Below are 102,354 nucleotides of genomic sequence, written 5' to 3'. Positions count from 1 at the left end.
CTGTCTCTCTCTCTCTCTAAAAAAATAAAATCTTTAAAAAAGAATGTTCTCTTATTTCCAAGGGTATCCAAATTCCATTTGTAGATGAATAATGCCATTGTCTTTCATTAGAATATACTAATGGATGTGTCAATACAAAGCCACAAACACCCACCATGAAAGGAAAGCATGGTTTTATCTGAGGATAAAAATGATTTCTTGTGTTAACAACCTGTAATAAGGCAAGAGAAAGAAAGGTATGCTATGAGATTTAGAAAAAAAAATTAGTTATTATTTGTGAATTAATGATTTTATATGTATAAAAATCCAATACCCAACTTTTGTAGCAACAGGGACAGGACTGGAAGAGATTATGCTGAGTGAAATAAGTCAAGCAGAGAAAGTTAATTATCATATGGTTTCACTTATTTGTGGAGCATAACAAATAGCATGGAGGACAAGGGGAGATGGAGAGGAGAAGGGAGTTGAGGGAAATTGGAAGAGGAGGTGAACCATGAGAGACTATGGACTCTGAAAGACAATCTGAGGGTTTTGAAGGGGCGGGGGGTGGGAGGTTGGGGGATCCAGGTGGTTGGTATTGGAGAGGGCACGGATTGCATGGAGCACTGGGTGTGGTGCAAAAATAATGAATACTGTTACGCTAAAAAAAATAAAAATTTAAAAAAAAAATCCAAAAGAATCCATTGAAAAGCAACTTAAATTAATAAGAAAATATATAAAGTTTGCTGAATACTGATAATTTGAATTAATAAGTAAATATATAAAGGTTGCTAAATACAAAGTCAATGTACAAAATTCTACCATATTTCTTTTTTTTTTTTTTTAAGATTTTACTTATTTGACAGACAGCGATCACAAGTAGGCAGAGAGGCAGGCAGAGAGTGAGGAGGAAGCAGGGTCCCTGCTGAGCAGAGAGCCCCATGTGGGGCTCAATCCCAGGAACCTGGGATCATTACCTGAGCCGAAGGCAGAGGCTTTAACCCTCTTAGCCACCCAGATGCCCCTCTACCATATTTCTTTATAAAATACACACAATTTTTTTAAAAACATTTACAATGGCATAGAAAAATCACATGTCTAAGAGTAAATCTAACAAAGGATACAGAGGACCTTCTATACAGAAAACCAGAAGGAATATTTAAGAGAAACTGAGGAATAAAACAGAAGAAAAAACTATGTTCCTTTATAGGAAAACTCAAAAATGTGAAAAATTTAATTATCTCCCCAAAATTTTTCTACAGATTCAATGCAATCTTAATAATATCCTAACAGCTCATTTTGTAGAACTTGATAAGCTTAATTAAAAATTTATAGCAAAATATAAATGGTTGAAAATAGCCACAACACTCTTGAAGAATGGAACCAACATGAGGAAATGTGATATATCAAATATCAAGACATTATAAAGCTACAGCAATTATGAAAGTGTGATATTGCTGCCCAAACAACTCGGACAATGAACAGAAATAAAACCCCATTTAAGACCAGTTGGGTTTTTTTGTTTGTGTTTTGTTTTTTAAGATTTATTTTATTATTATTATTTTTTTACTTTGGCTCATTTATTCATCATCTCTATCCTTACTTACATACAGGGATTGTATAGTCATCTAGTACTTATCGAGAGTGGAATTCACTATGTCAATTGCAACCGTCTCTTAACAGTAGAAAATTTAAGAGTAGGATACAATTACAAATTTGGGCTATCAATCAGAGAGCTATAACTGGGACACAGAAAACTGGGCACTTCCCAAGTTGAGTAGAACTGGTATATAAGGGCTATACCCTTACAATTGGTTTTCCCAAGTCCCTATATTTCCCTCCAAACTGCACATCATTGATCCCCTGGATGTACTTAGGTTTTCATCTTACATAACTATTGCTGTGCCTTTCATAATTTTTTTTATTTTCAGCATAACAGTATTCATTGTTTTTGTACCACACCCAGTGCTCCATGCAATCCATGCCCTCTCTAATACCCACCACCTGGTTCCCCCAACCTCTCACCCCCCCACCTCTTCAAACCCTTCAGATTGTTTTTCAGAGTCCATAGTCTCTCACTGTTCACCTCCCCTTCCAATTTCCCCCAACTGCCTTCTCCTAACTCCCCATGTCCTCCATGCTATTTGTTATGCTCCATAAATAAGTGAAACCCTATGATAATTGACTCTCTCTGCTTCACTTATTTCACTCAGCATAATCTCTTCCAGTCCCATCCATGTTGCTACAAAAGTTGGGTATTCATCCTTTCTGATGGAGGCATAATACTCCATAGTGTATAGGGACCACATCTTCCTTATCCATTTGTCCGTTGAAGGACCTCTTGGTTCTTTCCACAGTTTGGCGACCGTGGCCATTGCTGCTATAAACATTGGGGTACAGATGGCCCTTCTTTTCACTACATCTGTACCTTTGGGGTAAATACCCAGTAGTGCAATTGCAGGGTCATAGGGAAGCTCTATTTTTAATTTCCTGAGGAATCTCCACACTGTTCTCCAAAGAGGCTGCACCAACTTGCATTCCCACCAACAGTGTAAGAGGGTTCCCCTTTTTCCCCATCCCCTCCAACACATGTTTTTTCCTGTTTTGCTAATTTTGGCCATTCTAAGTGGTGTAAGGTGGTATCTCAATGTGGTTTTAATTTGAATCTCCCTGATGGCTAGTGATAATGAACATATTTTCATGTGTCTGATAGCCATTTGTATGTCATCATTGGAGAAGTGTCTGTTCATATCTTCTGTCCATTTTTTGATATGATTATCTGTTTTGTGTGTGTTGAGTTTGAGGAGTTCTTTATAGATCCTGGATATCAACCTTTTGTCTGTGGTGTCATTTGCAAATATCTTCTCCCATTCCGTGGGTTGCCTCTTTGTTTTCTTGACTGTTTCCTTTGCTGTGCAGAAGCTTTTGATTTTGATGAAGTCCCAAAAGTTTATTTTCGCTTTGGTTTCCTTTGCCTTTGGAGACATATCTTGAAAGAAGTTGCTGTGGCTGATATCGAAGAGATTACGGCCTATGTTCTCCTCTAGGATTCTGATGGATTCCTGTCTCACATTGAGGTCTTTTATCCATTTTGAGTTTATCTTTGTGTACAGTGTAAGAGAATGGTCGAGTTTCATTCTTCTACATATAGCTGCCCAGTTTTCCCAGCACCATTTATTGAAGAGACTGTCTTTTTTCCACTGTATATTTTTTCCTGTTTTGTCGAAGATTAACTGACCATAGAGTTGAGGGTCCATATCTGGGCTCTCTACTCTGTCCCACTGGTCTATGTGTCTGTTTTTATGCCAGTACCATGCTGTCTTGGTGATCACAGCTTTGTAGTAAAGCTTGAAATCAGGTAACGTGATACCCCCAGTTATATTATTGTTTTTCAACATTTCCTTAACGATTCGGGGTCTCTTCTGGTTCCATACAAATTTTTGGTTTATTTGCTCCAGCTCTTTGAAGAATACCGGTGGAATTTTGATTGGAATGGCATTAAGATTGCTCTAGGCAGTATAGACATTTTAACAATGTTTATTCTTCCGATCCAAGAGCATGGAATGGTCTTCCATCTTTTTGTGTCTTCTTCAATTTCTTTCATGAGTGTTCTATAGTTCCTCGAGTACCATTCCTTTACCTCTTTGGTTAGGTTTATTCCCAGGTATCTTATGGTTCTTGGTGCTATAGTAAATGGAATCGATTCTCTAATTTCCCTTTCTGTATTTTCATTGTTAGTGTATAAGAAAGCCACTGATTTCTGTACATTGACTTTGTATCCTGCCACGTTACTGAATTGCTGTAGGAGTTCTAGTAGTTTGGGGGTGGAGTCTTTTGGGTTTTCCATATAAAGAATCATGTCATCTGCGAAGAGAGAGAGTTTGACTTCTTCATTGCCAATTTGGATACCTTTTATTTCTCTTTGTTGTCTGATTGCTGTTGCTAGGACTTCTAATACTATGTTGAACAAGAGTGGTGAGAGTGGGCATCCATGTCGTGTTCCTGATCTCAACAGGACAGCTGCAAGCTTTTTCACATTGAGGATGATATTTCCTGTGGGTTTTTCATAGATAGATTTGATGAAGTTCAGGAATGTTCCTTCTATCCCTATACTTTGAAGCTTTTTAATCAGGAATGGATGCTGGATTTTGTCAAATGCTTTTTCTGCATCAATTGAGAGGACCATGTGGTTCTTCTCTCTTTTCTTATTAATTTGTTCTATCACATTGATTGATTTGCGAATGTTGAACCATCCTTGTAGCCCAAGAATGAATCCCACCTGGTCATGGTGGATAATTTTTTTAATGTGCTGTTGGATCCTGTTTGCTAGGATCTTGTTGAGAATCTTAGCATCCATATTCATCAGTGATATTGGTCTGAAATTCTCCTTTTTGGTAGGGTCTTTGCCTGGTTGGGTGATCAGGGTAATGCTGGCTTCATAGAAAGAGTCTGGAAGTTTTCCTTCTGCTTCAATTTTCTGAAACAGCTTCAGGAGAATAGGTGTTATTTCTTCTTTGAAAGTTTGGTAGAATTCCCCAGGGAATCCATCAGGTCCTGGGCTCTTGTTTTTTGGGAGGTTTTTGATCACTGCTTCAATCTCTTTACTAGATATTGGTCTATTTAGGTTGTAGATTTCTTCCTGGTTCAATTTTGGGAGTTTACAGTTTTCCAGGAATGCATCCATTTCATCTAGGTTGCTTAGCTTATTGGCATATAACTGTTGATAATAACTTCTGATGATTGTTTCTACTTCCTTGGTGTTAGTTGTGATCTCTCCCTTTTCATTCATAATTTTATTAATTTGGGCTTTCTCTTTTCTTTTGGATTAGTGTGGCCAATGGTTTATCAATCTTATTGATTCTTTCCAAAAACCAGCTTCTAGTTTCATTGATATGTTCTACTGTATCTCTGGTTTCTACCTCATTGATCTCAGCTCTAATCTTGATGATTTCCCTTCTTATGTGTGGAGTTGGTTTGATTTGTTGTTGATTCTCCAGTTCTTTAAGGTGTAGAGACAGCTGCTGTGTTGTGGATTTTTCAATTTTTTTGAGGGAGGCTTGGATGGCTATGTATTTCCCCCTTAGGACCGCCTTTCCTGTATCCCATAGGTTTTGGACCGAAGTGTCTTCATTCTCATTGGTTTCCATGAATTGTTTCAGTTCTTTTTTGATCTCCTGGTTGATCCAAGCATTCTTAAGCAAGGTGGTCTTTAGCTTCCAGGTGTTTGAGTTCCTTCTGAACTTCTCCTTGTGATTGAGCTCCAGTTTCAAAGCATTGTGATCTGAGAATATGCAGGGAATAATCTCAGTCTTTTGGTATCAGTTGAGTCCTGATTTGTGACCCAGTATGTGGTCTATTCTTGAGAAGGTTCCATGTGCACTTGAGAAGAATGAGTATTCTGTTGTTTTAGGGTGGAATGTTCTGTATATATTTATGAGGTCCATCTGGTCCAATGTGTCATTCAATGCTCTTGTTTCTTTATTGATTTTCTGCTTCGATGATCTGTCTATTTCTGAGAGAGGCGTGTTAAGATCTCCTACTATTGATGTATTCATATCAATATGACTCTTTATCTTAATTAACAGTTTTCTTATGTAATTGGCTGCTCCCATATTGGGGTCATAGATATTTACAATTGTTAGATCATCTTGGTGGATAGTCCCTTTAAGAATTATGTAGTGTCCTTCTGTATCTCTGACTACAGTCTTTAGTCTAAAATCTAATTTATCTGATATGAGAATTGCTACCCCAGCCTTCTTTTGAGGCCCATTGGCATGAAAGATGCTTCTCCATCCCTTCACTTTCAATCTGGGTGTATCTTTAGGTTCAAAATGGGTCTCTTGTAGACAACATATGGATGGGTCCTGTCGTTTTATCCAATCTGCAACCCTGTGCCATTTTATGGGCGCATTTAGGCCATTCACATTGAGAGTGATTATTGATAGATACATTTTTATTGACATCATGTTACCTTTGAAGTCTTTCTTTCTGTAGATTGTCTCTATATTTCTGTTCAATGCTATTCTTAGGATTTTTCCTCTTTTATAGAACCCCCCTTAATATTTCTGCAGTGTTGGCTTGGTGGTTGCATAGTCTTTTAAGCCTTGCCGGTCTTGGAAACTCTGTATCTCTCCAACCATTTTGAATGTCAGTATTGCTGGATAAAGTATTCTTGGCTGCATGTTCTTCTTCTTTAGTGCCCTGAATATATCTTGCCAGCCCTTTCTGGCTTGCCAGGTCTCTGTGGACAGGTCTGACATTATTCTGATGGGCTTTCCTCTGTAAGTAAGGAGCCTCTTTGTCCTAGCGGCTTTCAAGAGATTATACCTACAATTATGATTCCTCAATTTGTCTATCAGGTGCCTTGATGTTTTTCTGGAATCTATAATCTTGGGTGGAGACTGTTCGGCCTCTAGTACATGAACGCTGGTTCCATTCGCGAGATTGGGAAAATTTTCATGAAGAAGTTGTTCCACTATATCTTCTAGACTTCTTTCTTTCTCCTCCCCTTCAGGGATTCCAATGATTCTGACGTTGGAACGTTTCATGGCATCATTTATTTCCCTGATTCTGTTTTCATGGTTTCTAAGCTGTTTGGTCCTGGCTTCATCTTGATCCTTTCTATCTGTTTGTCCTCCAGATCACTAATTCTATCTTCTGTCTGAGTTACCCTAGCTTTGAGAGAATTTAGATTAGATTGGAACTCATTGAGAGCATTGTGAACCTCAGCCCTGGTAGCTTTTAGCTCTGCCCTAACATTGTGAACATCCTGTCTGGTCGCTTTCAGCTTGGCCCTAATCAATTCCGTTTGGTCATCCATGGCTTTCTCCAACCTAGCTATTGCCTGGATAATTGTTAGCCTGAATTCTCTTTCCAACATATTGTCTATGTTGATAGCCATTAGCTCTGTTGCAGAAGGTCCATCCTCTGTATTTTTCTTCTGTTGGGCATTCCTCCTCCTAGTCATTTTGGTGAGAGATGACCGAACAGATGTAGCTGGTTGTATTGACCGTGGTGCAGTCTGGGTACACCCTGGAACACTTCTGAGCAATCAGGATTCCCCACCCAAATGAGAGGGAAAAAAAAGAAAAAGAAAAAAAAAGAGAGAGAGAGATACAGGAAAGAAAGGGAAGATGAAAGAGAAGATTCAGCCCAAATGGGCCCCAAGGTAAGATTTATAAGGTATACAAACAAAAACAAACAAAAAGACTGATAAAAGTATATAACAAAAGAGAAAAAAATTATATATATATGTAAATAAAGAAGAACCTTGTTGAAAAGAACCCTAAGTGTAAGATTTATATACTATCAGGACAAACACAAAAACACAGAAACACTTGTGGAAGAAAAAGATGGGAGAGTGGTTATAAATTCTCAGTGTGGGCCAGGAAGGTTGTTTTGATTCTTCCTGGATGTATCTTGATATCTTTGTTAAAGGACTCAACTTTCCTAAGATAAAGGGGGATTAAAAATTGGTTTACCTATAGGGGTAGCATTGATTGGGGAAAGGGGATTACCTTGGAGTTTAACTCTATATGAATATTAGAAAATAAAAATAAAAAAGGAAAAAACTAGACTAAACTAAACTAAAATTTTTTTAAAAATTCAAAAAAATAGAAATGCAAAATAAAAACACAGGTGTATGTATCAAAAAAGTTCAGGTTAGAAGGTTATTATGGAATTTGATGTACTGGACAGCTCGCTGTGATGGTAAATAGGTTAAAAAATTATCTATAAAAAAATGAGTCAGAATAATGGGAACAAATTAAAAATAAAAGTCGTCCTATGAAGTAGTGGTGGTGGTTCTCTTGTAGTTTTTTTTTTTTTTTTTTTTCCTGGTTGGTTTTTTGGGGGGGAGGGGGGCCTGCCACGTGGGTTTTCAGTCAATGATGTTCCCTGAGTTAAGTCCTCCAGTGCCCCTTAAGGGGGTGGGCTCTGAGGAAACCGGTTTTTTCAGGCTTTTGTTCTCTGGGGGTTTTTATGTTGGTTCACCTTTTTTTTTTTTCTCTCTCTCTCTAGCCTTGACCGCTTTTGATGTTTTTTGTAGGTTTAGAGGAAAGCAAACTGCACCCTGACCTCCCTCTCAGAGAGAAGCCTCAGTCTGTTCTTCTGTGGGTGTTGCAGAGCCCATATAAATCCCCCCTTGGCCACTGGCAGAGCAGGTTCTGAGTCGCGGTCCCTGGGGACGCAGGATCTTCTGCTTGTACCCAAAACCACGGCAGCAGCAGCGGCTGTCTGGGCAGCTCCAGACCGCCAGAGAGGTTCCAAGCAGCGATCGCACACTGAGATTTTCCCGCTGGCCCGGGCTGGGAGAGCCTGGTCTTTCTGGGTCTAAGAGCACCCGGCTTGCGTGCACCTCTTTCAAGGGAGAGTCTGGGGTGCACGTCTTAGGCTCTGAAACAATGGCGCATGTCAAAGAGCACTGGCTGGGTCTTTGTACCTCTCTCTGGGGAGGATGAGGGGCGCGCGCATCTCAGGCTCTGTAGCAGGGCTCGCACGTTCTGCCGTCTGGCATGGCTCCCATCCCCTCACAGGGGCCAGAACCCACACAATCTCGGGCGCACTGGTGGCTCAGGGACCAAGACCTGGTTTCTCCGCTGCACTCCCTCTGGCTCCGCACCAGGGGAGGCTGTCCTGGGACCGGGGACTTAAGCCGCCCCGATTCCCACAAGTTCCCCCCCTCCCCCTCCCCCTGCGATCTTTTGCTCTTTTGGAGTGCTTTCAACCAGTCTCCAAGTTAATGCTGGTCCCCAGACGCAGGGCACTCTCGCTCGTATTAGGGGTATTATTTTCCAACCGGTCACCTCTGGTGGCTCCCTCCCCCTTTTATCTTCTGATATCAGTCCGCCTTTCCACTCTGCTTTATCTGCCCACTGGCGTCTTCTGCCTCTGTAGAGATCCAGATGTGTATAATTCTGATCTCAGGCTGATTTCACGGGTGATTGGAGTTCTTTGGTAGGTAATCAGCTCACTTTAGGGTACAGGTTGAAAAGGCGCCTCCTCCTACTTCCCTGCCATCTTATCCCCTCAAGATTTATTTCTTTATTCGAGAGAGAGTTCAGGAAAGCACAAAAGCGGGGGGTGGGGGCAGAGGGAGGGGGAGAATTTCAAGCCAGCTCTGCACTGAGTGCAGAGCCCAACACGGGGCTCAACTGCAGGATATGCAGGATATGCAGATCATGCAGATATGCAGATATGCAGATCATGACCTAAGCCTAAATCAAGAGTCAGACACTTAACTAACTGTGCCACCCAGGCACCCCAAAAACCAGTTGTTATATGACAATGGTAGCACAACAGAGCAATGAGAAAAGGATATTTTTAATAAATGATACTGGAACTGCTGAATATCCATAGGGAAAAAATGAAATTTGAGCTCAAACTCATACCACTCACAAGTATGAATCCTTCATAAGTTATAACTAGAACTATAAAAAGCAAAGCAATTAAACTTTCCAAAGTAATAAAAAAAAGTATTTCCATGGCCTCAGGTAAATACTGATTTTTTAATGCCAGCTAATTCATTCATGAATATTTATTTGTATGTGACAGGCACTCAAATAATTGATGAAAATATATCAGTGAACAGAACAAATAAATGCTTTTGTGGAGCTCACACACTACCCACTATGACTTAGCATTACTTTGTAGATATATCTGTCTAAATGTATGCCAAATAGTCTTTTCTTAGAGCTCAGAAATTTTATCTGAAATTATCTAGGTATGGATCTTTCATTTTATGAGTGAGGAAGCATCTTAAGACTTCAGTCTTTATAGAAATTTTTTCCTAGCTATTTCCTTGATTATTGATTTCATTCCATCTCCATCCCTGCCTTTCTTTCCTTCTGGAATGCCTATATTTGCCCTCCATGTCCCTTCTCTTTTCTTTCTCAAGTCTATATATTCACTGAAAAACAAAGAACTATGCATGATCAATTTGAGAGGTTTTTCCCAAAACACTGTGCCAAAAGACAATGGCTATTTGTTTCTATTCAGTTTCTCTCCTCTCTCTCTCTCTCTCTCTCTCTAATTTACACCTTGGAGTTTCAGGGGTTTAAGAAAATGTTCCTATCTCTTCTCCTTCTTGGTTCAAAACAACCAAACATTCCCCACAAAATTTGCACACTATGGTTTATTGTTACGATTTCTAATAATTTGCTATTGTTTGCACATTGCTTTTCTTCTGTAGTCTTCTTGTTTCAAGACAATAGGATTTTATCACCTCTTATTAATGTTATGCTTTCATCTTTTAAGTTTCTCTCACTGCTTCCCTGTTTTTTACTAGGTCATTTAGTTTGATTTCTCATGTCTGTTCTCTTTTTTTCAAACTCTGATATTTTTCCACATTCCTAGCTTTCTCTTATCTATTCCTGGTTATGAATGATGGTTTGACAAATCACTCTTCATAGCTGACATACATTCTCATAATGTTCTGCATTTTCAGTGAATGTAGATTGGGTTTCTTTCTAGGAGAGTTATGAGGAACAGCTCAGGTGAGCTGTCCGCCCATACTCTAAGACCCATAGAGACATGAGGCAGAGTTCTTTCCACAGGTGCCAAATACTGGAGGCTCTGAAGTGAGGGACTCCTTGTATGGTTTCATGACAGCTGTCCCTCTATCTTATTCTCAATAGATTCACAGGATTAACAAATTTGAGAATGAATTTTGCTCTCTTTTGCATGACAAGACTGTAAATTCTAGGTAAATTTTATCCTCTTAGTTGAACTTCTGGACACACGAAAATAGAAAGCAGAAATCAAAGTTAAGTTTCCATCTTCCCCAAACCTCCCTGGATGCAAGGTTTTGGAGCCAGGAAATCACCTTGGAAGGCAGGAAACTTTTTCATTAGATCAGATGGTAAGAATGGAGTAACTCTAAGTAGGCTAAGAGTGAATTAACCCCAAAGTCAGTTTTGATTTAGTGAGGGCATTTTAGGTCTCTAGGATGTTTCTACTATGAATTAGCAAACAGCACTACATACAATGCCCCAAATTTTGGTTGTTTTCTTCTTTAAGCTATATCCAGGATTAAGGTAGGACTAACTTTTAAGGAACTGTGTATCTTATCCAAAATGTCTCTGGGCATTGTCTATGTATCAAAAATCATATTTGGTTTCATTTATTAGTTAATCCCTGATCAAAGCTATTGATTTCAGAGACCTGGAATGTGGTTCCGAGAATAATAAATGTCACTAATAAGCAGTAAGAAGCAGCCTCATTTTGAATTCCTGGAGGGCAAGAGGTGTGAATAAAATCATTATAAATCCTCAGGTCAATAAATAATTAAAGAAAATCCATAACAAGAATGTCATTGTTTTGGTAATCAGATTGGCATAGAAACAACAGTGGCAGTTATATGCTCATCTCAGCAGGTAAAATAATGATGGTATATATATTAATGATGAGATAGAGGGATACCTGAACTTTAGATGTGATAATAGACAAAGTAAGGGTGTGTCATAATTTGAAGGAGGAGAGCATCCTCCTTTGGAGTTGAGTTGAAAAAGCAAGTGAGGGAACCCTGGGAAACATTCTGATCTGGTAAATGCGTTGCTTCTACGAGTGGTAGAGAAAATATAGAGTTAATGTTAGAAGTTTTTTTGTTTTGTTTTGTTTTGTTTTGTTTTTAAATACTGAACTTGCTTGAACTGACAGGGGAAAAAAGGGGGGAAATGCAATAGTAAAGGAAGTTAGAGTCATATCTTACTAACCAGGAAGAGGTAACAACATTTACAGACATTCTAGAAAATATAAGAGCTCAATAGAAAAAGTAAGAATACAGGAAGACATAGCTAGACCAAGATAGGCCATTCTGGGTCCCTGAAGACTTAAGCTCTGGAAGAAAACAGCAGCTCTGGTTCAGGAATGAGCTGGTCAGGAATATGCATATGAATATAAACAATAATGGAGAACCACACAAGAAAGCCAGACTCACAAATCTAAGAAGTCCAGAGGCACACTAGCCACTTTGGTGAGAGCAGGAGTCCTTGTAATCCTACAGTAGATACAGAGAAATACAAAAAAAATAAAAGCAGTTAATAAGGATTGTGGAAAATGTTGGGTCCTAACCTTTGATTGAAATTTGTTTTTGTTGAATGTCATGCATCCTGCTCAAAAGAAAGTAGATGTTGTATCCTCAGAAAAAGCATACTCTCCATTCTGCAGCTGGGATGCTCAGAAAGTATGGGTACAAAGAGGAGACAGGAAAATATAGGTGTTTTATAATACACATAATAATACTTAAGGGAAGAATGGAACATCGAAAATTCCTAAATTGAGAAAAGAAGTTTTTCATAATCCATTCTCAAAAGAAGATTGTTTAAGTGAGTATTTGTTTGTTTGTTTCATGTTGTGTGAAAATCATAGCATCACTCTTCTAACTTCTTAATTAGGGACACTCCTGAGTCTGGCTGTATGCACCAAACAATGGGCACTGATTGACAAAAAATAATTTCAAAAACTTGAAACCATCAATCCTTTGTTTTTCCTTTCTGCCCCCTCCATAGATGACATTATATTTCTATGTAAGGACTATGGCTGGTGATGGCAACATTCATGTGAACATCCTTTGACAAAAGAAATGCCATTATACAATGTGGTGGCCACATTTTGTTCTGAAAACTTATGTGTGTTTTCTGACTTTTATGAACATAGAGTTGGTATATGTAGTGGATATTTGTCTTTCACTGTAGCCACTCAGCATTTGGACTGGTCTTCCTCTTTGAGGAATTTCCCTCCTTATGATTCTACATCCCTCCAAGATGGAAGCCATAAACTCAACTTCCTGGCTAATTAATCAATTTTTCTACCATAATAAAAACTCTAGGGGAGTCAAAATGGCGGAGAAGTAGCAGGCTGAGACTACTTCAGGTAGCAGGAGATCAGCTAGATAGCTTAACTAAAGATTGCAAACATCTACAAATCCAACGGGAGATTGAAGAGAAGAACAGCAATTCTAGAAACAGAAAATCCAACACATTCTGAAAGGTAGGACTGGCGGAGAAGTAAATCCAAAACGATGGGAAGATAGACCGCGGGGAGAGGGGCCGGCTCCTGGCAAGCAGCAAAGCAACGGAGCACAAAATCAGGACTTTTAAAAGTCTGTTCCGCTGAGGGACATCACTACAGAGGCTTAATGGGGGTGAAGCCCACGCGGGGTCAGCGTGGCCTCAGGTCCCGCAGGGTCACAGAAGGATTGGGGGTGTCTGAGTGTCCCAGAGCTTACAGGTATTAGAACGGGGAAGCCGGCTACAGAGACAGAGCCAAGGAGTGAGCTCACAGCTCAGGGTTACCTTGAACCAGTTGCAGGCTTGGTCAGCTCGCAGCGCGGCTGGAGGTCAGGGTGACGGGAGTAATTGGGCGCTGTTCTCTGAGGGTGCACTGAGGAGTGGGGCCCTGGGCTCTCAGCTCCTCTGGGCCAGAGACTGGGAGGCCGCCATCTTCATTCCTGTCCTCCGGAACTCTTTGGAAAGCGCTCAGGGAACAAAAGCACCCGAAAGCAAACCCAAGCGGATTACTCAGCCCGGCCCCTGGTACGGGCTGTACAATTATGCCTGGGGAAAAGACACTTGAGAATCACTACAACAGGCCCCTCCCCCAGAAGATCAACAAGAAACCCAGCCAGGACCAAGTTCACCTACCAAGGAGTGCAGTTTCAATACCAAGGAGAGCAGCAGAATTCCAGAGGAGGAGAAACCAAAGCACAGAACTCATGGCTTTCTCCCCATGATTCTTTAGCCTTGCAGTTAATTTAAATTTTTTTTCCTTTTCAATTCTTTTTTCTCCTCATCTGCCAAATTTTTTTAACTTTTACCCTTTTCTTTTTTAACGTTTTTTAACTAGTTTATCCAATATATATTTTTTTCTTTTTTTATATTTTTCTTTATACGTTTTCTTTTTTTTAATTGTTTCTTTCTTTTTTTTTTTTTTTTCTGAACCTCTTTTTATCCCCTTTCTACCACCTCACGATTTGGGATCTCTTCTGATTTGGTTAAAGCATATTTTCCTGGGGTTGTTGCCACCCTTTTAGTATTTTACTTGTTCCTTCATATACTCTTATCTGGACAAAATGACAAGGCAGAAAAATTCACCCAAAAAAAAGAACAAGAGGCAGTACCAAAGGCTAGGGACCTAATCAATACAGACATTGGTAATATGTCAGATCTAGAGTTCAGAATGACGATTCTCAAGGTTCTAGCTGGGCTCGAAAAAGGCATGGAAGATATTAGAGAAACCCTCTCGCGAGATATAAAAGCCCTTTCTGGAGAAATAAAAGAACTAAAATCTAACCAAGTTGAAATCAAAAAAGCTATTAATGAGGTGCAATCAAAAATGGAGGCTCTCACTGAGAGGATAAATGAGGCAGAAGAAAGAATTAGCGAAGACCAAATGACAGAGAATAAAGAAGCTGAGCAAAAGGGGGACAAAAGCTACTGGACCATGAGGGGAGAATTCGAGAGATAAGTGACACCATAAGACGAAACAACATTAGAATAATTGGGATTCCAGAAGAAGAAGAAAGAGAGAGGGGAGCAGAGGTATATTGGAGAGAATGTCCCCAATATGGCAAAGGGAACAAGCATCAAAATCCAGGAGGTTCAGAGAACCCCACTCAAAATCAATAAGAATAGGTCCACACCCCGTCACCTAATAGTAAAATCTACAAGTCTTAGTGATAAAGAGAAAATCCTGAAAGCAGCCCGGGAAAAGAAGTCTGAAATATACAATGGTAAAAATATTAGATTGGCAGCAGACTTATCCACAGAGACCTGGCAGGCCAGAAAGAGCTGGCATGATATATTCAGACAACTAAATGAGAAAAACATGCAGCCAAGAACACTATATCCACCTAGGCTGTCATTGAAAATAGAAGAAGAGATTAAAAGCTTCCAGGACAAACAAAAACTGAAAGAATTTACAAACACGAAACCAGCTTTACAGGAGATATTGAAAGGGGTCCTCTAAGCAAAGAGAGACCCTAAAAGTAGTAGATCAGAAAGGAACAGAGACAATATACAATAACAGTCACCTTACGGGCAATACAATGGCACTAAATTCATATCTCTCAATAGTTACCCTAAATGTTAAAGGGATAAATTCCCCAATCAAAAGACACAGGGTATCAGGATGGATAAAAAAACAAAACCCATCTATATGTTGCCTACAAGAAACTCATTTTAAATCCGAAGGCACCTCCAGATTTAAGGTGAGGGGGTGGAAAAGAATGTACCATGCTAACGGACATCAGAAGAAAGCAGGAGTGGCAATCCTTACATCAGATCAATTAGATTTTAAGCCAAAGACTATAATAAGAGATGAGGAAGGACTCATATCATACTATATCATACTCAAAGGATCTGTCCAACAAGAAGATCTAACAATTTTAAATATCTATGCCCCTAACGTGGGAGCAGCCAACTATATAAACCAATTAATAACAAAATCAAAGAAACACATCAACAATAATACAATAATAGTAGGGGACTTTAACACTCCCCTCACGGAAATGGACAGATCATCCAAGCAAAAGATCAACAAAGAAATAAAGGCCTTAAATGAAACACTGGACCAGATGGACATCACAGATATATTCAGAACATTTCATCCCAAAGCAACAGAATACACATTCTTCTCTAGTGCACATGGAACATTTTCCAGAATAGATCACATCCTCGGTCCTAAATCAGGTCTCAACCAGTATCAAAAGATTGGGACACAACAAAGGCAGTCCTGAGAGGAAAATATATAGCAGTACAAGCCTTTCTCAAGAAAGAAGAAAGGTCTCAGGTACAAAACCTAACCCTACACCTAAAGGAGCCAGAGAAAGAACAAGAAAGAAACCCTAAACCCAGCAGGAGAAGAGAAATCATAAAGATCAGAGCAGAACTCAATGAAATAGAAACCAAAAAAAGAATAGAACAAATCAACGAAACTAGGAGCTGGTTCTTTGAAAGAATTAACAAGATTGATAAACCCCTGGCCAGACTTATCAAAAAGAAAAGAGAATGGACCGAAATAAATAAAATCATGATTGAAAGAGGAGCAATCACAACTAACACCAAAGAAATACAGACAATTATAAGAACATACTATGAGCAACTATCTATACTATAGTATGAGCAACTCTACACCAACAAATTTGACAATCTGGAAGAAATGGATGCATTCCTAGAGACATATAAACTACCACAACTGAACCAGGAAGAAACAGAAAGCCTGAACAGACCCATAACCAGTAAGGAGATTGAAACAGTCATCAAAAATCTCCAAACAAACAAAAGCCCAGGGCCAGACAGCTTCCGGAGGGAATTCTACCAAACATTTAAAGAAGAATTAATTCCTATTCTCCTGAAACTGTTCCAAAAAATAAAATGGAAGGAAAACTTCCAAACTCATTTTATGAGGCCAGCATCACCTTGATCCCAAAACCAGGCAAGGATCCCATCAAAAAAGAGAACTACAGACCAATATCCTTGATGAACACAGATGCAAAAATTCTCACCAAAATACTAGCCAATAGGATTCAACAGTACATTAAAAGCATTATTCACCACGACCAAGTGGGATTTATTCCAGGGCTGCAAGGTAGGTTCAACATCCGCAAATAAATAATGTGATATAGCACATTAATAAAAGAAAGAACAAGAACCATATGATACTCTCCATAGATGCTGAAAAAGCATTTGACAAAGTACAGCATCCCTTCCTGATCAAAACTCTTCAAAGTGTAGGGATAGAGGGCACATACCTCAATATTATCAAAGCCATCTATGAAAAACCCACCGCAATTATCATTCTCAATGGAGAAAAACAAAGCTTTTCCGCTAAGATCAGGAACACGGCAGGGATGTCCATCATCACCACTGCTATTCAACATAGTACTAGAAGTCCTAGCCTCAGCAATCAGACAACAAAAGGAAATTAAAGGCATCCAAATCGGCAAAGAAGAAGTCAAACTATCACTCTTTGCAGATGATAGGATACTATATGTGGAAAACCCTAAAGACTCCACTCCAAAACTGCTAGAACTTGTGCAGGAATTCAGTAAAGTGTCAGGATATAAAATCAATGCACAGAAATCTGTTGCATTTCTCTACACCAACAACAAGACAGAAGAAAGAGAAATTAAGGAGTCAATCCCATTTACAATTGCACCCAAAACTATAAGATACCTAGGAAAAAACCTAACCAAAGAGGCTAAGAATCTATACACAGAAAACTATAAAGTACTCATGAAAGAAATTGAGGAAGACACAAAGAAATGGAAAAATGTTCCATGCTCCTGGATTGGAAGAATAAATATTGTGAAAATGTCTATGCTACCTAAAGCAATCTATATATTTAATGCAATTCCTATCAAAGTACCATCCATTTTTTTCAAAGAAATGGAACAAATAATCCTAAAATTTATATGGAACCAGAAAAGACCGCGAATAGCCAAAGGAATATTGAAAAAGAAAGCCAAAGTTGGTGGCATCACAATTCCGGACTTCAAGCTCTATTACAAAGCTGTCATCATCAAGACAACATGGTACTGGCACAAAAACAGACACATAGATCAATGGAACAGAATAGAGAGCCCAGAAATAGACCCTCAATTCTATGGTCAACTAATCTTCGACAAAGCAGGAAAGAATGTCCAATGGAAAAAAGACAGCCTCTTCAATAAATGGTGTTAGGAAAATTGGACAGCCACATGCAGAAAAATGAAATTGGATCATTTCCTTACACCACACACAAAAATAGAATCAAAATGAATGAAGGACCTCAATGTGAGAAAGGAATCCATCAAAATCCTTGAGGAGAACACAGGCAGCAACCTCTTCGACCTCAGCTGCAGCAACATCTTCCTAGGAACATCGCCAAAGGCAAGGGAAGTAAGGGCAAAAATGAACTATTGGGATTTTATCAAGATCAAAAGCTTTTGCACAGCAAAGGAAACAGTTAACAAAACCAAAAGACAACTGACAGAATGGGAGAAGATATTTGCAAACGACATATCAGATAAAGGGCTAGTGTCCAAAACCTATAAAGAACTTAGCAAACTCAACACCCAAAGAACAAATAATCCAATCAAGAAATGGGCAGAAGACATGAACAGACATTTCTGCAAAGAAGACATCCAGATGGCCAACAGACACATGAAAAAGTGCTCCATACCACTCAGCATCAGGGAAATACAAATCAAAACCACAATGAGATCTCACCTCACACCAGTCAGAATGGCTAAAATTAACAAGTCAGGAAATGACAGATGCTGGCGAGGATGCGGAGAAAGGGGAACCCTCCTACACTGTTGGCGGGAATGCAAGCTGGTGCAACCACTCTGGAAAACAGCATGGAGGTTCTTCAAATGTTGAAAATAGAACTACCCTATGACCCAGCAATTGCACTACTGGGTATTTACCCTAAAGATACAAACATAGTGATCCGAAGGGTCACGTGCACCCCAGTGTTTATAGCAGCAATGTCTACAATAGCCAAACTATGGAAAGAACCTAGATGTCCATCAACAGATGAATGGATAAAGAAGAGGTGGTATATATACACAATGGAATACTATGCAGCCATCAAAAGAAATGAAATCTTGCCATTTGCAATGACGTGGATGGAACTAGAGGGATGCTTAGCGAAATAAGTCAATCGGAGAAAGACAACTATCATATGATCTCCCTGATATGAGGGAGAGGAGATGCAACATGGGGGGTTAAGGGGGTAGGAGAAGAGTAAATGAAACAAGATGGGATTGGGAGTGAGACAAACCATAAGTGACTCTTAATCTCACAAAAGAAACTGAAGGTTGATGGAGGGAGGGGTGGGGTTATGGACATTGGGGAGGGTATGTGCTATGGTGAGTGCTGTAAAGTGTGTAAACCTGGCGATTCACAGACCTGTACCCCTGGGATAAAAATATATTATATGTGTATAAAAAATAAAATTAAATTAAATTTAAAAAATTAAAAAAAAAAACTCTAAAATCACAGGGGCTTATAACAAACATTTTTCATTCATCTCTCATGTCCTCAGCTGCAGGTAGACTATTGGGACTCTGATCCATAGGTCTTCTCATCTAGGACCCTAGCTGAAGGAAAAGCTCTTCTTTGAGACTGGTCTTTACAGTGACAGAGGGAATATATGAAGAAGTGGTGCAAGCATGTCTCATAAATCTTCTGTAGGAAACTGAAACACATCCTTACCTCTCATTCCAATGATCCAAGACAGTCATATAGCCAAGTCTGATAATGGCCTGGGGAAGTATTCTCCACCTATATAGAGGCACTCTGGGTCATAAGGCCATGGATGGGGTTGTATATTGCCCTTACAAGAAAATCGATGGGAACAATAATCCAATCTACTACCATGGGTGAAAGCACGTGATCTAGTGCTGTCAATCATGTAAACTTGCAAGAAGCAGACTTGGAAGCTAAGAACATAAAAAAGCAGATGCTACATTGAATTGTGCTGGTAAAAATCATTAATAGAAGTCTCCATCTTTGGGAGGAGTCAAGATGGCAGAGGAGTAGCAGGCTGAGATGACATCATGTAGCAGGAGATCAGCTAGATAGTTTATCAGACCATTCTGAAAACCTACAAATCCAACACAAGATTGAAGAGAAGAAAAGCAGCGATTCTAAAAACAGAAAATTGACCACTTTCTGAAAGGTAGGACCTGAGAAGATGTGAATCCAAAGTGACAGGAAGATAGACTGCAGGGTGAGGGGCCAGCTCCCGGCAAGCAGTGGAGCAACAGGGCTCGAAATCAGAACTTTTAAAAGTCTGCTGCACTGAAGGACATTGCTCCCGAGGCTAAGCGGGGGTGGAGCCCTCTGGGGATAGCATGGTCTCAGGTCCCGCAGGGTCACAGAAGGATTGGGGGTGTCTGAGTGTAGCAGAGCTCGCAGGTATTAGAGCGGGTAAGCTGGCTACAGAGACAGAGCTGAGGAGTGAGCTCTCAACTCGAGGTTACCTTAAACTGTGATCTGTAGCACAGTCAGACCACTGCTCTTTGAGCAGGGATCCCACAAGTGGCAGATCCAGGGAGACCGCCCTGGAAGGGTGGCAGGGATTTGCTGGGTTTGGAGACTCCAGGTAGGGCTGTGTGCCAGAGACAGAGATGCTCGGTCACAGGCTGGGTGAGCTTGGCGCGTGCAGGGATATGGGAGTGACCGAGCACTTTTCTCAGAGGGCGCACTGAGGAGTGGGGCCCTGAACTCTTGGTTGCTCTGGGCTGGAGATTGGAAGGCTGCCATTGTCATTCCTGGCCTCCAGAACTCTATAGAAAGTGTTCAGGGAACAAAAGCTCCCAGGAGGAACTGAGCAGATTACTTAGCTCGGCCCCTGGCAAGGGTGGTGCAATTCTGCCTCGGGCAAAGACACTTGAGAATCACTACAACAGGCCCCTCCCCCAGAAGATCAGCAAGAAATCCAGCCAAGACCAAACTCACTTATCAAGGAGAACAGCAGAATTCCAATGGAGGAGAAAGCAAAGCATGGAATTCATGGCTTTCTCCCCATGATTATTTAGTCTTGCAAAGTTAATTAATTGTTTTTTAATTTTATTTTTTTCTTATTCTAATTTTTTTAACTTTACTCTTTCTTCTTTTAATGTTTTTAACTAGTTTATCTTAACAATACCTTTCATTAAAACAATCTTTTTGAACCTTCATTATTATAGTCATATTTTATCCTTCATTGTATCTAACCTTATTTTTTGTACACACATAGGGTTTTTTCTTCTAAAAAATTTTGGGATACAACTTCTTCTAATAGAGCAAAATATAACTTAAATCTAGCACAGGGCTTTGTTCTAGTCTCCAGCCTAAGCAAATTCTCTCCACTTTCTTCTTTCTTTTCCCAGCCAACTTATCAACTCCTTTTTAAATTTTTTTTTAAATTCTCATCCTTACAGTCAGAATATGACTTCCCTTCATTGTGTTTACCCTTATTTGTGTGTGTGTGTGTGTGTGTGTGTGTATTTTTTCTCTTTAAAATTTTTAGAGATAGTTTCTTCTAAGAGAACAAAATACTCCCAAAATTAAGTGAGTGGCTCTGTTCTATTCACCAGTCTAATATATAAATTTTATTTTTCTTTTTTTTCCTTTTTTTAAATTTTTTAACTTCTTTTTACCCCCTATCTTCCCCCAATGATATGGGGTCTCCTCTGACTTGGTTAATGCACATTTTTCTGGGGTCTTTGCCACCCTTTTAGTATTTTATTCTCTCCTTCATATATTCTTATCTGGATAAAATGACAAGGCAGAAAAATGTACCAAAAAAAAAAAAAAAAAAAGAACAAGAGGCACTACCAAATGCTAAGGACCTAATCAATACAGACATTGGTAACATGTCAGATCTAGAGTTCAGAATGACAATTCTCAAAGTGCTAGCTGGGCTCAAAAAAGGCATGGAAGATATTAGAGAAACCCTGTCTGGAGAAATAAAAGATATTTCTGGAGAAATAAAAGAACTAAAATCTAACCAAGCTGAAATCAAAACAGCTATTAATTAAGTGCAATAAAAAATGGAGGTTCTTACTGCTAGGATAAATGAGGCAGAAGAGAGAATTAGTGATATAGAAGACCAAATGACAGATAATAAAGAAGCTGAGCAAAAGAGAGACAAACAACTACTGGACCACAAGGGGAGAATTCAAGAGATAAGTGATACCATAAGACAAAACAACATTAGAATAATTGGAATTCCAGAATGCCACTTCCTGACAGTGCACAGGAGAAGAATGAGGTACAAACAAGTCACCCGCAAGAGAAAGGAAGCTGGGGACAACAGTAGAAAATACTGTTGACCCAAACAACTCCTCAGTCCCATATTTATTAGATATAGACAGTAATCAACAAAGGAGCTGAAGAAGGCTAAACATTAATCATATGCCTTGTAGATAAGCAAGAAGGAAGGCAAAATATATTTGGTCAAGTGGTATAAAGTTTAAGTTGAGAAAGCACATTCAAAGGGCTCATCTAGTTAGCCTCAGGTGCTCTCAGGGGAATGGGAAATCATGGAAAAATGAAGCAGGAGGGAAGGGGAAATAATGGAAAAATGAAGCAGGCAGCATTCCGCCCTGAGTGAGCTGGGTGTTCCCAGCTGCTTGGCTTCCATGAAGCAGGCGGCGTTCCGCCCTGAGTGAGCCAGGCATCCTCAGTTGCTTGGCTTCAACAACGTATATCATCCTGTCCCCCAGAGGCCTGTTGCCAGTATATGTTTTTCTTAAGGCTATATCTAAACATGCTTGGTAACTAGTATAATTTCCCATGAGTTGTACTTTAAGTAACACATTGTTCTGAGGGACAGTTACACAGAAAAAGAAGAGAGGGGAGCAGAAGGTATATTGGAGCTAATTATTGTAGAGAATTTCCCTAATATGGCAAAGGGAACAAGCATCAAAATCCAGGAGGCAGAGAGAACCCCCCTCAAATTCAATAAAAATAGGTCCACATCCCATCATCTAATAGCAAAATTTACAAGTCTTAGCAACAAAGAGAAAATCCTAAAAGCAGCCCGGGACAAGAAGTCTGTAACATACAATGGTAAAAATATTAGATTGGCAACAGACTTATCCACAGAGACCTGGCAGGCCAGAAAGAATTGGCATGGTATTTTCAGAGCACTAAATGAGAAAAACATGCAGCCAAGAATACTATATCCAGCTAGGCTATCATTAAAAATAAAAGGAGAGATAAAAAGCTTCCAGGACAAACAAAAACTGAAAGAATTTGTAAACACCAAATCAGCTCTAAAGGAAATATTGAAAGGGGTCCTCTAAGCAACAAGAGAGCCTAAAAGTAGTAGACCAGAAAGGAACAGAGACAATATACAGTAACAGTCACCATACAGGCAATACAATGGCACTAAATTCATATCTCTCAATAGTTACCCTGAATGTAAATGGGCTAAACGCCCCAATCAAAAGACACAGGTATCAGAATGGATTAAAAAAAATTAATATGTTGTGTACAAGAAACTCATTTAGACCCAAAGACACCTCCAGATTTAATGTGAGGGGGTGGAAAACAATTTACCATGCTAATGGACATCAAAAGAAAGCTGGGGTGGCAATCCTTCTATCAGATAAATTAGATTTTAAGCCAAAGACTATAATAAGAGATGAGGAAGGACACTATGTCAAACTCAAAGGGTCTGTCCAACAAGAAGACCTAATAATTTTAAATATCTATACCCCTAACATGGGAGCAGCCAACGATATAAACCAATTAATAACAAAATCAAAGAAACACATCAACAATAATACAATAATAGTAGGGGACTTTAACACTCCACTCACTGAAATGGACAGATCATCCAAGGAAAATATCAACAGGAAATAAAGGCCTTAAATCACACACTGGACCAGATGGACATCGCAGATATATTCAGAACATTCCATCCCAAAGCAACAGAATACACATTCTTCTCTAGTGCACACGGAACATTCTCCAGAATAGATCACATCCTGGGTCACAAATCAGATCTCAACCAGTACCAAAAGATTGGGATTGTTCCCTGCACATTTGCAGACCACAATGCTCTGAAGCTAGAACTCAATCACAAGAGGAAATTTGGAAAGAACCCAAATACATGGAGGCTAAAGAGCATCCTTCTAAAGAATGAATGGGTCAACCAGGAAATTAGAGAAGAATTGAAAAAATTCTTGGAAACAAATGATAATGAAAACACAATGGTTCAAAATCTGTGGGACACAGCAAAGGCAGTCCTGAGAAGAAAATATATAGTGAAAGAGGAGAGATCACAACCAACACCAAAGAAATACAAACAATTATAAGAACATATTATGAGCAACTATACACCAGCTCATTTGACAATCTGGAATAAATGGATGCATTCCTTGAGACATATAAACTAACACAACTGAACCAGGAAATAGAAAACCTGAATAGACATATAACCAGTAAGGAGATTGAAGCAGTCATCAAAAATTTCCCAACAAACAAGAGCCCAGGGCCAGATGGTTTCCCAGGGGAATTCTACCAAACATTTAAAGAAGAATTATTTCCTATTCTCCTGAAACTGTTCCAAAAAAATAGAAATGGAAGGAAAACTTCCAAACTCATTTTATGAGGCCAGCATCACCTTGGTCCCAAAACCAGACAAGGATCCCACTAAAAAAGAGAACTACAGACCAATATCCTTGATGAACACAGATGTGAAAATTCTCACCAAAATACTAGCCAATAAGATCCAACAATACATTAAAAGGATTATTCACCATGACCAAGTGGGATTTATTCCAGGGCTGCAAGTTTGGTTCAATATCTGCAAATCAATCAATGTGATACAATACATTAATAAAAGAAAGAACAGGAACCATATGATACTCTCCATAGATGCTGAAAAAGCACTTGACAAAGTACAACATCGCTTCTTGATCAAAACTCTTCACAGTGTAGGGATAGAGGGTATATACCTCAATAGCATCAAAGCCATCTATGAAAAACCCACAGCAAATATCATTCTCAATGCGGGATAACTGAAAGCTTTTCTGCTAAGGTCAGGAACATGGCAGGGATGTCCACTATCACCACTGCTCTTCAACATAGCACTAGAAGTCCTAGCCTCAGCAATCAGACAACAAAAAGGAATTAAAGGCATCCAAATTGGCAAAGAAGAAGTCAAACTATCACTCTTGGCAGATGATATGATACTTTATGTGGAAAACCAAAAAGACTCCACTCCAAATCTGCTAGAAATTTTACAGGAATTCAGTAAAGTGTCAGGATATAAAATCAATGCACAGAAATCTGTTGCATTTCTATATACCAAGAAGACAGAAGAAAGAGAAATTAAGGAGTCAATCCCATTTACAATTGTACCCAAAACCATAAGATACCTAGAAATAAACCTAACCAAAGAGGCAAAGAATCTGTACTCAGAAAACTATAAAGTCCTCATGAAAGAAATTGAGGAAGACACAAAGAAATGGAAAAATGTTCCATGCTCATGAATTGGAAGAACAAATATTGTGAAAATGTCTATGCTACCTAAAGCAATATACACATTTAATGCAATTCCTATCAAAATACCATCAATTTTTTTTTCAAAGAAATGGAACAAATAATCCTAAAATTTATATGGAACCAGAAAAGACTTCATATAGTCAGAGGAATGTTGAAAAAGAAAGCCAAAGTTGGTGGCATCACAATTCCGGACTTCAAGCTCTATTACAAAGCTGTCATCATCAAGACAGCATGGTACTGGCACAAAAACAGACACATAGATCAATGGAACAGAATAGAGAGCCCAGAAATAGACCCTCAACTCTATGGGCAACTAATCTTTGACAAAGCAGGAAAGAATGTCCAGTGGAAAAAAGACAGTCTCTTCAACAAATGCTGTTGGGAAAATTGGACAGCCACATGCAGAAGAATGAAATTGGAACATTTCCTTACACCACACATAAAAATAGACTCAAAATGGATGAAGGACTTCAGTGTGAGAAAGGAACCCATCAAAATCCTTGAGGAGAACACAGGCATCAACTTCTTCGACCTCAATCGCAGCAACTTCTTCCTAGGAACATCGCCAAAGGCAAGGGAAGCAAGGGCAAAAATGAACTATTGGGATTTTATCAAGATCAAAAGCTTTTGCGCAGCAAAGGAAAAAGTCAACAAAACCAAAAGACAACTGACAGAATGGGAAAAGATATTTGCAAAGGACATATCAGATAAAGGGTTAGTATCCAAAATCTATAAAGAACTTAGCAAACTCAACACCCAAAGAACAAATAATCCAATCAAGAAATGGGCAGAAGACTTGAACAGGCATTTCTGCAAAGAAGACATCCAGATGGCCAACAGACACATAAAAAAGTGCTCCACATCACTCGGCATCAGGGAAATACAAATCAAAACTACAATAAGATACCACCTCACACCAGAGAATGGCTAAAATTAACAAGTCAGGAAATGACAGATGTTGGCGAGGATGTGAAGAAAGGGGAACCCTCCTACACTGTTGGTGGGAATGCAAGCTAGTGCAACCACTCTGGAAAACAGTTTGGAGGTTCCTCAAAAAGTTGAAAATAGAGCTACCCTATGATCCAGCAATCACACTACTGGGTATTTACCCTAAAGATACAATGTAGTGATCCAAAGTGCACGTGCACCTGAATGTTTATAGCAGCAATGTCCACAATTGCCAAACTATAGAAAGAACCTAGATGTCCATCAACAGATGAATGGATAAAGAAGAGGTGGTATATATACACAATGGAATACTATGCAGCCATCAAAAGAAATGAAATCTTGCCATTTGCGATGACGCAAATGGAACTAGAGGGTATTATGCTTAGTGAAATAAGTCAATCAGAGAATGACAATTATCATATGATCTCTCTGATATGAGGAAGTTGAGAGGCAATGTGGGGACATTGGGGGGTCGGAAAGGAATAAATGAAACAAGATGGGATCAGGAGAGAGATAAACTATAATCTAACAAAACAAACTGAGGGTTGCTGGGGGGGGAGGGAGAAGGTGGTTGGGTTATGGACATTGGGGAAGGTATGTGCTATGGTGAGTTCTGTGAAGTGTGTAAAACTAGCGATTCACAGACCTGTACCCCTGGGGCTAATAATACATTATATGTTAATAAAAAAATTAAAAATTTTAAAAAAAATAAAAATAAAAAAGAAGACTCCATCTTCTAGAGAAAGCAGAGGTAGAGATTATAGTGACAGATTCTTTTTTTGTGGTTTGCCTTCTTATTTAATCAAAGACTGGTGGATAAACATAAATACAGCACAATTAATTCAGATCATTCTTCGTATTGTATATATACAGGCCAATAAACATAATCAGAAAGAAACCTGCAGTTGGCAATGAAATGCATACAGATTTTCCTTCCCCCACTCAAAAAAATTTAAAAAATGCACAAACTTAGAATTTATCAGCACATACTCTCCTGTGAGAAATGATTCTGACATAAATAATGGATGCAATGAAACCATATGCTAACATATGTAGAACCTTTGGGTTTTTTTTTTTTTTTGCTTTTCTTTTTTTTATTATGTTATGTTACTCACCATACAGTACCTCATTAGTTTTTTATGTAGTGTTCCATGATTCATTATTTTTGTATAACACCCAGTGCTCCATCCAATACATGCTCTCCTTAATACCTGTCACCAGGCTTACCCATCCTCCCGCCCTCCTCCCCTCTAAAACCTTCAGTTTGGGGGCACCTGGGTGGCTCAGTTGCTTAAGCTACTGCCTTTGGCTCAGGTCATGATCCTGGAGTCCTGGGATGGAGTCCCGAATTGTGCTCCCTGCTCAGCAGGGAGTCTACTTCTTCTGACCCTCCCCTCTCTCATGCTCTCTCTCTCTCTCAGATAAATTAAATCTTAAAAAATAATAATAAAATTAAATTTAAAAATTAAATAAAAACTCAGTTTGTTTCCCCCTCTGACTTCCGCCTCTTCATTTTTCCCTTCCTTCTCCTAAGGTCCTCCATGCTATTCTTTATGTTCCGCTCAGAAGTGAAACTGTATGATAATTGACTTTCTCAGCTTGACATATTTTGCTTAGCATAATCTCCTCTGGTCCCATCCATGTTAATGCAAAAGTTGGGTATTCATCCTTTCTGATGTCTGACTAATATTACAGATAAAGTGCTGATATCCAAGATCTATAAAGAACATCTCAAACTCAACACCCAAAAAAAAAAAAAAAAGTCAAGTCAAAAGATGGGCAGAACACATGAATAGACACTTCTCCAAAAAAGACACACACGTGGCTAGCAGATACATGTAGAACCTTTTTTAATGAAAACCCAGAAGCAGCCATAAGGATGACGATACGTTCAGTGACTCATAACTAGTTGTGCCCTGAAGGGGCACCATCAACAGAGATTGTGCTGTGGAAAAAATCTATGTACACACACAACCAGAAAATAAACAGCAAGATCAATGTATGCATGTTTAATACTGGAAAAATCATGGCCTTCCAAAATTTCTCCACATTTCTTATAAAAGCACTCCACACTCAACTAAAATTAAAATGATCTTTAAAGGATAATACTTGTAAAGTTTACTTAAGTCTTTTTAGCCACAGAAACTGCAATGGAAATAAGTGTCAAGAGTCATTTTCAAAACAAAAACACAGATCTATTCTTCTGATGATCTGACGACATGCATGATTAAAATGTCTATGCAAGATACACTGCTCCACATTCCTAATGACCAGGGGGAAAAAACCTTAAGTCAATTTTTAGTTTGCAGATGAACAAAGGATTTTGTATTCCAGCAGGAGTTTAAATCCTCTGGATCTTTTCAGCAACAACTACTGTATGTTCTTTTCTGGTTTTCTCCGCAGCATCAGCTTTGTAAGAGCAACTGTGTACACTGGAGTCACGGTGTACGCCCCACTAAGCATTTCCACACCAGCATTGAAACCCAGTAAGTTGCACTTTCTTCCTACACATGAAACAGTGATTCTATTTTTGTTTTGGTTTCTCAAGAGCCTTGCTTTGCTCTTCAGATGGTCGCTGTGCCGTATCTGACACTGACGCTTGTAGGTCTTCTGTTTCAGGTACTGCTTTGTCCACAGATGCACTGTGGGGGAAGATGCTGCAGATTCTGATAAAGGTGACTGATTTGATACAGCATTTGGCTGCACAGACGCAGACGTGGAGTCTAGCGAAGACTGAGCATCGGGGACACTGCCGTCCGTGCACTGGGATGGGTAAAAATTCAGACAGACTACTGACAGAAGCTGTAGGTGGGCTTATTCTACCATTAGTGCTATTCCATCTTTCAGGATGTCCTTTAGAGCATACTGAACAAATGACCTTTGTACAAGGGTTTCCATAAAATCTGCAGCCAGCAGAACAAAGCAGAGGCACTTGGCTTTGCTTAGTTTCTTGAGCGATGTTCCTCTGTTGCACACCACCAAAACCTCCAGTTTTCTGTTTGCATCCCCTCAGATTAACTTCACTTGAAGCTATCACAGTGACAGCTTCTAGTGCCCATGTCTGAGAGTGAGATCCAAGTTAACCACGCACCATGGAAGTAGTAGTGACATCTCTACCAGAGTGAACCTACAGAGTAATTTGATGATGTTCCTGCCTGCATCATCCATGAGCTACCTAATATTCCTTAATAAGTCCTTTTTCTGATTAAAATACATTCCTGGTACTTTAAACTCTTGTTATTAGTCAGCATTTTGCTGGCTGGTTCCTGACTCAGTCTTCTGCTATCCACGTCCAAGGCAATGAGTCCGGCCAGATACCTCTAAACTCTATCACACTCTGATAAAGAGACTATATCAATTTAATCTTTTCTATAGAAATATACTTCCTTTTCCAAAACCTACTGGATAATACTATATTTATATAGTTGGCCATAAAATATTTTCCCAAAGGCAGGTTGTAAGGGCATTTTAAAAATAAATTTTTATGCCATGGTGTCATAAAATAAGAGCCAGTCTAAAAAAATTACAGGTGGCCCTTGAATAATATGGAGGTTAGGGGCACTAGTCACTCCACATATACCCTGTACAGTCAAAAATCCACATTTAGGGGCGCCTGGGTGGCTCAGTGGGTTAAAGCCTCTGCCTTCGGCTCAGGTCATGATCCCAGAGTCCTGGGATCGAGCCCCGCATCAGGCTCTCTGCTCAGCAGGGAGCCTGCTTCCTCCTCTCTCTCTCTCTCTGCCTGCCTCTCTGCCTACTTGTGATCTCTGTCTGTCAAATAAATAAATAAAATATTTTAAAAAAAAATCCACATTTAACTTTTGACTCCCCGCAAATTTAACTACTAACACCCTCCTGTTAATTAGAAGCCTTGCTAATAACATAAACTGTCAATTAACACACGTTTTGTATGTTATATGTATTATATACTTCATTCTTACAATTAAGTTTAAAAAAATGTTATAAGTAAATCATAAGGAAAAGAAAATACATTACTGTACTTTATAAAATCTGTGTATAAGTGACCCGCACAGTTCAAACCTGTGTTGTTCAAGGATCAGCTGTATTTATATAATTAAAACTTCACTTGTGGGGCACCTGCGTGGCTCAGTCATTAAGCATCTGCCTTCAGCTCAAGTCATGTTCCCAGGGTCCTGGGATCAAGCCCCACATCAGGCTCCCTGCTCAGCGGGAAGTCTGCTTCTCCTTCTCCCACTCCCCCTGCTTGTGCTCCCTCTCTTGCTATGTGTCTCTCTGTGAAATAAATAAATACAACCTTTAAAAAAAACAAAACTTCACTTATGGTGACCATAGCATAATATAAAGACTTGTCAAATCACTTTTATACACCTCTAATCAATGTAACATTGTGTGTCAACTATATTCAGTTTTAAAAAAAAATACCTAATTCAACAATTTCTGGAGAAAACTAAATTCAAAATTGTAGTTACAGTTTATTTAATGACAATGAATGCACCATTAAATGTAGGAAATATAGTCTGACATTAATTTAGAGAAAACTTTATACTCCCCAATAAATAAAAAGTAATGAAAAAAAAAAGGGGGGGGAGGAGAATGAGAAAAAATTAAAAAAAAAAGGGGGAGGGAAATACAGTAGGGATAAAATCAGGGAAAAAGCAAGTTAAAATAACCATAAATTAACAGGTACCTTGAATGAACATAAATTAGACAGACATTTGGCAATAAACATAAGACTCTTGGGAGAAAAAAAAGTAGTGGTATGCACATACTATTAGAGATCATAATCAAGAAAAAGCCTAGAAATGGAGAAAAATAAAAGTTACTTTTAATTTAGGTTGCTGGACCCAATTTCAACCTCTGAAGGAGTGGGGGTCTTTTTGCCACAGAAACAATCAATTCCCAGACATGAGCAGGGGGAGAATTCAACTCAATTCTGACACTGTCTACCCAAAAATAGCATCAGATCCACAGGTTAAGAGATCAGTCCTACAAGACTGCCCTCCCCCACCACATACACACAGGTTGTTACCTGTACTTCTACCTACTGGCTATAAACCACAGATTCCTCTTTGGGTTCAATTAATTTGCTAGAGCAGCTCACAAAAGTTATGGAACCATTACTAGATTACTGGTTTATTATTAAAGCATATAACTCAGGAACAGCCATGTGAAAGAGATGCAGAGGGCAAGGTACAGGAAGGGGTGCAGAGCCCCCACGACCTCTGTAGGCATGCCACTCTCCTAGCACCTCCACAGTTACCAACCCAGAAGCTCTCCCAACCCTGTCCTCTTGGGTTTTTATGGAGGCTTCATTATGTAGGCACGACTGATCAAATCATTGGCCATTGGTGACTGATTCAACCTCCAACCCCTTTTTCCTCCCCTGGATATCAGAGGTAGTGGGGAGGGTATGACTAAAAGTCACAACCCTCTAATCATAACATGAGTTCTCCTGGCTACAAGCCCCCCCACCATCCTTCGGTGAAGTCCAAAAGTCTTCTCACTAACATAACAAAAGACACCTTTAAGGTTCTCATTACACACAAAATTCCAAGGGTTTCAGGAGCTCTGTGCCAAACGCAGGAAAGAAGACCAAATATGTATTTCTTATTATAAACCACAATATCACAACTTTGTATAATTACACACTCATAAATTATGGAAACATTGACATTTTGAGGATAATAACTTACTAAAACAAATTAAAGTTGAAAGAAATCTAAATAAATACCAATACAAATTCTTTTTTGTAATCCAACACAACACTGACATCAAAACCAAGAACAGTATTTGTCTGGCTCGTTCTTCAGCCAACCATCCAAACACCTTGCCGTTTGTATATATTGTTATATTAACAGTTGCCATTGTAATATATTATATTATATTCTCATATATAGACAACAAAGATATAAACATATTTCAGTAACTATAAACAAAAAAATAGAAATACATATTTATTTTTGAGAACATCTCACACACACATCCATACTCCTATATTCCCAGCTGTGGCATCTCACACTGAAGTAGGTCTTCTTCATACTATTGCTCCTTTCCTTTGCCTCTAGAGTTGCTCCCTTCTGTCTACTCCCTGTTCTCAATATCTTGGGATAACTAATATACACTCTCAATCATTCCTCAGTCAGTTTCAGAGGCCTCCAGTGACTCAGGAGCACTTCCGAAAAGGCTCTCCATGTCCTCTAGACAGAATTCTAGTTTTTAGCTTCTAGGCTCTTTCCCTGCCTAAGTGAGAGTATTAACAAAGGTCTGCGGCTTTGCCGCTCTGAGCTGGGACTTCTCTCTTAGCTTGTGCTAACATTGAGTGGATGGGGGAAGAGGCCCTAACTTCCCCTACTTGGGACTCTGAAGAAGTATCAGCCTTGCTTTCTGGAAACCAAAGACAATCTAGAATACTGGAAGAACAGGAGGCTTTATACTATTATAAAAGGTCCAGAAAGAGACCTTCGAGGTAGAGTGGGGCAACTAACCATTGTCTGAGGTGCACTCCTCTTAGCCTCCACCCCTCACAGGTTTTTCTTCTGACTGCTGTGCCACTATCATGGGCAGCTCTCTTTTGAAGTTCAAGCCTAAGTTTGTATGAAGCTTATTGAGGCCCCAGGGTTTGCACTGGCTTCCTACCCCTTCCTTAGCCCCACTTCCTCAGCCCTACTTCCTCAGTGCCCTTCTAATCTTCTTCCTTGCCCCCCCATCAGTTCTCAGTCTTTACTTCTTTTATGGTAACATTCCTCACCCACAGCACAGACACCATCTCACAGCTAGCCACTCACCTTGTTGTACTGGTCTGTGTTGGATTCAGACAGAGGGTTGTGGTCTGCACTTACAGCCATGAATGTCTCTGAAACAGAGCCTCGCCTGCATACACATGTCTGCTTTTCACAGCAAACAAGGCACCCTGAGTGAGGTTGGGAAGGACAGCTTCTCTGGAGGGGTGATGGGCTGATAGGCCTTCAAAAGCTCTCTGTACAGCCTTCCCTTGGTGAACACAAGCCCTCTCCCCCAGCAACCCTAAGGTGCCCTTTTGTCTGGGCCCTTGAGAGTCAGTCATGGTCATGGACAATTGCAAGTTACAAATGAAAATGATCTCCCCATTAACTATTTTAACTTCACAGAATGTTCAAAATACAACCAACTTGATCTTGAGCTCCTGAAGAACAGAGACTATGTGGCTCATAGTTATAATACCAGCACCCAGTACAAAATGTTACAAAAAGATGGTGCTCAATAAATGTTTAAAGTGGCTTGGTTAACTCAACCCACTGACTCTTCTGTTATGACAGCAATTTGTCCACATCCTGGTGAAGAAGATGATCCAACTGAGACATCAGTTACCTCTTCTTTTTGTTTTTTTGCTCATGGCCCCATTTGTTTCAGGAATTTTCTGGTCTTCACTCTTCAGAGTTTTAACTATGGTCTGAGCCCAGACATTGGCATGAGGATCCAAGGAGTCCCAACAATGAAATCGTCTGGAACTGGGCTTCAGTGGCAGCATTTCTTGAGTATATTCCATGTCCACAGGATATGCCTTTATTTGCTTATTCAGTCAACACCTAAATATCAGGAGAAGGACAAGGTGCTGTAAGTGCAAAGAAAAACCCAAATCACTGCCTTAAGTAGCAGTTTGTGTGTGCACGTGACCGACTCTATGTCTTTGGAGTGAAGGGGGGGCAGTCATTTAAAATTTACAAAATAGTAATAATAACGACAATTTGTAACCAGGGATTCCACTTCAACTCTACCAGATCCCAGTATGGTTTTTTTTGGGTTTTTTTTGTTTGTTTGTTTGTTTGTTTTTTTAGTTTTTATTTCACTTCCAGTTAGTTAGCATACAATGTTATTGCTTCAGGTGTAGGACTGTGATTCAACCGTTCCATACATCACTGGATGCTCATCAGAAAAGTGCACTCCTTAACCCCCATGTCTGTTTTTAACTTTAAAGTGGACTGTGGCAATAAGAAGAAGCTGCCTGCTTAAGTATCAAAGGACAAGAGTTTGCCAGGAAAACGTAGGAGGGCTTTGGGGTGGTGGGGGTGGGGGGGTGTTTTGTTTTGTTTTTCACTAAGAACCCAGTATCTGCAGTTGGAGCCAGGAGAGGTCGCTCATCTTACAAGAAACTGCACAGGAGTGCTCAGCCCCGCACTAAATTGGGTCACAGAACCAGACGCGACTGACCTCATAGGATGCTGAGTTTAACACAGAAAACTGGGAAAGGAGTAGCATTAGGTCTCCGGTGCTATTACCTGGAAGGAACAAGGCTCGCTCTGTCGTCAGAGCAGAAGCGTGAGACTGAGTGTGTCCCGTGGGTCGAGAGTCAGCGGGGCCTCTGTTAAGGCAGGGCTCCAGCGGCCTCGTTCGGGAGCCGACACCCCTCCCCCTGACGTGGGAATGACTCCTGAGCCCCTTCACAGTTTAAATGACTCGGAGTGGAAGGAGCCAGAAAAAACGACGCAGCAGAGAAAAAAAAACACCAGCACGCCCAGAGCCTATCTCCGATTGGCTAGAGTTGTCTGGATCCCTGTCTGTGATTGGCTGTTCCTACAAAGACGCCGGCGGCGTGCGATCCGGCAAATGGGCACTGCCCGCCGCTCATTGGCTCCGGGCCTGTGGGCGGGGCCTGGGAGCCCTGCGGGAGCAGAGGAGCCGGGCGTTTTGGGGCCTTCATCTTCCACGGGCGGTAAGTGCTGCGGTGGCTTGAGCGGGCGCTTGTGCCGCCGGGAGCGCTTGGCGGTGGCAACCGGGAGTCTCCACGTTCGGTTTCCGCCGCGGGGCGCTAGACCCGGCTGAGGAGGGAGGTGGGTGGACAGCTGTGCCTGTTCTGAAGTCGGAAGTCCTGCAGGCTCACTTTCTTCTGTCCGCACCCGTGGGCTGTCCGGCTGTCCGCGGGCCCTGCTCCGCCTACTCGTGGCCGGGAGGTTACCATCCCCCTCTGCTCCAGAACTCCCGGGGGGTCACGGCCGCCCTCGCCTGTCTCTTCACTCTGGCCTCTCCTCCCCAGGCTTTTCTACGCTCTGGCCCCCGCCCTGAAATGCGTTTCCCGCACTGGCTCCCCACCCTGGTAAAGGCAAGGTCGAAGCAATTAAACGTTTAATAATTAAAATTTTGTCAAAGCAATTCATGTATAATAAAAAAATAAATCAATAAAGCCGGTGTTATATGGAAGAGCGAAAGTAGCTACGTGACCCTAAGTCCTTCTTGCGGAGGCCACCACTTTGAACTTTTTCACGTTTAAATTTTTATGACTCAGAAATCTAAAATATGCTTTTGCCTCATTTCTTGATGTATCGTTTTGATACTTCTTTACCTCACCTTCCTACTGCCACCATCTTCTCAATTTTCGATTTCTGTTGGTGTTCTCCTGTTGATCTTTGTGGCTTTGTTGCTCTTTGTACCCTTAGGTGGTAGCTCTTAGTGCTCCACTGGATATTGATACTTCCACTCCCAACCTACTATCAGACCTCAACGTTTACACTTAATTCTTTCATATTCAAAAAATGTTTGAGGCATTCTCCTTTATGTTGGGGATATAGTAGGGAACAAAGTAAGAGAATATCCCTATCCTTGTTAAGCTTCCGGTGTGGGAAGTAAGGTGATAAACGTGTGTGTTTCAGATGATGTTAAGAGTAGGATCATGGAGAAGTCATTTCAAGCTGTGAAAACAGCAGGGACCCAAGTGAGGTAGAATAAAGGGACATGGGGTCTGTAAGAAAGTGGAAGTTTCTCTCTTTGCTTAACTGGGCACAATTGCTGTTTCAGGGTTAGAGAGCTTCCCTATTGGACTGATGGTGGGGAACCAGGAGAGGACCTCCATAGGTTAGGGATTTCACAAAACTAGGTTTGAGGATACTGGGTCCTGCATTTTGGCAGTGATAGTGGGAGGTGGACAGTCAGGAGGCACAGAGGCCAATGAAAAGGTGTGGCCTGCTGCTAGCCTGTAACAGAGAGTCCTGCAAAATCTACATACTACTCCAGGTTCTTCAGGAAACCTACTGGACTATCCTAAATCACAGTGATTTCACTCTCTCTCTTTTTAAAAAAGATCTTATTATGAGAGAGAGAATGCACATAAGCAGGGAGGAGGGGGAGAAGGAGAAGCAGACTTCCTGCTAAACAGGGTGCCTGATGCAGGGCTTGATCCCTGAGGACCCTGAGGTGACATGAGCCAAAGGCTTAACCAGTTGAACCACCCAGGCACCCAGTTTCTCTCTCTTGAATTTTTATTCTACCTCGAAGCTAGAGAGGTTAAGTAATTTGCCCAAGATAGAATGGTGGACCCCAGGACCAAGCATCTGTAAAATGAAAACAATAGAATGTTTTGATTTAGGGTTGTGAAATAAACTGAGTTAATCTGTGTAAAGGGCTCAGAATATTGCCTGGCACACAGTGTAAGTGCTTGAGGAGTGTTTGCTATTATTTTTACTGTATAATATGCTCTCAATTACCTAACAAATTATAACAAGATTTTAGGTCTAGGAGCTATTTCCTGTCTGGCTAGTTTATTTATTCATCAATAGCAGCATGGCAGGCACCGTTTAAGTGTGGAGGATACAGCCATGACTAAGCTACAGGGTTCTTCCCTTTATAGATTCTAGCCAGTAGCACAAACTTGGATAGTAAACAAAGAAATACTGTCTACTGAGCCAAGAGCCTGCCATTGATCATTCAAGTTCCATACTCATATCTGGTCCGGACAGAAATCTCAGGTTTCTTGCTGAGGTAGTGACTTCCATCAATATGGGTTTGACTATCATCAAATGAGCTGTGTTTTTATCTTCCAATGGGTATTATTTCATCTCTGCTTCTAAACATATCACTGAAGGTGAAGAAGAGTGTCTTGGCAACTTAGTGAATGCTAATGCTAGAGAAATGGGCAGGGGTTTAGAGGCTGTGGAGAAATTTACATACATTTTATATTCTTTATACTCAAGTGTGCAACACAGGAGAACAAACTGAGCATATAGGCAGTCGTCTTCCAGCGTATTACCTTTTCTGCACTTGAAATATATATACATATAAACATACTAGAGAGGAAGGCTAGGGGTATTTCTGGCCTTATTTTGAATACTAAAACACCACATTTTGTGGGACCTTTCCCAAGCTCAAGAGAAACAATACTGATTTGGAGAGTGTGATTGAAGTAGGGTGGAAATGGTCTGGTGAGCAAACTCAGAGGAGATTCAGAGATGTCCAAATGAATGAAAACAGAAAACTCCCAATATCCATTCACTTAGGCATCCCCAGATGTCTCTACACTGGTATGGGTAATGTGACCCAGTCAGAACTTCAGTTGGGAAGGCCACCAGTTACGTTAACCAAGGTCAATAAAGGACCCAAAGGAGGAAGTTGTTGGGTTGTTGGGTTGGTTTTTTTTTTTCTCAGTCACTAATTCTCCCTTTTGCTGATCCCTATGCTTTTTAACAGAAGAACATTTTTATCTTACTTCTTTTTTCTTTTTCTTCTTCTCAGCTTTGACTACTTCTACCTGGCTGTCTGAGGACAGAGTGAGAAGGAGCCATGGATCCTGCAGCACTGGTGGAAGCCATGGTGGAAGAAGTTGCCTGTCCTATCTGCATGACCTTCCTGAGGGAGCCTGTGAGCATCGACTGTGGCCACAGCTTCTGCCATGGCTGTCTCTCTGGACTGTGGGAGGTCCCAGGAGAATCCCAGAACTGGGGTTACACCTGTCCCCTCTGCCGGGCTCCAGTCCAGCCAAGGAACCTGCGACCCAATTGGCAGCTGGCCAATGTTGTAGAAAAAGTTCGTCTGCTGGGGCTGCATCCAGGAATGGGACTGAAGGGTGATGTCTGTGAGCTCCATAAGGAGCAGCTAAAGATGTTCTGCAAAGAGGATGGACTGATCGTTTGTGAGGCCTGCAGCCAGTCTCCTGAGCATGAGGCCCACAGTGTCGTACCCATGGAGGATGTCACCTGGGAATATAAGGTGGGAGATGGGAGGCCAGCCTTCTCAGTCTCTCCCTGCCCCATTCTTGGTTATCTCCAGATCTAGAACTTGACCAGGAGCCCCAGAGACTAAATGAAAGCTGATTCCTTTGGCTCCTCCCACCCACAGATCCTGGGGCCCTGATGCAATTGAGCCACACCTTTCCTTACATGGGAACCTCCCATGTCTACACCCCTTCCCTGATCCCAGCATGGCTAATGCCTAATCCAAGCATGCTTTCAATACCGAGAATTTGAAGGAGGCCAATTTGGGTTAGCTCCGCCAAGTTCCTTGGAGGAGTTTGGGCATGAGATAGTCAAGGCTGCAACCCGCAGAACCCACAGACTCCTCACACTGCCACCAATAGTCATTTGGCAGTCACTTCAATTCCCTCTTTTATAAACAAAACTGAGGCTTAGAAATTTGAGGGCATGATCATTGATTTTAGAGCTGGAAGGGACTGTGGCTAAATTATTTAGGATTGAATGGGAGTAATCTAACTTTATAAGATGTCTCTGACTTTCAGTTAAATTAAGTAAAGGAAGATCAAGGGCCAGGACTCAGGTCTTGCTCTTCAGCCAGTGTTCTTTCTCCTCTCCCCACCCTTTCTTTTTTTGGGGGGCAGGGGTCATTTCTGTCACACCTGCTACTCCGTTTCTATTGTTACCTTCATCAGCTTCCAGCTGTCCATGCTGACATGTCTTTATCAGATTCATTATCCCAGTGACTGTGATCCATTGATCTAATACTGGTCTTAATTCTCTTTCTTGAAGTTAAGGTTAGAAGGTAAGAGCGTATGACAAATTCCCTGAATTAGGTGTTTTCCTATGCATGAATAATTTCTAAAAAATTACAAGTATTTACTCACTCATTTTACTTTGAGTTTTAAAACAGGGAGGCAATGAAATATAGGCGTAGCAGTTAGAGAAATGGGTTAAATCCCAGCCCAACCATTAATTAGCTGAATGACTTTGGGTAGTTCACTCACTAAGCCTCAGTTTTCTTATCTATAAAATAGGGATAATACTTAAAGGGTCATGAGTACTAAATGTAGGTTTAGTGCTGAAGCCACATATGGCACCTAGTAAATCTTTAATAAAATGGTTAATATTTTTATCAGAACACATTATGGTTTCCAACAATATACTACTGTTGCAGTATTTTAGGATAGTGCTTCTTACCTATAATTTGCATGCAATCCACCTGAAAATCTTGCTAGAATTCAGGTTCTAATTCAGTAGTCCTGGGGTGAGGCTGGGGTTCTGCATTTCTGGCAAACTCTGTGGTAATGTGGTTGCTGCTAACCCTCTTGGACCACACTTTGAATAACAAGGTTTTAAGATGCCTTGAGATAACAAGGCAGATATGGATAAAAATAAGCATGGATAGGAATGTCTAAGGTTGGAGATGGACCTTTTCTTCTACTTCACAGAAACTTAGAAAACTGTAGGAGTTGACATGATTGTGGGTTGGAAAACTGCCCTGGATGTCATCTGGACAGGAATCACTCCCTCTGTGATATTCATTCTGGCCCATTGCCCAAGGGATGCTTGTTTTCCAATCACCTGCCAATACTAGGAAGCCTCATCATCAACCTGGGCTGCCTGATGTGTCCTCACAAGGTTTTTCCTTCTTTCAGTGGAAACTCCACGAGGCTCTGGAGCATCTGAGGAAAGAGCAAGATGAGGCCTGGAAGCTGGAAGTTGGTGAGAGGAAACGAACTGCCACCTGGAAGGCAGGTTGCCACCTGGGGCAGGAAGGCTGGATGGTCACTGTGTTGTCCGGGAGCTGGCCTGTGGTCGCTTCTTCCTTGTTTCTGTGAGGCAGAATGTGGTGTTGAAGTCAGAGAGCCTGGAGTTCTCCAACCAGCATGCTCTACCTTAGGCCATGTACCCTCCCAATTCCAGTTTCTTGGTAGTGATAAAGGGATAACCTCTGGGTTTATGTCTGCATATGTGAGAAAGGAAAACCATGTGACTCAGGTATGTGTTGTTAGTTCACAGCTTAAGAATTATATAATGCTTAGTAAAGCCTGGTTTCTGTTTCTCTTTGCCCAGGTAGAGCATTTTTACTAAAAGTTATTAAAATATTAGAAAATCATCCCTGTAATAAATTTGAGGACGAGAACATTTGATCCACAGAGGGTAACACTCAGCCTGCCTAAGAAAGCATAGTGAACTGATAGGGTATCAGTAAGGAGTGAAGTTCACAGTGTAGTTAAGTTACACTGCCTTAGAGGCCTAAGTGCAATCCCTCTGGTCATTATTCTGAAAATGGAATATATTATTCTGAGACCAGAAAATAGCCTAGAGCATATAGTACCAAAATAATATTCTAGGCCCTACTAGGCCCAGTAAGAGTAGTGATAGGGACCCAGAAGCATGTGCTGGAGCTCTGGGAACAGAGAGGTAGGCAAAACAGTCTCCTTTCTTGTGGCTTCTGCAGTGCCTGATGCATGGTACCCACACATTCCAGAGTGTGTGTGTGTGTGTGTGTGTGTGTGTGTGCAAGTGCCAGTACCCTCAGTCCTGGGGGTCCTATCAGAATCAGTGCTGATTTCTGGTCCTGCCTGGCCCTCCAGATACAGGTGGAAACCCGAAAGCAGAGTATCATGTGGGAGTTTGAGAAATACCGGCGATTACTAAAAAAAACACAGCCTCCAGGTCGGCGGCTGGAGGTGGAAGCAGCCGCAGCTCTGGCCAGTCTAGAGCAGGAAGAGGCAGAGACTGTGCAAAAACTGGAGCAGAATCATAATGAGCTTGTCCAGCAGAGCCAGGTGCTGTGGAGGATGATTGCAGAACTGGAAGAGAGGTCTCAGAGGCCTGTCCGCTGGATGCTGCAGGTGAGTGGCGGGTTTTTCTGGGCACTCTAAAAGAGAGCTGAAGATGGTGTGGGACTCTAGGAGAAGATTAGCTAGTCTTCAGTGGGATCTGTCAGCACTGTGCCCACCAGGCGTGGATCCCATATACCACCCCCTCCACTATGCTGCTGCTCTACCCCTGGCATGGCCTCTTGTCGCCTGGTAGGTGGGATAGCACTTAGGCAGCTCTGCCATAATACCCGCCCCTACCCTCTGGCCTGGGAACCAAGGTGGAGCCTGAAGTTAAGAAGTCCAGCCTTGCTCTCTACCTCCCTTTCTTCAGAGAAACCCCCTCCCAGAGCTCATTGCTGTCTGGTCCATCTGAGGAATAACACATACTCATATGCTGCTTTTTTTTTCCTCCTTCTAGGGTATTCAGGAAGTCTTAAACAGGTATGTTCCATCCTTGGAGCCCCTAAGCAGCCCTATAAGGGGATAATGGGCCCGGGCCAGAGGCAGAAGCGGGAAAGGAACATAGACCCAGCACCCACAGAAGAGTGGTGCATAAGCATCACCTTTCATTATATTTGCTAAAGAAGCTTTGTTCCTCATTCTTTTTCCTTTGTACTCAGTCAAATTCATTTCAAGTGTTAAGAATTTCAGACAAAGTTATAAATTAAGCAGTCTCAGGTGATTGCCCAAAAAAGGAACAAAGACCGCAGATGTCTCCAGTTGTGCTCCAGCCTGAGTATCCGCCTTCCTCTTTTGTGGCACACTGCTTCCTCTCCCAGTGCCAAATGCACATCTGCCCCTCCCCCCAGCACGGGGATGCCAGGGTTCTCTCTGTGCCACAAACCGTTCAGGCTCAGTCAAATAATCACATCTCTGCTTTGCCTGGTGTTGCTGGGGAGGGGCACCCCACTGACTATCTCTGGCCAAGCCTGTCTTTCCTATAGTAAGGAAGGCCCATATAGCAAAGCAGGACTTCTGGCCCCAAAGTTTACCTCTTCTCTGCCAGGAGCAAGTCTTGGAGTCTGCAGAGGCCAGAACCAGTCTCCCTGGAGCTAAAGACAGATTGTCGTGTGCTGGGGCTAAGAGAGATTTTGAAGACATATGCAGGTAACGAATGCTAGGAGAGGTTATGGTGGGCAGTGGGAGGGACCCCTCCTAGAGAATGAAAATGGTTGAGTGCCTTCTGGATGCCCCCGCTCTCCCCCATCCTGCTCGTCTCTAAGAAACCTGTGGCTGTGTTTATCAGACCATGCCCACACCCTCTGCTGCATGTCAGTGTCTCCAACCAGGATCTTTATTCCCAGCTGATGTGCGCCTGGATCCAGATACCGCTTATTCTCGCCTCATTGTGTCTGAGGACAGAAAATGCGTGCACTATGGAGACACCAAGCAGAAACTGCCTGACAATCCTGAGAGATTTTACCGCTACAATATCGTCCTGGGAAGCCAGTGCATCTCCTCAGGCCGGCACTACTGGGAGGTGGAAGTGGGAGACAGGTCGGAATGGGGCTTGGGAGTGTGTAAGGAAAATGTAGACCGGAAGGAGGTGGTCTATTTATCCCCCCACTATGGATTCTGGGTGATCAGGCTGCGGAAGGGAAATGAGTACCGAGCAGGCACCGATGAATACCCACTCCTGTCCTTGCCTGTCCCTCCCCGCCGGGTGGGGGTCTTCCTGGATTATGAGGCCCATGATATCTCTTTCTACAATGTGACTGACAATGGCTCCCATATTTTCACTTTCCCCCACTATCCCTTCCCCGGGCGTCTCCTGCCCTACTTTAGTCCTTGCTACAGCATTGGAGCGAACAACACGGCTCCTCTGGCCATCTGCTCCCTGGACGGGGAGGACTAAGAGGGCCACCATCCTAGCCAGAGGCCTTGGAGTGTCACCTGGCCCACACAGGTTTTGGAGGGTCCACCACCAACAAGGATCCCCTTGAACTATGCTGAGTCTAAGATCCAGGGAGCCCTCCACCTGACCCAGTAGTCTGTTGCTACTGGGCCAAGGTCTCTCACTAACCTACTCCTATGAAAAAGCTGAGGTGCAGTCAAATGAGCATGGCACCCCAGTGAGGGAAGCATAACAGGGCTAAGAGCAAGGATCTGAGCAGTTGTAAGGTAACCGTGTTGCTGTGAGAGTCAGGACTCTGTCCTTTCTGTAGCTCATGCTCCTCTTCCCCAGTCCCTGTGGGTGCCATAGTTAAGTCAGCAAGAATGATGAAGTAGATCCAACCTAGAGGAAACCCTTTGCATAGGGATTGCTAAAAAGCCAAAAGATACTTGTTCATGTCCAGAGCTGGTTGCTGTGCTGATACTAGTTGAGGATGCTTTGCCTGAGGTTTGCTGCTACTGAGCAACCCATATTTGACCCCAACTCTCTGACCCCCTAACTAGAGAAGTGCCTTGCAGCATTGCACAGGCCACCCCAATATGCATAACCCCTCTCTGAGCATAAGCCGGGAAAGTCACTCTATCTCAGACCTAAGGAGATCTGTGTCCTGGTCCTGCCTTTTCTCCCAAGTGTCAGGATCAGAAAACCTGTGAGCCTTGTTCTTGTGTTCATTTTATGGATGAAAAAAACTGAAGTGGCCTTAAATGCAGTAAATTACTTCTCACAAAACGGTTGAAAAAAGATTATAAAGCTTATAAAGTATTTCCCACATTCAAATGAAACAAGATGGACAGACTTGCTTCTCGGGTCACCTGTCTGCGTATCATTCATTATAGTTGGGTCTGAAACATCCCAGTGTTGGGTTTTAGGTGTCCTCAATGGAAAAGTGGGTATAGAAATTGCAGACCCTCCTACCTCACAGGATTGTTTTGAAGATCTCAGATCCAACCTGTATTTTTCCTTTCTCAGGCATGGAGAAAGGCAGGCCATGGATTTTGCCTGCAGTAGCCTTCCCACCTTGCCTGCTTAGAGCCAGCATCCGTACAGCAGTGCCTTTGTTTCATAGAGCCTCTCCTGATAATCTCAGCCCATTAGACAGAAAGGTCCCTTGTCAATGGCAGACTCTGGGCCACCGTGATATGTTGTGCATCTATTGTATATGTTATTGTTTGGATTAGAATGGGGACTGTGACATCAGGGTAGAGAATGGAAATAATAAAAAGAAAAATTTAAAACAGATGCAGTGGAAAGAAGGCTCACCCACAAGCTAGTTGGGCTCTTTTTATCACCAAGGGACTCTTCATGGCTCTGGTAACTATGTAATAGTCTGCCTTTCTCTTCTCTAAATCTATGACAAGAAGGAAAGGGCATGAAAAGCCAACTTAGGAGCCATACGTTATAATGAAAGGGAAGTAAAACTATGTATCTGGGCTGTTGACCTTAGAGTGATGGTTATATGTGCCAAAAATAATACATTACAGGGCTTAAGTGTATGATGTGGGAATGCTTGTGCCTGGAGATAAATTGCAAAGCAAGCATGTGGAAACCATTGGCCTTGCCTGTTGCAAGGGGCTCTGATGTGTACATCAACATTGTCGCCGTGGTGCTATGGAACACAACTTCTGATGTAGTGGAAGCTTGAAAGTAGTGACTGTTGAATCAGGATTGGGCAGCAAAATAATTACCAGGTCAGGTATAGGCAGAAGCAAAGTAATTCCTGTAATAAAGAAGCGTAAATATTGTCTTTCTACTTTAATTGTGTTGGTTGTTCACATATGGAAGAGGTAAAACAGGCTAAAATGGAGAAATAAACTCATTCTGCCCATTATGCTTCCAAGTCCCTCCTCAAGCATTAGCAGAAGGGGAGAAGTTTCCATTCTCTGCTTGGAGAGGAATGAACTGGTAAGTCACAGACCTGGTCTTGGCAAAGGATTGAGCTGACCTATATTAAAGGGACCATATGTCTTTGTATAGGGGGACTCCCTGAGGAATTGTTTATAAACTTGAGAAATCAATTTTTAGGAAGTTCTTCCAGTTATGTCCATGGACGCTTAGCTGAAGAAGCTAGGAAACAAACCAGTGTTGTTCTTTTACTATGGTTTTATTAGGACTAATCCTGAAAGTCTCTTAGAAAAAGGATTTTTAGCTGATAAAATCATTTAAAAGTAGAGTGACTTGAGTAGTGGAATGACTTCATTGTTAACATGCTGTTTTGGGAAGGGTTTTTTGGTTTGTTTTTTTTTTACTTTTATAAGCTGATTTGGGGGCTATGATTACCTGTGAGAAGTACAAGGTTAAACACATTGTTTATTTCATATTGTCTGATTTTTAAGACCAGGCAAGAATCTTGACTCTTAAGTATATGAAAACCCTTTTCTCTAGGATAACTGCTTCTTCTTCTTTTCTAAGAACACCGTGAAGACAAGAACTTATTTGTCTGGTTCACAATTTTAGCCCAGTCTAGCACTCTGTGTGTGTGTGTGTGTGTGTGTGTAAATATTTAAATGAGGGAACTTTCATTCATATGCCTAGAATCAAAACAAAAGTAAGCTTTCGTGTCATAGGGGTGTGAACAACTCTATGGTATTTAATTATAATTCTGTCGAAAAAAAACATGATTCAATAGATAATCACAAAAGTGGCCCAGAAAAGGAGGAAGCAGGGGATCATGCAGAGAAGAGTGTCTGTGCCGCTCCCTTGAATGTCTAGGATATCTCCTCCATCTAGGTGAGATCATTCACTACAAGGCAGGGATAAGCTTTGCCTATCCTTATTCTGCTAGCAGAGAAACAAGGGGTGCAATGCCTGAGCCTTAAGGCAAAAGACTGAAAGGGGGAAATAGTCCTGCAGAGAGACAGGGAGAATTCTTGGACTCCCTACAGGAAATCCAGTCTCCCATTTTTCAAGCAGGATGTATTTTAATCTCTCAAGATCCAAACACTGAGACTCTTTGTGGGTCCTAGGCACTAGTTAAATGGCATGTATTGATTAGTGTGAGAGGACAGGGGTCATATCTGATCTATTAAGAGAAGCACGGGATTTTCTGTTTGGGGGTAGCCATGGCAGGAAACTAGTCCACTTTGGAAGTATGTAGTTCAATATCTGAGCACTAACAGTGGGTCCCAGCTAGTTTCAGGGAATACCAGTGTGAATGAAACACAAAGCAGGGCAGACTTCTGAGGGAAATGCTGGGGAGAAATTACTGTTTTGAGTGCAGGCTGAACTATGCCTTTGTTGCTCTACATCACATTCTTTACCATATCTAATATTCTTGTATTTGACGAATATAGTTGTTTGGGTTGCTTATAGGGAAACAACAGTGTGACTTTTCAAAATAGAAATTTTATCAAATGCATTTAACCACCTCATGATGTTGATTTGTTTTTACGTTGAGGAGGAGTTTCATTTTCATACTCTTTGGGAACTCAGTGCATTACTACCAGGTTTTTAGAAGCTGATTCCTACCTCACTGATATTCAGAAATAGAATACATTCTAGGTAGGCAAGTAATTTAGTACTGGCAAAAGGGATGGATGCCAAGTTGTTAAGCAGATTGTTTGGAACAGCTATCACATGAGTGTTGACCTACATGGGAATACACTTTGAATAGTGCCTTGAACTGCTCCTTAAAAGTATGGAATTAGAAATTTATTTGGTATATTTTTAAGTACAGACAATATGTCAGATATTGTGTTATGTGGTTTCTATTAACTATTTCTTTAATCTTTAATGTGTTCTTTGAATTAACATTGTATCCTCCATCAATAGCAAGGAAATAGTAAGACTCAGATATAATAACTTGTTATCAACAGTACTAGGAAGTTATGTTTTATTAAGATTTTCAAATGTACCAGAGTCAAATATATGTATCTTTTACATTTGAAATCTTTTTATTTCAATATACACTGGTTATTCACTTTAAGACTTTCCAAAAGGGAAAAATAAAAACAAAGACCAAATACATGTTTGGAATGTGGAAAAGAATAGGGACCTTTCAGCTTCGTTACTGATCACTATTAACCGTCTCATCCCAGAGCATACTTCCATGGTGGTGTCCAGTTGAAAAAAGACCTATATTATATTTGATCCCTTTCTTTTATGCCTTGCAGTTAAGTTATACAGAACCAGACTGGGAAGCAAAGAGAAAGATGTCCACAATCAAACTCACATTGCCTTAGCTTCTGTTACTTCAAAGCAAAAAGCTGGTGATTAGTATGCTGACTCCAACTAGCTTAACAATAGGGATAAATTGAAAGGATATAGAAGTATCTTACAGAATTTAATAACAGGGATGCACCTAGGTGCCCAAAATGAATTGGAATCAGAGAACAAGAGACTCCCATTTCTTCATCTCATCTTGCTAATCTGCTTATCTTGCTAATCTGCTTATCTTGCTGTGGAACATGTTTCTCTTTGCAAGTTCACGGGTTAGAAAATGACCATAGTCAGTGATCCCAAGTTTATATCTCCTCAGATAAACTGGGACTCAGTTTGGCTAGAGGACTGTGGTCCACGTGTAAGCACATGACCCAAGTAGACCCAGATTGAGTGGATTCATCACTGGGCCAGAAGGCAGGGTTACATATTAACAGTTGCATCCATAATAATCACATGAGTAAATTAATAATCCTGATAAAAATCAGTCAGGTGTAAGGGGCCAAACAGTTGGTTCAACTGATACTCATTTGAAAATAAGGGTCAGAAGCTAAGGAAAGAAAAACCCCAAATCTATATTCTCTGCCCAGACTTACACACAGATACTAGTTGATTGAAATCGTTAAAAATGTCAGAAAATTAATCATTTCATACACTTCTTGCTAGAAGTCGGAAAATTGGACAAGAATACACTTTATAACTTCATCTTAGAACTCTTTATGGTGCTAGGCACACCAAACCAGCTCTACAGATTTCTAAGACGTCTTTGAATGCTTGATCTTGAGTCCTCTTGATTGCTCGAGATCTGAACAGAATGTGTGTTTATGAACCCAGTTTGGAGTGGTCAAAGAGGCAGTGCATCAGCAAGCTCCATGTTCGCTTCCATACTTGTCTGGTCCTCAGGCCATAAATGATGGGGTTTAAGGTGGGTGGGATGACCAGGTACAAATCAGCTAACAGCACTTGAGTGTGGAGGGGCACTGTATCCCTCCCTAGCCAGGCCACATAGATGGATGCCATCCCAGGTAGGTAGTACAGAGCCATAACCCCCACATGAGAGCCACATGTGCTTAATGCTTTCAGCTGAGCATTCTTTGAGGAGAGACCACATACTGCCCGGAGAATCAGGTGATAGGAGGCAGCAATGAAGGCCACATCGGAACCCACAATAATGGATGAACCAATCACACTGTAGAGACTACTGGGCATAGGGTCAGCACATGACAACTTGGCTACAGCTATGTGCTCACAGTAGGAATGGAGAACCACATTGGAGCCACAGAAAGGCAGATGACTTAACATCCAACTCAGTGGAGTCATAAATATGACAGCTCTGACAGTGATGGCCACACTCATTACCAGCATCAATTGAGGTGTGAGAATTCTCTTGTAGTGTAGGGGCTTACAGATGGCTATATAGCGGTCAAAAGCCATGGCCAGCAATAGCCCTGTCTCCACAGATGTGGCTGCATGGACAATATACATCTGAGTGAAACAAGCACTAAAGCTGATGGAACCGTCTCCTGAGAAGAAGATGCTCACCATCTTGGGTACCACAGAGGAGGCCATAACAATGTCCACAGCAGCCAGAATATACAGAAAGCAATACATGGGCTCTTGTAGAGTGAAATCCATCCAGATTACAGTCATTATGAGTACGTTTCCTAACAGAGAGATGATATACATGGCACTTAATGAAATAGCCAGCCAAAGATGTGAAGACTGCAAACCTGGGATGCCCACAAGGAAGAAGGTGTCAGGGTTTTCCCTTGTGTGGTTATATGGTATCCCCAGCATCACAGATGAAATTGCTTTCCTGTTAACACATAAAACAATGTAAGAAATGGATTTAGTCCTATAAGACTTGTTCCCCACTGTATAGTGCTAGGGACACCTGGTGGCATTTTCAACTCAGTGGACTACAAGATCAGAAAACTGAAATCTGACAATTTACCCTGTTCCTCCTTCCATCTTTCTTAGTATTTTTCACCTTCCTAATTTCTGTTTATTTTTCAAGTATTGGCTCATGGCTTATCTCTTTAAGGAGTCTTCTCTACTTCATTCCCCATCCCATGCTGAGGCTAAATTAGGTATCTTTTTCTGAGCTTTCATGGAATCTCCCATGTTGACCTTTGAAGGAGGTATACTGAAGATCCTAATACTCTACCTATGACTTTATTGCATTCAGTTAACTATGTGTGTCTTATTCATGGCCTTATACCAAGTGTGTGAACCATAGCTGTGATACACAAGTCTATTAAAAAAAAAGATCATAGCAAACAGTGTCCATAGAATGAATGAGAAAACAGGAGTTTGTCTTCTAACTTTTTATGTTAAGTTTCTGATCCTTAATTATTGAATGAAACAATGAACTTCTTAAGATTGAACACATCACATTTGTGTCTTCGGTACAGTGCCTTGACAATAGATGAATAAAGCATCCTTGAAGAAATAAATTGATGGATTCAGGAAGAGAACAATATTAGTGGTTTCTGTGGGAGATAATAAACTGTCCAGAAATATTTATGATCCCCACTTTCCCTTTTAATTTTTCATCATGAGTATATCCCTAAATAATTGGTTATGTCAGATTGATGGAAAGGACTGCCCCAGGATCCCAGACTACAATAGACATGTTCTCTGTTAATCAAGCACTAGACACTCTTCCTGTTTCCCAATCCTAACCATAGAACATATATTTGCTCCTTCTATTTAGCCAGTAGCACTAATTGACTTCACACACAGATACCAACAGGCTTGATGGGAGTCCTCAGAAGTTTTCTAAAGATCCAAATTTCTAGGATGATTGCAAACTGGTCTTTATTGAAACCGACAAACCAGCACCACCACCACGAACAACAAAAAAAATCCCTAACACAGAAATGCCTTATAATGGAACAGGTTGAATAAAGTACTGAGCTCTGCTTCATGGCCATATTAAAAGAACTTTGCTGTGTATAACCACTGGATGAGACATTGTCAGTGATAGACAATGAGAAGACAGTGGAAAGCTTTTTAAAGTAGGTTGGTAGTAAAGAATGGGGAAAAAAATAATTCATCATATCCTTAAGACTGTCATGTGTTTTCTGGATGCCACAAACTCAGAGTTGACCCATCATTGCTTAAAGAGCTGAAGAGAAACCTGAGGGACGAGAATGCCTCCCCCACCATCCCACTCACCTCTGATCCAGGATTTTCCTCCTCTGGCACTGCCCTATATCCACCTTTCTTCTGAGGGCTGTCCCAGCTTTCCTTGCTCATCCCTCCTTTATCCAGCCCTGGCAACTTCTCTCTGGGCATACCTTTTATTCCCTTGAGGGTTTTTTGTCCTCCTATGTTTTACATCTTAATTAGAACAGTTGGAGGTTTATATATAATTTATTAGTCTTTTCAAATGACGGGACAGGTTAGTTGTCTTTTCATTATTTCATTTTTTATTGCTACTGAAAATTTTCTTGCTAGGATCAGTGGTGGTCCCCATCAACGATGTGTGGCTGATCTAGTAGTTTCTTTTCATTATTTATTTTACTTGCCCTATCCAAAACATTTAACGTTACTGTCTGTTCCCAAGTTTGTTAACTTTTTGTTTGAAGTATAACATACATACTGTAAAGCGCACAGATTCAGGTGTACAGCTTGATAGATTTTTATAAAGTTAGCACATGAACACACCCACATAGCTACTACCTAGAGCAACATGCAGATAAAATTGCTTCCTGATTGTTGAGGTGTACTGTTCAGAAAGCTTTGGTCAAGCTCTTCTAAGACTTTTCCAGCCCAGAATCTGCCTCTTCCTTCAATCCTGTAGACATATACGTGAAAACCTGGAGGGCCAATCACTAAAGAAAAGTTTACACAAGTCAATTTCAGTAACTAAATCAGAAGATACATGGGGATTTTTCATTCCTATTTAAAGTGTTGGAAATACACAGTTCAAATCTAAATTGTCTTAAAGAAATAAGCAATAATGTATAACTTACTTGAATGGAGCCTTTGTGTTTATAATAACCCTGTGCCTCCCCTCTACAACCAAATAAGCGTGCTCCCAATCAGTCCTACTGCTCAGTTTCTTTTCTCAAAACTCCCCCTTGGACTCTGAAAACCGGCTCTCCCTTATCGAAAGTTTGGACTCACTCCTTCCTTTCTCAGCTTTGAAGCAAAGCAAAGTGCTCCCCGTTCCTTCTTTCTCCTTCCACCCTCTCACCATTTCCAAGTGGTGATCTTCATATCAGCACTACCCACCACACCTGGCCAGCCCTTTACAGTATGATGGAGGACTTATATCTTCCTTTCTAGGTTGATCCTGGCCTTTAAACTCCCATCAGCCCCACACCAAGTCCCCAGGTCAGTTACCCACATTACTGTTGCATTCTCTATTCAGCTTCCTCTGATGTGTCCACACTTCTTTTCACTCAAAAGAAGAGGGATTTATTCAGTACCCTTCAGGAGGAGCAGGAAGAGCCACATAAAATCAAAGATGAACAACAGAGTCACAATGAGGAGTGTTATCACTTTCAAAGATCTCCCACTGGAGTCCTCTTTTCCCCTTAAGAGTCTATCATCCTGCTTTCCACCTGGACACCCCTGCTTCTCTTAGCCTCCGCCAACAGCCAAATACTGCAACTCCTCCAGAGACTGGTTTTTTGGTTTTTGGTTTTTGGTTTTTTTCCCTCTTTGTTCTGGCCTCTGGGGCTTTCCAGATTGCAGAAGGAAGCAGATGATTAGCGGATGAAGAGTCTTTGTTTTTTCAAGTGCTCAGAAGATACCTAAGAGAATATAGAGTGAATCCTGAAAAGAAAACAAAAGGCCCACAATGAGTTAGATTTATTAAAGCCTGCTTTGTGCCAAATGCCCTGCTAATGACTTACAAAGCTGATCTCTTGTTGCATTTTCACAACCCTCTAAACAATCATCACATCAACATTTTATAGATGACACTGAAGTGCATAGAAGGTCATGAAGCTTCTAAGTCAGAGAATCAGGATTCAAATTCTAGTAGTCATAATTCATTTTACTTTGTTGTAGAATTCTTCATGCTGGTACTATACTTAATCTCTCAAAGTTCGTTTCACTGTTCCTCAGTTCTGCCTGGGCTTTTAGGTTGGGCTAAATATATCTCACATCATTGTGTTATAAAGTCTTATTTGACAGAGAACGGAAAGAGTATAAGGTAGACCAAGGAAGATAAGCTTTTCAAACTGGGGGAAGGGCATGGACCTCAGCACAAAAAGACAAAATATTCTCCAAGCAGAGAATAAACCAGAGAAGATAGAATGCAGGATACTTGAAAGAGAATGACAGTAGATGAGGCTAGAGGGTTGAATGGACCACATTTTAAAGGCTGTGACTTCTGCCTAGGCATCATGATGGGGCAGGACTGAGAAGAAAGAAGACAAAAAGAGAAGCCCAACCAGCACAAATTAAAATTTCTCTCTCTTTTTTTAGTGGCAAAGGATATAGAGATATTGGAAATACAAAAACATCAAGAGACAATGCTGCATGCTCCCAGTTCCCCAATTCCTCATCAGAGACAGAGTTCTCAGTGATGTGAATGGTGAAGGCATTCTGTTGCCTTTGACAGGAGGAAGGGTGCTTCATGTCTTTCTCAGCCTGACAGCATATTCCTAATGATGACACAGGATGGTTTAAGTTCAATTTACTAGGTTTAGCATCTATTAGAAGGTCCAGTCTTCACACCTGCAAGAGAACTAGTCCCCAAAACTGCTGTGCTAAAAGTTTAAAACTTGTGGGTCCCTATTGTCTACAGGATAATTCAGAGAACAAGCCAGAATGTAAACCTAAACAACAATGTGGAAATCAGGTAGGAAAAGGAGGCAGGCAGTGAAATGCAGGAGACAAAAGGACTGCTAACCCAAGTAGCCCCAACGTGAGATGAGGCAGCTAAGCTGCAACAGTGCCCATTGGGACAGATGGACTGCTTTCCCCTGGGGTTCACCCTGGCCCCTGCAGAGACATAAGTGGCAGTGGTGGATTCTCACAAACAAGGGGTGGCTTTTAAGTCACCACACCCAGTCCCACGCAGAAGAGTTCCAAGAGGAAGAGGAGGCACTCCCAAAAGGGCAAAGACCCAAGGGAATAATGATAAAGGAAAGGTATCCTATGTAGAAGCAAAACTTTTCAGCATCTTTTTTTCTCCTTTCAGAATGTCATAGCCTGCATAATATGGAAGGATACCCAGCTTTTTATGCCACTAATTATTGGACAAAGCTATCACACATAGCCTGAAAAGGAATAAAGCAGAAAAATTGGTGTGGTACAAGAATTCTGCATTGCTGATAATAGAATTTTATATCAATACTTGTAAGAAAGTTAGTCTTTAGTTTCCCTTTTTTTGTGCAGCTTTTATCAGGTACAGCCATCAATGTAATACTTTGTAAGGAAAAATATGAATGCTTTTCTTTCTCTACAATTTCTCTCTCTCTTTTTCTGTTAGTCTCCTATAAAATTGTCTGAATCTAGTGGGGTTTTGTGTTTTGTTTTTGTTTTGTGGAAATGAGAGCATAGACTGTACTCTGGTCCTTTCAACCCTAACCACCAAGTCCAGCAATCCTTGGTAGCTGAAGCTGTATGTCCTTGAGTAATAGACCTTCCAGGATAGCTAAAACTCCATGCTCTTACATAGCATATGTTTCAGGAATGTGGAGGCAGCATGCTTACTAAAAGGAGCAGGCTTACAAAAAGGAGACACTAGACTACAAAGACTGGTGAAGACCTGACCAAATGAATCTGCCCCAAGATGGACCCCACTGCTGAACTTTCACCTACGTTTTCCCATCATTATAACACTAAACATCATGCCCAGGGGTGGAGATTTAACATATTAATTAGACATGCAGCACATGAGGAAGCATGACATTTAAGTGCATAGGTCCTAAGAAATACCCACCTCTCCAGACTTAACATCATCCTTTTACCACCCATGTTTCTTGAAAAAACTCTCCCTTACCTCTCCTTAGGCAGTCAATCTGAGGATTCTTTCCTTTGTGCTGCCTCCCTTGTGTGCTAGCATAAACCCAAAAAAGCCTTGCCTGAAACTCCCATTTGGTCTCTTACCAATTTCCATTGTTTAGAGAGCCCAAGGGCCCAGTTCAGTATCAGGAGTAATTCTTAATTTTTTTTTCCGTTTTTTTTTTTTTGTTTGTTTGTTTGTTTTTTAGTGCAGATTTGGGCTTTCTACTGAGATCATTTTTTTAAAAGATTTTATTTATTTATTTGACATAGATCACAAGTAGGCAGAGAGGCAGGCAGAGAGAGAGAGGAGGAGGAAGCAGGCTCCCTGCTGAGCAGAGAGCCCAATGCAGGCGGGGCTCGATCCCAGGACCCTGGGATCATGACCTGAGCCGAAGGCAGAGGCTTAACCCACTGAGCCACCCAGGCACCCTCCTGAGATCAATTTTGATAGAATGTACTGCATTATACTATATCATTTTCATTTAGGTTTTCTAATTTATGTGCATAGAATTGTGCAAAATGTTCTCTAGTAATTTTTATTTTCTTTAATCAGCTTCAGTGGTTATTTCCTCTTATCCTTTTTTTATTTTATATATTTGGGCTATCCCTTTTATCCTTGATTTGATTAGCTATGATGTGGACAGGCTGAGTCCAAGGACCCAGAGGGGGTCCCACAGAACCCACTAGGAGAATCCTTGGCTACATACAGGGTAGAAATCAAACATGAGCCCAGAGGGAGTGAGAGCAGAGTTTACTGAAGATATAGAGAGAGTGTAGACCCAGACAGAGCACCTAAGAGACTCAGAAAGGAAAAAGTCTCATCTTTGCTTGGGGTCTGGGGTTTTTTTTTTTTTTTTAAGATTTTATTTATCTATCTGAGAGAGAGACAGAGATCACAAGGAGGCAGAGAAGCAGGCTGAGAGAGAGAGGGAGAAGCAGGCTCCCTGCTGAGCAGAGAGCCCAATGTAGGGCTCAATCCCAGGACCCTGAGATCATGACTTGAGCCAAAGGCAGAGGCTTAACTCGTTGAGCCACCCAGGTGCCCCTCTTGGGTTTTTTGTTTTGTTTTGTTTTTTTGGTTTTTTTTTTTTTTAGGATGGTGGTCTGCTTTGTGTGTCCTCTCAGGCTTCCAGAAACCAGTTAAAGCAAGGACAATGGTCTAGGTGTCTTTCATAAGTCATTTATTTCCTTGGAGCCAGGGGGTCTGAACATCAAGATGTCTGGTGCCAGTGGTCTGGAATATGCATATGATGGTCATCTTTGGATGTTATCTATTGTGCTGGAAGATTCTGAAGAAATAATTAACTGTTTGTCTCTTACAAGGAGGATATACATTGCTTATATGTATAAAGTAGGGGTGCAGGTCCTAGCAAGAACAGAAGCAGGAAAAGGAGAAAAACACAGACTTTTTAATGGAGTCCTTCAGTGTCCGTATTTCAGCTAGTTTATTCTGCTGTGTTCACTGTATTACATAACTAGGATTTCTATTTATTCTATTTATTATTGTTTCTAAACTATATGTATTTACTTATTCACTAATCTTTATTCTTTTTGGTTTATTTTAGTTTAATTTGTTCTAACCTTGTAAATTTAGTTTTCTTATTTTATTAAAATAGGTATTTGAAGCATCTGGGCACCCCAGTTGATAAAGTGTCTGACTCTTGATTTCAGCTCAGGTCATGATCTCAGGGTTGTGAGATTGAGCCCTGTGTCAGGCTCTGCACTGGGTGTGGAGCCTGCTTAAGATTCTCTCACTCTCCCTCTGCCCCTATCTCTTTCCCTTTGTCTCACTCTCTGTGTCTAAAGAAAATAAAAATTTTTTTAAAAAAGTAAAGTTTTTTCTTTGACTTCTGCTTTTATTTTATTACATATATTCTAACGTGAAGTATCTTCAGTATGTACCATTTTTTTGAAATTCTACATTTGTTTAGTTCTTCCTTTCCACCCAGAGTTGTTTAATAAGGAGTTTTTAAATTTCCTGGTAGAAGAGTCTTTATACTATAAGAAATGATCAGGGTCTATTAAACTCTTGCTACTCAAAGTATGATCCTTAGTCCAGTAGTACAATTACCTAGGAGCTTGTTAAAAATACAAAATTTTGTCTTCCACTTCAGACTCGTTTTTTTTTATTTTATATTTTTTTAAGATTTTATTTATTTATTTGAGCATGAGCGCAGGATGAGGGACAGAGGGAGTAGCAGACTTCTCACTGAGAAGGGAACCCAACATGGGACTTAATCCCGGGATTCCAGGATCATGACCTGAGCTGAAGTAGATGCTTAACCAACTAAGCCACGCAGGCATCCTCACTTCAGACTCATTTAATCCGAGTCTACATTTTAACAAGACCTTCCAGGTGATTTACATGCATATTGACATTTGAGAAGCTCTAGTATGGACCACTCCTTTTAAAAAATCTCATCAGGGCGCCTGGGTGGCTCAGTCAGTTGGGTGTCTGTCTTTGGCTTGGGTCATGATCTCAGGGGCCTGGGATGGAGCTCTGCATCTGGCTGTCTGCTCAGCGGAGTGTCTGCTTCTCCCTCTCACTCTTCCTTTGTGCTCTGTCTCCCTCTCTCAAATATATAAAATCTTTTAAAAAATAAAAATCACATCAGGGGTATGGCTTTAAGTCCCAGAGTGCAGCCAGGAAGGAGAATGTAGAGGCTAATGCTCTAGCTAATAATTTTTAAAAATGGCTACAATCAAAAACCTAAGAAATACCAAGTGTTGGCAAGGTCATAGGAAAAAGGGAACACTCGTGCTCTGTTGGCGGGAGTGCAAACTATATAGCCACTGTGGAAAACAGTATGGAGTTTCCTCAAAATATTAAAAATAGCATTTCCATGTCATCCAGTAATATCACACTACTGGATATTTAACTAACAAAAATGAAATCATTAATTTAAAAAGATATATGAACCCCTATGTTTATTGTACCATTATTTACAATAGCCAAATTATGGAAGCAGCCCAAGTGTCCATCAGTAGATGAATGGATAAGGATGTGGTATATATACAATGGAGTATTACTCTATGGTCTTTTTAAAAATGAAAATCTGACACTTAACTGGCTTAGGACACATTATAAAATAAAGTAGAATGTGAAAGGAAGAGAGGGTTTAGTCAACAGGTCAATGGATTTTAGGCAGTAGTGGGAATCTTCACTGACTGCAGGCATTGAACCTCAGAAGTTATGTTGGAGGAACTAGGAAATTTTGTCTATAGTTCATTGCCAAAGCTTTGTTTGGACATAAAGCCTAGGCATAAGGGCAAGTGTCAGGTGTATAGTTCAGGAGTGTTTGTGTGTGCATACATGTATACTGACAAATAAGTACTGATACACAATCCCATTTCAATCACACAGCCCTTTTTGCTGGAGATACTATTCATTAGGACCCTGTTGTATCTTCCAAGGGAGGAATTTCAGTTTGTGGCATTAGGAGCCAGCCACAATACCACCTAATGAAGATTTCAGTTGTTTCTTCACCAAAACTGTCTCTTTGTATAGAAAATGAAGCAGAATTTTCCAAACGGCAAAATAATCCTCCTTAGAGTTCAATCAGTTTAATCAGTCTCTTGAGGTCAGGGTGCAGTTAGAGACATCAATTACTAAAGATCTTTGGCTCCTGCTATGAGAATCTGTTATTTCCAGCTCTCTATATGGATCCCTCCCTAAGGTTTCCATTGCTAGAAAGTTAACCAATAGTTGACCACAGAGTGGAGGGTCTGTTTCTGGATTCTCTGTTCTGTTCCATTGATTTTTTGGTCAGCTGATCTTCAACAAAGCAGGAAAGAATATCCAATGGAAAAGAAGACAATCTCTTCAATAAATGGTTCTGGGAAAATTGGACAGCCACATGCAGAAGAATGACACTGGAACATTCTTTTTTTTAAATTATTTTTATTAACATATAATGTATTATTTGCCCCAGGGGTACAGGTCTTTGAATCATCAGGCTTACACATTTCACAGCACTCACTGTAGCCCATACCCTCCACAATGTCCATAACCCAGCCACGCTATCCCTACACCACAACCCCCAGCAACCCTGTTTGTTTTGTGAGATTAAGAGTCTCATGGTTTATCTGCCTCCTGATCCCATCTTGTTTCATATTTTTCATTCTGTACCCTCCACAAGCCCCTTCCCTGCCTCTGAAATTCCTCCTATCAGAGAAATCATATGATAATTGTCTTTCTCTGGTTGGCTTATTTCACTCAGCATAATACCCTCTAGTATCATCCATGTCATTGCAAATGGCAAGATTTCATTTCTTTTGAAGGCTACATTATATATCTATCTATCTATATAGATATAGATAAAATACATATATATATATATATATATATATACCACATCTTCTTTATCCACTCAACTGTTGATGGAAATATAGGTTCATTCCACAGTTTGGCTATTGTGGACATTGCTGCTATAAACATTTGGGTGCACATAACCCTTTGGATCACTACATTTGTATCTTGAGTATAAATACCCAGTAGTATGATTGCTGGGTCATAGGGTAGCTCTATTTTCAACTTTTTGAGGACCTCCATGCTGTTTTCTAGAGTGGCTGCACCAGCTTGCAATCCCACCAACAGTGTAGGAGGGTTCCCCTTTCTCTGCATCCTCGCCAACATCTGTCATTTCCTGACTGGTTAATTTTAGTCATTCTGAATGGTGTGAGGTAGTATCTCTGTGGTTTTGATTTGGATTTCCTTGATGCCCAGTGATATTGAGCACTTTTTCATATGTCTGTTGGCCATTTGGATGTCTTCTTGGCAGAAATCTTAGTTCATGTCTTCTCCCTATTTCTTGGTTGGATTATTCTTGGGGTGTTGAGTTGGGTAAGTGCTTTCTAGATTTTGGATACTAGCCCTTTATCTGATATGTCATTTGCAATTATCTTCTCCCATTCTGTCAGTTGTCTTTTGGTTTTGTTGGCTAAAATTAACAAGACAGGAAACAACAAATGTGAAATCCCAGTAGTTCATCTTTGCCCTTGCTTCCCTTGCCTTGGGTGATGTTTCTAGGAAAAAGTTGCTGTGGCTGAGGTCAAGAAGGTTGCTGCCTGTATCCTCCTCAAGGATTTTGATGGATTCCTTTCTCACATTGAGGTATTTCATCCATTTTGAGTCTATTTCTGTGTGTGGTGTAAGGAAATGGTCCGATTTCATTATTCTGCATGTGGCTGTCCAATTTTCCCAACAGCATTTGCTGAAGAGACTTTTTTTCCATTGGACATTCTTTCCTGCTTTGTTGAAGATGAGTTGACCATAGAGGTGAGGGTCTATTTCTGGGTTCTCTAGTCTGTTCCATTGATCTATGTGTCCGTTTTTGTGCCGGTACCCTACTGTCTTGATGAGTACAGCTTTGTAACAGAGCTTAAAGTCTGAAATTGTGGTGCTGCCAACTTTGGTTTTCTTTCTTTTCTTTTTTATTTTTTATTTTCAGCATAACAGTATTCATTTTTTTTGTACCACACCCAGTGCTCCATGCAGTCCCTGCCCTCTCTAATACCCACCACCTGGTTCCCCCAACCTCCCACCCCCCACCTCTTCAGACCCTTCAGATTGTTTTTCAAAGTCCATAGTCTCTCATTGTTCACCTCCCCTTCCAATTTCCCCCAACTGCCTTCTCCTAACTCCCCATGTCCTCCATGCTATTTGTTATGCTCCACAAATAAGTGAAACCATATGATAATTGACTCTCTCTGCTTGACTTATTTCACTCAGCATAATCTCTTCCAGTCCCGTCCATGTTGCTACAAAAGTTGGGTATTCATCCTTTCTGATGGAGGCATAATACTCCATAGTGTATATGGACCACATCTTCCTTATCCATTTGTCCATTGAAGGGCATCTTGGTTCTTTCCACAGTTTGGTGACCATGGCCATTGCTGCTATAAACATTGGGGTACAGATGGCCCTTCTTTTCACTACATCTGTATCTTTGGGGTAAATACCCAGTAGTGCAATGGCAGGGTCATAGGGAAGCTCTATTTTTAATTTCTTGAGGAATCTCCATACTGTTCTCCAAAGAGGCTGCACCAACTTGCATTCCCACCAACAGTGTAAGAGGGTTCCCCTTTCTCCACATCCTCTCCAACACATGTTGTTTCCTGTCTTGCTAATTTTGGCCATTCTAACTGGTGTAAGGTGGTATCTCAATGTGGTTATAATTTGAATCTCCCTGATGGCTAGTGATGATGAACATTTTTTCATGTGTCTGATAGCCATTTGTATGTCTTCATTGGAGAAGTGTCTGTTCATATCTTCTGCCCATTTTTTGATATGATTATCTGTTTTGTGTGTGTTGAGTTTGAGGAGTTCTTTATAGATCCTGGATATCAACCTTTTGTCTGTACTGTCATTTGCAAATATCTTCTCCCATTCCGTGGGTTGCCTCTTTGTTTTGTTGACTGTTTCCTTTGCTGTGCAGAAGCTTTTGATTTTGATGAAGTCCCAAAAGTTTATTTTTGCTTTTGTTTCCTTTGCCTTTGGAGACATATCTTGAAAGAAGTTGCTGTGGCTGATATTGAAGAGATTACTGCCTATGTTCTTCTCTAGGATGCTGATGGATTCCTGTCTCACGTTGAGGTCTTTTATCCATTTTGAGTTTATCTTTGTGTACGGTGTAAGAGAATGGTCGAGTTTCATTCTTCTACATATAGCTACCTAGCTTTCCAACTTTGGTTTTCTTTTTCAACATTCCTCTGGCTATTCAGGGTCTTTTCTGGTTCTATATACATTTTAGGATTATTTGTTCCATTTCTTTGAAAAAAAACTGATGGTGTTTTGATAGGGATTGCATTAAATGTGTAGGTTGCTTTAGGTAGCATAGACATTTTCACGAGATTTGTTCTTCCAGTCCATGAGCATGGAATGTTTTTCTATTTCTTTGTGTCTTCCTCAATTTCTTTCATGAGTACTTGATAATTTTCTGAGTGTAGATCCTTTACCTGTTTGGTTAGGTTTATTCCTAGGTATCTTATGTTTTTGGGTGCAATTTTAAATGGGATCCACTTCCTAATTTCTCTTTCTTCTGTCTTGTTATTGGTGTATAGAAATACAACTGATTTCTGTGCATTGATTTTATATCCTGACACTTTACTGAATTCCTGTATGAGTTCTAGCAGTTTTGGAGTGGAGTCTTTTCAGTTTTCCACATAAAGTATCATATCATCTGTAAAGAGTGAGAGTTTGAATTCTTCTTTGCCAATTCGGATGCCTTTTATTTCTTTTTTTGTCTGATGCTGAGGCTAGGACTTCTTTTAGTGGTCAATTTTCTGTTCCTAGAATTGCTGCTCTTCTCTTTTATCTCCTGTTGAGTTTGTAGGTGTTCAGAATGGTTTGATAACTATCTAGCTGAACTCCCGGGACCTAATGCTATTATGTTTCCTACTCCTCCACCGTCTTGCTTCTGACTGGACCATTCTCTTATACCATACACAAAGAAAAACTCAAAATGGATAAAAGACCTCAATATGAGAAATCCATCAAAATCCTAGAGGAGAATACAGGCAGCAACCTCTTTAACCTCAGCTGCAGCAACTTCTTGGTAGAGACATCTCTAAAGGCAAGGAAACAAAAGCAAAAATGAACTTTTGCGACTTCATCAACATAAAAAGCTTATGCACAGCAAAGGAAACAGTCAACAAAACTAAAAGGCAACCTACAGAATGGGAGAAGATATTTGCAAAGGATATATCAGATAAAGGGCTGGTACCCAACATCTATAAAGAACTTCTCAAACTCAATACCCCCAAATCAAACAGTCCTGTCCAGAAATGGGCAAAAGACATGAACAAATGTTTCTATAAAGAAGACATACAAATGGCCAACAGACATATGAAGAAATGCTCAATGTCACTTGGCATCAGAGAAATACAAATCAAAACCACAATGACATACCACCACACTCCAGTCAGAATGGCTAAAATTAACAAGACAGGAAGCAACAAATGTGGACAAGGATGTGGAGAGAGGAGAGACCTCTTACACTGTTGGTGGGAATGCAAGTTGGTACATCCACTTTGGAAAACAGTTTGGAGGTTCTTCAGAACGTTAAAAATAGAGTTACCCTATGACCTAGGAATTGCACTACTTGGTATTTACCCCAAAGATACAGATAAGTGAGAAGAAGGGGCACCTACACCCCTAGTTCATAACAATGTCCACAATAACCAAATTGTGGAAGAAGCCGACATGTCCTTCAAGACATGAATGGATAAAGAAGATATGGTTTATATATACAGTAGAATATTATCAGCCATCAAAAAGGATGAATACCTACCACTTACTTTGACATGGATGGAACTGGGAGTGAAATAATTCAAGCAGAGAAAGACAACTATGATATGGTTTCACTTACATGGAATATAAGAAATGGTGCAGAGAATCATAGGGGAAAGGAGGGAAAACTAAATGGGAAGAAATTAGAGAGGGAGACAAACCGTGAAGGACTCTTGACTCTGGAAAAAGAGTTGTGGAAGGAGAGGTGGGTGGGGGCATGGGGCAGCTGGGTGATGGGCATTAAAGAGGTCATGTGATGTGATGAGTACTGGGTGAATTATACACTGATGAATTCTTGAACACTACATCTGAAACTAATGATGTATGTTGGATAATTGAATTTAATTTTTTTGACAAAATTTATTAATTTTAAGTGAATATTATTATACAAAATCTTTTTTTAAATTTTTTCAGTGTTCCAAGATTCATTGTTTATGCACCACACCCAGTGCTCTATGCAATATATGCCCTCCTTAATACCCACCACCAAGCTCAACTAATCCCCTCTCTCCTCCCCTCCAAAACCCTGTTTATTTCTCAGAGCCCACAATCTCTCATTTAAATTAAAACAAAAGAAAGTTAACTAATAAATACAAAAGAAATTGTTTGATTTTATTTTCTGAACTTATGCGTTTCTCATATTTTAGTTGTACTAGTTATATCTCATTTATTTGTATCTAAAAAGTAACAATCAAAATTGAGGTGGGTGTATTTTTGTTAAAATGTCTGTTTACATTCTTTCTCTGGGATTTTTATCTATTTCTTTGGTCTTAATATTATCTTTAAAAACTGTTTTCACTTTTATATCTATTTCATGATTTCTTATCCAAGAAGAAATATGATATTAAGCACAGAAGCAACAGTAGAAGAGTCCATTCTCCAACCAGGAAAACTTTTTTTTTTTTTCAGCGTAACAGTATTCATTATTTTTGCACCACACCCAGTGCTCCATGCAATCCATGCCCTCTCCAATACCCACCACCTGGATCCCCCAACCTCCCACCCCCCGCCCCTTCAATACCCTCAGATTGTTTTTCAGAGTCCATAGTCTCTCATGGTTCACCTCCCCTTCCAATTTCCCACAACTCCCTTCTCCTCTCCATCTCCCCTTGTCCTCCATGCTATTTATTATGCTCCATAAATAAGTGAAACCATATGATACTTGACTCTCTCTGTTTGACTTATTTCACTCAGCATAATCTCTTCCAGTCCCATCCATGTTGCTACAAAAGTTGGGTATTCATCCTTTCTGATGGAGGCATAATACTCCATAGTGTATATGGACCACATCTTCCTTATCCATTCGTCCGTTGAAGGGCATCTTGGTTCTTTCCACAGTTTGGCGACCGTGGCCATTGCTGCTATAAACATTGGGGTACAGATGGCCCTTCTTTTCACTACATCTGTATCTTTGGGGTAAATACCCAGTAGTGCAATGTCAGGGTCATAGGGAAGCGCTTTTGGGACTTCATCAAGATCAAAAGCTTCTGCACAGCAAAGGAAACAGTCAAGAAAACAAAGAGGCAACCCACAGAATGGGAGAAGATATTTACAAATGACAGTACAGACAAAAGATTGATATCCAGGATCTATAAAGAACTCCTCAAACTCAACACACACAAAACAGATAATCATATCAAAAAATGGGCAGAAGATATGAACAGACACTTCTCCAATGAAGACATACAAATGGCTATCAGACACATAAAAAAATGTTCATCATCACTAGTCATCAGGGAGATTCAAATTATAACCACATTGAGATACCACCTTACACCAGTTAGAATGGCCAAATAGCAAGACAGGAAACAACATGTGTTGGAGAGGATGTGGAGAAAGGGGAACCCTCTTACACTGTTGGTGGGAATGCAAGTTGGTGCAGCCACTTTGGAGAACATTGTGGAGATTCCTCAAGAAATTAAAAATAGAGCAACCAGGAAAACTTTTAAGGGTTTATTTCCTCACCCACCTCCAAGTCCCCTCAGAAAACTACTTAGTTATGAACATTCCTAATTCTAGACTGCAGAGCACCACACAGATCCCCCTGCAGGGTTGAAGCATTTCACTCAGTAGCTAGGAGTGTTGACCACTGAAGGCTCACAGCTGCATTCCTTTCCAGGAATTACCTTCAGCCAGAGGATACTCCATCACCTTAAATTATGCACCCTCCTAATGCAATGACTATATCCAATGTCTCCTTGATCCTAGGTATAAGGATTTGTCCCTCTTCCCCAATCAAGACAAGTGTACAGGGCTATCTCCCCTCCAAACTACCTCATAGGATCAGTTGAGAAGTCTAGTGAAACTGTGTTGTAATTCACCTTCTCTCTCTGCATAGTTCACACCAGGTGTTCATCCTGAGCATATTCCATGATAAACTTTGGGTGTGAAAAACTCTCAGAGTCCAAGACGGTTGATGGCAAGAATAGCCATAGAAAGTAGATTCAACCGGAATTACAAACTGGCAGGCTGAAAACAAGGCCCACAGACTGCCCTCTCAACTGCCCTGGGCACAATTCCAGTAGGAGCTCTTAATATATGGCACCATATGCTTCCCTTTTCTTCTTCTCTTGCTATATTAAAGGGTACTTTTTCTAAGAGTAGGAAAAGTTAATTAAAAATTAACTAATACGGGGGTGCCTGGGTGGCTCAGTTTGTTAAGCATCTGACTCTTATCTCAGTTCAGGTCTTGATCTCAAGTCCCTCAGTAGGCTCCATGCTGGGCATAGAACCTACTAAAAAAAAAAAAAAAGAAATAAAAGTTAACTAATATGAGTTGTGTGTCTTTATTCTGAGTTGGTTTTAAATCTGATCATGGACATTAGGGTTTAAGCAGGAGGATATGGTAGGCAGCCTCTAAAATGGGGGCCAGTGATCCCTACTCCCCTGATATTCATGCTCTTGTGCAATTACTTCCCCTTGAGAGTGAAAATACCTAGTGACTTATTTCTAACAAGTAGAATGTGCCAAAAGCATTGAAATTCACTTCGAAGATGAGGTTACTGAAAGACTGATTTCTGTCTTTCTGACCTTCTTATTTTCTCCCTCTCAGAGCCTCTTTTATGGAGAATCAAGTCAAACTTCCATGTTGTGAGAAGCCCTATGGAGATGTTCATGTGGCAAGAAACTGATGTCTTCAGCAAGCAGCCAGAGAGAACCTGAGGCTGAGCCAGGTGAGTGAGCTTAGAAACGGATCCTCCCGGGGCACCTGGGTGGCTCAGTGGGTTAAGCCTCTGCCTTCAGTTCAGGTCATGACCTCAGGGTCCTAGGATTAAGCCCCATATCGGGCTTCCTGCCCAGTGGGGAACCTGCTTTCCCCCTCTCTCTGTCTGTGTCTCTTCCTAATTGTAATCCTCCTGCTGTCAAATAAATAAATATATTTAAAAAAAAAAAACGGATCCTCCCTTAGTTGAGCCTTGAGATGATTAAGGCCTGGATGACACCTTGATTGCAGACCATCCAGCTCAGTCATGTCCAGATTTCTGACTGCTGTGACATGATAAACATTTGTTTTAAGCTACTAAACCTGCATTTTTAAAGCTTCATTGAGCTATAATTGACAAACAAAAATTTGCATCTATTTAATGTATACATTTTCTTCAGTTTGGACATGTACATATACCTGTGATACCATCATCACAATCAAGATACTAAACATATCCACCACCTCCAGAAATTTCCCTATATCTGTTCTGTATGTTTGTGGTAAAAAACACTTAACATGGAACTGTTCTCTTAACATGCGTTAAAGGGACATATACTTCATTGTTAACTATGAGTATTATATTGTACAGCAAATTTCTAGAACTTTTTCATCATGTAGAACTGAAATTGTATATCTATCCAGTACCAGTTCTCCATTTCTCCTCCCCCCAGCTCCTGGTAACCACCATTCTATTCTCTGCTTCTGTGAGTTTGCCTATTTTAGATACCTCATATAAGTGAAATTATGCAGTATTTATCCTTCCGTGCCTTCTCTTATTTCACTTGGCATAATGTTCTCTAGGTTGATCCATGTTATCACAAATGGTGCTATTTCTTCTTTTTAAGGCAGAATAACATTCCATTCTATGTATATACATATTTTCTTCTTCCATTCAGCTGTTGATGGACATTAGGGTTGTTTCCATATCTTTACTATTGTGAATAGTGCTGCAGTGAACAAAAGGGTGCTGATATATCTTGAAGATCCTGATTTCAATTCAGAATAAACATTATATTTAAATGGGGTAGTTAGTTATACAGCAATAGGTAACTAAAACAGAGGGTTGATACTTCTTACGGTATACTTTCCCCTAGCCCTATTAATATGAGCCTTTCCAAATCAAGTGCTAAGCATAGAGCCCCAGAATCTAGTGATGAATTGCATGTTTGGAACCATATAAAAAGGACATGGCTTCAGGGTTAGGATAGTAGTGGATAACTCATACTGTATTTCCTCACAAGTTGACTTCAATGACATCTGTCTCTAAAAATAGTGTCATTCATTTTCTTTTTGAATGTTTTATGTATTTTTTATTAAGTTCAATTAGCCAACATATAGTACGTCATTAACTTTTGATGTGGTGTTCAATGTTTCATTAGTATTCATTTTCAAACAAGCATGAAAGCAAAGTTGATGGAGTGGTAGGACAATTTTTTCAACTCCATAAAACATTTTAAATATGCATAATCATTGAAATAGTACAATGAATATCAGTAAATGCCCCACCTAGATTAAATTAACATTTTGCCATATTTGTTTTAAATGCACACATGGATAGGTGAATGAGTGTATTTATATATAAACCATATCTTACACATACACTTGATACACAAATGAGGACAGTGTACCTTTACTCCAATGTGCATCTCCTAAGCATAAGGACATTCTCCTACATAACTGTTGTACTCACTGTGGTAGAGGAGCTGGGTATGATGGGGCATGGGTAGATATGCATGGTGCAAGGAATGCAATATATCGAACTCTTTGTACACACCATTTTGGATCCTCTCATCATCAGCTGTCCCATGGAAATTTGTCTGCTGGTTTCCTTCCAGCCACAGCTGTAGCAGCTTCTCCATCTGGAGCCTGATCAAGTTCATGTGTGCACTAGCAGACAGTTCTTGCCCAAAAGAACCTATCTCTCACTTCTCATCTCTGGTTTTTCTTATTGACACTAAGTCGTAAGATCCTATAAAATCTGCTTGGTGCTCATACAGGGACAATGCAGAAGCAGGACATGTTAACTCCTAAAACAACCAACCTTTATTTTTTAACAAGATACGGAAGCTAGCAGATAAATTCTCCTCCCTCTCTGAGTAGGTTTTCTAAAATGACAAGATGGTACCATGATGGTAACATTCAGTCACACTTCTTACAAAATGGTGACCAGCTTGGTAAAACATTACACTGACTTGCCTATTTTGTCTAATCCTTTCCCCTTTCTGTCTCTCCTGCTTGCCTGAAATTACAACCCTCAATAAAGCACTAGTAAATATGCTAATGACTCAGGCTCCCCTTCCAGTGGAACCCAGGCAAAAACACTTTTCTTAAGCTTCTACTCTAGAATTGTCCTCTGTACAGGCAGGTACTGTGTCTTTCTGGTTTGCCCCCTTTTTCCTCAGTGACATTCCTTTCAAGTAATAGACAGTTAAACATTTGTTAAATAACTTAAATAGTAATTTTGTGTTAATTCTATTAACATAATTGAAAGGAAATATTTTAAGAATTAAAGAAGCTGGAGGTGGAAATGTTATTTAAAGATTCAGGCAAAAAAAAAAAAAAAAATTCATGGGCACTCATTCTGCTTTCTACCCATGAATGAAAATGTTGCCTAATTCACATGGAGTTGGTTCAAGAAGACAGAGAAGCTGATGCCTGTGAACATTCCCTTTTAGGACACACATAAAATTACTACTTGTTACTTTTTAAACTTTTCTCTTTTTTTTAAGATTTTATTTATTTATTTGACAGAGATCACAAGCAGGCAGAGAGGTAGGCAGAGAGAGAGGGAGAAGCAGGCTCCCCGCTGAGCAGAGAGCCCAACCCTGGGATCACGACCTGAGCCAAAGGCAGAGGCTTTAACCCACTGAGCCACCCAGGTGCCCCTTTAAACTTTTCTTGAGTGGTGACATAATTCTCCAATCTAAGAGGGTAGGTGCAACAAGGTTTAAGCTTCCATATATGGGGAATTTTAAGTACTGCTAGTAGGATCTCTGGCAGCTGTGACCCCCACCCATAGGAACCTTTTGAAATATGATGCATCTACCTCTTCTCTGGGTGGACACCTAACCTCTGATAACTTTCTGCGACCTAGGAAAAATAAGTCATGGATTTAAAATAACCATATAGTAACCACAGCTGAGATCTTTTTCTTGTCTGAAACCTGCCAGGAATACTTAGAAAAATGAATTGCATGAATAAGTACAGATAATAATTGTACTCCTGCTGCCCTCCTTAGAGATTTCACCAATTTTCCTAAGTTCAGTCTGAGGATGTGGATGTATTGTTGAGAAACAGTCTCAGACATGAAAAGTAGGTTTTGATATCAAGAGAAGCCATCTGCTTGAGACCACGAAGTGACTGGATGGCCACTACTTCCACATTCTTGTTTTGTCCAAATATGTTTCTGGAGGAAGAAGTTTAGTCTTAGAAAAGACCTTAAAAAGGAGGTGTTGGCAGTGGTCTCTGTTTATGCAGAAAGTTGTATGACTTGGGTCATCTGTAGTAGTAAGGAAAAAATATTTATTTTTCATGTGGAGTAGAGTTCTATCACTATTTGTTGAGTTTATTTTCTTTACTACCAAATTTCAGATTCTAGCCTATTTCTGATAGTTGCAACATTTTTACCCCCATCTGAATCCTGGGAATAAATGCTGAAGAGTTAATTATCATTCAGGTGTACACACTGACGGGGCCTCCCAACTTAAAAAAAAAAAAAACCAGCACCTGACCTGGGCTGCCACTTTACTTACGGTTAAAAAGACCCAGGAAGCTCATTGGCTCCAGCCTGACCAATCATGTACAGCTTCCAACTCTGACCACTCATGTCCTTCACCTTCTATTTAAGTGAGACTTCCGGAGTCCACTAGGGTCGTTGTGCTGCTAACTAAGGTGAGGGTTGAATGTGGATGACTGGATCTATCAGTTAGTTTCTCTTTTCTGTTAGTGTCTTTCTGCTTTTCTCTTTCTGCCTTCTTTAAGAGACCGGGAATTTCCTGCTGCCTAGCTGTGGGAAAGACAAGCAAGATGAACGACACGCCTAGACCTAATTCCCTTTATCTCACTAAATCACAAAATTTAGTTGAGACTTAAGCAGTAAACAGCACTTTATTTTCACTAACAGAGGAGCAAAATTTGGTATTGAGTTCAGAGAAGCGCTTTGAGCTGATCAAATACTAGAAACGAATTTAGTCCAGGTGGAGCGCATTTTCCTATCCAGGCTTGCTTTACTTTGCTGTTGTGGGGTTGCTGGAAAACCTGGGACAGGGAACAGTGTCTAAAGAACATTGGAGGTTGATACTAGCTACCAGTTGGGATAAAAGAATTAATCCCCTTTTATTAGGAAGGGTATTTCTAACTCCTAGATTTACTGTGTTTTACAATGTAAGGAAGGACTTTTCTTTAGTTGTTTCAAGCTTTGGTTCTAACTCTGGCATAATCTCTTAAAGCTACCCTCCTCATTCTTGATAGTGTTACTGGCTGTTACCTTTCCTATTCTGACTTAAAATATCTCATGTCAAAAGAGCGCTTTGCCTGTAGCCCATTATCCTCCTGGTGCTTTCAGTAGGCTGGCTTTATAGCTACTTTCTGCCTCCAAGCCATCCTAATCTTCTTTGAGGAATGATTCATAAGGTCTAGAGAAATCTATAGGATAACTGCCTTGTCTGAGATCTTTTACAAACCCTTTCCTCAGGACCCCTGGACTGTTTGAACATTCCTTAATTCTATATTTCCTCTCAATTAGGTAGCTTGAAACCAGAGAAACACTTTGGTGTTCACTTAAGTTCGGATTCATCTTGCTGGAATTTGAAAGGCAGGCTCTAAATGAATGGCTTTTACTGGGACCTAGTTCTATTCCTGTTCAGTTCTCCCTCTTTCTTTGAAGCTCCTGACTTGGTATTTATTTTGTCCTCATAAAAACATATGGTCCCTCTTGTGTACTTCCTGGACCCCTAGCTGTTCTAGTCCTTGAGAATTTTTTTTCCGTCTCAAGAGGCCTCGTTTCAATCTTTCCTGCCCTTGGGGTTTAGAGGACAGTAGATCATAACAGTCCTTTTAAGTCCAGTCTTCAGTGTTTTTGTGGGATTCTAGACCCAAGAGTTCCCTTCCCTACTTCATGTTGAACCTACAGATACTTCAAGAATCTTTGCCTGAAAACTCCATTTTCTCCTAGGGTTTTGTATTCAGACATTGCTCAGTCTAAAGGGTCTCCACTTAATACTGACTTAAGCAACAAGATCCCCAGAATGTTTTTGAGTTGTAGAGGGGATGGAACTGAACCAGGAGGTGGGATTGTGATGCTGATCTTAAAACTTTGCTCATTCCTTCATGCTACTTCTGTACTCAGGGCATGAATCCTGATACCAGCAGAAGTAGCCATGAAATGCATTGAGAACCTATTGAGGGGTGAACTCTAAGGGCCCTTTCCTATAAGAGAAATCCTTTGTCCCTTTATAGGGTATTTTAAGGTTATCTTTTCCTTGAAGTATACAAGCAGTTACTCCTGTCTGAGGAATGAGCTGTGTCCTTAATTCAGAAACTCCGATGCTGTTCATCACTCTAACAAGACAACCCAGCAGAGTTGGATCACCTCACTGTGGCTGCTTCCCCTGGAGAGCTTATGCTGATTCAGTGTAAAATGAAAATTCCTGTTTTGTGACTCATGATAGGAATATCTTAGGATCGGTTTCCTAGTAATTGTCAGAGGTTTGGATCTAAAGATGTCCTACAGCAGACAAACTACCCCCTAACAATGGCAATTAGAGTGGTAGAAAGTGGAAGCTGACCTTTTGGGGGGAAGGAAGGTGGTAAAAATCTGGATCAAAGGTTGAAGGAGTTTGGAGCAGGGAAGACGAGAGTGGGGACAATTGAGGCCTGCTGGCTCCAGGAGGTGTTCCTGGTAGTGGGGCACCATGGCTGTCGGTGCCTCAAGGATTCCCCTGAGGAAGTGCAGCAGGGCTACTGGAGTTGCTGCTCAACCTAACACATCCTAGTGCAGACACTTAAAGACATTACATCCCGGTGGAGATCTTCCTGTTTCCGCACTGGTTCCCAGTATTGCTTTAGTCTTACCATAGGATTTTTTTTTTTCCCTTGTGAACTGAAGGTTGATGGTCCAATTGGTGGTTCACTAGATTTCTGTACCTGAGTAATGTCTTCAGCTGAAAATTATTCCAGTCCCCTGAGTTTTTTGTTTATAGTTCTGACCTGATGGCTCCTGAGCTGGATTCAATTTAGGATGCTTTTTTAAAAATATTTTATTTATTTGACAGATCACAAGTAGGCAGAGAGGCAGGCAGAGAAAGAGGGAGGAAGCAGGCTCCCTGCCGAACAGAGAGCCCGATGTGGGGCTCGATCCCAGGACCCTGAGATCATGACCTGAGCCAAAGGCAGAGGCTTTAACCCACTGAGCCACCCAGGTGACCCTAGGATGCTTTTTAAAGCACTCTTACACCTGGGCTGTTTGGTCTTATGACAACAGTCAAGGTCAGGGCAAGGTGAATGGTCAGTTTCAGAAAACATGGCCATGGTGACTGCATCTTCAGCTCTCATTGCTGTGTTCAGTCACGGACAATCCCAAGTCCCATTCAAAGGCTCCCCAGGGTTTGCATGTCCTGCATTTGTACTAAGGCTTCACTTAAGTAGATGGAGATAGGAAGCAGTCCTTCTGGAAACAGGAAAGCCCATATTCTGTTCACAGACCTACACTAAAGGCCTTTCTGCAGTGGGATACCTGAATTTCCTGTAGCCCTTACTAACAACTGCAGTACATGTATCTTTGAACCCATTCTTCTCACCTTCAAAAGTGCTTGATTGCAGGCTATATTCAACTAGCATAGGAGAAAAACTCATAATGCAAGTTATTTTTCTCCTCTCTGTTCCTAAAAGCAGACTTGTGATTACATGCTTTACTCCAAGTTTTTATAGAGCTAGTGGCATTAACAACCATGAAGGATGTGTTGGTGGGAACATATGGTTAATACAAATGTAGTACATTTTTTCCTTCCAGCTGCTGTTACTTGTTGCTTTGTCCTATTTGTAATCCTGCAATTACTTTAATAATGCATATTCTCTATCACTTTATCAAATCACAAGACAAAAACACCCATCCTTTTAACAGTAGCTCTTATAAGCAGTTCCTTCATCACTGATGGATGCCTAATGTTCAATATATTTCTTCTCCTTGCCCACAAAAATCATCTTCAGACTTAACGGGGTTCTTTTAGAACTTTGCATGTGGTTCCTGAAATTGGAACTTTGCTTAACAGTCTCTAGTTTTCTGAATGCACAAACTCTCGTGTACTACGGGAATCCCATTCCTGCTTGCCTCCACTGCTGGATCAATGAAAAGATGACCACTTAATCTTCATGTCCCTGAAGTCTGACCTCTACACCCCCATGAAGAGAGCAGCATTGGAAACCACCTGTAACTCCTCTCCACCACACTGGCCCTTTCACAAGGGATGCTTATCGATCCATCAGCTTCATGGAGATGGCAAAAGCCAAGTACTGGTCCACACTCTTCTAAGCCATTACATCTAATCCTGGTGCCATCTGTAGCCTGCAATAAAAGGGGACTTCTTCACGAAGTGGGCTAGTGTTTTGCTCAGCCTGCTAAACTATCCCCTTGGATTGAGAAGCAGACAGGTAATGAATGGCTTTAGATCTTGTTCCCATACTCCAATTCAGTTGAATCCATCAAACCAATACTTCAGTTCCTATGGTGAGGCAATTGAGTGTTTGTTAGAAGCCTGGATTCTGGTGCCAGACTATCTGGGCTTGATTCACAACTCTTCTACTTAGGACTTGTGTATCCTCTGAAACTAATCTCTGCTCCTCAATGCCTGTGAAACAGGGTGATAGTACTTCGACTACAAGATGGTCATGAAAACCAAGGGAGTAAATGGATATAAAGAGCTTAGAGTATCTAAATGATAGCAGGCACTAAAATATTGGTTCACAGCTGTTAATTGTTTAAGCACCTATAGGAGAAGGAATGTAACTATCACTTGGGAACCCCAGCTCTTCTACAGTTTATCCACACCAACTCTGTTTCCTGGGAAATACCAAGCTCTGTCCTTCTCCATATCTTCACACTTCCAGTTTCTTCAGTCTGGAAGATTTCTTCCTAATAGGTGTAATTTTGTCTTCTATCACTTAGCCTTCAGCTATCACTTGAAGGAATCTTGCTTGAAGCATGTTTTTTTGAGGCCCTTTCTCCTGCTAGACTAATACCTATTGTGAGATATGTTCACCTCTATATGACCAATAGCTGAAACCTTGTAGTGGCGGAATATATTGGCTGAGTGAAAACGAATGCAGGAGTATCTCACCACAAGACCAGAAATGAGAGGTCAAGAATGATACCATATTTAATGGGATAGTGAGGCAGCACAGAGTTTGGGATAGGAGGGGAAGGTCCGGGAAGGTCTGAGATACAACCACTCTGTCCCTTGGGGAAAGGGCTAAGTTATGCTGTTGAGAGTGTGATACAGTAGTTGAGGCTTAAAAGCCTATGTTTCCAAGAATTTTTTCTCCCTCAGGAAGCAACTCAAACTACAACATCTGCAATTTAGTAGGGAGTCTGTACTCCCTTTAGCAGGAAAATCAAACCACCTTGTAGTACTGAACTAAACTAGTTAGCTAAAATTTATAGGGTGAATTGATCAGGAGAAATGAAATGGTTAAGGAATTTAGTTACACACCCAAATTGGCATCATGCTCTTCAGCCTTCCCCTCTGATTATGGGTTCTCTCCTAGCAACAAGATCCCAAGTATTTTTCCCTGAAGCACATGAAAATTTAATTCTTCCTGAATGTTTAAGGGTTTGAGGGGGTCCGTGATCAAAGGAGCGAGATGGATACAAAGCAAAGATCAAGCAAGGCTTTATTTTTCGCCAGCACCAAGAATCAAACGGACCAGCCGGGGCCGTCTCTTACGGAGACAGCAACTACCCCCAGCTTCACAGAGTAGCTTTTTTTTTTTTTTTTAATTTATTTGTTTGACAGATTACAAGTAGGCAGAGAGGCAGGCAGAGATGAGAGAGAGGAGGAAGCAGGCTCCCCGCTGAGCAGGTAGCCCAACGCAGAGCTCTATCCCAGGACCCTGGGATCATGACCTGAGCTGAAGGTAGAGGCTTTAACCCACTGAGCCACCCAGGTGCCCCCACAGACTAGCTTTTATAGAGCAAAGGCCATGTGGTTGAGCCTGGCCAATGAGATTGTCTCCACCTGGCCTGACCCGTGCTTGCATTCTGGGCTTTATCTCCACCTGACCTGACCTGTCCTTGTATTTGGGCTCTGTTATCAGGGAGTGGTCGACCATGTTTTACTGGTTTCCCAGACTTGCTTTTAAGTAAGTTCCTCTGGGGGAGGAGGGGCAGGGTCAGTTTAAGTTTTACTGCACAAACAACAAAATGGCTGTTTAACCGAGATGGAGTCACTCTGGCTAAGTAGGCCCCTACAGGTTGACCTAGGTCATCAGACTCAAATTCTGGAACAGATTCATAACTGTATTAAGAAATTCCAGAACCCCCTCATCCCTAAATACAGCAGCTCACAAATGGCTTTCTACACTTCCGGAGACTGTTGACCCAGCCAGGTTAGATTGTCCTCACCTATAGCTACCTTCCTTTGGCAAGCTTCTCTGGATCCAGAGTAACTCAAATGAAATCTTCTGTGTCAGGCTTTGATGGCCCTTCATCAGGCATATCTAGGATCCTGTGATTCCTGCCACATAAGAATGGAGCAAAGCAGCCTCTTTGCCATTCTAAGCTCTCTGTGCTCCATAATCTGAAAGGAACAGATGAACTCAAACAGCTGAGCAGACTTCATGATGCTGCACACAGTAACTCATTTCTCTAAACCTCTATTCCCACCTGTTATCAGCTCTCCCAGAACACAAAACCTCTCCTTCCTGAGGTTGTCATTGAAAATGGAATCGGCACAAGCAACCAGATCAGAATAGAGCATCAGCTTTATTAACATACAATCAAATATTTTCCTCTTGGGAAGGAATAAGTCCAAGAAGGAACAAAAATGTTCATTTCTGGGAAAGAAACCCTCATGGGAGAAAGCACAAAAGACAGGCAACAGGGGTTTCTTCCTGCTCTCCTGACCAAAGCTATTTGTTTTTCCAACTACTGAGCTTAATAACAATTGTTGTTCCATTTTTTTTTTTTCTCTCTAGAAGAGATCAGCTGGGTAATTGGATACTCCTATTTCTAACATGACTTACAACTACTTCCTAAACAACTATTTTTATATACTCAAACTAGTGATGTTTGATTCCTTTGTTCCTAAAAAGCCTCTCAAATCAATAAACAACTTGGGCCAATTAACATAATGCTGCCTACTTGTGCATAGCTCTAGAAACTTGGAGTCCCATACACCATTGATTTCTAGAGCACATGAAACTCAGTTGATTTTTTGTTTTGTTTAATGGTTAAACCGTGAAAATGCAATCCTGGCTTTTAGGCTCCTATACTCATGTGGAACTCAAGGCCCTAGGAAAGTAGGGCTGCCCATTCAATCTAAGGTCTGAAGAGAGGATTCTGACCCCAGGATATGCTTTCTTCCTCCACACTCTCCATTACCCTACAAGGTAAGGGTAACTTCTTTAGCTTCATCCCCCATGAAGTTAAACAAGACACTTGAAGTACAGTCACTGAGTTTCTGGGGACAAAGCCAGGATATTGTTACCTAATGATGGTTCAGTGCTGTCCTCTAACTAGAATTATAATTACATGCACAGAGGCTACTCACAGAGCTTCCAGTTGCCCCCTCCAGTGGAGTGAGACAGCACTAACTTTTGTGGCAACAATGTGACTATACAGGGGTACTTCCCAGAAACTTGTGTCCAGAGATTTTATTAGAGCTTGGTCACATAGATCAGACTGACTGCTCATGTGGCCAAATTCAGTCTCCTGTCCCTCTTGAGATCAAGATAAGTGTGATCCAAAACCCTACCCTAAGCCACATTATCTAGTGAGGTCCAAAATGTCCCCCCACCCCCATCCCACCTCCCTCACCTGGTAAACAAAGACACAGGCATGGCTTGCCAAGAGCCCAGAGAAAAGGCAGGCCCTCAATTTGGGTAATCAATTCTTCACTCATTTCTTAGAATTTATTCTAAGAAATTAGAATAATTTCTTAGAATTATTCTAAAACTAGAGCTTTTGAATTATGTGGAACTGGCTGTGAAATCCCACACTCAAAGATTCTTAAGTTAAATTTTTAGCTGAACTTGAAATGTAGCTATTGTTAAACACATGTAGTGAGGTAAGTTTAAAATGATTATTTTGCTTTCATTTAGTCAACATGAAGGCCTCTGTGAGCTTTTTACTGAAGTGCATTTTAAAGATTTTATTTAGACGTGAGCAGAGGGAGAGGAAGCAGGGGGGAGAACCTCCAGCAGGCACTGGGCTGAGTGTGGTCAGGGAGCTCAGTCTCAGGACCTGACATCAAGAGTCTGTTGCTTAACAGACTGAGCCACCCAGGCACCCCACTATTGAAAGGCATTTAAAAGTAATTGCTATTTTTAAAAGGTCAAATATGGCTACTTTCTGAAAGTGGTTTCTACCTGAACTGTAAAAATATGTATCCTTCTTAGAAAATGTGTTTCGATTACCAAAAACTAGACCGGCTAGGCCAATATCACCTGTGGCATCTATAGTAAACATTGATTTTTCTCAACCCATGTAAGACTCCCCTAAGCGAGCTCAATAAGGCTCAACTTGTACTTTCAACAAGTTTACTGAGTATGTATAGTCAAGTCTGGGATCTGCTCCAAATGAAAAGGATACACTGACTTCTTCCTTGAAGTGTTTACACAGCCATGATAAAGGAACACAAGAGCTACAGTTAACTTGATATTCTAGGCTTTTGGTATTTTGGTTTTCTTATAAACAGAAGTTACACTTTAACAAGTGATATCTGTTAACATCCAATGTTCAGAACTCCGCTTTTAACACAAACTCCTATAAAGAATGCAATTATGTGAAGTTCCTTATGGAGGTAGGAAGTCTTCTAAAACTAGTTTTAAAAATTCTGATTTTTTGACAAGAGATCAATTGAGCCCCAGGAGTCCCCTCTAAATATGGAATGTATCACTAACTTCTAGCTTTCTAGAAATAGAAACTTGAAGGATATGGAAAGTACTGTTTGTCTCCTAGAGTAGTGTTTGGGTGTATAATTAGGCAAAGCCATAATAATCTCCCTTCCAGGAGATGAAATAACAGGTTTGCATACTTCTAAACCTGCTTAACACAAAGAACCCCACTATATGTACTAGTGCATATATATTAACTAGTATGTGAGCTGAATCTTGACCAAAATACCAACTGCATAACTAGTCCTCCAAATGTGTATTTGCTAATTAACTGAACATACAGCTTTAACTACTTGGAATATAAGAATATCCTCTTAGTCACATCGGGCTCTCTGCTCTGCAGGGAGCCTGCTTCCACCTCTCTCTCTGTCTGCCTCTCTGCCTACTTGTGATCTCTGTCTGTCAAATAAATAAATAAAATCTTAAAGAAAAATATCCTCTTAGTTCCTTCAGTTGGGTAACACTGACATGTGAAATAAATGTGCATTGATTGCAATTGTCAATTCTGACAAGCTAGCTATCTGCTGTAGTCTGCAGAATTCATATTGGGTAAGACTTGAAACTCCTATGTAAACACATTGTGCTAAGGAGCACAGATAAGGTATTTAAAATAAATGTTGGGGTGCCTAGGTGTTTAAGTCACTTAAGCATCCAACTCCTGATTGTAGCTCAGTTCATGATCTCAGGGACCTTGGATCAAGTCCCACTTTGTGTTCCGTACTTGGGACAGGGAGAAGTGTGCTTGAGGATTCTCTCTCCTGCTCTTTACCGCACTTGCTCGTTCTACTTATTTTTTTTAATGGCTTAAATCCTCCTGTGGGAGGCACTTTGTTCACACTTCCACAATCTCTAGGTAACCTTGGGGCAACTAGCATACAGGTCTTTGGAGTGCTTTAAGCTGCACTTGAATTTGTCCTCCATAGCATTCTCAAAACTCTAGACTGTAATGAGGGTGGGAGTCAAGTTAAAACAAAACAAAACAAAAAACCTACTAAAACCAAGAAAGGTGGCATTTTGCCAAGAGCCTTAATGAAACATGGGTCTACTACATAATCTGAATCTAAAAACAAATCAGGGGCTGGAAGTTAAGTAATTTAAATCAAACTTGTTCCAGTGCAATATTCAGAGTACTTTACAAATAACATTTATTATGGCAGGAGATGCTTGCTTAATTCTGTGAAAGAGGCTGTATGACCCTGAAACAAGTGATCCAATTACAACACTATCTCCCAGAACTCCTTACAATCCAATATGAGTAAAATGGGTCACTGCCAGATTGGATCAGAGCATTTCCTAATGTCAGATAAGTTATCTTTCATGGATAACATTAAACCCATTCCAAACTGGGAAAGTCTTCCTATAACTAAACTTAGTCTGAGAGATTCTGGTTGAAGAATATGAGCTACCCATAAGAATCTGAGATACCCATAAATTTAGCATCCTACAGCTAGGATTCTGAAGCTTTATATTGTCTAGCTGCAACTCTGCTTTGAAGTCTCAGGAAAACAGAAACACACAATGTCCTGGCAACAGAACCTCTCTACAAAGGTAGAAGAAAGAAGTTCTGAATAAATACTAGCATGTGATGCACATGACAAGCAACAGGCTAGAGATTACAAAGACAGAGAAATACTATACACTTAGCATGCATGTGATGGGGTATATCTACTTGGCTATCAAGATAGACAATAATGAAAAACTTAACACTTCTGGCCGCCTCATCATAAATTCACCTGGTGGTTGAGATAGCCACCTGTGCTTAATTGCCTTTATCCAAAGGAAAAATTTCTATCTTCAGAATGGGAGGTAGATCAGCACCACGAAGACAAGTATTAGCTGAAGTTAGGCTCCTATCATCCCAAAGAAACCTAAAGACAAGAGTAGCACCACCCATTTCAGATGGCTTGGAAAGCCAGTGAGTGGTGAAGACAAGATGCCTATGTAAAAACTAGTGGTACTCCCAAGTTGGTACTCTGCAAGGTTCATCTGTTTTTGTAGCAGCCCAAATGAATTGGGCTCAGACTTCGGAAGTAAATAGGAGAAGAACCATGTTTTTCACTTACCTAAACACATGAAATTAGAACTTAGTCATTTTTTTACTCTGATGCTATGTAATCTTTACATAATGTATTTGAAAGTTTCATCCATGTGTGTTTCTACAGTTCTTTGACTTCTGACATTCCACTATGTGATTATTAGCTTAAGCATGTTCTCATGATTGTTTGAGTTGTTTCTAGGTCTTTGCTATTGGGAGAAATGCAGCCATGAGCACCTTTTACATGTCTACTACCATACATGTTAGCCTCTTGGCACTCTTAGAAGTCAAGGTATAGGGTATACAAAATCAGTCTCGGGAGAAAATACCAAACCATCAGCCAAAGTCCTTGCATTAACTTACACCATAGGAGGAAACTCTGAACCAACATCCTCTCCAACTTTTAATTTTAGACCTTTAATTTTCAAAAACTAATTCACTACGATTTTGATGTATATTTCTCTGAGCATGAGTCACTTCTCATGTATTTAAAGATTTTCTTCTCTGTGAAATAACTTGTCATTTTTGTCTCTTGATATTGATTCTTCATGGTAGTTCTTTATATAAGTCCTTTGTGTATATCCTGAGTTTCCATTTGTAACCTCTCAATTTAAGGCAGTTCTTGAGAATTTAGTCAGAAGTTCTAACTTTCTTGTAGATCTTTTTTGAAAAATTCATCGATCCCAAGGCCTGAAACTTATCCATATTTCATTACCAAGAATTGAAATGTTATTTTCATATATAAATCCTTAATATTTGGAGCTTATTTTTACATATGGAATAAAGTAGTCATCCGACTTTCTATGTGAATGATTTTTTTCCCAGCTGGACTAATTGAATAGCCCTCTTTTCAGTAAGTGACTTTACTAAGTTAAGAGAATATTGTGTACAAAGAGCTGTTGGTCTTCTTTAGGAGTCTGCTGTCTGTGAGACTATACCTGGACTTGGGGGGCTGGGAGACTGGTCTTGGACCTGTATAGCTGAAATAACAAAGACTCTCATAGGAAATCTATGCTATGATCTATACCAAGTCGGAATATAATGTTTCAGCATCATCCTTAACAACTCTTCATACCCCTGTGGGGATGAGGGATCCAAGAAGCTTCAGATATAGAATGTACCAGTGGGATTGAGCATGGTGAGCTGCTTTATGCGAGGTTAAAACTTATTTTGCCTTTTGAAGATACTAATCCAAGTGTGTGTGACTGCTGCTGGTAATGGTTCATCTGCTCTAATCCTACTTCAGTGGGTTGTTTACCTACTGGATTAGTTGTTTCTTAAACATCTTCTGCCCTGTGAGTTCACTTCCCTGGTGGTATTGGCTACTACCAAACAATATGTGATTCACATGGCACTGCAGATTCCCAGAACCAATGAGCAGGTATATGAGCCCCAGAACAAGCACCCAAGGCGCCAAATTTAGATAGTAAATCTTTTCCTTTCCCACAAAAATCTAAACCTTCTGTGTTCCCTAGGGAGAAAACTTAAAGGAGAAATCTCCTTGGGTAACTTGTCAATTTTGCGAATGTCAGAGGGTGGGGATGCAGGTACTTGAGGTTAGTTGTACCCTACCTGTTTCTCAAGGGACCTCATCAGCACAGAGCTGCTCTATGATGGGACTTCTGAGGACAACAGAGTCCACACAAACAAGTGTTAACTAGACACTGTTTATTCCAAGGCAATGCAGGGGAAGAACAAGACCCAAGATCCTGCTGTGTGATGTTCATTGCATTTTCCCACAGCCATGCTTCGAGGTCTATCTTCTATCTTAGGCCAAAGTTACTATCCTGCAAACCTGCTGGTTATTTCTCATCCCAACCTCCCCCAGAGTTTTAATTTCTATCTTAGTTTCCCATATAGGGTACCTTTGAGATTGATCTCGGAAAGCAACCAGCAGTTATACTGGTCTACCATTTGAGATTAAGAGCCCTGTGGATCTCACACCTGGAAAGACCTTCTCAGATGCTCAGGGGGCTCAGTCTTAATCTTTCACAATGACCCCTGTGATGCAATTAGGCTAGCCTTGGACTTCATGTTGGAGGTACTTGTGTGTGATACTGTGCTGTAGAACTTTGAAAAATATTTTCAGGGGTGCCTGGGTGGCTCAGTGGGTTAAAGCCTCTGCCTTCAGCTCAGGTCATGATCCCAGGGTCCTGGGATCGAGCCCCGCATTGGGCTCTCTGCTCAGCAGGGAGCCTGGCTCCTCCCCTCTCTCTGCCTGCTTCTCTGCCTACTTGTGATCTCTGTCTGATCTCTGTCTCTCTGATCTCTGTCTCAAATAAATAAATAAAATTTAAAAAAAAAATAAGAAAAATATTTTCATTTGTATATACACCTACTTATAATCATGCTGAAAACATATCATTCAGTAGCACTCTGTGGATAGAGGTACAGTCTGAGTAGGAAGCTATTTTATCTTGTGTATGAAGCAAATCCCACGTTTGTCACAAAGCCTGTGCAAAAATATAGCCATGAGTGTTCTAATAGTAAATCCTTGGCTTGGGGCCGAAAATGTCCATTTTAGGTAACAAATAACAGATATTTTCTAAGAGTGGGCTTAGTAGAACTGAGCAGAAGAATGCCTCCTGGAACAGAGATGGAGAATGGGACCTCCACACAAGAGATCCTAGCAGCTCAGGTAGTACACACAATGAACATTCAGCTGAGTGGCTGAAGTTCCCCCAGGAGTATTCCTTTTTTTAACTTGCTCTTAGAACCCAGAGCTGTTCAGAAATTTTGCCCTTGTAAGGGTCAGGCAGTTGATAATATATTCTTTGTATTCTCATCTAAGTCCAGGAGTTGGGAGGGAGATAGAAGTATCTTAGAGTAGAAACCTAAATTCCCTATCCATAAGTAAACTTCACATAAAAACAAGCTGCTACAAAGAAATTGAGGAAATGGAGTCGTAACAATAGCCTAGGACTGCTCTGGACTAATAGATATTCTTGTGCTCTCTCCCTTCCATAAAGTGCCACTGATTCTGAGGAGTGCCTATGGTAATATCAAGAGAGTGGCTCTGCCTAAGGCTGCACTTTGAACTCAGCTGGTATAACACATGTTTGACACTAGGTCTTACAGACTTAGATCAGCACTAGAATGTCCCCCAGGTCTTCTGTTCTAGTGTAAGAAAGGCATTGTTGAGAGGCTTACTGAGGATTGTGATGATTATGTGACTTTTGTTCTCTTAAATGTCTGAGCAGTCCTTGGAAAGTCAGTCTTCATAAACTAACTTGTGAAAATGAAGATTTTTCAGTGGGATTCCCCATAATTGCATCAGAATAGGTTCTGCAAAGAGCGGATGCCAAGATGGAATGAGATGTGTCAGAGGTTTCTTCATTCAGGGGGAAATGCCCTTGAAGGAAGATACAAAGGGATCCTGAGGTGGGAAGAAATATGAGATTACAGTGCAGGTCTGATCTCTGGGAGGGAGGGAGGGAGGTTAAGGGGAGGAAGGTCTTAAACTCTGCATTTCTAAGAAAGCTTTGTCAAGGCCAGAGATTCCTTGTGCCAAAGGCATCCATAAGAGGAGTCCAGTTCCAGCATCCCTCAAGAATGGGTGTGCCTCTTAGTATTAAGCTCAGTGATTTGGTTGGAAGCTACTAACTGGCTGTGGAACCTAGGCAGTGCCGTGAATTTCTGAGCATAGTGATAGAGGCTGTCAGTCAAACATGCCCTCTGCAGTCAGATCTGAGCAGCATGTTTGCATGGTGACTACAATCCATTCTTCCACTGTATAGCGGTCATTCAGATTTTGGTAGCAGCACCTCATAATTTCCATGAGCACTTGCTAAGGGTAGATTAGATGAAGGTTGATGGGAGAATGGCAGCTCCAGTCTCAAACTCCTATCAGAACCACAGCTTTCACTTACTTCTCCTCCCATTGTCTATCTGGAGTTCCTTTCACTCTCTACTATCACCACTGCAATCCTGGTGGCTTACCTGATGGAGTAACATGATTCTTCATTTGTGAGGAGGCTGAACGCTTGGTAATCATACTCTTCAAATGTGGGGGTTGTTGCAAATGTACACTCCTGCTTACAATGTGGCATGGGTACCAGAAAATGCCCAAATGGATCCCCCTGGCTTCTCCCTTACAAATTCTTCCCTATTTCCATTGTAAAAAGCAGCTGTCTTTTCAATTAGGTCAGTTACTTCTGCCAGTAAGGTAACTCCTTAGCTGTTGGTCCCTGAGTGCTGGAGTCCAAAGTAGACTGATGGCAGCTATAAATTGTAGCTCAGTAGAACCCTTGCTGTATCCTAGGAGGATCCGGACTTCCAATATTGAAGAACTGAAGAGTTCCTGGGACAGGAAACCAAAGCCCCCTAGTAGATCATGGAGACTGTAGAATATTCCTGTGTCTACCCTTTTGTTCTGGGCTTCTGTGTCCTATTGGGTACCAAGCACCAGATAGAGATCTGATTTAATGCAAATGTGGCATCCTAAAGGAAGATATTCTATTCTTGTCAAGTGTTGCCTCTGAGCTGCTTTTTTAGCTTTCAGAGGACTGCTCCAGCATTCTGAGGCCAACTGCTCCTGGTTAGTGTGAAGTAATATTAATTCTTGCAGTGGATTCCCATAGCCATGAACCCTATCCTGCATATCCTACTGTGAAGAATGCCCATTCTTTTGTTACTGTGTCATGTAGGATCTCTTGCCCATAAATCAGCTATTCAAAGCCCGAAAAGTACTGCTACCCAAGGCTCTGTGGACAAGAAAGGCAAATCCATATCCAGAAGTACATAGCACTGACAGCACAAACCTTCAACGTAGTTGGCTTGCCATCGGGTGACCTTAAGGAACAGTATTACATCTGGGTTTCAGCATTGATCTCTATCGCTGAACTTCAGAGGCAGTAGTAGCTACTCAACCTTGGGCTTTGGGACTCCACTTGGATGGACCCACATAGTCTCCTTTGCTGTTATGGCTGCCACTCTAATAATCCATCATACAAGTTCTGAGCTGATCGCTGATGAATGTCAACTGGCACAATCACCTCAATGGCTTTGTTTAGAGCCCCTTTGGGTGTATGCTTTATACAGATGGAAAGATCTTCAATTTGGGCCCAAGTCCCTTATGTCCATCTTTATACCTCAGACCTCTTTGCTTTAAATCACCTATCTCTTACTCTCTAGGCCCCTCCCCCAAAGACTTACATTCTCTTGGACCATATGGCCATCCACACAGCAGGAATGACCTATTGTACCACTCGAAATTGTGCCATTTGGGAAGACTTCACATTCTCTATTCTTTCAAAGCCTCAAGCCCACTCCTGTGTGTAACTGTAATGCATCTGCCATCCATTTTAGGCCCTGCTGTTCTTATGGAAAGATGGTTTTGTGATTTGTCCCACATAACTGACCACCTAGATGTACACAGGCAGGCTAAGGAATGTCATTTGTGAGACTCCAGCTGTGTGAATAACCTTGGGAGCCTAGTAGAAAATGTACTATCTGGCCTACAGGTCAGAACTGGCCCTTCTGTTCTGGATGCCAAGAGCTACAAATCATGTCCCCCACCCAGCTCCAGGCTGGATTGGGACCCCAGAATGGAATCCCAAAGGGGAGGCAGACACACATAGCCCAGGCTCCTTGAGAATCTGGAAACATGCTAACATAAAAATGCAGCTCGCTCCAGACTGCACGTAGGCAAGCAGATGTTTAGTTTCAAACCCTATTATTTGTCCTATAAATCCTAACCTTATGGGGATGATCATTTGGATGTCTCCCTTGAGGGGAGGATGCTCCACCCAGGCCTCTAAATCGGGACTCCAGCCTGGTTGTTTCCACTGGGCTTCCCCGGCTAAGGAGGTTGGCTGTTTTAAGTACCTGATTTGATGTGACTTGGCCTTATCCTCATTTATTGCCTGCTACTACCTTCACTTATGTATAGATTCCTTTCTTCTATTAGCTTTCTATAATAGCTTTCTTCCCTTTCCTAAGCCAAAACATGGCTACAAAATCTTGTGCAGAACACATGCCTTCCAACTCCTAATGGAAACCAGCCCTGATTTTTTTTTCCTCTTTCTGTTGGTTTAACAGACCCTTCATACAGACACTGATGTGATTTGGGGGAGAAGGACTGGTGAAAATGCTGTGGAGGGCATGAGTCTAGGATACCTGCTCCTGCAACTTAAGCCTTCTGGTCTTTCTTGGTTTGATCCTGGAGGAACCACTTCCATCTCTCGCTGCTGCTGGAGTTGTGATCCAACCAGATCCCCATTTTACCTTCTGCTTGCTCTGACCACTCTTGGTCCTCCAAGAAGTGAACCACATGATGGGATTACACATGTGAAATTTACTGGAAGCTATGCCTATGAGGGAAATGCAGAGGGAGCTAGATGCTGGGCAAGCTATCAGATCACAATGCCAGTCTGACATCTGTAGAAGACTGAAGAAGGCTAAGGAAGAAAAGGTCTCAGACTTCACTGTAAATATAAAAGCATCAGCAAGGCCATTCAGGAGTCCTGGAGTCATAGTTCCCTGTCAGAAGGAATGGGCTAACTTACATCCCTATAATGCCTAGTCATTAGCTATGAGTTGCTTGTGAGAAAATGTGACCTTGGCAGAACACAGTGATGGATTTTTAGATGGCAACAGCTAAGGCTATCAGTGGATCACACTCCTACACTGATCTGGGAGGCATATTTAGAGGTTGCCATAATAATCTCCATGGTTTATTGTATGCTCTCTAAACCTTAGTCTTTCTGGCTAGGTAGCCAACTGAATGCCTCTTGGATACATGCAGGTTTCACAATATTTAGGTGAGCCTGGTTGTGGGTATTAAGGAGGGCACATATTACATGGAGAACTGGATGTGGTGCATAAACAATGAATCTTGGAACACTGAAAAAAAAAAAAACTTAGGGGCACCTGGGTAGCTTAGTAGTTTAAGTGTCTGACTCTTTCTGCTCCGGTCATGATGTCTGGGTCATGGGATTGAGGCCTACATCAGGCTCTGTGCCAGTGGTGGCTCTACTTGAGATTCTTGCCCTCCCCATTTGCATGTGCTCTCTATCTCAATAAATCTTAAAGAATACATTAAGACCATAGAATTGAGGGACTGTGGTATTCCATAGCCAGTCTGACAAAATTCAGTCTTTGGAGTATAAAGGCAAATTCACATGCTAGGCTCAATTCCAAAGTATAGGTGCCATAAATTGGGTCCAAGCTTATGTCCAACTCCCTTGAGTATATTCTCCTTCAGAAAATTTAAATGTTCTGCACTAAAGGAGAATAACAAGGTTTCTAACATTCCAATCTTAACCTGCTTAAATGCTAGAGCTTCATAGGTAATTCTGGGTCTTTGAGCCTTACCCTTTCTTGCACTCCAACAAGAGGGCCCTGAGAGCCAGTGAGCTGTATTTGGCTCTTAACTCTAAACCTCTTCCCTTGGTCCCCAACCATGGTGGGGATAGGCAAAATAGGATTATGACTGGATTGGTTTTCCATTCATATGGAGAATATTTGACTCTTCCCAAAGTCAGACATAAGATTCAGGAAAATGGAACACCATGATGGAAAGATGGGATAGAAATTAGATATATTAGAAGAAATATGGATATAATCAGAACCCTAAATGATCACACACTTAGATACCCCAATCATGAGGCAATTAATGAATAGCCAAAGCAAAATGAGAAGTCCTTTATTCAGGTTGTCCGTAGTGATCTTTCCTTTGTACTTGACTGATTCCCTTTATACTAAGCTCTGTGATCACTTGTATCTACTAGGCTTTGAGTATACAACATCTCCCTGCCTAGTTATACTTAGGGATTAGAACGATCACATGGTCCTCTCAATTGATGCAGAAAAAGCATTTGACAAAATCCAGCATCCATTCCTGATTAAAACACTTCAAAGTATAGGGATAGAGGGAATGTACCTGAACTTCATCAAATCTATCTATGAAAGACCCACAGCAAATATCATCCTCAATGGGAAAAAGCTTGCAGCCTTCCTGTTGAGATCAGGAACACAAGGATGCCCACTCTCACCACTCTTGTTCAACATAGTATTAGAAGTCCTAGCAACAGCAATCAGACAACAAAGAGAAATAAAAGCTATTCAAACTGGCAATGAAGAAGTCAAACTCTCTCTCTTCGCAGATGACATGATTCTTTATATGGAAAACCCAAAAGACTCCACCCCCAAACTACTAGAACTCATACAGCAATTCAGTAACGTGGCAGGATACAAAGTCAATGTACAGAAATCAGTTCTTATACACTTACAATGTAATCAAACTTGGATTGAATCCAGCTCTACCCTTGTGAGAGGAGACTGAGCTGGGCATTCCGAGGTGGGAGTAAGGAGTATAATGTCTGCTGTATAAGGAACATTAAATATACAACCATTTAGTCCTTGGGGAAGAGGCTTGTCAGCTTTTCCATGGCTGAGTAAAATGCAGGTTAGAAGGATTAGAAGCTTTGGAGTTTTTAAACTGCCAAATTCCTGATTTTAACTCTGAGTAACCTTGGACAATCCTATCAGTTCTGCGAATGTCAATTTTTCTCCTCTGCAAACCAGAGATAATTTCTGCTGTACAGTGTGGTTGTAAGGATTACATTAGTAACTTTCAGCATCTACTTAACTAGCAAAGTGCTTTATAGTCACCTTGTAGATATTGAACTAATAGTTTAGAAGGTAAGATTAATGTTCCTAGACATGCTAGAATTCATAACTTCACCTTATTCTGTGATTGATTAAAAGAACAGACCTCATGATCAGGGATCCTACAGATAGACCAACGGAGACTTCTGTGCGTAGAGGAGGCTCTCCTCCTCAGGACCTTTCCCATGCTTCAGGCTACTTGACGGGAGTGGGCCTGCAGGGGAAGTACAAGTGTTGTGTTGAGACCTGGTGGTCTTGTCTCATTACGCTGACATTTTCCCAGGCCACGTTCTTTTAGAACACTCCATGCTTTCTTAGTACAAGCTGTTTTAGTAGCATCTGCTAAAGGCTTAAATCAAAACTGCTTTGCTTGTTGCTAAGGCCACTTAAATGATTCCAGGTTTTTAGGATTTATTTAAAACATAAATAAAAATAGACTGAGTAGAATATATTATATAACAGTGTTATCAACCAAAGCACTTGATCTATGCATTTTTTAAAATATTTTATTTATTTGACAGCGATCACAAGTAGGCAGAGAGGCAGACAGACAGAGAGAGGGAAGCAGGCTCCCCGCCAAGCAGAGAGCTCAATGCGGAGCTCGATCCCAGGACCCTGGGATCATGACCTGAGCTGAAGGCAGAGGTTTTAACCCATTGAGCCACCCAGGTGCCCCTTGATCTATGCATCTTAGAAACTTCATATGCAGTTTATAAAGTAAGAGTATTCTTTCCTGTTTCCAATGTGTAAAATGTGAACAAAACTAGCTACCTCCTAAAGATGTTGGGATATATGTAAGACTTACATAAGTGGTGACTGGACACTAACCACTATTTATATTACTGATGTCATCATGATTTCACCTTGAAAGCTCAAATACCCTTTAGTCTTAAAAAAAAAAAAAAGTAAAAACAACTACCCTTAGAATTTAGAGTTGTCCTGTCTTGGCATTCCTTTGGAATCACACAAACTAGAGAACACTGGGGCCCAACATCTCAGACTGGTTGTAATTCCCATTTGGCAAGCTGCCTACCATATTTCAATTCCTTCTCTATGTGTTCCTATTTGAAAGAAAAGAAAGTAAGTCATTTAATCTTAGTTTCTGTCTTTGGGATTTGAAGAAGCCGCTCACAGATCTGCTTGGTACGGACAGCGTAGACGATGAGATTAAGGATTGGAGGAATGAGGAGGTAGAAGTTGGCCAGTAGAGTGTGGATTGGAGGAGGCACTTGGTGACCAAATTGGTGAATGAGAGAAGAAACAGCAATAGGAACGTAAAAGATCAGAATGGCACAGATGTGAGAAACACATGTCCCCAGGGTTTTAAGCCGGGCCTCAGGTGTGGCCAGTCCCATCACAGCCCGGAAAATCATCACATAAGAGGCAGCGATGGCCATGGAATCCAGCATCAGGACCAGAAACCCAATGCTCAGCCCATAGACATTGTTTACCCTACTGTCACCACATGCCAAGGTGACCACCGCCATGTGCTCACAGTAGGAGTGGGAGATGACACGAGCTTTATAAAGGGGTAGCCGCAGGCGGATCATCAAAGGCAGAGGTCCGATGTATAGTACACCACGGAGGAGGGCAGCCAGCCCCAAATGTCCCATCACAGTATGAGTGAGCACTGTAGTGTGACGGAGTGGATTGCAAATGACCACATATAGGTCAAAAGCCATGGCAAGGAAGATGCCTGACTCGACTGTGGCAAAGCAGTGGATGAGGAACATTTGAGCCAGGCAGGCATCCAGGCCAATGTCCCCAGCACCAAACCAGAAGATTCCCAGCAGTTTGGGCATAGTAGAAGTGGACAGAACCAGGTCAATGACAGCCAACATACACAGGAAGAAGTACATGGGTTGGTGCAGGCTATGTTCCACCTTTACCATAGCCAGAATGGTGACATTCCCCACCACAGCAACCAAGTACATGGAGCCAAAGGGGATGGAAAGACACATATGCAGGGACTCTAACCCTGGGATGCCGGTGAGCTGGAAGGAGCTGGGTATTGAACAGACATTGTGAGAAGGGAGCATGATTCATAAATGAACCTTCTCACCTGTGGCCCAAAATGCAGTAGAAACTTTTTCTAGAAATAAAAAACAAGAATATCTTATTAAGTTATATAATAAAGAATAAGATCATTGATGCTACAGACTTTCTTAGAAGAAACTATAGAAAAATGTCCTAGTTTAAGTGTCATGTTCGTGCTTTCATAGTATTGAAAAAAAAAAATTACCAAGTAAAAGCTAAACACATTCAAATGAATGTAGGAGTATTTCTTTATAATAGGACTCTCGGAGTAATGTGCTTACATCAATAAATTACATGAGACAGACTAGTACTAGTTTTTAGTCTTTTAACTCTGCAGGTAGGCTATGTGACATTTCCCAGGATTATATTAGGATTATATTAGAAGGCCTCAAAATACAAGCTCCTTGAAAAGAAGAAATAGTTGATGCTGAAAGATACAGTGAGAGACTCCTGGGACTGTCTAGGTTGTATGGTAAATTTGAAGTTTAAGCTAGAGGCCAGCATTTGCTAATACATGAGTCGAAACATTTAGCCTGCAAGCCAAAAATCACAAAGCAGAGACATGGGCCAATAAAGGACTTCAGAGGATGGAAACAAAGGTTTTCCTGAAAGGTGAAAGCTGCTGAATGTAGCGCAGTTTGTGCTTCTGCCCAAAGGCAGGTCCTTGTAAGGGCCTTCTCCCTTCATGGAGGCTGAGTAGAGAAGATTGCAGAAGAGAAGAGGGTCATCCCTAGGAAGAAAGAAAACACATTGAGCTCTAGTGGCAAGCCTAGAGGATGAGTATTTGGCCAGACAAGAAATACCATATTCAGAGTCCAGGGCAACCGGCTTCAGAGAGATTAGTATGAAAAAAATACGTGGGAACAGTTTCGGGGTTTTGTTTTCTAGGATCTAAAGGATCATACTGGAATGTTTCCTATCCTATTAGAGGAATGTCAAGGACATGGAAAAGCATATAAGAATCTTTGTCTCCTAGATCTTGAGTGTTGTAAGGTTGAGTATAGCAGGGTAGTTAGTAGTCTGGGCTTTGGGATTTTCCAGATCTGGTTTCAGATTGTGACAGTAGGAGCTGACACAAGTGCTATTACCCTATCAGTTACATGAATGACTTCATATGACAACAAACTTAAACAGTTGTGGCCTAGAGGAGGCATGAGGATTAAAGGAGAATGCAATGTGTGACACATTAACACTAAGCATTATTAGCTATTTCTAGTTGTTGAGAATAATGTTCAAAACCAAAAATACATCCAATAAAGCTCAAACTTTGGAATGCCTGTCTCTGTAGGGAGCTGTGGAACAGGGAGGAAGACAACCATACTAGTGACTTTATCCCACAAAATTCTTCATGAGCTGCGTTTCCTCTCCAACTCAAGATTCTCCTAGGTCAGTACAAATGGGAACAGTGTTGGCAATAGCCATAAAAAGGCAAGGTAAGAAGGCTGAGTCAGTGGGGCTGGGCAAGACGAGCACACAGGAATCAGTCCATGATTGAAGAAACCAGATGAGCTCAGGTAAAGGGAGCCTCTCTTGGTCTTCTAACCCTGTGTGCTAGTTATTCTCCATTTGTCCATCCGAAGCTCTGTCCCAGGTCCCTAGAAACTGATATTCATGGATTGCATCAGTCAGGTTCCCTTCTCTTGTGGTTTCTGGGTGGGCTCACCAAAATGAGGTCACTAGGAGATAGGAAGTGAGACAAGAGATCTGGAATTTGTTCCCCCAGTTCCCTTCCTGCCAAACATGGCGCTGACATGGTGTTCTACCAAATGCAATAGTGTCTTCCCTTTTGTCATCAGGCCCGAGTTAGGTAATGCTGTGCAAAGTCTGTTCTGGTGCTTTACCATCGCTTATTCAGTTTCCTTAACTCTTCCCAGGCTTCAGCGAACAGTCCCTTCATTTGCTCCCTTCACCAGGCCACTAGTTTGGGTCAGACCAGACCCCGATAGTACACAATCTTTACTCAGTATTGTCTTTGCAAAGCAGTTTGCGTCCTCAGCAGGACACATAATCTAAAAGTTGTCAACTTTACTGAATTGGTTCTAAAGGCAAAACAATGTCCTGGTAGTCAAGGGCTAAATGACCTCTACCAGGACTTCTAAACTGAAAAAAAGAGAGGACTTGGCTCCTTCACCCCTGCCTCTACTTGACTGGCCTTCATAACCTGATGTTATACTAAGCAAAGTTGTATTCAAGTGGACAGTAAGCTTTACTCCAGAAAGGGAAAGTCTTTGAATGGAAAAGATGGTAGGACTTGCCAAGCGAATTTGTCTTCTCTTCCCATGCTCCTCCCCCATCATAGCAGTTACCCTTTTCCTGTGTTAGTGCAGAAGTGGTTTTCAGCAGTCTTATTGCTTTAATGCCATTTGAGTCCCAGCACTACTGAGTCACACCCTGGATCAACAGTTTTCTTCTGAGTTTGGGCAGGATCCTCCTATTGTAGGAGGATCTCACAACCCAAGGTACATACAAGGCTAAATATACCAAGGGAACTCTAGAAATGGGGAGAAATTTCTCTTGAAAGCCAGCAAGCCAGCCTCTACTACATCATAGACCTTCTTAGAGCCAACCCACAAGTCTTCATTCCTCTGGACTAGTTTCAAGCCCTGAAGGTGGATTTGGTTTCTTTCCCTTATCCTATACCTGACAACATACAGAGCTGTTTCCCCAGTGGCAGCTTCCTCTTCCTATCCATCTCCAGGAGCACTCCATCACAATGAAGAAGCTACCCATGACTGGAGAAATGCACTTCCACTGTGGAATGGGGTTGGGCTGAGCCTTGGTTAACTCTGCCAACCCCCATTCGATCCCTAAGATCCTATCTTTCCTTAGCTTATACCTCCCTAGTCAGAAGCAACATTCACACTTTAAATACAATAGAAAAGGGCTACTGCTGCTCCTGCTCAGAATGATTGTGAAGGGTATGAGTCACAACGTGCCACCTGAGCTCTATGCAAAAACACCAGCCATGGCTCTTACTGTTCTTTACCCTGCCCACAATCTTCCAACAAGGCTGAATTTTTCCACTTCCCAACTGTAGCATGTTCTTTTGCCTGAGAATTACTCATGTTTTCTCCTGGTGTTGTGATGGTATACTCATCTTCCTCACCTAGCTAATCCTTATGATTGTTCCTTGCCATAGCCTAGATGTCCCCTTAAACCTGTTCTAACCCTCCCTCCGTGCTCAGTGCCTATCTTTGTACTATATACACAGTGTTCTGAGCTGCCTGCTCCCATGCATGATTCCTCAAACAGAATCTATATTTAATAGAGAGCATGCCTATCTTATTCTCTAGTGTAATCCCTGTGAGAGCCCAGCACTGGATATGTCAAATAAGAATAACCTATTGCCTATTTAAAGCACCTGGAGGTGTTTTGGAGGGCCTTGTATTGGCATTGAACTAGAGGCTGCTTCAGACTTCCTGAGTGGGACTCTGCGAATTCCACACTTCACATCCCCTTGCAAGAGAATTCCTTCCCTTGGAGTCTGGTCTTGGAGAGTTCAACAGGAATATAATCAGAAGTAGAATGCCTAAGGGTCCCAAGGCTGCTCATCCTAAAAGGCTTGGAACCCTTCCTGATGACCTCTGTTCTTTCAGATTCCCTTTTATAAGATGCTCTTACCTGGGCTAGGTAGTGTCAGAGCAAGAGCCTGGGGCTCTGCAAATGTCTCTGAGGCCTGGCACTTATAAGCATTCTGTTTCGGGGCCAAGGGAATTCCATCTGGACTGGTAACCTTCCCACTTCCCTCAGTGGACATGGGAAATAGCAGGCTTTTTCCCAGAAGAATGAATGTAAAATCTAAACTTAAGCGCAGCTATGCTTAGTATGTCAGAGTTCGTCCAGAGAGGTCTAGGGAATATAGACTTTCTAACTGAGTCATGATCTCTTGGGTAGGGTCCAAGTCCTGCTCTTGCTGGTTGTATCTGGCCTCCCTGGAGTCTGCAGGTATTCTGAGGACCCTGAATAGAAATCAGAAAGGCCTTTCTAGAGAAAGGATGAGGAGTCTCCTTTAAAATTAGAGCTCAGCCTGGCTGTAAATCTGTAAGGAAGTTTGATATCTTACAGTATTTGGAGGGGATGATAATTTCTCAAACTAACTTTAAGACAAATGAATGCCTATTCCCTAAAAATTAGATACTGTGCAAATTTCTCTCCCCACTCACATTGTGAGAGGTATGCCTATGGCTGTATAAAAACATTAAAGGTATTAACTTCCCCTATAATTTAATATCTTAAATCTATGTTAAATGTGTCCAGTGTCCATTCAGCCTTGGAAGCAGAGGTGAATCAAAAATAAACATGGTCCCTGTTGATTCTAGCCTGTACAGGAGAGGGCATCCTGGCCCAAGGATGAGATACCATGACAGTCTGGGCTCCACAACACAAAGGAAAACTTCAAGCTTTATTAGATACCTTAATCCTTCATTTGCATGGGCTGACTTGGCTTCTCTTAGAGCCTGAAGCAACTATGGATGTACAGCTGGATGACGGAATCCCCTTCAGATCTGTGTCCTCATAGACGATGAGATTAGTCTAGATAACACTTGAAACCTCTGTTCATTCAGGTGTCAGAATGACTTGACAAATGATAGGTTGTATTATACCAATGAGAATTAGAAGCTCTTTTAATGTTTAACTCATTAAATGAAATTGCTATGCCAGTATCAAGTACTGCTCTCCTGTCTCATGTTCTCATCCCGTTACTATATTGTGCTGCTATACTTTGGGTCCTCTGGCTATCATTTCCCAAATTCTTCTTTTCACCTAAACAACACTCTGAGATATGAGCTCTTAGAGTCCTCACTTCTCAGATCAAGATACTGAGGGCACAAAGAAGCTAACTAATTTGCCTGAAACTTACATAGGTAGCAATGAAAAACAAAAGTTTGGGTAGGCTTAAATTTTACATTTTCAGTCCTAGTTTGCTAATAGTTTATGAATGCCAGATTCTTTTTCTGCATCTATTGATAACATAATTTTTTCTTTAGACAATTGAGATAAATTACAACAATTTTTTGAAATGTTGAGTCAGCCATGCATACACAATAAGTCCGTTGGTCACAGAGCATAGGCTTCTGCATTGTCAGATTTGGTTTGCTAGCCTTTTGCAGATGATTTTTTTTCTGAGACTTTTCCCAGGGAACCCATCTGGACCAGGTGTCTCATTATGGAAGGTTATTAATTACTTTCCTTATTTAAGTTTGGTAGCCTGTCTTTCAAGGAACTGGTCTGTTTCCTTAGGTTACCGAATGTATGAGCATAGAGTGGTTCAAAATACTATTAATCCTACATGGGATCAGTGGTTGTGGTCCTTCTTCTATTTCTGTTATTAGTAATTTTTCTTTCTTCCTTGACCTGGCTATAGGTTTATCACTTGTACTGATTCTTTAAAAGAACCAGTTCTTGGTTTTGTTGATGTTCTCCATTGACTTCCTGATTTCAACTTCATTGATTTCTTTTAATTATTTAAATTCAATTAGCCAACATATAGTACATCACTAGTTTCAGATGTAGTGTTCAATAATTCATCAATTGCATATAACAGTCAGTGCTCACATCACATGCCCTCCTTAATGCCTATCACCCAGTCACACCATCCCCATACCCACCTCCCCTTCAGCAACCTTCAGTTTCCCATAGTAGAGAGTCTCACATGGTTTGTCTCCCTCTGATTAATTCCCATTCAGTTTTCCCCCCATTCCCTTATGATCCTCTGTGCTACTTATATTCTACAGTGAGTGAAACCATATAATAATTTTCTTTCTCTTATTTCACTTAGCATAATAGCCTCCAGTTCCATCCATCTTGATGTAAGAGGTAGGTCTTCAACCTTTCTGATGGCTGAGTAATATTCTGTATATATAAACCATATCTTCTTTTTCCATTAATCTGTTGAAGGACATATCTGTTTCTTCCACAGTTTGGCTATTGTGGGCATTGTTGCTGTGGATGTTGGGGTACAGGTGCCCCTTCTTTTCATTACATCTGTATCTTTGGGGTAAATACCAAGTAGTGAAACTGCTGGGTCATATGATAGCTCTATTTTCAACATCTTGAGGAACCTCCATACGGTTTTCTAAAGTGTCTGTACACCTTGAATTCCCACTAACAGTGCAAGAGTGTTCCCCTTTCTCCACATCCTCTCCAACATTTGTTGTTTCCTGTCTTGTTAATTTTTGCCATTCTAACTGGTGGTATCTCAGTGTGATTTTGATTTGAATTTCCTTGATGCCAAGTGATGTTGAGCATTTTTCATGTGTCTGTTAGCCAAATATATGTCTTTGGAGAAGTGTCTGTTCATGTCTTCTGCCCATTTTTTTGACTGGATTATTTGGTTTTTGGGAGGTTGAGTTGGAAAAGTTCTTTATAGATCTTGGATACCAACCCTTTATCTGTACTCTCATTTGTAAATATCTTCTCCCATTCCATAGGTTGTGTCTTAGTTTTGTTGACTGTTTCCTTTGCTGTGCAGAAGCTTTTTATCTTGAAGTCCCAAAAGTTCATTTTTGTCTTTGTTTCCCTTGCCTTTAGAGATGTATCTTGAAAGAAGTTGCTGTGGCCAATGTCCAAGAGGTTACTGCCTATGTTCTTCTCTAGGATTTTGATAGATTCCTGTCTGACATTGAGGTCTTTCATCCATTTTGAGTTCCTTTGTGTATGATGTAAGGAAATGGTCCAGTTTCATTCTGTATGTAGCTGTCCAGTTTTCCCAGCACCATATACTAGAGTGTCTTTTTTCCCATTGGATATTTTTTCATGATTTGTCAAAGATTAATTGACCATAGAGTTGAGAGTCCATTTCTGGAAATTCTATTCTGTTCCATTGATTTATGTTTCTGTTTTTGTGCCAATACCATGCTGTCTTGTGATCATAGCTTTGTAATATAGCTTGAAATCAGGCAGTGTGATGCCCCAGCTTTGTTTTTCTTTTTCAGTATTCCCTTAGTGACTCAGGGTCTTTTCTGATTCCATATAAATTTTAGGATTATTTGTTCCAGCTCTTTGGAAAATGTCAATGGTATTTTAATAGGGATGGCATTGAAAGTGTTGATTGCTCTGGGCAGTATAGACATCTTAACAATGTTTATTCTTCCAATCCATGAGAGTGGAATGTTTTTCCATCTTTTTGTGTCTTCCTCAATTTCTTTCTTAAGTGTTCTCTTGTTTCTAGAGTATAGATCCTTTACCTCTTTTGTTGGGTTTACTCCTGGGCATGTTACGGTTTTTGGTGCTATTGTAAATGGAATCAATTCCCTAGCTTCTTTCTATAGTTACATCGTTAGTGTATAGCAAAGCAACTGATTTCAGTGCATTGATTTTTGTATCCTGCCACATTGCTGAATTGCTTAATGAGTTCTAGTAATTTGGGGGTAGAGACATAGTGTGTCATTTGCGAAGAGTCTGACTTCTTTGCCAGTTTGAATGCCTTATATTTCTTTTTGTTATCTGATTGCTGATGCTAGGACTTCTAGTACTATGTTGAACAACAGTGAGACTGGGCATCCCTGTTGTGTTCCTGACTTTAAGGGAGAAGCTCTGTTTTTCCCCACTGAGAATATTTGCTGTGGGCTTTTCACAGATGGCTTTTATGAGGTGGAGCTGAGCGCTGAGGCCTAGAGCTAACACCAGGAGACTGAGAAACTGCGAACAAATGCTACCACTTGGATACTGGGATGGCAGGATTACTCCCAGTGCATGTAGACTCCAAGGTCTGACCTACAGAAAAGAGCAATCACAGAGCTCTTCAAAGACACTGGGGTTCCCCTGACAAACTCATTTGTCACAGTTGTGGTGAAAGGTATATTCTCTGGACCCTGTAAGGGTGGGCAAACAGACCTTAAATGACAAATCTACCTTAACTTTCCATTTCCAGTCTCTGAATTCCTTTCTGTACAGTTTTCCAAGGCAGATTTGGCATTTCAAGTTAATTTATTGCGGGCCATGTTTTGGTCCATGTTTTAGCCAGTAAACCATACTGTTAGACCTTTTCTAACTTCTTGAGTTGCAACATTAAATCTGGAATCTCTGCTTATTGGACTCCCCTCAATAAACTTAACCAGATCCCATTTTACCTTCCTTCCACTATTACCCAACACACTTAGTGTCCATTTCCACACATATTCTCTGGATTTGTCTGTATGAATTAGAAAAGTCGAGTTCTTCTGGAGTATAGTGCTTTTTCTCATAGGTGACACTTTATACCCCATCTTTAGAGCTCTTTCTGGAACTCAAGCATAGTAATAGACCTAAAAGTAAAGTGGATGTGGATCCCAAGGAGAGCCTGCATTATCCTGTATGACAACTGCCTTAGGGGAAGTCACTACAGGTTCCTCAGCCAATTTAGGATTAATCCCCTTCAGACAGGCCACTTTCACTGGCAAAGAAGATTCGTCAGAATGAAAGGGCTCAATGTCCCAGCCTTATCAGGTTCTTCTCCTATATCCCCATTCCAACTTTCAGGATCCCATTTCTTCCCAGTCAAGACCCTTACTTTCTTAGAGACCCTGCAAGACTGAGTTCAACTTGCACTGTAATTGAGCCAGTCCCAGCATAATCTGTGGTCATTTCTATTTGTTTTGCCCCCAGCAGTCTCAGGCCTGTGGCCACAGGGAACACCTAGACAATTTCAGGTCATTTATATAGTTCTTGAACTGGAAATTCAAATGTCAGAGCTCATCTTTTTTCCCCCCACTTTGTCCAGCAACATTAGGAATAACTAGCCAATTCCATTCTACTTGTTAACTTGACAAATGTTTGATGCTGTCCTACAGGGCCACTTATAACCTTGCCTCCTAAAAGTATTCGATTATAAGTATCCGTGGTAATACTTCATGTATCTCTATTGCCCTATCATGCCATGAACTGTTCATTCTTTACTGCTGGAAATAATGGTGTTTTTAAATATAATCAGATCAGAGAACCAATTCTAGACTCTAGAATCAATTTAGAAAACTCACTTTTACAAGTCTGTTCTTCTAGTTTCCAAAAGCTGAGTTTAGGGATTTCTAGAAAAACAGAACCAGAAGGGCGTGTGTGTGTGTGTGTGTGTGTGTGTGTGTGTGTGTGTGTGTAGGAGTAATCTTAAGGAATTGGCTTATGTAACTAAGGAAGGTGGCAAATCCAAAATTTGAGGAGTAGGCCAGATTCTTCCTCCCATGAATAAAGTTAGGGTAAGGAAGACTTACTAGGTGAAAGCACAAAAAGGGAGAAATCTATATTCAAAAAAAAAAGCAATGTAAAATGTTGGATAATGTGAGTAGGGATCAAAGTGTTCTCTGCTGACTTTAATTGTAGTTGATTTTTAGCTGCTATATCCCAAGCAACTTCTGCCAGCCATAAACCCCACCAAACTGAACATACGACCTATAGAAACAAAACCATTCTTCCTGCCTCACTACTCCAGTCTACTATTGACTTTGAAAACCAGTATCATGACCAGGGTCTCTGTCTCTTAATAACAAGGGTGTGGAGTCAGTGCATTCCTTCAGAACACTGATTTGTGCAGAGATCATGATTCAACATAACTTCTGTAATTGTTAACCAAAGTGATCCTTAGAAACTGATAGACTGCCAACTTCAATTTGGGCTTTAAAGGAGTTAAACTGTTACTAAAATGCAAAACCAGAGTGTGGAGAAATGGGAGCACTGTGATTACTCAGTATCTGAGGCAATCCGGAAGTCTCTCTCCATCCACCACTAATTAGGAATTGTACTGAGGCCATATACCCCCAGGAGGGGACTCCTTTCAGGGTCATTGTTAGGGATGGCATTGAAATACAAAGTTCATAAACAATCCTGGAAAAGTGAAAAAATAATTAAATTTTATTTAAAAAAAGACAAAGTTCAAGGATAGATCTCCCAGTGTATGCAATCTTTCAACTAATTGACAAATGACTTTCCAGGTAATAGAATGAGTTCTTTGATCAGGTAAATGGGCAAAAAGTCTTGTGGGCATCCATGGAGTAACTTGTGGATTGAATGTATGTTTCCCCACCATCCCCCACCCGACCCCAAATATCATAAAGCCCCAGTATGGCTACTTGGACATGGGTCCTCTAAGAATTGATTATGGTTAAGTGAGGTTATAAGGGTAGGGCCCTGGTCTCATAGAATTAAACACTAGAGAGCTCTCACTTTCTCTTCATGTATGCACAACCAAGGAAAGGCCATATGAGGACATAGCAAAGAACTGGTGGACTATGATCCAGGAGAGCCCTTACTGTAGATCAACCATGCTAATACCATGATCAGACTTCCAGCCTGCAGAACTGAGAATTTAAGATTTTATTTATTTGACAGAGAAGGCAGATGTTTAACCCACTAAGCCACCCAGGCGCCCCCTAGAACTAAATTTTAATTTTTTTTATTAACATATAATGTATTATTAGCCCCAGGGGTGCAGGTCTGTGAATCGCCAGGTTTACACACTTCACAGCACTCACCATAGCACACACCCTCCCCAGTGTCCATAACCCAACCACCCTCTCGCTACCTCCTCCCCCCAGCAATCTTTAGTTTGTTTGGTAAGATTAAGAGTCTCTTATGGTTTGTCTCCCTCCCAATCCTTTCTTGTTTAGAACTGAATTTTTATTAAACTAACCAATCTGCAGTATTTTGCTTTAGCAGCCTAAGAAGACTGATTCATCTCATTTCTGGCGGTCAGTGGTCATTTGATAACTTCCTCTACTCCAAATTATAACTTCCCCTTTCATTGCAGTTATCTTGTACTTGCTTCACTGTTTGTCTTTAGATGTGTAGATGATGGATAAAGTTGTTCAACATTTGTGGGTTCCTGAGGAGCTATACTCAGTTCTAGAGAGAACAGTGGGGTTGAAGGGAAATAGAATGATTTTTTTGGTGGGGGAGGTTCTAAGGTACTTGTTATTTATTTATTTTTTTTATTTTTTAATTTTTTATTTCTTTTCAGTGTAACAGTATTCATTGTTTTTGCACCATACCCAGTGCTCCATGCAATCCGTGCCCTCTCTAATACCCACCACCTGGTTCCCCCAACCTCCCACCTCCTGCTCCTTCAAAACCCTCAGATTGTTTTTCAGAGTTCATGGTCTCTCATGGTTCACCTCCCCTTCCAATTTCCCTCAACTCCCTTCTCCAAATCTTGTTTTTAATCAAACATGCTTTTTCTTTAATATTTTATCCATTTATTGACAGAGAGATAGCACAAGTAGGCAGAGCTGGCAGGCAGAGGGAGAAGGAGAAGCAGGCTCTCCACTGAGCAGGGAGCCCAACATGGGGCTCGATCCCAGGACCCATGACTCATGATGAAGGCAGAGGCTTAACCAACTGAGCCACCCAGGTGCCCCAAACATGCTTTTTTAAAAGAAGGGAAATTCACAATGTTGGTGAAATATACATAGTATATAAAGTTAACCTAGGCCATACCTTATATTTTTTTTTAAATAACATAAACAATAACTGAAGTACCCATAGGGATTATATAAACAGCTGGTGGTTTTTCACCCTTCTCTTGTGAACTTTCTCCCAGTATCCCCTTTGGAGTCCTTAAAATACCTCTGTCTTGAGGGTTGGGTAGTCAGAAACCTGGAGCCAGTCAAGAATCCCAGCCAGGGGAATAGAGGTTAAGTCTATAATCTAGTGCTGGGAGTGAAGTGGGATTAGGAGTTGAAGACTGCTCCCAAGGCAGAGTGACCAAAGGTCCAGGGGAAAATGTTTAGGTTTCTTTGTGTTTCTTGGGAAAGAACTGGCTCTTTTCAGCACCTGGATTAAGAGGACACAGGACAAAATAGTGAAGAGATCCGGACTATGCCCTCCCCTTGACTCTAAACTAGATTTGTCCAAGTACACAGACAAGAGGTGACCCCTGTCAGTAACACAGCGTAGGGCTCTGTGGACAGCACTCCCAATGGGTAAGTACATTTCAGACAGGGGGACAAAGTCATTGGGCACAAATTCCAAGTTCCGGAAACTACATTTGTCTTCTGGTTCAGCCAGGGCTTGTCTTTTTCCTGGGTCTAGTCAAAAGTAGAATAAAGAGAGTGCAATTTGGCCTGGGTTATGAAGAAAAAGGAGAAACCCCAAGTAAGGAACCTCATTGCCTAGTACGGTCCATTAGAACACAAGAGGAAAAATTGGACTATTCTAACCTTATCGGGCTTCTGGTCTCTTCCCCCACAGTCAGACAAACTTCTCTCCTGAGTTGATCCTTATACCACCAGCAGGTCTCTTCAACTGACTATACCCATGTTAAAAGAGCTATTCATATAGTTAGGAAAGAAGGATATGGAGTCACCAAGGTCCTATGGAAATAGTACTATGTGTCTGTGTTCTGTGGAAGAGGGCAAAGAACAGAGGGAAGGAGTAAATAAGGAGGGAACACAGTGCCTATTCCGGGGGGACAGGCTTCCTAA

At 41.0% G+C, this 102,354-nt stretch overlaps 3 protein-coding genes and 1 pseudogene across 5 annotated transcripts; 1 reads left to right on the top strand and 3 right to left on the bottom strand.

Moving 5' to 3' along the window:
- Positions 1-28,182: 28,182 nt before the first annotated feature.
- On the bottom strand, positions 28,183-32,740 carry LOC116865284 (annotated as a pseudogene).
- Positions 32,741-34,521: 1,781 nt separating this feature from the next.
- TRIM68 (tripartite motif containing 68) lies at positions 34,522-65,137 on the top strand. 3 transcript variants are annotated; one of them, XM_032853268.1, is made up of 8 exons: positions 34,522-34,584; positions 37,374-37,847; positions 39,487-39,582; positions 40,429-40,689; positions 41,078-41,100; positions 41,666-41,766; positions 41,964-42,156; positions 65,023-65,137. In XM_032853268.1, the coding sequence occupies exons 2-8, from the start codon at positions 37,422-37,424 to the stop codon at positions 65,099-65,101; spliced, it is 1,179 nt and encodes a 392-aa protein (XP_032709159.1). In that variant the 5' UTR covers positions 34,522-34,584; positions 37,374-37,421; the 3' UTR covers positions 65,102-65,137. The 3 variants fall into 3 exon arrangements, with proteins under 3 accessions (XP_032709159.1, XP_032709158.1, XP_032709157.1); XM_032853267.1 differs by lacking the exon at positions 65,023-65,137 and adding an exon at positions 50,517-50,762; XM_032853266.1 differs by lacking the exon at positions 65,023-65,137 and having other exon boundaries at positions 41,964-43,409.
- Positions 47,531-48,610, bottom strand: LOC116865125 (olfactory receptor 52I2-like). Its single transcript, XM_032853269.1, has one exon. It carries the CDS (start codon positions 48,503-48,505, stop codon positions 47,531-47,533), a length of 975 nt encoding a protein of 324 aa, XP_032709160.1. The 5' UTR covers positions 48,506-48,610.
- A 23,876-nt stretch (positions 65,138-89,013) lies between the features above and the next one.
- LOC116865315 (olfactory receptor 52M1) lies at positions 89,014-89,967 on the bottom strand. Its single transcript, XM_032853584.1, has one exon. The coding sequence runs from the start codon at positions 89,965-89,967 to the stop codon at positions 89,014-89,016; it is 954 nt and encodes a 317-aa protein (XP_032709475.1).
- Between the last annotated feature and the right edge of the window lie 12,387 nt (positions 89,968-102,354).

This window comes from Lontra canadensis, unplaced genomic scaffold, assembly GCF_010015895.1.
Source record: "Lontra canadensis isolate GAN:19392208 unplaced genomic scaffold, GSC_riverotter_1.0 scaffold7, whole genome shotgun sequence".
NCBI lineage: Eukaryota > Metazoa > Chordata > Mammalia > Carnivora > Mustelidae > Lontra > Lontra canadensis.
This window is presented reverse-complemented; position numbering and strand designations above follow the sequence as displayed.

Excerpts from the sequence above, each read along its gene's own strand:
- TRIM68 (XM_032853266.1), top strand. The coding sequence starts at position 37,422 with ATGGATCCTGCAGCACTGGTGGAAGCCATGGTGGAAGAAGTTGCCTGT. Across the intron at positions 39,583-40,428 it reads AACGAACTGCCACCTGGAAG|ATACAGGTGGAAACCCGAAA; the intron begins GCAGGTTGCCAC and ends CTGGCCCTCCAG. Across the intron at positions 41,101-41,665 it reads ATTCAGGAAGTCTTAAACAG|GAGCAAGTCTTGGAGTCTGC; the intron begins GTATGTTCCATC and ends CTTCTCTGCCAG.
- LOC116865125 (XM_032853269.1), bottom strand. The coding sequence starts at position 48,505 with ATGCTGGGGATACCATATAACCACACAAGGGAAAACCCTGACACCTTC.
- LOC116865315 (XM_032853584.1), bottom strand. The coding sequence starts at position 89,967 with ATGCTCCCTTCTCACAATGTCTGTTCAATACCCAGCTCCTTCCAGCTC.